General features: G+C 41.8%; 1 protein-coding gene across 1 annotated transcript; it reads left to right on the top strand.

Moving 5' to 3' along the window:
• The first annotated feature begins 32,302 nt into the window (after positions 1-32,302).
• Positions 32,303-101,416, top strand: LOC126418517 (arginase, hepatic). Its single transcript, XM_050085320.1, has 7 exons — positions 32,303-32,697; positions 44,456-44,528; positions 53,875-53,981; positions 66,287-66,561; positions 71,113-71,169; positions 73,178-73,359; positions 99,983-101,416. The coding sequence occupies exons 1-7, from the start codon at positions 32,557-32,559 to the stop codon at positions 100,210-100,212; spliced, it is 1,065 nt and encodes a 354-aa protein (XP_049941277.1). The 5' UTR covers positions 32,303-32,556; the 3' UTR covers positions 100,213-101,416.
• Positions 101,417-101,937: the final 521 nt, after the last annotated feature.

A 101,937-nucleotide genomic window follows, 5' to 3' on the forward strand; every position in this document is an offset into this window, starting at 1 on the left:
TGCGGAGACATCGCTTAGCCACAGCCTGGAGGATGTTTCCAGAATGAAATTTTCACTCTGCAGCGGAGTGTGCGCTGATATGAAAGCTGTGAGTACCGGGCGTGAGTCGTGCTTCGGTAGCTCAGTTGGTAGAGCACTTGCCCGCGAAAGGCAAAGGTCCCGAGTTCGAGTCTCGGTCGGGCACACAGTTTTAATCTGCCAGGAAGTTTCAAAGCAGTATAAATTCCCACCCTGCCACAACCTTCTGTACACTGTTTGCCTCGATACAACACGTCCAGTGACTGCTGTAAGATCAAATGCCACTTGCCGTGCAATACTAGGCGGTACTCTCGTGCCCTTACAGCCAAATAACGGTCCACTCTGTCTGCTGTCACACATGGTCGGCCGTGTCCTGGTCTCCGGGATGCAGTTTTGGTCTCTGTAAACTGTCGCCTTATCCGAGAAACAGCAGAACAGTTCACATTATGCCATCGGACCACGTCAGTTTGCGACTGTCCTACTTCTATTCTTTCTGCCGGCCGGAGTGGCCATGCGGTTATAGGCGCTACAGTCTGGAGCCAAGCGACCGCTACGGTCGCAGGTTCGAATCCTGCCTCGGGCATGGATGTGTGTGATGTCCTTAGGTTAGTTAGGTTTAATTAGTTCTAAGTTCTAGGCGACTGATGACCTCAGATGTTAAGTCGCATAGTTCTCTGAGCCAAGCTATTCTTTCTACGCCTCTCCACTGCATAGAGTCTGGCAGGCGTCTTCTCTGTGCCATACTGCACCGTCTGTGACTGTGTACTCAGCGATTGTGGATGCGGAACTACCCGACAAATACTACGTCGTTTGATAGGTGGTCGTCACTGGCGTGGTTGTCCGTTGACCGGATTGCCACCTTCCGTGGAGAACACGATCTTACGGACATCTGTTGATAGTTGGTATGATTATATCGTGATTTAAGCACAGGTCGGAGAAATAGCGGTTTATTGCTTTAATTTTGGACCCCAGCTTAGTTGACAGTGACTGAACAGTGCAGAGAAAAGAGTGATGGAGGCAGTGCAAATGGCACGGGAATAAAGAGGAGGAGAAAGTGGAAGTGGGTGAGAGCCAGTATCAATGAGAGAGAGAGAGAGGGAGAGTCTATGGCAATAACAACAAGGAGGAGAGAGATAGTGACAGTAAGATGAGACACAGCAATGGTAAGGAATGAATGAGACAGTAGCAGTAAGAGAGAGAAAGAGGGAGACAGTGGCACTGAATGGAGACAATAGTAGCAGGACGGAACGAAGGCTGAACGAAATGACAGAATGGACAAGTGGGAGTGGATGGGTATGATCCACTTACAGCAATGGATTAGCGGGTGTGACGGAGTTGCGGTTAGTGACACTTTTGGAAGTGAGAGAGAGATGAATTGCGTGTTAACCAGAACGTGAATATGTTCGCGAACCAACATTTTTGAGAATTTTTTTAAAGGCGCTGAGGAAGGTAGAATGAGGCAGCTGGTACCGCACTTTTCAGTAGGAGTCTTTTAACGGCAGCATATTTGCCTTTATTGTGCTCCAATACGAGCATTTTTCCGCTGGTAAGAATTACCTTCTAAAAACCTGAATATCAGAACAGTATTTTGTAAAAAATGATTTCTCATTGTTTAACGAGTTTTCAGAAATAGAAACTTGGGATTTTTAGGGCTGGAGGGAGTGAGGAGGGGTCAGGGGGTTATGTGATTGAAGAGGTACGTTCCATAAAATTTTATAAATTACGCACTGTGGAACAGGAGTATCCACAAGTAGGTAACAAGAGCCTAAGATTTTTGATAGGCCCTACTTTTCGCATCATCCGGCTTATGTGACGTAGGTTTTTCAGCACTGATTGTCATCAACACGAAATATAGACCGCCAATGAATGTGAAGAAGAGGTGCGAATTGCAGTTTCCAGCCTTCTGCCGAGGTTTGAGGAACTGGTGCCGAAGAAGTAAGATTATCCTTCCCACTGATTTCGTTGCAAGGCAGGATGTAATAACATTAAAAGTTGATTAAAACGTGTTATGCCAATAGTTAATATAAATAGAAACTCTTACTCATTTTTTCGGAACTTGAACATCCATATCTGCACACATATTCCGCAAGCCACCCTACGGTGCTTGGCGGAAGGTATCCGGAACGACTACTAGCCATTTCCTTTCCTGTTCCACTCGAAAATTGGGAGAGAGTAAAACGACCGTTCTGCAGTCGGCTTCAGTTCTCGGTTCTCAGACTTTCTCAGTTAGTGTCCTTCGAGAAGAAGGTTGCTTTTCCTCCAGGAATTCCCATTTGAGTCCTCGAAACATCTCCGTAATGCTTGCGTGTTGATCGAACTTACTGGTAAGAAATCTAGCAGCCCGCCTCTGAATTGCTTCGATGTCTTCCTTCTGTCCGACCTGGTACGGATCCCAAACACTCGATCACTACTCAAGAATGGTCCTATATAATATCTACTTTACAGATGACTTACACTTTCCTAGAATTCTCCCAATAAACCGAAGTCGACCATTCACCTTCCCTACCACAATCCTCACATGCTCGTTCTATATCATATCGCTTTTCAATGCCTAGATATTTTAACGAAGTGACTGTGTCAAGCAGGACACTACTAATGCTGTGTTCGAACATTATGGATTTGTTTTTCCTACTCGTTTCCATTATCTTACATTTTGCTACGTTTAGAGCATACCATTCACCACACCAACTAGAAATTCCGTCTAAGACATCTACATCTACATCTACATGGAGTTACACCAGAATATTATCCTGTACAACATTAGTGAACGAGAACATGCAAAATGTTAACTTACTGACGTATATAAAACCAAAGTTTGCAATTATTCTCATGGCAAAAGTATCCGAAACTAAACGTTTTAGGAGCTCTGTTACCGGTATATGGTTTTCCAGTTCACACTAAGATGACAAAAGGCGTGGGATACCTCTCACTATATATCGGACCCCCTTTTACCCGGCTTAGTGCAGCAGCTCGACGTGGCATGGAGTCGACAAATCGTCGAAAGTCCTCTGCAGAAATATTGAGCTTGCTACCTTATAGCCATCCATAATTGCGAAAGTGTAGCCGGTGCAGAATTATGTCCTACTACCGTTTGATGGGATTCATGTCGGACTGTATGAATGGCCAAATCATTCACGCGAATTGTCCAAAATGTTCTTCAAACCAGTCGTGGACAGTTGTGGTCCGGTGACATGGTGCATTGCCAGCCATAAAAATTTCATCGTTGTTTGGGAACATGAAGTCCATGAATGGCTGCAAATGGTCTCTAAGTAGCCGAACATAACCATTTCCAGTCACTCATTGGTTCATTTGGACCAGAGGACCCATTCCATTCCACGTCAAGGTAGCCCACACCATTATGGGGCCACCACCAGCTTGCACAGTGCCTTGTTGACATCTTGGCACCATGGCTTCGTGGGGTTTGTGCCACACTCGGACCCTACCATCAGCTCTTACCAACTGATCATCTGACCAGGCCACTGTTTCCTAGTCTGGGATCGAACCGATACGGCCACGAGCTCAGGACAGGCGCTGCAGGCGATGTGCTGTTAGAAAAGGTGCTGGTATCAGTCATTGCTGCCACAGTCCAGTAACGTCAAATTTCGCCTCACTGTCCTAACGGATACGTTCGTCGTACGTCCCACATTGGTTTCTGCGGTTATTTCACGCAGTATTGCTTGTCCGTTAGCACTGACAACTCTACAAAAACGCCGCTGCACTCGGTCGTTAAATGAAGTCTGTCAGCCACTATCTTGTCCGTGGTGAGAGGTAATGCCTGAAATGTGCTATTCTCCGCACTCTTTTGACGCTGTGCATCTTGGATTATTGCATTCCCTTACGATTTCCGAAATGAAATGTTTCAGTGTGTAAATTCCCGCGGGCCCCTGTGGCCGAGCGGTTCTAGGCGCTTCAGTCCGGAACCGCGCTGTTGCTACGGTCGCAGGTTCGAATCCTGCCTCGGGCATGGATGTGTGTGATGTCCTTAGGTTAGTTAGGTTTAAGTAGTTCTAAGTCTAGGGGACTGATGACCTCAGAAGTTAAGTCGCATCGTGCTTAGAGCCATTTGAACTATTTGTTGATTCCCGTCGTGCGGCTATAATCACGTGGAGACCTTTTAACATGAATCACTTCAGTACAAATAACAGCTCTGCAGATGTATTGCCCTTTTATATCTTGTGTAAGCAGTACTATCGCCGTCTGCGTATGTGCATATCGTTATGTCATGACTTTGTCACCTCAAATGGTTCAAATGGCTCTGAGCACTATGGGACTCAACTGCTGAGGTCATTAGTCCCCTAGAACTTAGAACTAGTTAAACCTAACTAACCTAAGGACATCACAAACACCCATGCCCGAGGCAGGATTCGAACCTGCGACCGTAGCGGTCTTGCGGTTCCAGACTGCAGCGCCTTTAACCGCACGGCCACTTCGGCCGGCTTTGTCACCTCAGTATAAGTTTTGATCAATATGCACAGCTAAGAACGTAGAACTACCTACCCTGATTTTTATTTCCTGTTGGTGTACTTGGCATACTAGGTTGACAGGAAGTGGGATATTTTTGACAGTACAAAACTGGTGAGGTGTGTTTTTTCGAAGTTTAAAGCTACCCCATTTGTGTAAAACCAGTCCGTAAATTTTCCAAAAATATCATTTAATATTTTTTTCTGTTGATGCCTCTTCGCTCACCTTCACAACAGCACTTGTACCATCTTCAAATAGGATTAATTCTGCCTCCTGATTACAATAAAATGGCAGAGCAGTAACGTAAAGCACGAACAGTAGTGGATCAATGATCGGACTTTATGGGACTCCCACTGTAATTTCTCGCCATGCAGATTATGTGGTGTCCCTCTTTTTATTACTGTAGTAGTCTGGGGTTGCTTTCTACATTCTCTTTTTTAAGCCTGACATGTCAAAAAAAAAAAAAAAAAAAAAAAAAAAAAGAGCACTTGTCTAATACAACTTAACTGCTAAGGTCATCAGTCCCTAAGCTTACACACTACGTAACCTAAATTATCCTAAGGACAAACATACACATCCATGCCCGAGGGAGGACTCGAACCTCCGCCGGGACCAGCCGCACAGTCCATGACGGCAGCGCCTTAGACCGCTCGGCTAATCCTGCGCGGCTATTACGATTGATACAGTCAAATTTCTTTGATAAGAGTCGCAGAAGATCCCAACTGCTGATATTTTATCCTGTTCAAAATTGTTTTGAGCACTATGGGACTTAACATCTGTGGTCATGAGTCCCCTAGAACTTAGAACTACTTAAACCTAACTAACCTAAGGACATCACACACATCCATGCCCGAGGCAGGATTCGAACCTGCGAGCGTAGCGGTGGCGTGGTTTTTGTTCTCAGTAAATGTTTAAACAGCTATCTCGGAAGAGTCCCTTTCGAAAAATCCGAACAGTGATTGACGAAGTATCCCATTACTACAGAGATGTGTGATAACCCTGGCGTTCATTACCATCACAAAAATTTTAGAGAATTATGTAAATAATTCAGTATTCATAAGTCCTTTTAGTAGTTTGTGTGTGTCACGAATACGTTGTGCAAGGAGTGAGCCCCCACATTCCAGCGTCCATGTACACAGCGCGTGTGCACTGTAGCAGCCAGCCCGACAGAGTAACTGTTAAATCGGTGTTGCAACAACCGAAAGCAGAAGGAAGCAAGCGGTCCCTGTGGCACTGACTCAGTTCACGAGGCACATCGGCAGACGTTATCAGCACGGTCGCGGTGCGACTGGCTACTTTTATTTTTTTAAATCTCATTTTGTTCGGTATTGTTCGTTGCATTTGTTCGGTGCGGACGTCCCATGACAACCGTTTACAAGTTCGTCGTTGGCCCAGTCACTGTGACCGAACACGTAGAGCTACCGCCCTGGCGTTTCCTTAGTCAGATGTCGGCGGAATGAGTCCCTCAACAGTACTGCAGTTTCAGACAAATCCGGCAGTGCACTTTTTTTATTAAAAAGATCAAGAAATCGTATAAACGAAATTTATGTTTCGCGAGAGACTTACGGACTTTTCTCCCTAACTTTACGGACACACGATAACGAAAAATGAGTCATTCTATTACTTACTTCTGAAATGCGTGGCTTTAACGCTTTTGCAGTACATTTACTTACTCACAGTCGCACACAGATATCATTTCCATTTGAAATTTAAAAACTTCCGCTTATCTTCATCTAAATTTTATACGAAATATGCATAATGTAAGACTTAACGAACGTGAATTAGCAGTCGATGACATTTTTCAGTTCAACATTAGTCAATAAAGTGCACGTGTTCGACTAACAGTGAGCTTTAACACTGAGAACGATAACTAAAGTTATTTACGGTGGTAAGGCATCAACCTTTAACGTGTAAAACATTATATTTTGCAACTGAATACTCATCTTAACGAAGCGACAAGTAAAACAAAAGTACGAGTTTGCTTTATTCATATAAACCGAAGAAATTGTGGAAAAGCTGACTACAGAAACACGAAAGTTACACGATGAAGCATGAGTCCAATGGCAGTTATCAAATTTTGTAAACATGTTCGTAACTTTTTTTTTATCCAAGAGTAGCGTTTGCACCCTAGGTTCTCAGGTTGTATTCCAATCTCTCTCTTCGTCTACGTCTTTACGCTCTACTGTTCCGTCTAGTAGCATAGAAGTTATTCCCTGATGTCGTAACAGGTGACCTATCATCCTATCCCTTCTTACTGTCAATGTTTTCCACATATTCCTTTCCTCGCTGATTCTGTAGAGAACCTCCTCATTCCTTACCTTTCCAACATTCTTCTTTAGCATCACATCTCAAATGCTTCTATTCTCTTGTTGTTGTTGTTGTTGTTGTTGTTGTGGTCTTCAGTCCTGAGACTGGTTTGATGCAGCTCTCCATGCTACTCTATCCTGCGCAAACTTCTTCATCTCCCAGTACCTACTGCAGCCTACATCCTTCTGAATTTGCTTAGTGTATTCATCTCTTGTTCTCCCTCTACGATTTTTACCCTCCATGCTGCCCTCCAGTACCAAACTGGTGATCCCTTCATGCCTCAGAACATGTCCTACAACCGATCCCTTCTTCTAATCAAATTGTGCCACAAACTCCTCTTCTCCCCAGTTCTATTCAACACCTCCTCATTAGTTATGTGATCTACCCATCTAATATTCAGCATTCTTCTGTAGCACCACATTTCGAAAGCTGCTATTCTCTTCTTGTCCAAACTGTTTATCGTCCATGTTTCACTTCCATACATGGCTACACTCCATACAAATACTTTCAGAAACGACTTCCTGACACTTAAATCAATACTCGATGTTGACAAATGTCTCTTCTTCAGAAACGCTTTCCTTGCCATTGCCAGTCTACGTTTTATATCCTCTCTACTTCGATCATCATCAGTTATTTTGCTCCCCAAATAGAAAAACTCCTTTACTACTTTAAGTGTCTCATTTCCTAATCTAATTCCCTCAGCATCACCCGACTTAATTCGACTACATTCCATTATCCTCGTTTTGCTTTTGTTGATGTTCATCTTATACCCTCCTTTCAAGACACTGTCCATTCCGTTCAACTGCTCTTCCAAGTCCTTTGCTGTCTCTGACAGAATTACAATGTCATCGGCAAACCTCAAAGTTTTTATTTCTTCTCCATGGATTTTAATACCTACTCCGAACTTTTCTTTTGTTTCCTTTACTGCTTGCTCAATATACAGATTGAATAGCATCAAGGAGAGGCTACAACCCTGTCTGACTCCCTTCCCAACAACTGCTTCCCTTTCATACTCCTCGACTCATAACTGCCATCTGGTTTCTGTACAAATTGTAAATAGCCTTTCGCTCCCTGTATTTTACCCCTGCCATCTTCAGAATTTGAAAGAGAGTATTCCAGTCAACATTGTCAAAAGCTTTCTCTAAGTCTACAAATGCTAGAAACGTAGGTTTCCCTTTCCTTAATCTTTCTTAAGATAAGTCGTAGGGTCAGTATTGCCTCACGTGTTCCAACATTTCTACGGAATCCAAACTGATCTTTCCCGAGGTCAGCTTCTACCAGGTTTTCCATTCGTCTGTAAAGAATCCGCGTTAGTATTATGCAGCTGCGACTTATTAAGCTGATAGTTCGGTAATTTTCACATCTGTCAACACCTGCTTTCTTTGTGATTGGAATTACTATATTCTTCTTGAAGTCTGAGGGAATTTCGCCTGTCTCATACATGTTGCTCACCAGATGGTAGAGTTTTGTTGGGCCTCGCTCTCCCAAGGCTGTCAATAGTTCTAATGGAATGTTGTCTACTCCTGGGGCCTTGTTTCTACTTAGGTTTTCAGTGCTCTGTCAAACTCTTCACGCAGTATCATATCTCCCTTTTCATCTTCACCTACCTCCTCTTCCGTTTCCATAATATTGTCGTCAAGATCATCGCCCCTGTATAGACCCTCTATATACTCCTTCCAACTTTCTGCTTTCCCTTCTTTGCTTAGAACTGGGTTTCCATCTGAGCTCATGATATTCATGCAAGTGGATCTCTTTTCTCCTAAGGTCTCTTTAATTTTCCTGTAGGCAGTATCTATCTTACCCCTAGTGAGATAAACCTCTACATTCTTACATTTGTCCTCTAGCCATCCCTGCTTAGCCATTTTGCAATTCCTGTCGATCTAATTTTTGAGACGTTTGTATTCCTTTTTGCCTGCTTCACTTACTGCATTTTTGTATTTTCTCCTTTCATCAATTAAATTCAGTATCTCTTCTGTTACCCAAGGATTTCTACTAGCCCTCGTCTTTTTACCTACTTGATCCTCTGCTGCCTTCACTATTTCATTCCTCAAAGCTACCCATTCTTCTGCTACTGTATTTCCTTCCCCCATTACTGTCAATTGTTCCTTATGCTCTCCCTGAAACTCTGTACAACCTCTGGTTTAGTCAGTTTATCCAGGTCCCATCTCCTTAAATTCCCACCTTTTTGCAGTTTCTTCAGTTTTAATTTACAGTTCACAACCAATAGATTGTGGTCAGAGTCCACATCTGCCCCTGGAAATGTCTTACAATTGAAAATCTGGTTCCTAAATCTCTGTCTTACCATTATATAATCTATCTGAAACCTTTTAGTATCTCCAGGGTTGTTCCATGTATACAACCTTCGTTCATGATTCTTGAACCAAGTGTCAGCTATGATTAAGTTATGCTCTGTGCAAAATTCTACCAGGCGGCTTCCTCTTTCATTTCTTAGCCCCAATCCGTATTCACCTACTACGTTTCCTTCTCTTCCTTTTCCTACTGTCGAATTCCAGTCACCCATGACTATTTAATGTTCGTCTCCCTTTACTACCTGAATAATTTTTTTTATCTCATCATACATTTCATCAATTTCTTCATCATCTGCAGAGCTAGTTGGCATATAAACTTGTACTACTGTAGTAGGCATGGGCTTTGTGTCTATCTTGGCCACAATAATGCGTTCGCTATGCTGTTTGTAGTAGCTTACCCTCACTTCTGTTTTTTTATTCATTATTAAACCTACTCCTGTAATACCCCTATTTGATTTTGTATTTATAACCCTGTATTCACCTGACCAAAAGTCTTGTTCCTCCTGCCACCGAACTTCACTAATTCCCACTATATCTAACTTTAACCTATCCGTTTCCCTTTTTAAATTTTCTAACCTATCTGCCCGATTAAGGGATCTGACATTCCACGCTCCGATCCTTAGAACGCCAGTTTTCTTTCTCTTGATAACGACGTCCTCTTGAGTAGTCCCCGCCCGGAGATCCGAATGGGGGACTATTTTACCTCCGGAATATTTTACCCAAGAGGACGCCATCATCATTTAATCATAGAGTAAAGCTGCATGCCCTCGGGAAAAATTACGGCTGTAGTTTCCCCTTGCTTTCAGCCGTTCGCAGTACCACAACAGCAAAGCCGTTTTGGTTAGTGTTACAAGGCCAGATCAGTCAATTATCCAGACTGTTGCCCTGCAACTACTGAAAAGGCTGCTGCCCCTCTTCAGGAACCACACGTTTGTCTGGCCTCTCAACAGATACACCTCCATTGTGGTTGCACCTACGGTACGGCTATCTGTATCATTGAGGCACGCAAGCCTCTCCACCAACGGCAAGGTCCATGGTTCATGGACCATGTTCATGGTTCATTCTCTTATGTTCCGCTTTTCACGCAGTCCATGTCCCACAACCATACAGTGCTGTGCTCCAAACATAAATATAGCGAGTATTAAATGACTAAAATTTCATTCCGTTTGGAACAGATATCCATCATGAACATCAATATGACCTTCTGACCCCTACGGGCACGGATATACATTTGCATGCATTGTGGCATGAAATAAAACAGCCCAGGAATGGTATATTGAAGAATTCCTTGCCTTGCCTAAAACACATGCTGTGCCAGGTCATGGAGGCTGCTGGCTGGCGACTGGTACGAAAGCATACGTCTTCAGTCTTCCCATTGCACCCCAGAGACGCTATTTGGGTGACAAAGAAGGGAGTCGGGCAGGCCAGTCAAATGCCTGTACGTTCTTCACGTCGTTTGTTGTGTGGGCTGCTGTGTTTCGTCTTGCAGTATCCTGATGGAATGCGCCACTGGGTATCCTGCTCATAAAGGGTCTGATAACAGGGTTCACCATTCTTGGCACAGAATGGGGACGTTCAGCCTCTCTCCAACAGCTACCAAATCAGCCCTGCTGTTCCATCCAGTAGCTTCCCACACCGTTATTCTTGGAGATGTGGGGTCTCGAGAATCGCTGCTTCCTGTGACCTTCCACTAGGTCGTTTATGGACACGCTGCCAACGATCCGACCACCACAAACAGAAGCGAGACTTATCAGTGAACAACACAGGATGCCACTCAGTGTCCAACTTCACGCTGGCGTACACCAGTGGCCGTCTATCTTCTCTGCTTTAGAGCCAACACACTGACGCTGTAATGCGACACATCGGGCCTCACAGAAAGAGGTTGGGGGGGGGGGGGGAGGTGAGGGGGAGGAGGTGGCGGGTTAAAGTGGCCACTCAAATTCAGTTTCCACCAAACCTTGATCAGTGTTAGAAGCTTACCAATTACATATTTTGAATCTGCATGTTATGAAGTATCACTCCAAATATTTTTAATAAAATGATACAGTGGAACTCCACGCATTTTTGTGAAGGCTTACATAGCGACCAGTTTTCCGTGTCTGAGCTGATACTGTGGCCAGTGCCATTGCAACAGGATCCCATGTTTCTTTTCTGATATCCGGACATCTCTACGCTCTTTTATCTGAAAGAGTACCAAGCGGCTGGGGCAGACTGGTTTCTATCAGACTTTTGTATTAGACCAAACAGAACAGAACACAGATGGTTTTAAATAACACTTAATTAATTCAAAATGTCACAAATGAACAGAATGGCGGGTGACAGATCTGAATATAAAAATGTACAGATGTCAGTTTTATCTGTTGCATTGTGCGTGTTTTTTGGAATTAACTAACTCGTACTGGGTGAACACCTTTTCCACTTTTCCCCACGAGTAGTGTGACAACTTTTCCCGACTTGACATCATATCGGATTAGTAATTCACAGAAGAGACTATCAGACTGAAACAATGAACAAGGAACTCCATTTCTAGATCAAAAGACGTTGTTTAAACATTGATATTTAGAAAAAATTGTACTCTCCACACAAATGAGGTAACAAACATAATATAAATCGCTTATTTTGCATTACACGACTCAAAAACAAAAAAGTTTTTGCTCTCTCTGACAACATTGGCGGTGTACATTATTTAGGTCTATGTATATTATAACTAGTCGATCTCTTCTCGGCAGTCAGTAGCGCTGTTGAGGGCATAAAATTCTCAATGACCACTTTTCCCGTCCTGGCCACTTTAGCACTGCTTCCCTACCGATCTTACTATCGATAGGTAACCAACTTAAATTTAAAAAATGGTTCAAATGGCTCTGAGCACTATGGGACGCAACTCCTGTGGTCATAAGTCCCCTAGAACTCAGAACTACTTAAACCTAACTAACCTAAGGACATCACACACATCCATGCCCGAGGCAGGATTCGAACCTGCGACCATAGCGGTCGTGCGGTTCCAGACTGTAGCGCCTTTAACCGCTCGGCCACTCCGGCCGGCCAACTTAAATTAGTGCGTTATATTAATTAATAACAGCAATTGCAATAAGAGACACGATCACAAATGTTTACTAAATGTTTTGAGTGTCATATTTATTTTACTCATTGCATTGCTTTACAACAGCCTTAATTCGAACGTGGAGCCCTGCCGTCTTCAGTGCCGTGGAGAGATGCGCTTGGTTTTTCGGCTAAGGATCGGTGGCGCGAACAGCCCGATCGAGGTGGTCCCATAGGTTATCGATTGGATTTAAATCCTGGGAGGTTGGTGGCCAGAGAGGTACAGTAAACTCATCCCAGTATTCTTCGAACCACGGACATGCACTCTGAGCTATGTGGCACGTTACATTGTCCTGCTGGTAGATGTCATCGTGTTGAGGAAAAACAATCTAACTGTGGAGGTGGAAAAGGTCCCCCAGTGTAGATGTATAATTGTGTTGACCCATTGTGCTTTCCAGAATACCGAGAACACCCAGGGAATGCCCTCCTGATACCCGATGCCAATGTCATTAACGTCGATATTATACGAGGGCCGTTCAGAAAGTAACCTCCGGTTGATTTAAAAAAATACACCAAGTTAAATAAAAATATTTTAATATATACATCTTACAACTACATCTTTGCACTATTTTTCTACATAGTCTTCATAGCGATTGAGGCACTTATCGTATCTCTTCACAAGCTTTGAAATTCCTTCTGCATAAAAATCACCCGCTTGTGCCTGGAGCCAGCTTGTGACCGCATCTTTGAGCTCTTCGTCGTCATCAAACCGCTGTGACCCGAGCCATTTCTTCAAATGCATGAAGAGGTGATAATCACTTGGCGCCAGGTCTGGGCTGTAAGGTGGATGGTTGATAACGTCCCACTTGAAGGACTCAAGAAGGGCCGTTGTTCTGCGAGCAGAGTGAGGACGGGCGTTATCGTGCAAAAAAACGATACCGAAGTCAGCATACCACAGCGTTTGTTCTGTATAGCCCGTCGTAACTTTTTTATTGTTTCACAGTACACGTCTTGATTAATGGTCGTACCACGTTCCATGAATTCAACCAACAACACCCCTTTGGCATCCCAAAACACCGTTGCCATCAGTTTTCTGGCAGAAAAATCTTGCGAGGCTTTTCTTGGTTTGGTAGGCGAATTTGAATGTGCCCACATCTTTGATTGTTCTTTTGTCTCAGGGTTCACGTACGTAATCCAGGTTTCGTCACCGGTCACGATTCTGTTTAACAATGGTTCTCCTTCGTCCTCATAACGTGACAGAAAGTCTAATGCAGAGGCCATTCTTTGAGTTTTGTGGTGGTCGGTAAGAATTTTGGGCACCCATCGTGCACAGAACTTACGGTAACCCAATCTTGCTGTCACTATCTCGTACAAGAGAGTCTTAGAAATCTGTGGATAACCAGTAGACAACTCCGACATTGAGAAACGTCGATTTTCACGAACTTTTGCATCAACTGTCTGAACGAGTTCGTCAGTCACCAATGATGGTCTACCACTCCTCTCTTCATCATGAACGTTTTCTCGTCCACTTTTAAATAAACGTACCCATTCACGGACAACTCCTTCACTCATAACTCTTGGTCCGTACACGGCACAAAGCTCACGATGAATAGCTGCTGCAGAATATCCTTTGGCTGTAAAAAACCTTATGACAGCACGCACTTCACATTTGGCGGGGTTTTCTATTGCAGCACACATTTCAAACTGCCACAAAAACTAAACTAGCGCAGGTACGACGTACACTCGACCACGGCTTGATGCCGACTGACCTGTTGAGTGCGTGAACGCACAGATGGCGTCGCTACTCCCCCCACAACCCGCACTGTGACCAATCGGAGGTTACTTTCTGAACCGCCCTCGTACAATGAACGCTTTCACGATCGGATGGTAGTGTTGTTGATAATTCTTCCGGGTTATATGACCGTGGTCCATGAAATACTTCTATTCCTAACGTTTCTTCGGCAGGACTCAACAGGACCAGCCATACCTCTGAGGATGTCCAACGTAGTATTGGACGAAACGTTAGGAATAGAAGTATTCCATGGACCACGGCCATATAACCCGGAAGAATTATCAACAACAACGTCAATATTGGTTCAAATGGCTCTGAGTATTATGGGACTTAACATCTGAGGTCATCAGTCCCCTAGAACTTAGAACTACTTAAACCTAACTAACCTAAGGACATCACACACATCCATGCCCGAGGCAGGATTCGAGCCTGCGACCGTAGCGGTCGCGCGGTTCCAGACTGAAGCGCCTAGAACCGCTCGGCCACAACAGCCGGCAACGTCGATATGCAGCACGATTTTGGAACATATATTGTGTTCAAACATTACGAATTACCTCGAAGAGAACGGTCTATTAACACACAGTCAACACGGATTTAGAAAACATCGTTATTGTGAAGCACAACTAGCTCTTTACACATACGAAATGTTGAGTGCTATTGACAAGATGTTTCAAATTGATTACGCATTTTTGGATTTCCAAAATGCTTTTGTCACTGTACAACACAAGCGGCTTGTAGTGAAATTGCGTGCTTATGGAATATCGTCTCAGTTGCGGGACTGGATTCATGATTTCCTGTTAAAGAGGTCACAGTTCCTAGTAAAACAGAAGTGAGTTCTTGCGTTCCCCGAGGTAGTGTTATAGGACCTCTGCTATCTATCTCTTATGTACATAAACGATTTAGGAGACAATCTGAGCAGCCGTTCAAAGAAAAAAAAAGTGTGTGAAATCTTATGGGACTTAACTGCTAAGGTCATCAGTCCCTAAGCTTACGCACTACTTAACCTAAGTTATCCTAAGAACAAACACACACACTCATGCCGGAGGGAGGACTCGAACCTCCGCCGGGACCAGTCGCACAATCCATGACTGCAGCGCCGGAGACCGCTCGGCTAACCCCGCGCGGCTGAGCAGCCGTCTTAGGTTGTTTGCAGATGACGCTGACGTTTATCGACTAATAAAGTCATCAGGAGATCGAAAGAAATTGCAAAACGATTTGGAAAAGATATCTGAATGGTGCAGAAATTGGCAATTGACCCTAAATAATGCAAAGTGTGAGGTCATCCAGGTGAGCGCTAAAAGGGTTCCGTTAAACTTCGGTTACACGACAAATCAGTCAAATATAAAGGCCATAAATTCAACTAAATGGCCAAGAATTACAGTTACGAACAACTTAAATTGGAAAGAACACACAGAAAATGTTGTGGGGAAGGCAAACCAAACACTGCATTTTATTGGCAAAACATTTGCAAAATGTGACAGATCTACTAAAGAGAATGCCTACACTGCGCTTGTCCGTCCTCTTCTAGAGTACTGCTGTGCGGTCTGGGCTCCTTTTCTGATAGAATTATGGAGTACATCGGGAAAGCTCAAAGAAGGGCAGCACGTTTTGTATTATCGCGAAATATGGGAGAGAGTGTCACGGACATGATACAGGATTTGGGATGGATATTATTAAAACAAAGGCGTTTTTCGTTGCGGCGGAATCTTGTCACGAAATTTCAGTCACCAAGTTTCTGCTCCGAATGCAAAAATATTTTGTTAACGCCGACCGTAATAAAAGAAGGAAAATCAGAGCTCGCGGGGAAAGATATAGGTGTTCGTTTTTTCCGGGCACTGTTCGACAGTGGAATAATAGAGATTTATTGTGAAGGTGGTTCGATGAACCCTCTGCCAGTATGACTTTCAGAGTATCCACGTAGATGAAAATGTTTGCAGGGTGTTTGCTTTCAGACGTTTCGCGCTGTACTCGCCAACGGCCATTTGCCCGATGGAGCATAACAAGTGACTCGTGTGAAAAGGCCACCAATCCCCACTCAGTTGATGTTCAGTTGCGGTATTGGCTTGCAAATTTCATCTTTATTCGCCGATGAGCAACAGTCAGCATGGGTGCAAGAACCAGACGCCTACTGCGGAGGCCCATATGCAGCAACGTCCGCTGAACGGCCGTTGAGGAGACACCGCTGGTAGCCCCTTGCTTCACCTGGGTGGTCAGTTGGTCAACAGCTGCACGTCTATTCACCCGTACCCATCTCCAGAGCCGTCGTTCACCCCTGTCACATATGGCACCACAGTTGGTTTGGCACTGGTTTTTGATTGCGCTATTTTGTAATGCACGGTATAGTTTAACCACTGCGGCCGTGAATAGTTTACAAACTTAATCTTTTCGGAAATACTTAAACCCTTGCCGTTTTGGACATCAGATAAATGGCTCCGTTCCCGCATTCCGACAACGACTGCACTGTTTCCTGCGTCATCTCAGCACGCTTTATTACCCTCCACTGCCAGTACTACCACCTGCCGTCTGTGAGTGGTTCGTGCACGCTGACTTCGAACATAGGTGGTGGTCACATCAATGTGAGTGGACCGTGATAACGACAGATTATTTTTTTCCCAGAATGTCAAATCCTTCGTCGATGCAAAGCGACTATCGTCTCTTTGTTCGCTTGTCCTCCATTTGACGAATGGCATAAAATACCTTGCATGAATATACCCTAGCAAAAGATGCTGTCCAGATCGGCGAATGCAAATACGACAAAATTCCAGAAACCGACTTCCTTTACCGCATTTACACCGAAGCTCCAAAGAACTGGTGTAGGCACGCCTTTTCAAATACAGAGATATGTAAACAGGCAGAATATAGCGCTCCGGTCGACCACGCCTATATAAGACAAGTGTCTGGCGCAATTGTTAGATTGGTTATTGCTACTGCAATGGCAGGTTATCAATATTTAAGTGAGTTTTAAGGTGGTGTTATAGCCGGCGCACAAGGGGTGGGGCACAGCATCTCCGAGGTAGCGATGAATTGGCAATTTTCCTGTACGATCATTTCACGAGTGTAATGTGAATATCAGTAATGTGGTGTAACATCAAATCTCCGACATCGCTGCGGCCAGAAAAAGATCCTGCAAGAACGGCACCAACGACGACTGAAGAGAATCGTTCAACGTGACAGAACTGCAACCCTTCCGCAAATTACTGCAGATTTCAATTCTGGGCCATCAACAAGTGTGAGCATGCGAACCATTCAACGAAACGTCATGGATATGCGCTTTCGGAGCCGAAGGTCCACTCGTGTACCCTTGCTGACTGCACGACACGAAGTTTTACGCCTCGCCTGGGCCCGTCAACACCGACATTGGACTGTTGATGACTGGAAACGTGTTGCCTGGTCGGACGGGCCTCGTTTCAAATTGTGTCCAGCGGATGGACCTGTGGATGTATATGGGTATGGAGACAACGCCGTGAATGCATGGACCCTGCATGTATGCAGGGGATTGTTCAAGCTGGTGGAGGCTCTGTAATGGTGTGGGGCGTATGCAGCTGGAGTGATATGGGACCCCTGATACGTCTAGAGACGACTCTGATATCTGACACTTACGTAAGCATCCTGTCGGGTCACCTGCATCCATTCATGTCCATTGTGCCATTGGGCAATTCCAGCAGGACAATACGACACCTCACACGTCCAGAATTGATAAAGAGTGGCTCCAGGAACACGCTTCTGCGTCTTAAACACTTCCGATGGCCACCAAACTCCCCAGACATGAACATTATTGAGCGTATCTGGGATGCCTTGCAACGTGCTGTTCAGAAGAGATCTCCATCCCCTCGTACTCTTACGGATTTATGGATAGCCCTGCAGGATTCATGGTGTCAGCGTTAGTCGAGTCCATGCCGCGTCGTTTGCGGCACTTCTGCTTGCTCACAGGGGCGTTACACGATATTATGGCTCTTCAGTGTAGATTCATTCTAGGACAAAGTTGAACTGCCTATTAAAACCGGCGAACTAGATTTAAGACAGACTCTGCCCTCCTGACACTGTACCCGCTTTCCCCTTCTGTACACGGTGCGATGTTAGAATGTGTTGTCGAAGTTAGTAACAATTGCCCAACTACAATTTAAGCATGGAACGTCCACCACGTTTACTGCCTTCGTCCGGGCCCTATCCCCAACTACGTCTGTGACATGATAAGCCTTTGCGTCATCATGAACTTACTAGTGGACGTTGTGGAACTGACTATTGCCCTCCTGATAAGTGTCAAGGGTCTGCTTGCAACTGATGATATTATTGTACGATGACTTTCATACGATTTTTTTTAATAGGAAGACTTATAGGAGTGCAGTTGATACACAGTAAGTAAGAATAATAACGTCTTCTGTCGCAAGTAACTATGGTGTTTTATTAAATCACACAATGTACTTCGCGCCCTGTGGATCCATCGTCCGCAGCAAATCGTTCAATACAAATACATTATTTAGCGTGCTCTAGAGCGAGGAGAGATGAATGCAAATCGCTTAGGAGTCGGTGAGTGAGGTCAACACCAATAGAGAAGTAATGAAACTTGCCATCACAGATGATGAAACGTGGCCTCGAAACTAAGACTCAGTCGTTCCAGTGAAAGCATTGTAGATCGCCAACAGCGTAACTAGTGCGACATCGCGTAATAGTTAAGCTCAATGCGTTCTTCGATTTTAACGGCATTTCGCATCGTGAGTTCTTGCAACAAGGTCGAACGATCAATAATGAGTACTACTTGCAAGTTCAACGCTGTTTGCGTGAAGTATTCCGGAAAAAGCCCCCGGATTTGAGGCGGAAGTGCCCTTGGCTTTTAAAACAATATAGCGCACTTGCCCACACTTCGTTGGTTATTCGTGAATTTTTGGTCAAAAATAATACTATAATGTTGGCTCAGCCTCTATATTCGCCAGATTGGCTTCATATCAGTTTTCTCTGTTCCTAAAAACAAAGAAAAGCTTCAGGTACTTTCAGTTTGCAAAACTAGTGTGCAAAACTTAAGGCCGAAAGTAGCTTTCGTATAATGTGTCGCAGCCACGCAACATAGCTCCAGCAAACGTGGATAGTACATACCCCAGCGAGTTGGTGCAGTGGTCAGCACACTGGACTCGCATTCGAGAGGACGACGGTTCAAACCCGCGTCCGGCCATCCTGGTTTAGGTTTCCCGTGATTTCCCTAAATCGTTTCAGGCAAATGGTTCCTTTGAAAGGGCACAGCCGACTTCCTTCCCTAATCCGATGGGACCGATGACCTCGTTGTTTGGTCCCCTCTCCCGAATCAACCAACCAACCATACATAGAAAGTACTACAGCAGTATACTACAGAAGGTAACTGAAAGATATACCGCAATTCATTATGGTTCTCTGAACATATTATTAAATAGAAGATGAATGTACGTACACCGGGTGATTCTTATTAACGTTTAAAAAAACCTCCGAAACGAAGGAGATGACGCTGAGGCAAGTAACTAAATACGAAACACATGGTGCCGCAAACGTCGGCAAATACCCGCAAAGTAGATGACAAATGTTGAACATTCGACGTTACCAGACAGCGTACATCGCCATACATGGCAGCAGTTGGGCTTGTCGGTCCTACCCCGGTCGCTAGGTGCCCTTTTTTCTTTGAACACCTTTCGTGAATGTGGTGTGTTGTAAACGAAGAAGTTACAAAATTATTGTCCTCGCTGTAACCAAGAAAAAGCTGTTCTTATTTTGTGTTTTTTTTTTCTTTTGTGCCTTCTTTTTTTAAGGATGTAAATAAAAGCACTCCGTCTTCAGGCCACGAGTGGCCTACCGGGACCATCTGACAGCCGTGTCATCCTCAGGGGAGGATGCGGATAGGAGGGGCGTGGGGTCAGCACACCGCACTCCCGGTCGTCTTGACCGAAGCCGCTACTATTCGGTCGAGTAGCTCCTCAATTGGCATCACGAGGCTGAGTGCACCCCGAAAAATGGCAACAGCGCATGGTGGCCTGCATGTTCACCCATCCAAGCGCCGACCACGCCCGACAGCGCTTCGGTGATCTCACTGGAACCGGTGTATCCACTGCGGCAAGGCCGTTGCAAGGATGTAAATAAGACGTAAATCATTTACTGGTGGCGACGCAATTCGAGAGCTTACACTCATTTACCTGTGACGCAATACGCTAGAGTTTTGTTGTATTGTGCTTTGCAATAAACCAGAGGAGATCGCGAGAGCTGGTAAATAAAATGGCAAATCTTACCTCAATGTAAAAACATAACCGTCTAACACAATACAAAAAAATATATACCGTGTGCCACAAGCAAGACTCGAACCCTGAGCCCCAAGAGCTAAAGTCGCACGCGAGGGCCAGGAGCCACACAGACGCAAAAACCTGTCTTAAGGGGACCACGCCCTGCCTATCCAACCCATGTTAATTTAGGCAAGTATTTGATAACTCGAGGCCTGCCCAGTGCCAGGGGCATGTTCTTCGGGGTTAGCTCGAAGAACAAGGCATATTAAGTAGGTTTATATTCTTACTGGCACACATGTGACGCTGCAGAAAATACATAAATTCAATTAGTTATAGGAATTAGATATAAACAGTAGATATAGATATTAAATGCCCATTGTTGTTAGTGTAACTGTAGCTCACTATTAAACTAAAAGCTAGCTGCACAATTCAATATAAATGTATAATTGTTAGGACCCACTAATGAGCTTAAGGAAGTGGGTCAACTTGTATAATTATAATGGTTATCAATAAAGAATTTTTTTCTTTTAAAAAAAAAAAAGTATTTGACCCATTTCTGAAAAAAACTATTTGATGAAGGACCTTAATATTTTTACTTACATGATGCTAATAGAGTCAACTGTACTAAAATCTACTTTATGCATTTTATACTTTTTAAGAAATACTTTTTTATATTTGTTAACAAAAAATATTAAGCTTTTTTCTGCAGAAAATATTTTTTTGTGAACTTCCTAATGGGGGAATATTACTGAATGTAGTATCAGAGGTGGCTTTTTATGTTATGCAGAGTCTCTGAAAATTTCATTCATTTATCTATGATACTTTCTGATATAATGGGGCATATTTAGTGAAAATTTTAGTTTGCGGGAAATTGACTTTAAAGAAAAAACTTTTGAAATTTGTTACTTACAGTTAATTAAAACTGTCCTGGAGCATATGATGGCCCTTCTTCGGCCTCTAGCAGGTCTTCCAGCTTCTTTTTCAACTTCCTGGATGTGTGTCTTGCTTTCTTGGCCATGTTGGATGCAGACCTGTCTGCGTTGGCTATCCTCATTTTATCGCAATGTTGCAGCCCAGTGATCATATTTTCACCAGGATTAATTCCCAGCTTTTTCAGTACACAACACTATCCAATGTTACCACAATTGAGTGTAATAACAGCATCATGAACTCCTGTTTCATTGTATGCATGCCTACAAATACAGTTTTAGGAAGGCAGTTCCAAATTATGCTGTTGAAACATTCATTTGTGCTCTGTGTCTGCCAATGCAGACATTTCCTTAGAAGGTCAGGATGAGCCAACTCTCTGAAAATAGGTTTAGTTGATGTAACAACACCAGCAGGAAGAGAATGCTGGTGAGAATAAGATTCTCCAGTTGTATTGCACCACGAATTTTCTCCTGATGGATACAATCCATGACATGGCTTATCATCAGTAGAAGACTTATGGAAGAATCTGGCCCAAACATCTCTCTTCATTGCCTCCAGATTTTCTTTATTTCTCCTAATTGCCTGTTCATAGTATACTTCCAAGTTTCCTATAACAACTACTCGCAATCACACTTGAACAAAACTAACAGCGTGTTTGAAAGGGTGTTGTTTGCAAACAGCAGAAACAAAAGAATACCGACCGTTGCATTCCAAGGATAGCCAACACACTCTGGAGTAAAAAACAAAATACCTAAACTGCAATGTAGAGGATATAAAGATCTAAAACATATGCAGAAAAGTGGGTGACAGAAAAGTGGGCGTGGCACATAAACACACGTGATAGGAAAATGCTCTTTAAATGCTCGAAAAAATTTTTTTTCATCAAAATCCTTTTCAGAGTACTTAAATAGAACCTTTATCGAAATATGATGAAAACCGAAAATCGATTTTTTTCGACCTGAACCTCGGTGTGGTCTCGTTTACTTGGGTTGGGATGATCAGGCGCGACCGACCGATAGGCTCCGCCTCTCCGCGTGCAGCGAGGCACGTCATCTGGTGACGTCACACTGTCAAGACTCGTCATCCTCTTTTCGGGTATTTCCCGTCGTTTGCTGCCTCATGCGTCTGATATTAAATTACTTGCCCCAACGTCATCAACGCTGCTCCGGGGGTTTTTAAACGCTAATAAGATTCCCCCTGTATATATAGTACGTAGGTACTACAATCTACTTGGCAATAAAACTCTCGTTAATTTGATTTTTTTTCCTCCGCCCCTCTAGATTATTTGAACTCCTATTATTTTGAACCGTCGCTAATTTGGATTTTTTCGCTGGTCCATTGAGTTTCAAATTATCGAGAGTCGACTGTACTTTAACATAAGATTACTGCTCTTAATGAGTAGATTATGACAGATTATTAGTTTTTTTTTTTAATTTGCCCAATAATTGCGTGAAATATTGATTTTTGTTGCACGTGGAAGTTGTTAGAAGGCCATCTGCAACTAGTACCGGGTTCCGGGATAGCGGTTTATTGACGTTGATATCGCTAGCAACGTAATCGAACAGTAACGGACCTATCCACCTGTTTATGAGCAATAACTTAACTGACAGTCGCAGCACCAACCGTTGCTCTACTGCCAGCAGTGGCGTTCAGCAAGTAATGCAACACATTTTTTTCTCGGCCAATTTCGGTTGATACAAAATGCGGACGTTATTGTGGGACATTGCGGAATATTCCCGCTTCACCCCCTCCCGTTCCACAAAGTTTCGTCGGGTAGCGACGCTATACGTAGCTTTCAAAATGGTGTCTGTAATGGAGATGCGTTTCAAGCAGAGAACTATCACTGAGAGTCTTTAGGCGAAAAACCAGAGCATGACAATTATTCGTAGGCGCTTGCAGAATGTATACGGAGACCTAGCAATGAATAAAAGCATTGGTGAGTCGTTGGGCGAGGCGTTTGTCATCATCTACGTCTACATCTACATCTACGTGATTACTTTGCTACTCACAGTAAAGTGCCTGGCAGAGGGTTCAATGAACCACCTTCAAGCTGTCTCTCTACCGATCCACTCTCGAACGGCACGCGGGAAAAACGAGCTCTAAATTTTTCCGTGCGAGCCCTGATTTCTCTTATTTTATCATGATGATTGTTTCTCCCTATGAAGGTGGATAACAACAGAATGTTTTCGCAATCGGAGGAGAAAACTGGTGATTGAAATTTCATGAGAAGTCCCGTCGCAACGAAAAACGCCTTTGTTTTAATGATTGCCACTCCAATTCACGTATCGTGTCTGTGACACTATCTCCCCTATTTCGCGATAATACAAAACGAGCTGCCCTTCTTTGTACTTTTTCGATGTCATCCGTCTGTCCCACCTGATGCGGATGACACACCGCACAGCAATACTCCAGAATAGGGCGGGCAAGCGTGGTGTAAGCAGTCTCTTTGGTAGACCTGTTGCACCTTCTAAGTGTTCTGCCAATGAATCGCAGTCTTCGGTTTGCTCTACCCACAATTTTATCTATGTGATCGTTCCAGTTTAGGTTATTTCTAATTGTAATCCCTAAGTATTTAGTTGAATTTACAGCCTTCAGATTTTAGCTGATTTCTTTTAGTACACATGTGAATAACTTCAAACTTTTCCTTATTCGTGGTCAATTGCCACTTTTCGCACCATACAGATATCTTATCTAAATCATTTTGCAAGCCGTTTTGATCATCTGATGACTTTACAAGTCGGTAAATGACAGCATCATCTGCAAACAATCTAAGACGGCTACTCGGATTGTCTTCTCTGTCGTTAATATAGATCAGGAACAATAGAGGGCCTATAACACTTCCTTGGGGAACGTCAGATATTACTTCTGTTTTACTCGATGACTTTCCGTCTATTACTACGAACTGCGACCTTTCTGACGGGAAATCACGAATCCAGTCGCACAACTGAGGCGATACTCCGTAGGCACGGAGTTTGGTTAGAAGACGTTTGTGAGGAACGGTGTCGAAAGCCTTCTGGAAATCTAAAAATATGGAATCAATTTGACATCCCCTGTCGATAGCACTTATTGATTCATGAGTATAAAGAGCTAGTTGTGTTTCAGAAGAACGATATTTTCTGAAACCTTGCTGACTATGTGTCAATAAACCGTTTTTTCTAGGTACTTCATAATGTTCGAATACAGTATATGTTCCAAAACCCTACTGCAAATCGAATTAGTGATTAGGCCTGTAATTCAGCGGATTACTCCTACTTCCCTTTTTGGATATTCGTGTGACTTGAGCAATTTTCCAGTCTTTAGGTGCGGATCTTTCTGTGAGCAAGTGGTTGTACATAATTGCTAAATATGGAGCTATTTTATCACCATAGTGTGAGAGGAACCTGACTGGTATACAATCTGGACCGGAGGTCTAGCCTTTATTAAGTGATTTAAGCTGCTTCGTTACTCCGGGGATATTTACTTCTATGTTTCTCACCTTGGCAGTTGTTCTTGATTGGAATTCAGGAATCTTTACTTCGTCTTCTTTGGTGAAGGAGGAAGTAGTTTCGGAAAACCGTGTTTAATAACTTTGCTTTAGTGGCACTGTCATCAGTGACTTCACCGTTGTTATCTACATCTACAGCTAAGCTCTGCAAACCACCATGAGGTGCATGGCAGATGGTACATCCCATTGCACCCTTAATTAGGTTCTTCCTGTTCCGTTCAGCGCGGGAATAATGATTGCTTGAATGCCTCTGTGCGTACAGTAGTTACTCTAATCTTACCGTCTAGATCCCTGTGTGAGCGACACGCAGGGCATTGAAATATATAGCTAAAGTAATCATTTAAAGCCGGTTCTTGAAACTTTGTTAGTAGACTTTCTCAGGATAGTTAACGTCTGTCTTCAAGAGCCTGCCATTTCAGTTCCTTCCGTTATCTCTATGACACTCTCCCCTGGTTTAAACAAACCTGCGAACATTCGTGCTGCCCTTCTCTGTATACGTTCAATATCCCATGTTAGTCCAATCTAGTACGGGTCCAACACATTTCAGCAGTATTCTAGGATGCGTCACACGAGTGAGTTGAAAGCAATCATCGCAACAATGTCGCGCAGATCTGTCCGATCTTGCGCATGCCGGCTGACAGCACACAGCCGTGACTCCTGCAATTCTTTCAGAAAATGCAAGAAACGACTCCGCAAATTGCTGCAGATTTCAATGCGCGGCCATCAACAAGTATCAGCGTGAAAACCATTCAACGAAACATCATCCATATGAGCTTTCGGAGCCGAAGGTCCACTCGTCTACCCTTGCTGACTGCACGACATAAAGCTTTACGCCTCGCCTGGGCCCGTCAACACCGACATTGGTCTATTGATGGATGGAAACATGTTGCCTGGCCGGATGAGTCTCGTTTCAAATTGTATCGAGCACATGGCGTGTACGGGTATGGAATCCATGAATCCGTGGACCCTGCATGTCAGCAGGGGACTGTTCAAGCTGGTGGAGGCTCTGTAATGGAGTGGGGCGTCTGCAGTTGGACTGATATGGTACACCTAATACGTCTAGATACGACTCTGATAGGTGACACGTACGTAAGCATCCTGCCTGATCACATACATCCATTCATGTCCATCAATTCTAGCAGGACAATGCGACACCCCACACGTCTACAGAATGGCTCCAGGAACACGCTTCTGAGTCTAAACACTTCCGATGGCCACCAAACTCTCCAGACATGAACATTATTTAGCATATCTGGGATGCCTTGCAACGTGCTGTTCAGAAGAGATCTCCATCCCCTCGTACTCTTACGGATTTATGGATAGCCCTGCAGGATTCATGGTGTCAGCGTTAGTCAAGTCCATGCCGCGTCGTGTTGCGACACTTCTGCGTGCTCGCGGACGCCCTACGCGATATTGGGCAGATGTATCAGTTTCTTTGGCTCTTCTGTGTAAATTTAACATGAGTGTGACCTTTAGTTTCATTCGACAGCCTGATGAAATCCTTCTTTAATACATCTATGAGTACTGTGGAACTGCATTGTCATGTCTGTTGGCCCACCCCTATTGTCAAACCAGATTGCAGTAGTTTTCATTGCACCACTTTTCATTAATTAATTTCACTTTGTTCCATAGATGGGGTGATCTGTTTACTAATTAGGTTACCAGTTACAGATCTTACTGGCATCATAGGGATGCTGAGCAGCCAACCACAGTCTCATACATTTCTTAAAAAAAAAAAAAAAAAAAAAAAGTAGAGCTTCTGGTAACTGCTCTGAAATCCCTTAGCACGAGGTGGATAAAGGAACGTAATAAATTAACAACTCGGTAGAAGTAAATGAAAGTGTGGGAGCATATAGCCAGAGGTGCCCTAGTCGTGCACCGAAAGCTGAACGTCACATGGCAAGAGGTCAGCGTGACCACAGCACCAAATGGGGCTGGTTCTGTAACACGAGACAGTTTAAGGGACGAGAAAAGACAGTGCGTGTCAGTCAGTGAGCAATTGGCAATTATGTTGAATTGCGGTGGCGTTCTTCGTTACAAAATAGCCCGGAGACAACATTTGGATCTTGGATGACTTCACATGGGGAACAATCATCGAGAAACTTGGGGAAGGACGAAGTGTGGCGAGTGAAGAAAAAGAGTTTGGTGTTGCTCACAGCATAGTCTCACCTTCATGGGGAGCTTTCAGAACGACAGGCACTGCTTCCCGACGGAGAGGCGGTGGTCGAGTACAGTGGCAGAAGCGACCCACGTCAGACAGGGGGTACAGTTGCAACCACATTCAACAGGACTGTAAGGCACGTAATCTCAAGCACTACAGTGGCACGGCAACTGCATGGAGATGGTCTCTTTTCCCGCCGACAAGTATGTTGTATTCCGCTGAGACCTGCACACAGGCTGCACCGTTAGCGGTGGTGTCTAGGGCATAGAGACTAGACCAACGAGCAGTGGAGTCACGCATTCTTCTCGGATGACATCAGATTAAGTCTGAGTAGTGATTCTTGACGTACCATAATATGGCAACAGGTGGGGACCCAGGAGCGTTGTCGAACATGATACTGCCCCAGTTGTTATGATGTGGAAGGCATAATGTTACGTGGCCGTTCTGACCTACAGATCTTTGAACACAGCACACTCACCAGTCAACGTTATTGTGACACTGTACTTCTTTCCCGTGTTGCCTCTTTTCAGGTGTGTATTTGGCTCTGACTTCACTTTCATGGATGACAACGCACGATCGCATTGGACAGGAAACAAAAATAGGCTTAACGCCCCTTCGACAATGAGGTCATTGGAGATGGAGCACGAGCTCGGATTGTGGCAAGGATGGGGGAGGAAATCGGTCGTGCCCTTTCAAAGGAACAATCCCGGCACTTGGCTGGAGCGATTTAACCCTTCTAGTACCACTGGGGTCAATATGACCCCATAAGCACTTTTGAAATATACAGGGTGTAAATTCTAAGCTGATAAACCCGAATAACTCGAAAACCAAGCTTCATACGAAAAAATGTGTAGAATCCAAAGTTGATTATTTTCGAGGGGGACATCTGCTGGTTCTAAAATTAGCCTACCAACCCGGACCCCTGGGGGTGGGGCGGGAGGCAACTTTAAAATTTCAAATGGGAACCCCAATTCTTTTATTGCAGAATCAGATTCTACAGAAAAAACTACGTACATTTTGTCATAAACATTTGTTTTGATTCTTGGTAGTTGGCGCTGTAATTCAAGAAAATCCATGTTCTCATTTTTGCGTGGAAAATGGTTACAGATAAATAAAAAATACTTATTTACTTCGTAAATTTTGATTCGCCAAAACTAAAACTCTCCCTCTCTCCCCATAGGGTGCGGTTTGAGACAGAGGAAGAGTTTTACAAAAGTTGACCCAAATATTAATTTTTTCCCGCAGATTTTCTTGAATTACAGCGCCAACTACCAAGAATCAAGCAAAAAGACAAAATGTACGTAGTTTTTTTATGTAGAATCTGATACTGCAATAAAAAATGAGCCGGCCGCGGTGGTCTAGCGGTTCCAGGCGCTCAGTCAGGAACCGCGCGACTGCTACGTTCGCAGGTTTGAATCCTGCCTCGGGCATGGATGTGTGTGATGTCCTTAGGTTAGTTAGCTTTAAGTAGTTCTAAGTTCTAGGGGACTTATGACCACAGATGTTGAGTCCCATAGTGCTCGGAGCCATTTGAACCATTTTTTGAATAAAAAGTGAGGGTTCCCACCTGAAATTTTAAAGTTGCCTCCCGCCCTACCCCCAGGAGGCTGGGGTAGGGGGCTAATTTTAGCACCAGCAGATGTCCTCCTCGAAAATAATCAACTTTGCATCCTACACATTTTTTCGTGTGAAGCTTATTTTTCGAGTTATTCCGGTTTGTCAACTTAAAAGTTACACCCTGTATATCTTCCTTGTTTTCAAAACGATTATTTTCCAAATTTATGACTTGTCTCTCTAAGTTGCTTGTGTGCAATGACATATTGTTCAGTTTTACCTTTACAACATTTTAAAATTTGTGCATGGGCTGTGCACTGAGTACCACTTCGGTCAGCATGACCCCAACCTAAATTTTTGTTTTGTTTCTTGAATGTAACATGAAAACAAAATGACGAATGTTACGTTGAACAGATATTGTACGAAACACCTGCAACAATGAAACTAACATTTCTCACTTATTCTTTATATCCACTGTTGCCATTTCTTGCCTCAGCTGTTGTATATTGCCTCAGTTGTTGCTGGTGTTTTGCCTCAGCGTGTGCAAGAACTACATTATGACTAGAAAACGTTTGAGTAGTGCTGAGACCGGGAGGTGTGGCCGAGCGGTTCTAGGCACTTCAGTCTGGAACCGCGCGACCGCTACGCTCGTAGGTTCGAATCCTGCCTCGGGAATGGATGTGTGTGATGTCCTTAGGTTAGTTAGGTTTAAGAAGTTCTAGGGGACTGATGACCTCAGATGTTAAGTCCCATAGTGCTCAGAGCCATTTTTTTTTTAGTCGTAGTAGTGCTGAAATACAAACAATTTTGAATAAAGAAGAGGAATTAGCAGATATACCGTCTGATGACGATGAAGGGATTGATACTTTTATTTCTGGAGGTAGTAAACCAACTTAAGACTCTGATGAAGAAGCCGGAGATTTGGAAATTCTACTTCCTGAAGTTGCTGACATCTCAAATCAGAATGTTTTCAAGTAAGTACACATAATCTACCATATGTCTGCAAAAACTTTAATGATAGTACTAATAATAATAATATGTAAGTACATATGTAAAATAGTAATCCCATTTTTTCAGTTCGAGAAATGGAAATGAAACTTGGGGAAAAAAATCCTGTTAGATTACATGGGAGACAACCAGCATGAAATATATTGAAGACGGCTCCAGGTACCATGAGGCATACTGCTAGGAACGTAAATACTGTGCAGTCAGCATTTGAATTTTTTATGAAGCCAAGCGTTTTCCAGATTATTTTGAAGTAGATCAACAAAGAAGGTAACATTAGTTTCGGTAACAAATGGACAGATCTTGATAGAGAAGAATTTGAATGCTTTCTTGGCCCGCTTATTTTTTGCAGGATTTTACAAAGGCCACAATGAGGGCACAGTGAATTTATGGAGCGAAGAGCCCTGATAAATTGGCTCCTATAGGGGATTTATATGAACAGTGGGTAACCACATTACATGATGCATACGAACCACACGAGAATATTACAACCGATGAACAACTGGTAACTTTTAGGTGTAGATGTCCATTTTGCTAGTTCATCCCCTCAAAACTAGGAGAGTACGGTATAAAGATATGGGCTGCATGTGACAACACTAATTACTATGTCACACACCTGCAAGTATACACAGGGAAGGGCGAAGGCCAGCTTAGAGAAATAAATCATGGGAAAAGAGTAGTTTTAAAATTGACAGAACATTTATCCAGGAGTGCTAGAAGTGTCACAACAAATAATTTCTTTACAAGTTTGGAGTTGGCAAAGGAACTAGAACGAAAACAAATGCCTCTACTAGGAACACTAAGAAAAAATCTGCTACCTGTAGAATTTATCGAAGCAAGGGGAAAAACTGCAGCGTCACGTCTCTTTGGATTCCAGGAATCAGCTACAATAGTCTTCTATTGCCCAAAAATAGGGTAATATAGTGACATTGCTGAGTACTACGCATTTCAGAAAGGAAATGGGCGACGGCGAAGCAGCAAAACCTATTATAATCGTAGACTATAATACAACTAAATCAGTTTAATACACAATGGACAAGTTAGTCAGGACCTACACCACAAAATGTATGATAAAATGATGGCCCGTGTTTATTTTTTATAATGTTGTGCCCTAAATGCTTTCATAATTTGTCTGGACTAAAATCGTGACTGGAATAAAAAAAAAAACTACAAAGGAAGAGAATTTCTTCTGGAACGAGGAACAAGTCCCAAAACAGAAGGCGGCGCAGTAAAGCTTTTCTTCCTCATCCTCCTCCTTCAGCAAAAGTACATACCGGGGCGGTGCTCCCTATGCGGAAGTTCAGTGGATAGAAAACGTGCATAAGATGCTTTTCTTTTATCTGTAAACAACATTCTTTGTTTTAAATGTAAAGAGTTGCTTTGTTTCAAATTTAACGATATCTAAGATCAAAGATTAAGACAAGATCTGTAAATGCTCACATACATAGTTTACCTGGTTTCAATTAGTAATGTATGCTTTTATATTAGTTCATTAAAATAAATAAAATACTGCCAGTATATGCCGTGCTAATTACTTGGGGTCATATTGACCCCAGCAGTACTCAGTGTAACAAAAAACCCTGTGAGTCGCAGGGTTAAGGAAGTCGCAGGAATCTAAATCTGGAAGGCCGGACGCGGGTTTGAACCGGTGTCCTCTCAAAGGCGAGTCCAATGTGCTAACCACTGCGCCACCTCGCACAGCGCGAGCGTATTGAACAGTGCAGGTGGAGGAATTCTTGAAACGAGAGGCTGTTCGGCGAAAGAACTGGCCAGCCCCCCCCCCCCCCCCCCACCGCCCCCGACTTAAAAAAAAGCACACAGGTGTATAAATCAACTCTTGCTTATGAAACAACTGAAGAGGCCCAGTTCGTTAATGCATTCGATATGTCTAATAACCGCTGGAACAATTTGGAATGTGCCTCTTCACAATGAAACCGAGGATGACAAACAATAAATCTGTTATAAAATAAGGAATAAAGTGAAACTGAAGGAATGAGTCATCGTAGATCACACTTTTAGATGCCAGCTTTCAAGGCCGGCATTTACTGTCCGCAGCTGAGAGAGTGCGTGCAGAAAGCATGAAAGCTGTCAATGATTTTAGCAAACAGAATTGTAAGGAAGATCATATTGTTATAATGACTACCCAAGCTGCTTTAAAATAAAGCGGATTATGGTTTAAAAAAGACTTTATTACAGTCGCAACAGACGGTATTAGCTATATAACGTGTTGACGACGAGGTTATTAAGAGACGGAACACAAACTTAGAATGAAGAAGGAAATCGCCCATTTCCGTTTAGGAAACGCATACCAGCAGTTGTTTTTTTTAAGTGTATGCTACATACAGTACCACATGAATCAAGACACGATGTTTATTATTGCTCTTTTACTTTGTAACGAATATGTTACTTGGCGTAATTTCAGAGTAAATACTGCTACGCACAGATGCTTCAAAACCAGTGTATTATACACACCTACTTTAACAGTTTTGTTAGTTTCCAAAGTAGCGTATATAGGAATTTTATTTTAAAATGTTGATATGCATTAAAACGTGCAGAACTTGTAGAATTGTGTTGTAAGCCTGTTTCTTGCAATGTTAAAATTTGTTGTAGTTCTCGGGTTGTATTGGCGAGTTTCTTCTTCCCCGATAGAAAATTCTGTTAAGAGTGTTTTTGTCAATTAATGGTCAGCACATGAAGATGGACTGGAAAAAATCGCGTACGGATGCCGGTATTACATTAACTACAAGTGCTTTGCAGGACAGAAAAACACGTAATTATCGAAAACCTTCATGTTTACGTGACACAGATCCTAGTACTTACGACCCATCAGCAAAAAAATGTGACGTAGACAAATATGGTACTTCCCATTCAGCGAGTAAAATTCTGATACTGAGTGGCCTGTTTAGATTGGGCAGCGAAAAAGCAGGAAAGACGGTTCTTCACGGCAAATGTGTACAAAACATTCGATATAGACAGTTTTCCTGGTCATTCACTCATTGTTGAAATATTTGGTGTCGTAATCGGACAAACAGCTGCGTGTGTGCCGTGTGTTGACGATTAGTTGGCCGCTGGTCATCGGAGTTCGACAGTAGAGCAACTGTTGTGTAAACAGGCGCACGGACATCTATAAGGACCAGTGCGATCGGCAACGGTGACTGTTTGGGGCGATCTGTCAGGTTCCGATAAGAAGGTCATCATAAGGCCAGCAGCGCCTTCTCAGTCCTGTGCCGTTCGTAGCTCCTGCTGGATGCTTTCGAAAGATGGCATCTTTTATGAGAATGACTTCGTCTGCGAAGACTGTTTTTAAATTCAGCACTCTGCTGGAAACCAAAAGAGGACTCGCCCAAAAAGTATTCACTCAGAAAGTATCAGTTATTGGCGTTCCCTTCAACAAAGGACAGGTAAGTTGTTTACGGCAGTCAGATATTTTGATTGTTGCCGTTTTGAAACAGTCTGCCATCTACTGGAGGCTTTAGAATATTATTTTTCTTTTTTTTTCTTTGCAATCGCACAATGATGGTCTGCTAATAAGTTGTGTGGGAAAGTGCGTGGCAGGGAGCTAATTTTGTAGTATTGCCAATCTGACGTCAAATAATTTATGTAATGTATACATAAAAATCGCGATGTAAGATATTTCTACTGATTGATGACTTATAAAAATGATAGGCTAAGCAATGGCTTCTGGCGTGCGGCCTATACCGTATCTAAAGACGAAAAAATGTCTTTTTCTTTAGTTTTTGGTATTCTGCATAGGTCACTTACGGTATCCCACATTGTGCTATCGTAGCTAATTTAAAATGTTTATTGCTTCAGCTCGGTTCCATTGGTATAAGGCCCACATTGCAGCACACAGACCAATAGACAGGATATTTGTTACTAATTTGAGTGTGAAGGCATGTTAATAAATGACCTCAAGAGTAGTTCGTGTCAAACATTTACCTGATCATTCAAGTCAAAATTTTCGACACTGAATCACTTCACCAGCAGCGTCCCGTTGATTAAGATGATAGAACTATATTGAAAAGGTGCAGCGATCAAGCTCATGACAGGTCATACGGTATTGATTTTTGTATTTGTGCTTCACGTTACACGCATTTAGTCATTCGTGTTTTTATTTCAAACAGAGAACACACACAAAAAATTTCATAGATTTAACTTCAAAATTGCTTACTTAATGAAATATTTCTATATAAATCTTTCATCCCATATTTCACCGCCATAGGGGCTGAAATTCCATAAAGAGTGAAACATGTATTTTTTAAAAGTTTTAAATGAGAAGCGAAATTCCAATTTTCATAGGTTTAGCTTTGAAAATGCTTTCGTAATGGGATACTTTCATTTTAAAAAATGCATCTCCCATTGAATGCCCTCAGCAGCTGAATTTCCAAAAATGCTGAATCATGTATTTTTTTATTTCTGACCGAAAAGCCAAATACCAATTTTGTAGTTCTAGCTTCAAAAATGCCTTATTAGCAATATATTTTCACAAAGCCTTTCATCCCCTATTTAACCCCCCTTAGGGATGGAATATCAAAAAATCCATTCATAAACAATGCTTGCAGTATAAGACAAACACTCTCGGGAAATTTCAAGTTTCTGTCCTTAGTGGTTTGGGCAGGGCAATGATGAGTCAGTGACTGAGTGATTTGGAACATTGTCTTTTTATATGAAGAGAGTAAGAAAGCAGCTACTTTGAAAAAAAAAAAAAAAAAAAAAAAAAAGGTCACTGCCCTTCCTTTTACAATGGGTGGCTGCCAGTCATATCTACTTCTTGACACCAAGCATTCATGTAACTTTATACTGATTTCAGAAACTAGTATGTCTGTCTGTTTTCTGGACAGGTTAACAACCATTTTAATATGAACATTAGGCCTACTGTTAACCAAAGTTTGGTTTAGGTGACTACTAGGATCAGTTCTGAAATATTCCTTCACTTATTTGCTTTGTGGCTCTTTTTCAAGTAAGTTGGTGCTCTGTCTCTAACGATCTTGAAATTAGTGTGTCCTGAAGCTCCAACCTTCCTTCCCAAATAACTTAAAATGGATGTCAGCATAATTCTTTAAAAGACCATGGCAGCAGTACTTTGACAGGTCTTCTCCACTTAAACTAATGCTTTATCTCTAATTGGCTCAGTATTAATATGACATTTAAATCTGCCTTATCATAACCTATAAGTGCACACATGTATTTTTATGGTGTTACTACATGTGTGGGGTGTTTTTTACCCCAGTTAGAAAAAAAATATTTCCATGGAACTGTTCAGGAAATTGGAATGTACATGTATACATAACAACATTAGAGTATTTTAAAGGTATATTTAATGGCTATGAAGATGTTAACATGCAGTTGTCATAATGACAAAAATAAATCTCTCTACGTAATCAAAATCATAACCGATAAATTCGTTGCAAACTGAAAATTAACATTCCTTGCATATTAACGTACAGCAAGTCTTGTGTGTAGTTTTGGTTTTTTGGTCCTTTTGTTGGGGATACACCTCACATCTCCCAGATGATGATCTAGCTCTCTTCTGTCTTGGCACTGCCACCCCAATGATGGACCTCACAGCAGATTTGATAAGTCAGGGAAAGCATTTCTTGGTGTTCCAGATGTTTTTCCCACAGAGCGCCATCCTTTCCTGTATAGATTAGATTCAGTGTTCGTTCCTTAGACCCACATAATGACGTGATTCTCATGGGTGTGAAACATGTTAGAAAGTATAACATAAAACATTTGAATATAATACTTACTACCCTGATCATTTGTTAGGGGATTGTCAAAATAGGTGAATACAATACAGTAAACTGGAACAGCTAATATTTACAGAATAGCATGCTGTGAGAATGAAACATTATTATGCACTATTAATAAATTTATCATACACAAAATACCTAATCTTGACTATTGTAACCAAGTGCTGTCAAAATTGAAATCTAACAGACATTTTTATTTAAGCTGGCCTAACAGTCTCTGTTAAGATATTCATCTGCCTATAGAGTAGAAGTAGTTGCCTATCAAAAAATCTTTCAAGCCCTGTTTAAATAATACTTTATCTGAAACAAAGTTTTTTATGGTTGCTGGCAATTTATTGAAAATGTATTATCCTGAATGTTGGACCCCTTTTTTGGACCAAGGAAAGTGATTGTAGGTCCTTATGTAGATTGTTCTTTTCCTAGTACTAATAATATGTATTGAGCTATTGGTTGGAAATATACATATATTACTTGCAACAAATTTCATTAAGGAATAAATATACTGAGAAGCAGTGGGTAGAATATATAAAGTTCCTTGAACATGTTTCTACATGACATGATGTTCTTGAATTTACACCACAAATGATTCTTATTGCACACTTTTGTGCACTAAAAACTTTTGTTTGATGTGTTACCCCAGAATATAATCCCATATGACACAATAGAATGAAAGTAAGCAAAGTATTCAAGTTCTTTTGTATTTATATCTCCTACATCAGACGTCATTCTCACTGTGAATACAGACTTGTTTAAGCGCTTAAGCAATTCTGTGGTATGCCTTTCCCAACTGATTTTATTATCAAATTGTAATCACAGAAATTTAACACTGTCAGTCTCTTCAATATCCGCATCCTCTGAATCATTACCATATTCATTCGCCCAGTGTTCTACATAGGAAATGCCATGTCTTTTATCGTGTTCAAATCTGAAATCAGTTCCCAAAGTGCAGTGGCTGGATTATCACACACACGGGGTATTTTTTACCCAGGCACTAGAATACACACCTCTACTCAAAAAGACAATGCATGAAACTGAGGAACTAACACATTGTTACAAGGAGAGATAGGTGGTTGAAAGGTATGTGGAAGGTCACAGTTGCAGTAGTAGTTAACTAACAATGCTACCAACATATCAAAACTACAGCAGGGTATGTGCTTACAGTCAATATCAGTGTCACTTCCAAATTGTCAGAAGACTCTTTCTGATAAGTGTATCTACATAAACATATTAGTAAAATGACGTTGTTTGTGAAGTTGAGAGGTTTTTTTTTTTTTTTTCACTGTAAAGATCACAATTTTATTTCTTTTTCGAATTAGCTTACATCCTTTGTGAGACAGTTGTTTGCTGCGTCTACAATTTGGTGTATAAAACTAGCAGTGCTATAACAAAAGTGACATATATTACAAAAATGATTCCACTTTGTATTTTGATCATAATCTGGATGTTCAGTTTTGGAGTTTTTAAACTATAGCATCTTGTTTATTAAATATGTTTTGTAAAATCGCGTATCTTTCCATCTCCCATTTCACTGATGTCAATACTGACAGCAAAATGGCCTGCAACTATAGTGTTCACTAAATGGAACTTTTATTTTTTATTCCCCCCTCTAGTCTCTGTCATTATGGTGGGTTTCTCTATTTTCGCTACCACATTATATTTGCATACAATGCCCATAATGTTCTTAGTGTTGGCTGTATCGTCATTTAAATAACATACTTTCTTGAGGAAATCAAAAAGTACATACTTAAATTAGTCAAAGATATTTTTCATATCATCAATTGGAGATTGACGTACACTTAGTTTGTAGCGAACATCTGCCGCATGTATTAGTTCTTTTGCTGTTAGTTCAGAGCTCAGTACAGCAGTTATTTTACAGTCTGTTAATACAGAAGTAGGATGAAAATACGGCTATATACAGAGTGTCCCATGTATCTTGACCACCCTAAATAACTGTTTGTCCAGATGCAAATTACAAAATGTTTCAAGCAAATGTTCTGTAGCAGTCAGGAGGACATCAGTCAGCATGATTGCCTTCATTCTATCTTTGTTTTTTACAAAGGTATGAATAGCGATATGACGTTTTTAAATGGCACCCTGTATTTTTTATTCGATAGTTCATTTCCTCTCCTAAAGACCTATTTAAAAATGTATCACAGTGTACCATTCACTGAAACACAATGTTATTAATTACATATCACAACATTGACATTGACACTCCCAGCGCTTAGTGTAGGTACTCGGGGTAATGGAACACATCTGCGTGCTGACATTGACAGAGCACAAATGTAAACATAAGTAGAATGCACACCTCTGATTCCGTCAACCATCGTCAGTTCAAGAGTTGTGTGAGTAGACTGTACACCAATGAAGAGAAGGTAGAAATGCTACTCATCTATGGGGAATGTAAGTTAGCACAACAGTAATTGCAATACTGTTTTCTTATATATGGGTACATTTAGTACAGTAGTTCAGTCCTTTTAAATACTGTTGTGTAGAGTAGGCATACAGTAAAGGCTGTCCTTCCTAAAAACTGCATCGACATAATATTTATTTTATTGTTGTTGTTGAAGGTATGCAAAATGCTACACAGGCAGCGGAACTCTACAGAGAGTGATATCCTGACAAGAACCCACCTTCCTGATGGATATTTTCTCGTCTTGTTGCGACGCTTCAGGAAATGGGAAGTTTCAACCCCCCAAGACAACGCAATCGTCGTAGCACTTGCACAGATGAAGCTGCTGAAGCTACTGTTCTCGCTTCCATTGCTATGAATCCACATGTGAGCACATGACGACTTAACACGAGATTGGCATTCCTAAAACCAGTGTACATCGTATTCTTACGCGTCATCGGTTCAATCCTTACCATGTACACCTACATCAAGAATTGCATGGGAATGATATCCAGAATCGTGTATAGTTCTGTTAGTGGGCACAGCAGCAAATCCTCGCCAATCCGAACTTCTTCTCAAATGTTCTACTTACCAATGAATGTTCCTTCTCAAACAAAGGACAGGTAAATACAAGAAACATGCATTATTTTTCCTGCGACAACCCACGATGGCTTAGACAGGTGGATCATCAGTGTCAATGGAGAGTTAACATCTGGTGTGGGATGCTTGGTACTACAATTATTGCCCCTTATTTCATCAATAGTAGTCTAAACGGCACAACTTGTGCCAACTTCCTCAGACAAATTCTTCCTCTTCTTCTGGATGAAGTGCCGCTAAGAACCAGAATGCTTGTGTGGCATCAACACGATGGATGTCCATCACATAATGCATTTGCATGCACGTCGTGTTCTGAACTGGAGGTATCCTGCCAGATGGATTGGTCGAGGAGGAAGAGTTAATTGGCTTGCTAGGTCTCCTGATTTAAATCCTCTGCACTTTTTTCTTTTGGGATGCATTAAAGACGTTGTCTATCGCGATATTCCAACAACTCCAGAGGACATGCAGGAACGTATTGTGCTTGCCTGTAATTCTCTTCAGCAGGCAACACTGGAAGCAGTAAATAATACTTTCATTCAACAAGTGTACCAGTGTATCGGTGTCCAGGGTCACAACTTTGAGCACCTTTGAATGTTCTACTCCTTGGCAATGGAACAAGAGAGTGAAAGTCAATTTTGTGTTAAGTTTTACTTGGTTTTCATTTGCTTTCTGACAATTCCAGTAAGTGGACGAGTTTGTGATCCCGGGCTCAAAGTCAGCATTGTGTTATATAATTAATAACGTTGTGACGTTGTGTTCCAGTGAATGGTACACTGTGATACGTTTTTGAATAGGTCTTTAGGAGAGGAAATGAATTACCAAATAAAAACTACAGGGTGTCATTTAAAAAAAATCATACTGCTGTTCATACCTTTGTAAAAAAACAAAGCTACAATGTAGGCAATCATGCTGATTGATGTCCCCCTGATGACTAAGGAACATCTGCTTGAAACATTTTGTAATATGCATCTGGACAAACAGTTATTTAGGGTGGTCAAGATAAATGGGACACCCTGTATATTCATTCCATTATTACAGCAAGACCCACCATACATCTACATCCATACTCTGCAGACCATCGCAAAGTGCATAACAGAGGGAACATCCTGTTCTCCCAGTTATTTGGGTTTCTGTGTGTTCCAGCCACATATGGAGCACAGGAAGAATGATTGAGTGTGTCTGTGTGTGCTGTAATTATTCTTATCCTATCCCCACGGTCCCTATGTGAGTAATATATTAGGGGGTCATAGTATATCCATAGAGTCACCATTTAAAACTTTTGCAGGATAGTTTACGGCTATCTTCAAGAGTCTGCCAGTTCAGTTTTTTCAGTACCTGTGTGACACTCTCCCATGGATTTAACAAACCTGTGACAATTTGTGCTGCCCTTCTCTGTATACTTTCAATATCCCCTATTTGGTACAGGTCCCACACACTTGAGCAGTATTCTTGAATGGGGTGCCCAAGTGATTGTAAGTGATCACCTTTGGAGACTGATTGCATTTCCCCAGGTTTCTACCAACAAATCAGTCTACCACTTGCTTTGCTGATAACAGAGCCTATGTGATCATTCCATTTCATATCCCTACAAAACGTTACACCCAGGTTATATGAGTTGCCCGATTCCAACAGTGTTTCATTGGTATTATAGTCATAGGATACTACGTCTTTTTCATTTTGTGAAGTGCACAATTTTACATTTAAAAACATTTAAAGCAAGTTGCGAATCTTTTCACCACTTTGTAATCTTATCGACATCTGACTGAATTTTATGCAGCTTCTTTCAGACAGTACTTCATTACATATAACTGCATGATCTGCAAGAATCTGAGGTTCCTATTAATATTATGTGCAGGGGTCATTAATATACAACCTGAACAGCAAGAGTCCCAATACATTTTTCTGGGGCAGCCCTGAAGTCACTTCTACATCTGACAAAGACTGTCCATGCAAGCTAACATGATGCCTCCTCCCTTCTGAAAAGTCCCCAGTCCAGTCCCAAATTTCACTTGATACCCCATATGATTGTACTATATGGAGAGCTTTGAAGTTACCTGCTGCAGTTAATAGGAAACCATCAATCATTTAGTAGTCATGCAAATTAAGCATGGCTCTAAGATGGTACCATGAAGCAGATCATGCATGTGTGTTAAGACAAGTAGTCCCGTTACAGGATTCTGAAGGTTACCTTGTGCTACTGCAGCTCAGCTGGATGCAAGCTCATTTCTTGTTATGTGTCTGTGCAAACAGCATGATAGATCACTCAGCAGTGCCTTGCTGGACGACAGCAACAGTGAATGATAACCGGTACCTCTTAGAAGCACCACCTCACTATAGAGTAGGGAAGCAGTCACCCCACTGTGTACCTCTTGCCACTGCACTGGAAGGAACACTGAGATTAGTGTGACTGTAGGAACACAACCTTTGGGACTTGAAATGTGGGAAAAGGTAACCTCGGCTGACAAGTCTTGGTACAAGCAGGGTACACAATGATGACAGGAAGCAAGTACATTCAAAACCACAAGATTCTGCACCATAAAAAGGTATGAAGATTAGGGATTAATGTCCCATCGATGGCGAGGTCATTATAAATGTAGCATGAGCTCAGATTGGGAAGGCAATTGGCCATACCCTTTCAAAGAGCCCAACGTGGCATGTGCCTTCAGCAATTTATGGAAATCACACAAAACCCAAATGTGAAGGTAAGAACTTTAGAACTTTTTGAGTTCCTTGGGTAAGGAGATCCAGTACGTGGCTCCTTTGATAGGTGGTCCGTTTTCCATCAGTCCGAGTCTTCTCCAGTCTTTATGAAAATCTTCCTTATTTCTTGTATTATAAGCATGAAATTCTGTATTTCTGCTAGTAATTTTTCAGCTCCCCTTTACTGCTGTAATTGTTTGCAATATAGACCTTCATAATATTAAAGTTTAAAACTAGATCTTTGGATGAGATTCTGTCTTTGATGGTAGCTACTATCATCAGAGGTTTCTTCTGTAACACAAATACTCTGTTCATGTGTATATATGTTGCTCCATACAATATAATACCATATGATAGAAAAGGGTACACAAGTCCAAAATATATTATTCTTGATATTTTTGACTTTCGATATGAGGTTAGCCTCCTCAAAGCATATAGACTAGATTTTAATTTATTACATACAATACATAATCAACTTGGTACTCCGAGGTCAGCTGCCCAAAAACTTGCAAACATTGTCGAGCAGATTTTCATTTCTCACCTTTTGTTCATTTGATACACAAGGCTGAAAGTACATTACTTTGGTTTTCTGAGGTTATCTCTTTTTGAACAGATATGTCACGGCATATACTGGTGATGAACGGTGTATTATCATGAGTACTTGGAAGGTAATTTACATACCTTATAAAATGAAATGGTTCCCATATTAAGCCCTGCAGCACATCAGGATGTCTTTTTCAATAGTTTCAGTGTCCTATGAGTCTGTGTCACTACACATCCCCCACAGAATGGTGTCTCCATGCCAGCCAGCATGGATTCCAAAAACACTGGTCATGTGAAACCTGATTTGCACTTTTCTCATATGACATACTGAAAGCTTTATATCAAGGCAGTCAGGTAGATGTAGCCTTGATTTCCGAAAAGCATTTGACTCAGTACCACACCTATGCTTATTGTCAAAAGTTTGATCATATGAGGCATCAAGTGAAATTTGTGACTGGATTAAGGACTTTTTGGTAGTGAGGACACAACATGTTATCTTGGATGGAGAGTAATCATCAGATGTAGAAGTAACTTCAGGTGTACCACAGGGATGTATGTTGGAACCCTTCATGTCCTTGTTGTATTTTAATGACATTGCAGACAATGTTAATAGTAAGCTCAGACTTTTTGCACATGATGCAGTTATCTATATTGAATTACTTTCCGAAATAAATTACATAAATATTCAGTCGCATCTTGATAAGATTTCAAATTGGTGAGGAGATTGGCAACTTAGTTTAAATGTTCTGAAGTGTAAAATCGTGTGCTTCACAAAACAAAAAACCTAGTATACTATGACTCACTGATATTATGATCAGTGAGTCACAGTTGGAATCGGCTAGCTCATACAACTACATGGGTGTAACACTTTGTAGGGACATGAAATGAAATGGAATGATCACATAGGCTCTGTTGTCGGTAAAGCAAATGGTAGTCTTTGATTTATTGCTAGAATACTGGGGAAGTGCAATCTGTCTGCAAAGGAGATTGCCTACAAATCATTTGTGTGATTCATTCTAGAATATTGTTCAAGTGTGTGTGGGACTAATACTAAATAGGACTAACAGGGGATATCGAACATACACAGAGACGGGCATCACAAATGTTCACAGGATTGTTTGACCTGTGGGGGAGTGTTACTGAGATGCTGAAGAAACTGAACTGAAGACTTATGAAGATAGACATAAACTATCCCAAGAACGTCTATTACCAAAGTTTCGAGAACTGGCTTTAAACGATGACTATACGAATATACTACAACCTCCTATGTATCACTTACATAGGGATCGTGAGGACAAGATTAGATTAATTACAGCATGCACAGAGGCACTGAAACAATCATTCTTCCCACGCTCCATACTTGAATGGAACGGGAAGAAACCCTAATAACCGGTACAATGGTATGTATCCTCTGACATGCATTTTGCAGAGGTTTTTTTTTTGCAGAGTATGACTTTAGGTGCAGATGTAGATCATGAGGGATAAGAGTGGTAACATATGCTTTTAAGTTAGTGTTCCTCATTCAGTTACTCATTGTTATTTCACCCTCAAAAGCAATCTTATCTGCTCGTATAGTAAATAAAACAGAATTGTTTTGTTTGTTGTGATGTTCTTGTTCTTCTAGAGAGATAAGTTTTGATGTGTTTTTTTCTGGATATAATTATTTTGCTGCCAGATTTGCCAAGTTATTCCACTATTTCTATTATATTTTCTTGTGAATCATGCCAGTATGATCATTCGTACCATTTGTCCATGAGTAACCTCTGTGCCTACAGTTAGTTTGACCGTATATGGATCTCACATACTGGAGCAACATTCATGTGTAGCCCATCTCAAGTAATCTCTTTTATATACAAGACGTTCTACTAATAAATGAAATCTTGTGCTGTGAATGTAGTAACTGAATGCTACTACTAATTCAGCCCAAACATCCATTCCTTGCTATAGTTCCATATAGATGGTCAGTTGCATGATTGATAACTAAACACTTGTATGACAGGGCAGCCCTGTAACAGAAATATGGCAGCATAATAAGAAATAATAAATGACACTTGATTTCCTAACATAAACCTAATACAATGAAATCTAAAGAAGTTTGCAGTCTCTTGGCAGTCTACATATTGTCACTATAACTGTTTGTAACTGAGCAGACACTGTGTTATTGTTTGAGTGCTAAGTTGGAAGGTGATCTTCAGTGTAGTGTACTGGGCAGGCTGGACACACTGACCTGAAATGTGTAATTCCTGGTGCAGAACTGTGCAAGTTGTTGAACATGCTTCACAACAGCTTCTTCACTATGCGGGTCATTCGCTTTCTCCCTTCCAGCACAAGTTTCTCTGAACTATGCAGACAGAATTTGCCTCACTGCATACGCTCCACTCTTGCAATCCCCTGGCCTAAACCTCTGCTAACATGTTCCCACTGCCTCACCTTACCTTTCTCTTCTCTCTTCTGTCCACACTACCCCTACTCCTTCCAGAATGTGCACTGCCTGCTCCTGCTACTCTTCCCCCCACCCCCATACGGGCAGTCTCTCCCTCCCTCCCTCCCTCCCTCCCTCCCTCTCCCTTTCTCCCCCCCTCTCCCTCCCCCTCACCCCTCCCCCTCCCCACCCCCTGCTCCCACTTTCCTCTCTCCACTTTTCAACCATCTCCATTCTCTTCCCCTCATTCTACCTCTTCATCTTCACCAATCTGTCCCTCCCCCCTCCCCCTCAGCTTCTCCCCCATCTCCCACTTCCTGCATCTCATTTTGCTGTACTCTCTGTACTATTTTTGTCTTATAGTCTGGTTGTGGAGTGATCGGTCCAAAGTTCTATGTCTTTCTTGCTACCCCCTCCTTGCATCCTACCATGCCCCCTCCCCATTTCCATTAATAATCAGGTATCAGTAATTAGTCTTGCCATGGAAATGGGTGTGCAGAGTGTGTGGGTGTCTGTGCGTACTTATGCTAGAAAAAGAGCTAGTGCTCGAAAGCTAGTGCAAATTCTGTTTTTTGTTACGTGTTTCTGCACTCCATGCGTTGATCAGCTATAGGTGAATGATTGTCTTTCCCCTATTTTATCTACAACTACAACAGGCATCATTTCTATGTCTTCGTTTATGAATTTGTCCATTTTTGTATATTTTTCTATTTTTTTAAATTATGTACTTACATTATGTACTGGATTTTCAGCCAAAACCTGGTGTATCCAAAGGACCTCAGAAGTTGCGTGATGCAGGTCTCATTGGCGCTCTGCAGTCTGTGAGTAAGTAGCTTATATGCTGGAGGGCTCTAGCGACCAAACATTCATCTTGTATGTGACCCCCTGCGGGTCCAGGGGTTAGAAAAGGCCCGAGGTATTCCTGCCTGTCGTAAGAGGTGACTAAAAGGAGTCACATGTTTCAGCCATTATGTGATGGTCTCCTGAAGGGTTTGACCACCATTTTTCAAAATTTTCCCGAAGAGCGAGCCAACTGGGGAAAGACCCCTTATATGGTGCATTGTGTCCATCGTGCATTGAGATCTTTAGCCCACTACCTCATCGTCGCATTTCAGTCCTGCTCATTCTCCATCTCTTGGCCGAGGACACCTTCCTGGGTGCATTTTCCACCATGCACTATGCAATGTCACTTTCTACGTCGACGATGACTGTGGACTTCTTTGCGCCTGATATCCAGCATGGTAGCCAGTCTGTTGAGGTGGGGCCGCCTTGTACCCTGTTGGTTGTAGACCCCTGACCACACAGGGATCGCTCTGCTGATGCCTGCGCCATTAACTCCCCACATATGCCAAGGGGTAAATGCCCCTAGGGCATCGGGACTCCCGGCAATGGCCATCCTGCCAGGCGGCCTTTGCTGTGGCTGGGTGGCGCCCTTGGGGAGGTCCCCTGGTAGGAGTGGGTGCATCCGGGTGGATGACACGCGATGAAGCGTAGTCCATCATCACTTGCTGGTGGTGAAACACAAGCAGTCTTAAGCATTCATGAGCTCAATTCAACGCACAGAAGTATGACCCAAATCGTTCCCCTCCCTGGCCACACCATGGGAGGAACGTCAGGCTAAGGGTGGCACCGGATCTAATTCGCACCGATACCTTGTATGTTCGAGAGCTAATGGGAAATCTTTCATGACAATAAAGTTTCAGTTTTTTGTTGAGCATTTAGAGGATGAGTTTGGGGAGGTGGAGGGGTTGTCAAAAATGAGATCTGGGTCAGTCTTGATCAAAACAGCATCCTCTGCCCAGTCACGGGCGTTACTCGCTTGTGACAAGCTGAGGGATGTTTCTGTAACTTTCATGCCCCATAAGAGCTTAAATATGGTCCAGGGTATCATATTTCACAGGGACCTTCTTTTGCAGTCTGACGATGAGCTGTGCGCCAATTTAGAGTGACGAGATGTACATTTTGTCCATGTCCACTGGGTTTCGAGGGATAATCAGGTTGCCACCGGTGCCTTCATCTTGGCCTTTGAGGGTGATACATTGCCTGAGAAGGTCAAGGCGATGGTCTACCGCTGTGAAGTAAAGCCCTGTATCTCTCCCACAATGCGGTGCTTTAAATACTGGAAGTTCAGCCATATGTCTTCCCGCTGTACTTCCAGCATCACATGTCGAGATTGCGGACGCCCATCACATCCCAATATTCCACGTGCCCTGCCTCTCGTGTGCGTCAGCTGCGAAAAGCGCCATTCACCTTGCTCGGCAGACTGCAAGATTCTCCAGAAAGAAAGGAAAATTATGGAGTACAAGACCCTGGACTGACTGACCTACACAGAGGCTAAGAGAAAATTTGAATGCCTGCCTCCTGTATGTATGACATCGTCTTATGCCACCACTACAACAGTTCTGGCACCATCAGCTCCGCCAACCCCACTCACCTCTCAGTGCCGGAAAACTAAACCTACCCCCCTTGATGGTGGGGGGCATTTCCCTCCATGTTGCTCCTCCTGCACCTCCTACTTCGGGAACCCCCCCCCCCTCTGCAACCATCGGGGACATCCATCCCCAATTCTAAGCTGGAGAAGTGTAAGTCTTTTTCCGCTTCTCTCGCTAGGAGGGGGTCCCTTTGGTCACTCCCTTCCGCGGTTTCTACTAGTGGGAAAGATGACACCCACCATTGGCTGAAGAGCCCAAAAGCAGCTGGTTGTAGGGCTTTACGCTCATCCTAATTCCCAGAGACAGAGCCACTGAAGTCCTCCCAGCCAGGGAAACCGAAGGAGCAGCAAGAGAAATCCAAAAAGAAGACCTCTGAGACCAAGGAAATTGCGGTGGCACCCACACCACTGCTACCTACAAGCTCAGCACCTGAGTATGGGTTGGAGATGCTGGCGTCCACTGAGTACCTAGATCTCGCCAGACCCTCAGACACAATGGTTATAGACTGCTCAGGCAATAAGTCGGTGGTAGCAGGTGACTCTGTGGCGTAAACTGCCTCATTGAATGTTCCATGCCTTCCCAGTCTCACGATGACATCATCCTCCAGTGGAATTGCGGTGGTTTTTTCCACCGCCTGGCTGAGCTTTGGCAACTGTTAAGCTTTACACCTGCTACCAGCATTGCCCTCCAGGAAACCTGGTTCCTGGTAATGCAGACCCCTGCCCTCCTCGGCTATAAGGGATATTACAGGAACCGTAGCGACGATAATCGAGTGTCAGGTGGAGTTTGCGTTTATGTCCTAAACTCAGTCTGTAGTGATGTGTGCCCCCTTCAAGCCCCTCTTGAAGCTGTGGCTGTCAGAATAAGGATGACACAGGAAATAACTGTCTGCAATGTATATCTTCCTCCAGTTGGTGCAGTACCCCTGACTGTATTAGCTGCACTGATTGATCAGCTCCCTAAACCTTTCCTACTTTTGGGAGATTTTAATGCCCATAATCCCTTGTGGGGTGGCACTGTGCTTACTGGCCAAGGCAGAAATGTTGAAACTTCACTGTCTCAGTTCGACCTCAGCCTCTTAAATACTGGGGCCGCCCCACATTTCAGTGTGGCTCATGGTAGTTACTCGGCCATTGATTTATCAGTTTGCAGCCCAAGACTTCTCCCATCTATCCACTGGAGAGTGCATGACGACCTGTGTGGTAGTGACCACTTCCCCATCTTCCTGTAACTGCCCCGGCATCAGGCCCACAGTCACCTGCCTAGATGGGCTTTAAACAAGGCAGACTGGGAAATTTTCACCTCTGCTGTCACCATTGACTCTCCCCCACATGGTAACATCAATATGATGGTTGAGCGAGTGACTACAACAATTGTTTCTGTGGCAGAAAACGCAACACGTTGCTTTTTAGGGTGCCCCGGTGTAAGGCAGTTCCTTGGTGGTTGCCGGAAGTAGCTGAAGCAATTAAGGAGCGTTGGCGAGCTCTACAGAAGCATAAGAGGCGCCCTTCCCTAGAGCACCTCGTAGCCTTTAAACGGCTCTATGCCTGCGTTTGCCAGCTTATCAAACGACGAAAGCAGGATTGTTGGGAGAGATGTGTCTCGACCATTGGGTGCCGGACCCCACCAAGTGTCCCTGGTGTTATCTACTGAAGCAAACGCGATTGCCGAGGACTTTGCTGAGCACTTTGCTTGAGCCTCTGCATCGGATAATTAGCCCCCAGACTTTCGCACTCTCAAACGGCGGCTGGAAGGGAAAGTCCTCTCATTCACTACATGCCACAGTGAATCCTGTAATGGGCGTTACAGAATGAGAGCTCCTCAGTGCCCTTGCACATTGCCCTGACACAGCTCCTGGGCCTGATCAGATCCAGAACCAGATGATTAAAAATCTCTAATCTAACTACAAGCAACATATCCTCATCATATTCAACCGGATCTGGTGCGATGGTGTCTTTCCATTGCAATGGCGGGAGAGCACCATCATTCTGGTGCTCAAACCTGGTAAAAACCCACTTGATGTGGATAGCTATCAGCCCATCAGCCTCGCCAATGTTTTTTGTAAGCTGCTGGAACATATGATGCGTCGGCGGTTGGGTTGGGTTGGGTCCTGGAGTCACGTGGCCAACTGGCTCGATGTCAGAGCGGCTTCCATCAGGGTCGCTCCACCACTGATAATCTTGTGTCCCTTGAGTGTGCCATCTGAACAGCCTTTTCCAGATGCCATCACCTGGTTGCGGTCTTTTTTGATTTACAAAAAGCATATGATATGAGCTGGTGGCATCATATCCTTGCCACATTGTATGAGTGGGGTCTCCGGGGCCCGTTCCCAATTTTTATCCTAAAATTCCTGTCGCTCTGCACTTTCCATGGTCGAGTTGGTGCCTCTCATAGTTCTATCCATATCCAGGAGAATAGAGTCCCGCAGGGCTCTGTATTGAGTGTCTCTCTATATTTAGTGGCCATTAACGGTCTAGCAACACCTGTCGGACCGTCCGTCTCTCCTTCTCTGTATGCAGATGACTTCTGCATTTCGTACTGCTGCTCCAGTACTGATGTTGCTGAGCATTGCCTACAGGGAGCCATCCACAAGGTACAGTCATGGGCTCTAGCAAAAGGCTTCCAGTTTTTCGCCATGAAGATGTGTGTCATGCATTTCTGTTGGCATCGTACTGTTCATCTGGAACCAGCACTGTACCTCAATGATGATCCACTCAATGTAGTGGAGACATATTGATTCTTAGGTCTGGTTTTCGATGCTCGTTTGACTTGGCTTCCTCATCATCGTCAGCTTAAATGGAAGTGTTGGCAGCACCTTGATGCCCTTCACTGCCTGAGCAACACCAACTGGGGTGCAGATCGCTCCACGCTGCTGCAGCTCTATGAAGCCCTTGTTCAATCCCACCTTGACTATGGGAGTGTGATTTATGGTTTGGCGGCGCCCTCAGCAATGCATTTACTTGACTCATTGCACCATTGCGGAGTTCGACTAGCAACAGGAGCTTTTAGGACGAATCTGGTGACAAGCGTACTGGTGGAGGCTGGAGTCTCCCCATTGAGGATAAGTCGTACACAACTGTTCGCGAGTTACGTTGCACACATTCATAGCTCTCCTGAACATCCTAATTACCGTCTTCTTTTACCAACCATTGCAGTTTCACCTCCCACATAGACAGAGCTAACGATTACGGTTCACGTATGTTCGCTTCCGTCTGAACTAGAGTCCTTCACCACCTGTCCTCGAGGTCCATTCATGTACACCTCTGTGGTGTAGCTGTAGGTCGAATCATTGCCTGGAACTTTTGTGTGGCCCTAAGGACTCTGTTAACCCTGCGGCTCTCCACTGTCACTTCCTCTCAATTCTTGAAGAGTTCCAGGGCTCTGAAGTGGTTTACACCGACTGTTCGATGGCTAATGGCAGTTGGCTTCGCCTTTGTCCACGGAGGCCGTATTGAACAGCATTCCTTGCCCGATGGCTGCAGTGTATTCACTGCAGAGCTGGTGGCCATATCTCGTGCACTTCAGTATACCTGTTAATGCCCAGCAGAATCGTTTCTTCTGTGTACTGAGTCCTTGAGCAGCCTACAAGCTATCGTCGACCAGTGCTACCCTCGCCATCCTTTGGTGGCATCCATCCAAGAGTCCATCTTTGCCCTGGACCGGTCCTGTCGTTCAGTGGTGTTTGTGTGGACCCCAGGACACGTGGGCATCCCAGGCAACTAACTTGCCGACAGGCTGGCCAAACAGGCTATGCGTAAACTGCTTCTGGAGATGGGCATCTCTGAACCTGACCTGCGTTCTGACTTCCACTACAGGGTTTTTTGGCTTTGGGAGACGGAATGGCATAACAGTACGCACAAAAAACTGTGTGTCATTAAGGAGACAATGAATGTGTGGAAGTCTTCCATGCGGGCCTCTTGCAGGGTCTCAGTTGTCCTCTGCCGGCTCTGCATTGGCCACGCTTGGGTGACCCAAGGTTACCTCTTGCGCCTTGAAGACCCACCTCAGTGTCGGTGTGTCACCTGGTTGCAGTGGCCCATATTCTGGTGCACTGTCCCACTTTAACTGCCCTGCGAAGAAATCTTCAGTTACCGGACTCGTTGCCACTAATTTTATCTGACAACACCTCATTGGCTGATTTAGTTTTACGTTTTATTCATGAGGGTGGGTTTTATCATTCGATCTAAGTTTTAGCGCATGTCCTTTGTCCCTCTGTGTCCTCCACCCTAGTGCTTTTAGGATGGAGGTTTTAATGTGTTGCAAAGTGGCTGGCTTTTCCTCTTTATTTTCGTGGTTGGCCAGCCACTGTAATCTGCTTTCTTGTTTTACTCTCTTTCTTGTTTTACTCTCTTTTGTTTCTAGCATCTCTCTGTTGTTTTCTTGTCCTCTTTTGTTCCTTTTAGTGTTCGTTGCCTTTCCTTCATTCTTGTGGTTTTTCCTTTATTTCTGTTTTGTGTTATATGTCTCATCTGTTTTATTCTCACACTTGTGGCATTGTTTTATTATGAACAAGGAACCAATGACCTCGTAGTTTGGTCCCTTCCTCCCTTTTTTAAACCACCCACTCATCTTGTATATGATCAGTCCTCCAATTGCCTTCCATTTTTCATTTTCCTGTTTCTTTTAACTATTATCTTGCCTCCACCTCACCAAATTGTGCTTTTTAAATGGCCTGTGAGTATTCTTTTCTATCATCCTCAGCTTAGGTGGAACACAGTTTATAGGTGCTATTGTGGAGTCTCTGAGAACAGACTGGTAGTCCCTGTGGTCAATGACAGCAGAGTTCACTAAATGAATGGCTAACCAGAATCAACATACAGAGCATAGCAAAAGTTGTAGTAAGTGTGCAAATGGTCCAGGGAGTGACCTGAATGGAAAATGTAAATGCAGGCAAACTCAATCACTCTACTATCAGTTTCATGCATTGATGTCTTCAGAGAATAGAGAGTATTGCTGGACAAGTGTGGGCCTGTGGTATTTATAGACTCTGACACGTCAGTGGATAGACCCACATGATACCCCTACTGCAGTAGTGGTGCCCTGCACAGGAGCACGCTGTGGCTGTGATATAAACCCAGATTATCCCTGACCTTGCCTCTATATGAATACTTGGGCTGGACCAGGAATCCAAATCACTGTCAGGTATTAAACCCCTCCCCCTTTGAATTGCCACGTAGGGCCAGAGATGGCCTAGATGCTGCCGACTTCATTTAGGAAGGGGGGGGGGGGGGAGAGGTGTCGAAATCCCTGCCCAGGCCTTCTGTGGTATTTCCTCATCACAGATGCCAGCACTGCCTGTGGAAGTACTGGCTAATCAACAGTTTCTGGGGCACTGCTTGGTACTGGCTACAAAGAATTGAGTGTCGGCCATGGTTCAGATTGGGGCAACAGTTCAGCCTCTGAGGGCACCTCAGTCCGAGAATGCTCAACCTTTGTCAAATGTTTGATAAGGGGGTTGTCTCTGATGTTCGTGGGAACCAGAAATGGCTTTGGAACTACAAGCAGTTCCACCTCTATCGATTTCAATTACTAATCATTGTCAACCAACGTTGGCACCTAAAATGTTGGCAGAGGTTGGAGATGTGGTAGGTAGGATCTTGGGAAGGCTTGTCACTGTTGTGGTTGCATGAGGCGTGGCCCATTGTCTGCCAAGGGGGAGTAGGAGGCTACATATCATTGCAGCCCAAACTTATTACGATGCCAGACTATGTGCTCTTCGATGGCTGCAACTTAAAACATTTGCTAGCTGCAAAGCCGTGGGTTATTGCCAAAAGTGTGGGTCTATACACAGGATCTCAAGTAAGGCTGTGTGTGTGTCCTTAGTGGGGCTTGCTGAGTTGGGCGCAGCTCCTGAAAGAGGGTGTGCAGTCTGTGCCTGTGTAAAATTTTGGCCAGACTATGTCTATGTGTGGGATGCATCGGTATTTTGCAAGGAAGCTGGTGACTGCTAACCTGGTGTTGGCTGGCATCATAATCTTGCACATTTTGCACTTTGGAGTTGATGACCGCCAGCTCGGCTTCCAAATTGGACGCTGAGGGAGTCAGGTCAGATGTGCAGTCTTTTGAGTGCCTTCCAGTGTTTCATTTTCCTGTTTCTTTTAACTATTATATTTCCTCCCTCTCACTGACTTGTACGTTTAGGTGGGCTGTGTGTATTCTTTCTTATCCTACTCGGCATAGGTAGAGCACAGTTAGTGATCACTGGCACAGGTGCTGACACAGAAACTGGGAACAAACAGACGGTCCCCGAGTTTGTACGCTGCTAAACTATGGGTCAACCTAAGGCAGTTTTTAAGCTGCAAGCGAGCTATACGGCACATTTTCAGTACCATTCCATTTATAAAACGGAGATATTTTGAATTAAGAGCCATTGTCAGAAACCATTGTGTGCCCCCTGTATTGCAAATATGGAGAAGGCATGGATGATAGTTGCAGTGGTGGTGAAAGCCTTTTATGAACCATGTTGCTTCTCAGAATGGCCTGGCAAAATCAGTATGCACTCTAAGCTGGGAGTGGTCAGGGCATGCCAAGGGTTGGAATGCTGTACAGGGGCTGATTCATTGGGCAAAGGCCTGGCAGTTCTGAAACATAACATTTGTGGTGGTGTCAACACCCGGCCAGTGCACATATCGCTGCTCTGTTGCCTTCAGTTTGCACATTCCCCTATCTGCAGTGTAGATGAGCTGTAGTATGTGGAGGTGGAGCAAGAATGGAATTACCACCCACCATTCATATTTATCTGTGGCTAACAATAAGACACGATCAGTTGTCTTAAGCCTGTGTCATAATGAAAAACATGTCAGGTGTTACAGCCAACTCTCCGGAAAGAGCATCCGTGTTCCCATGCTGTGTGGTCTAGTTACAGTCATTAATCAACAGTGTGCACCATTTCAGCCTCTGCACCATCTTGTCACAAAGTTTTGAGTAGGGACCGAATAGTAAAACGGGGGGGGGGGGGGGTTGTGATCAGTGATGAAGAGAAACCTAGTACCATGAAGACGTGTGAAACTTTATGACATCATATATGAAAGCCAACATCCCTTTCACGATTTGTAAATAATTTTGCTGTGCCACGAATACAATGGACTGTTTTGTGCCACCAGCATATTTATTGGAAAGGATTGCACCAGTGCCACAATCTGAACATCAGTGGCAAGTGTTTTCTGGGACTGAAAGCTGCTAAATATGAGGGCAATTTAAAGCACTTTTTAAATTGCAAGTGAGTTTTCTGGCATGCCTCTACTGTCAATGGCACTTGTCAGAGGTTTCAGAGAAGTTGGAAGTGCTAAAAAGGTGTGGGGCCATGATATTATTTCTCATATTTCCCAACTTCTTTTTCTCATTTGTCATTAGTTTTGGGAGTGGTCCATATTTCCTATAGCAGCTCCATACTTTTCCTTTTCATATGAGTGTCAGTCTTGTCAGTAGTGTCTTTTATTTAATTAATGCTCTAATACTTTTTTATAAATTACTTTTCTTTTTCACTATCACAAACAGTAACTCTTTTCCTCCATTCTCCTAATTAGTTGCTGAAACAGAATTTTTTTGTCCCAAAAGCAAGGGAACAACCTGTATGCAGTGCTAGTTTCTCTTCAATTGATGGCAATTTTCTCTGCTGAACAGTCTGATCATATCGATGAGTGTCTTTCTTTAATGTTGAACATTTCATTTGTTTTGCATGGATTTTGTATTCATGTGTAAATATATTTAAGAGAAGGTTTCCTTTAAAATTTTCACAGATTTGAACGTTCAGGATGTTGGTGACGTAGTTTATGAGCCCATACCCAATTTGCCACCTCTGGAGAACTACCACAACATTGCACATGTAGCTGCTTGCCAAAAGGAGGTAAGAATTCATTCTAAAAAATATTATTGTCTTGCTCTGGCATATTTTCCTCTGTCATGTACTTCACACTGCATTTTACTGCTTATACTATTGCTAAGGGGCACACTTTGTCAGTTTCATGGTCCCATATATTTCCTTGTCAGTCTGAAAAGTTGTAATGAAACGTTTTATTTCTGTTGAGTTTCTGCAAAAATTTCATTTTTAAGGATAGCTTGATGTTTCAACAGGTATATGTATTTAGGCAGCCAACGGCCTTGCCTCAGTGGTAATTACGGTTCCCAATAGATCAGCAAAGTCAAGTGCTGTCGGGCTTAGCTAGCACTTGGATGGGTCACCATCCAGGTCTGCTGAGTGCTATTGGCAAGCAGGGTGCATCAGCCCTTGGGAGACCAGCAGAGGAGCTGCTCGATTGAGAAGCAGTGACACTGGCTACAAAAACTGACAGTGGCCAAGAGAGCAGTGTGCTGACCACTTGCCCCCCCCCCCCCCCACCCCTCCCCGTATCTGCATCTGGTGACGCCTAAGGGCTGAGGACAACAAAGTGGCCGGTTGGTACCATTGGGCCTTCATGGCATGTTCAGGCAGTGTTGTTCATTTGTTTGTATGTATTTTGGCAATCTACATCAAGAATAAATTTACCAGCAAACATACCAAGTTTTAATCTTTGTGGACTTGGAGAAGGCCTGTAAAACAATATGTGGGCAAGTATGAAGACTAGTGGTGAGTCAACTACTTACATCAATGCAACTAAACAGTTCCATATAGACTGTGTGAGGGCTGTCAGACTACAAAATTCAGCATCACTGGAGTTTACTGTTACAAAAGGATTTGCCACATGTGTGCTATAGCACCGATGCTGTTTAAAAGCTACATGGGGCAGCCGACAAGTATCTAGATCTAGAGATCTAGGAAGCACTTAAAGTCTAGAGGAGCAGATGTGAAGGCATGGAAATCCCTGTGGGGGATTGAGGGATGAAATCATGTACACACTCCTCTTTGCTGATGACCAGGACATTGTAACAAGAGACAAGGATGATAATGAATACATTCTTTGGAACTTAAAAGAGGAACATAAAGACAGGACATCACAGTTATTAAACAGTTTAAGATTCAGGATGAAAAGTGATAATATTATTAGAAGGATAGACTGCTACTCACCACAGAGCAGATTTGGGTCACAGACAAGCTAAAGAGTACTAAACATGTAAGATTTGGCCTTCTTCCAAAAAGGCAATGTACGCACACAAATGGAGCTCTCACAGACGTAACTACTGTCTCTGGCTGCCGTGAACAGAACATCACAATCAGCATGACAAAAACCACTTACCTTAAGATTTGAGGATCTGGGGGCAGGAGCCAGCAAGAGAAAAGAATGTAAGACTTTTAAGTATCTGGGGGTTATGATATCATCAGACAGAAAAAGTGAAGATGACATAAATAATAAAATACAGTGCTGCCAGCTAGTCACTTTTGTTACCCGTAGTTTTTCTTGTTAGAAGTCTTTCTACTCACTTATTCTGCATACTGAGGTGAATTACACAGCTTGATAGCAGTGTGTATTGTGTTTTTTTTCTTTGTGTGTGTGTGTGTGTGTGTGTGTGTGTGTGTGTGTGTGTTTGTGTGTAAAAGAGTAAATTGTTTCCTGGAGAAAAATAAATTGCATTAAATTCCATACATTCTTACTGAACCCCTAGAACATTATTTTAAAAGCAGCTGCTGGATGACATGCATAATGCATATCATTCGCTATGTTTTGATGAAACAACAAAAATTGCTGGTGCAAAGGCATAAGAAACTGTGGTTGGCTATTAGTTAGCAGCTCAGAATAAAATTGTGAGCCATCATGTATAGACTTTTTCATTGGTAAATCAACATCTGAGTATATTGCTGGTAAACTTAAAAGCCCATTAGATTCTACAAACCTTTCTTTGCATAAACTATTAATGCTTGGGAGTGCTCTCTCTCACAGGAATGCTGAAGTTAAATGGAGTCTTTCTGTGCCAAGTAGATATCTTACAGAGGACTGGGCATCACTCTCAGAAAAAACTTGTAAATCAATTACAGTAAAAAACACAGTGAAACTGTGTGACAACAAACCAGCAAAAGTCCCTGCGACAAAAGAGGTGCTTTCTTTGGAGCAGTGTGCGAATGAGAAATCCCATAACCACATAGAAGAAGACAGAAGGAAGAAAAGCAAAAACAACTAATGAAGAGGAAAAAAGAGCGTGAGAAGAAGAACAAATGCAACAAAAATTTCCAGTGTGGAAAATGAAGGATTCATCGTGTGAAGAAATACTTAAATAAAAAGGACAACAGGAACCGGAAAACTTACGGCAGGTAATAAGCTGGTCTCTGAAGCTAATGAAGACTTATGGTTGCCTTACAGAAGAAAGACTTTCAAGAATCAACACTTGCCCAGGCCATTTTGAGAGGTGCTCTTCAGGTCCAGAAAGAAGTTCAGAATCAGAAACAAGATGCAGATGCTTTCCAGTCTAGAGCTGATAAAAGAAGAAGTGCTTCAGCAACATAATTTTTTTAAGAAAAATCAAAGAATTAAAGGTGCTAATTACTCCAGTGCAATTTTCTGCGCAATTATGTACTTAGGAGGTTTGTGAGAAAGGTTATGAGACTGATAACACCATGAGCAATCTGGCAACACTGTGTTGTTCTGATTGTGTAGACAGGTTTTTTCATCCCTTCCACATGCTTAGTCAGAGTTTCACTTCCATACAACCACCACGTGTTTTTTGTGTGAGCCAACAGCGAAGTTGTGTTTTTGTTGTGTGCTATGAAAATGGAAAGCAGACTTTAGAGCAACATTATGCCATCAAGTTTCATGTTAAACTTGGGGAATCCACGAGTCGGGCATTGGAAAAGTTGAAACAGGCCTATGGGGAACATTTCTTATCAAGAGCACAAGTTTTTCACTGGCACAAATCATTTTTGGGAGGCCCAGATCACACTGAAGATAAGCTTCGCTGTGGGAGACCTTCAACTTCAAAAATCAACAAAAATGTTGTATTTGTACATGTTCTTGTGAGATCAGACCAATGTTTAATAATAAGGGAGATGGGTGACCTGTTAAACACTTTCACCGTACGTCAAGTTTTGAGAAAATATTTGCACATGCAAAAGTTTTGTGCCGAAATGGTGCCGAAAAACCTCACAACTGAGTGGAAGGACATCTGACAAAATATGTGCATTGATCTTCCTGAGAGGATTGCTAATGACCACAAATGGTTCAGTTGATGAATCCTAGATTTTTGACTATGAGTGTGGACAATGTGGCAAAGTGAGGAGTGGCACACTGAGACATCTCCTCGACCAAAAAAAGCATGAATGAGCAAATGACACATCAGTACAGTGCTGATTTACTTTTTTGACAACAGAGGGATTGTGCACAAGGAAATTGTTTCTCAGGGACGAACTATCACCCAAATGTTTTACGAAGATGTCCTTGAAATGCTCAGGAAAAGAGTGAATTGAGTGAGACTGGATATTGCAGACAAGTGGACACTCCACAATGATAACACCCATGTCACAAGGTCATTTACATCATGGGATTTTTTATCTAGAAAGGCATTTCTACTATTTCACTACCACTCCATTGACCTGATCTGAGTACTTGTGGCTTTTTTCTTTTCCCAAAACTGAAAAATTTCTTAAAAGAACACCATTTGGGGCTCTGGAGAACATTCAAAAGAGCGTGACTGACATGTTAAAGGCCCTACCAGTTTAGGCCTTTCAGCGTTGCTACAAAGACTGGCAATAACAACTCCGTCAATATATAGCTGCCAAAGAGAACTACTTTGAAGGAGACAAATTCCATTTTTATTTATTTTTTTATCTTTGGTACATAAATTAGGCTCATACTTTTCTCACACACATTCTATTTTTTAACTTATTGTGAACATATTACTTCTCCTATAATTAAATTTTTTTATTAATAACAGTAGAAAGGCCATAAATTGTACAATACTTATGTAATTACAAGTAAATAGTGGCCAAACCACATCAGAAGTCGTGCATTTACTATCAGTATTAGAGTAGTACATTGGAATTTGATATTGCCCTTACAAAGTCATAGCTAGCAACATTGAGAAGAGACTGTCAGTAATAACATAGCAAATGTGGATGCTGGTCTGGAAGCCCTCCCCTGGAAAATTTTAAAAATTGGAAGCATGATTTAGGTATTCAAATTCTGTATTCCAGACACTTTCCGAAAATAAATAAAGAAGATTTTTCCAGGAATGAAAGCAATTTTAAATGAAAAAATCAAGTTAAGTGGGAAAGGCTAAAAATTAGTTTAGTAAACATCAACAATGCTTCAGAAACGTTGTCTGTAATTTTAAAATGCTGCAAAATCAATATACACTACTGAAGGAACAGAAAAACTCTAATTTTTGCATTTTTGACAAAACAAATAAAAGAATCCTTAGGAGTTCACACAATATACTCAATGTTTTTGAATTCTGAAATGACAAAACTACCAAACACAGATAATGTCACAAAATTCCCAAAAATTTCCATCAGTTTTTAATAATTTACTCTTGGCACAATTTGCAAAATGTTAAAGGAGACGGCCATTACTATAAAAATGTGCATCATCGTGGTATGCGATATTAAGTATGGGTAAATAGATGAACTGTGCACCGTGTTTCATCACCTGGTTAAAAAACTGCAAAAGCTTACAGATGAATGCAATGAAATTGTTACCTCACTCAGTTAAAATCAGTTTTATTCCTAGGAGGATTGCCCATAAAGTAATGCACCACATTTTTTTTCTTCGGCAATTCTTTGTTGAGCATAATGAGAATTACACACACAAAAGAATGGCATTTAATCTACACACCTTAATTTTCCTTGTAATCTCCAACCCCTTCTATGGCCTTCCTCCAGCATGAAACAAGGGTGTATGCAGGGCTGGTGCAAGCCTAAGTGCCGCCCCGTGCGAGCTGCTAAATTGCGGCCCCCCCCCCCCCCCCCCATTTTTTTACCAAACATTTGTGAAATTTTGTTTAAACAAATCTGTAGGAAATGTCAGCAATCAATCGCAATTTTTGTTTTTCCTTTTCAGATCTACCTAGGCTTTCACCACTGAGTGGCCAGTCTCAAAGCTTTTAATACTTGCTTACATCTAAACCGTCATGTAGACAGTTACGTTCAGCATGACGGTATAGATGTAAACATAACTCAAAGCATTGAGAATAGCCACACTGTCCCAAAATCTATGTAGATCTGGAAAATAAAAACAAAAATTGTGACTGATTGGTGACATTCTCTACAGATTTGTACAAAACAGTTGCTGGGCACCAGCTCAAAAATGGAGTCAAACCTAGCTAGTCAAATCTAGCTAATTTTAATAAGCCTTGTGCATTTACAAAAATGTTCAAATGTGTGTGAAATCTTATGGGACTTAACTGCTAAGGTCATCAGTCCCTAAGCTTACACATTCCTTAACCTAAATTATCCTACGGACAAACACGCACACCCATGCCCGAGGGAGGACTCGAACCTCTGACGGGATCAGCTGCACAGTCCATGACTGCAGCACCTTAGGCCGCTCGGCTAATCCCGCGCGGCATGATCTTACAGTTAACATAAACAAACATTTTTCTATGGTTGTGAACAGATAATGTATGCAACGGAAAACAAAATATGTTTACAATTTAACAATAATTTGGATTGAATAATAATATTTACAATAATTATTTAATGTTGAACAAAATAAGAAACAACACAGTAAATAACCAAGACACTGAACATAATATAAAAATTTAAAGAAATACTAGACAAATCAAACCTTCCTGGCTTTTGCTTGTGCAAACTCTTTCACATGATCTGTGTAATTTAAGTCCTCTGCAAGTTCATGCTCAATCGATATTGTTGCAAGATCATTCAAATGAGTTTGGCTCATCGTTGATCAAAGGTGTGTCTTTATCAATTTCAGTTTTTTTGAGAAACCCCCTCTCCACTCACAACTGTCACTGGGAGTGTTAGGAGAATTCTCAGAGCAATGTTAACATTAGGGCAAAAATTATGTCTTCCTATAAACTTCAGAGTCTCTTTTGGACCTATTCCAGGTTTCAACAATGTTGAAAGCACTTTTTGTTCTTCCTCAACTCCAGTGCAAAGTCGCTGCTAGCTTTCTACACTTTGTGTCCAGGCTGTCAGGAGGTGCATTCCTTAGCTCGCCGATGTCGTAGAGAAAATCGAAATAATCAAAATGAGATTTCAGATGATTGAAGCTCTCATCCAAAGATGTGGTTACTATATCTAAAAGATAATAGTAGAATTCAATCTTGTAACATTTCGTTGGGTCATCTATTGTCTCATCCCTTCCTTCATAGGTAAAGTGTATTGGCTTCTTACTTCTTCGCCGGGAAATGCTTATCCGTGGTAACGTCAGATCTTCTAGCTCTAATTCTGTAGCCAATTCTTTGGAATCCATCAAGAAAGACATAAACTTTTCTTCTGTTCTGCAGGTCTCAAAATATGCTTTCGTTTTTTCAAGCACTTCCATGGCCTCAGAAACATTTATGTCACTGGTCTGGAGGGTCTTACTGACTACACTGATGTGAAGCAGAACGTCATACCAGATTACTAGAGAAGTGAGAAAGGTGTAATTTTTTATTTGATTCGCAAGTGACGTTGCTTCGTGATCGGTCATGCCATCAAATTCTTCTGATATCTGAACCAGTGCATAATAAACGTCTCCAGTTTGAAACCTCAGGGGAGTAAGTGCATCGGTGCGACTTTCCCACCTAGTATTGCTCAATGGCTTCAGCGACAGGTTAGGCAGATACTTCTTCGAGACATCCCAACGTCGAATGGAGGATGAGAAGAAGTCATACAAGCTCTTCACTGTCGAAAACATGGAAACAGCATATTTAGAAGACATAGCGGCATTGTTCACAAAAAGATTCGGTGAGTGACTGCTACATGGTACATAAAATGCTCTCTTGTTCATATCTGAAATTCTTTTCTGGAGACTAGACTTCTTTCCTTTCATGTTTGCTCTATTGTCGTATCCTTGCCCTCTTATATTACACAATAGGATTTTTATCTTCCAAGAACTTGAGTACGACCTGCATCAAAGTGGAGCTTGAAGAATCGCACTGGAAGAAATCCCAGGAAATACTCCCGAATTCGGACATCGTATACCTCGTCGAGTCTTGTCTCCTGGATGAAATGTACCGCATCTGTCATCTGCTCAACTTTTGAAATATCTGGTGTGCAGTCCAGAATTATACTGTAATACTTTGCAGATTTAATCATTAATAGAATGTTGTCGGTTATAGATGATCCAATAACATGAATTATTTCATTCTGTGTTTCTTTTCCAAGATAATGATGACCCTTGTTCTCACCTTGCTTTGTTCTGTGCAGGTGCTCCATCATAGCAGTGTCAAAATTTCTGAATAATTCGAGTTTCAAGAAGTTTCCGTTGTCAGGCTGAAAGAGTGTACCTGTACTTCCTCTCAAAGGCAGACATTGCCGACCCAGGAAATGAATTATTGCTATTAATCGCTCAAGAACATTTTTCCCATGTTCGCTTTCAGTATTCAGAAGCCTTTGATGATGGGTGTCGACAGTTTGTGACTTTTTCGGTCCCTCAGAAAACGTGATCCACTCTTTATTTGAATTTAAATGATCGGTAGACTTCTCGTGACTTTCGAGATACGAAGCAACCTGCCGCCAGTCCCTTATACTGTTCTTTACAATTTTTACTGTAGATGGCAAAAAAAGTTTGCAACAAAAACAGAACACAGTATCCTTGCTCTTTGAGTACACCAACCAATGTCGATCTGCTTCTTGTAAATTCTTCAAAGAATAGCTGTAGTGCACAGGGCTGAAACGCCGGTTGTTCACATTTTTAGGACATTCTTCAGCTTCCTTAATGCACTCGGGAGGACCTCGCATGACAAAAGTCGTTTGAATGCAGTCACTAATAATTTCCGGCCATCTTCCGGGATCTGAGTCAATTGTGTCATCCAGTTTAGGCTTGCCTTCAATCCCTTCTCTGGTGATGAGTACCTTGGCTGATGTTCCTCCAGTATTTTCTGAATCAGGTTGCCTAATTTCAGTTCTGCCTGATGTTTCAATCTCGGAGCTTTCCTCACAAAGCAGGTCTTGAGTCCAGGCGAGGTCTGTTGAATATGTTGTGGATGGCCCACCATCAGCATTGCTACTGTATGCAATGGTTGCAGTACTGTGTTCGTCAACTTTCTGGTCATGTCCTGAAGATAGAGATGTAGCTGCAGTAGCTCCACTAGTTTCTGTACTTTCAGGATCTATTTTTCCACCCTCGCCGCTGCTAGATCGTTCTCTCTTTGGCTTCTTATCATCGTCTTCCTTCAGTGCCCGTCTTTTCCTATATTCACTGCCAGACAGTCTTTTTCTACCGTCGGACATGTTTCGATCCAGTCTGTAAAGAACGATTACGTGGAACTAACTGTTGATGTCAGTGTACTAACTTTATTTGCAACACACTTCGCAGACAATTTCCTGATATTCCACTGCACATAAATGAAAATTATATTAGTTTAGGATATACTGTTCAGGAGATGAAGTCATAAGAACTGAGCCATGTGAAATTGAATTTCAGGCCAAATTTCACTACAGACACTCGTGAAACGGTTGAAGAGTGGGGCGGAAGACTATGGAGAGAGGAAGAGTAAGGAGATGCAGTAACATAGTAATGCAATAAATGCACACCCGGGCATCGACGGGTACTAATGCTAGTCGAAATAGATTAACTCACAGCACTGCGGTTGTTCATTTCAAAGAACTGACACTCGTCATCTGTCGTAATTTCCATGTGTCACTTCTTTCGTGTCTGATTATGGTATAAGGGGTAACAAATTAGTCTTCGCTGTATCACTTCACTTTTCTTCATTTTATTTTCATTCTTGCTATTGGGACGACGTGTGCTTATTTGCCGACTTGCCAATTTTTGAAGTAACAGATCATAAGAAAAATAAATTTTCCTATTCTGCAGTCTTGAAATAGAAAAATTCTAACTTGTGAGTAATGTGCAATCGCAACACTAATTGTACATTATATGAAAAGCACTTACCTATTACATCCCAAGTTGCAGGAAATTTGAACCCAGCAATTCTTCTGTTCGTACGAAATGCAATGAAAGTGCTTCTGACCAATCTTGACCCCCTCGGCAACTACCGAAACGAATTCTGTAGTTTTCGTTGTAGAGAATGCAACAATAACAATTGCCTGGAAAGGTGAAGTGGTGACGTGGCCATGCCAGGAACTAGGTCACATGATGAGGTACAGCGAGGCTACAGTTAAACTAGTGCCCAAGAAGAAGAAGAACAAGAAGAAGCAAGAAGCTCACAATAAGTATGTGACAGATGATATGGTCAAATGTATTATCAGGCAGCAATTTCTATGGCATTACGAACAATAGAAAGAAATACGAACTTTGCAAAAACTTCACAACTTTTGTCAAACAGAAATGAGATTCAAAGCTAGCAAGGAAACCCTTAGAAGCAATGTTCTGTGTATGGATTTTCGTTTGAGAAGGTGTCAGACTTGACGTTTTGTTTTGTGGGCCAGCTGTTGTGGCCAGGGGGGGGGGGGGGGGGGGGGGCAGATTTGCCTTGCCTTGGAAAGTGCCACCCCGTGCGGCCACACTTTTCACACGTGCCTTGTGCCGGCCCTGGATGTATGCCCTGTCGGTACCAATCCTTGTACTGGTGGCGGAGCCAGTGCTTCACTGTGTGAATCACCTCCTCATCGTCCTCAAAATGTCTTCCAACTTCCGAGTCATAATGCATCTGTCCTCGTGAATGACAACATCAGCTCTCTGCAACATGTCAGATGTGACAGCTGTGGATGGTCTCCCCGACCACTGCAAATCGTATAGCTCTACCGAACCGCTTTCTGATGACCTCACCCCCCGTGCCCAACGACTAACAGTACTTCTGTCGACAGCAGGTCTTCCATAGACTTTACACAAGCGATTTTTGAATATTCCCCACGATTTATTTCTCTGCAGTGGAAATTCAATGATGGCACATTGCTTGTAACATGCATCACCTACAGATGCCAATTTGAAACTGTCCCGTAGCTACGCCATCTGTCAGAAGTTACAGAAACTTGGCTTGCTCGCTCAGGAGACTTCAGATAATACATACAAAACATTTTGCACTCATAGCATTGTTTTCAGCTGAGAAAAAGAAATATGTAGTGCATTACTTTCTGGGCAGCCCTCGCACTATTTGAGCTTACTCTCTTGGAACAAAAAATTTTCATTGGCACTCAAAATAACTTACTTTAATAAGCCATGTTGATGAAATCATTCATAGACAGATTTTCTACCTATTTGGAAAGGAAATCATTGCAATCTATAAAACATTTTACTACCATATGATTAGTGAAATATAAACAGTACCTTTACCAGTTTTATGAAACACCAAATTGAAAAAGGTGTATTTTTTAATTTTTAGTAACTTTCCATAATTCCATACTTAAGATGATAAATCCATAACAATTATGGACAACCCATAATAGTTGACAGCCATGCACAGTGAAAAAAAAAGGTAAAAAAAGTACAAAACATGTCACTTTTGACAGATATTAGCATAAAGATTTAAAAAAATTCTTCTTATTTGTAAACATTTAAATTTTGATTTTAATCAACCCTTTTCTGAGAGCTACTGAAACCGTTTCTGAAGAAGAGAAATTTGTTAACATCGAGTATAGGTTTAAGTGTCAGGAAGTCTTTTCCAAAAGTATTTGTTTGGAGTGTAGCCATGTATGGAAGTGAAACATGGACGATAAATAGTTTGGACAAGAAGAGAATAGAAGCTTTCAAAATGTGGTGCTACAGAAGAATGTTGAAGATTAGATGGGTAGATCACGTAACTAATGAATAGTATTGGGGAGAAGAGGAATTTGTGGCGCAACTTGACTAGAAGAAGGGATCAGTTGGTTGGACATGTTCTGAGGCATCAAGGGATAACCAATTTAGTATTGGAGGGAAGTGTGAAGGGTAAAAGTCATAGAGGAAGACCAAGGGATGAATACACTAAGCAGATTCAGAAGGATGTAGATTGCAGTAGTTTCTCAGAGATGAAGAAGCTTGCTCAGGATAGGGTAGCATGGAGAGCTGCATCAAACCAGTCTCTGGACTGAAGACCATAACAACAACTTCTTTTTCTTTTTAGATCCATAATATTATTTTTGAGATACATGTTGTTATGTTTTAAATGAAGTTGAGCAATTGAAACTCCAGGTAGGAATACCAACAATGTGTAAAGAAGGCACGTCAAGTTGCAGATAGGCACAATTAAGACACTTATGGAGGCACTTACACAAAGCTTTCGGCCATAGCTTTCATCAGCAAAAGAATAACATGCACCATTCATACACAGAAGCAAGCACATCTCATGCATACATGACCGCCAACTCTGGCAGCTCAGTCCAGAATGCAGCTATCACATGGGATGGAAGCAGCAGTCTGAAGACCTGTCAAAAGTTAGACAGATAGTAGTGTTGTGGTTGATAATGAGGAACAAATATTTCACTGACACTTTACCATTGATACAAAAATCCTTGTTCTGATCTACATTTTTCAAAAAGACCAGGAGTGCTGCTTCTTTGGAAATTCCCCTTTTCTCATCTTAGAGTTTTGCTTCAGCTTTACTTATATATACCATTAACCAGCAAATAATGCCCACCCTTTTTCTTGCAGTTAACAGTATACATTCTGGAAAATACTTCCAGTTTTCTGAAACCCATGTTCAAAATTGCATCACAATCTGTAGCAATGTCTCTAATACGTAACCGGTTGCATACATACTAGTTTTGAAGGTTTGTATTGTTAGCAGCTACAAAGAACATCAGGTAATTGCTTTAAAACATTTGTAAAATTAATTTCAAACTGTCAAGTCCTGGGAAGAAGAATCCATGTAGTGGAAAGAGTTATGGTAACCACTTCTGTATAATTGAGGCATGAGGCATTGAGTAATCATTGGGTACATAAAATAGGATTGAAAATGGTGCTGAGCTTTGGACAGGGCTAATTGATACAAAACCTTCATACATACATCACCTACATTTCCTGGCTGACTACATTGACCCACTTCTGTATTCCCTCCCCCACTCCACACTATCCCATAGTGTAAGAATTGTAAGAAAATGAAGTTAATTTTTCTTACTATTTCACAAATTTTTGTCTCGAAAGATGTGTTGTACCCATAGTAAATCTGTACTGAATTTTCTACTATACATGGTCACAGACAGACTGTCTCATGTTTCTACAAGTACTGTTTTGACAACAGGTATCAAACCATGTGCGGGAAATTGTCTCGAGCGGTCACATGTGCCTCACAATTGGTGGGGACCATTCAATTACAGCTGGCTCCATCACTGGCAGTGTTAATGGACTGGGAGATAAGCTACCAATTATACTATGGATTGATGCCCATGCAGACATTAACACAATGTCCACTAGCCCATCAGGAAATGCACATGGCATGCCTGTTGCTCTTTTACTCAAAGAGATTGCCGAGACATGGCTTCCAGACTTGCCTGCAATGGAGTGGTTGGTGCCCAAGTACGTATTTATAATTTTTAATGTGCATAAGTTTTAAGATTTTTGTGAGAAATGATTTGAACTTCTGCTGGTCTCTCACAAGTGAGCAAGGAAACTTTGTAGGTATATTATTTTGAAGGAAATATGCATTTGCAGTTCACAAAATAAAGTAAATAATTTGTAGATGTACTCAAAAAAATTATAATTCCAGCAAATAGTTTTATTACATTTAACTGTTACTATAAAGTTCCCAATACTTCCACCTCCTTAAGCATTAATGAATGTTTGACTTTCCTTGTTTAAATTAAAGGAAAGGTAAACTGTTTTCTGTGCAGACATAATACATTTTGTGAATTGTGTTTTATTTATCTCATGACATACATTTGCAATCCATTTGGTTTGCGTACAGGAGCCATGTCAAAAATTTATAAAACAGTTACAATGATTTTTCCATTAATAAATAATAGCACTATAACAAATAATAACACTATATTTCTTTGAACGTGTAGCACATTGTATCCAGCTCAAATTTCCAGTTTGTCCCGCATGATTCACCCACTGAGTAATAACACTGCAATGCCAGTACGTCATATAGCTTTCTTTTAAGTGAACCCAAATTCATCTGCTTCAACTTGTTCCCTCGGCATACAATCTGAGGCGGTGGGTGGGGAGCATAAAATTTTCGTTTCTAGTATCATGTGAATGGACAAAATGGTTTCCCTCAAATAATTCGTGTCTGGTGTACAAAAATACAGGGTTATTACAAATGATTGAAGCGATTTCACAGCTCTACAATAACTTTATTATTTGAGATATTTTCACAATGCTTTGCACACACATACAAAAACTCAAAAAGTTTTTTTAGGCATTCACAAATGTTTGATATGTGCCCCTTTACTGATTTGGCAGATATCAAGCCGATAATCAAGTTCCTCCCACACTCGGCGCAGCATGTCCCCATCAGTGAGTTCGAAAGCATCATTGATGCGAGCTCGCAGTTCTGGCACGTTTCTTGGTAGAGGAGGTTTAAACACTGAATCTTTCACATAACCCCAAAGAAAGAAATCGCATGGGGTTAAGTCGGGAGAGCGTGGAGGCCATGACATGAATTGCTGATCATGATCTCCACCACGACCGATCCATCGGTTTTCCAATCTCCTGTTTAAGAAATGCCGAACATCATGATCGAAGTGCAGTGGAGCACCATCCTGTTGAAAGATGAAGTCGGCGCTGTCGGTCTCCAGTTGTGGCATGAGCCAATTTTCCAGCATGTCCAGATACACGTGTCCTGTAACATTTTTTTTCCAGAAGAAAAAGTGGCCGTAAACTTTAAACCGTGAGATTGCACAAAGCACGTTAACTTTTGGTGAATTGCGAATTTGCTGCACGAATGCGTGAGGATTCTCTACTGCCCAGATTCGCACATTGTGTCTGTTCAATTCACCATTAAGAAAAAATGTTGCTTCATCACTGAAAACAAGTTTCGCACTGAACGCATCCTCTTCCATGAGCTGTAGCAACCGCGCCGAAAATTCAAAGCATTTGACTTTGTCATCGGGTGTCAGGGCTTGTAGCAATTGTAAACGGTAAGGCTTCTGCTTTAGCCTTTTCCGTAAGATTTTCCAAACCGTCGGCTGTGGTTCGTTTGGCTCCCTGCTTGCTTTATTCGTCGACTTCCGCGGGCTAGGCGTGAAACTTGCCCGCATGCGTTCAACCGTTTCTTCGCTCACTGCAGGCCGACCCGTTGATTTCCCCTTACAGAGGCATCCAGAAGCTTTAAACTGGGCATACCATCGCCGAATGGAGTTAGCAGTTGGTGGATCTTTGTTGAACTTTGTCCTGAAGTGTCGTTGCATTGTTATGACTCACTGATGTGAGTGCATTTCAAGCATGACATACGCTTTCTCGGCTCCTGTCGCCATTTTGTCTCACTGCGCTCTCGAGCGCTCTGGCGGCAGAAATCTGAAGTGCGGCTTCAGCCGAACAAAACTTTGAGTTTTTCTACGTATCTGTAGTGTGTCGTGACCATATGTCAATGAATGGAGCTAAAGTGAATTTATCAAATCGCTTGAATCATTTGTAATAGCCCTGTATAATAATCACATGTATATGTAAGGATGGCAGAGTTAATATTTTAAGTTTTCTAAATAATAATCGACATGGTTCTTTGTGATTTGCAGTGCACATACTTTTAAATGATGTTTTTTCTGTATTTTTAGTATCCGCACTATGTTTGTCGAGTTACCACAAACAACAATACCACGCCTAATAATGAGTTTGAAGTAGCTTGTATATGCTACTTTTCGTGTGTCCATGTCAGTTACAGTTGATAATATTTCCATTGCAAATGCAAAGCTGCTCAGTTTGTTTGCCATGTATTTAATGTGTGCCTGCTAGCATAAATTTTTAACTACATTTAAACCTAAGAATTTGACTGAGTCAACTTCTATACCTTTGTTGTTGTGTACAATCTTAATCTGCTCACATTTTGACTGTTTGGTTTTGAACTGCATCACATGAGTCTTAGATATATTTAGATTCAACCCATTTAGCTGTAACCAAGTTTCTAAGGTACTGAGAGTACTGATCACAGATTTGGGAAATTTTTTTTTTAATCCTGATCTTTAACTAAGACAGAAGTATGATCTGCGAACAGAACTGATGGGGAGCTGATATTTAATAGTAAGTCATTAACATAAAAGAGAAATAGGACTGGGCCTAATATGGAGCCTTGTGGAACACCTTGAGATTTTTTTTTTCCAGTCAGAAAAATAATATGCACCACTTGAAGAAATGCTAACTCTTTGCTTTCTGTTGGGTTAGTAGGATTTAAGCCATTGTAGGGCACTGCCGCTAATGCCATACTTTTCAAGTTTGTAAACAAGCAATGCACGATTTACAGAATCAAACGCCTTTGTGAGGGCGCAGAAAATTCCTGCCACCTTATTTCTCTTGTCTAATGATGTACTTATTTTCTCAATGAAACTGTTTACTACATCTATGGTGTTTTTCCCCTGATGAAAACCAAATTGATTGTTTAGAATAACAGAATATTTTGCAATGAAGTTTTGGATTTGTGCAACAGCAAGTTTTTCAAATATTTTAGATAGGACTGGGAGAATCGAGATAGGATGATTATCTCCCATGATCTCTCTTGATCCTTTCTTGAAGAGTGGTTTGACTTCAGCATATTTCAGTACCTCTGGGAATGGCCCTCTTCAAAACATTGATTTATTATTTGAGATAGTGGGTTTGCAATTCTGTTGTGTACCACCTTAATAACTTTGGTAGGTATTCTATCCAAACCTGCACATTTTTTGTTTCTTAATGTTAGAATAGCATTTTCTAGATCCTCCACAGAAACTTTTAAGAATTTTGTAAAGTTTTCAGAGTTTTCACCTAGGCCAAAGGGATTTACTTCGTTGTAATAATATGTTACATCTACAGCAGACTTTGCTACATTTATAAAGAATGCATTAAAGTACTCTGGTATTTGAGTTGGATTTACAATAGTATTTCCTTCAATGTCAATTTTTGAAATTTCTTGGTTACAGGCTTTAACACCTAACTCAGATTTAATGACTGACCACACAGCTTTTGTCTTATTTTTATTATTTAAAATTAGCCTGTTATTTGACAGTTGTTTTGCTGCCCTGACAACTCTTTTAAATATGGTTTTATACAGTCTAACATATTTAATGAAATCAGTATCTTTATTAGATTTTAGTTCTCTGTGAAGTTTCATTATTAATCTTTGCCGAGTGACAATAGTTGCTATTAATCTACATTTCTTTTTCGTTGTAATGTTCTCATTGTAATAATTTTCTTTACATGTATTGTGGCAGAAATGAAACTTGTTTATTTACAGACAATAGCCAGCATCCAGTCGTTGAACTCTTATTCATTAAATTTACTTTAGAGGTCAATACAAAAACTCCCATTACTGTTTTATTTTCTGTTTGCTTCCTGTCATAGGTCATCAATATTTGACAAAGGACATTTATCATCTGGACTGTTTGTTATTAAATGTATTTATTCATGGCAGTCACAGTTTTGGCCTATTAGATTGTTATCAAGTGATAACCACTAGGAATTGAATTGTTCTTTTTGAGAGGATACTGTCTTTGTGTCAACCATGTCTATACGTTGTATTACTATACGCATGGACTTTGTAAACTTGCTTGACTTGAGGATAATGTATGTGTATATATTATTAGAGAATTTATCTAAAAACAAAGATGATGTGACTTACCAAACGAAAGCACTGGCAGGTCGATAGACACACAAACAAACACAAACATGCATATGAAGAGGCAAAGGCAATTGTGGTCACATGATACTTCATAGAAAAGCTAAGAAATAAGTATATGGTTCAGAATAACATGCCCACTTATCAAATGCATAACTATGGTTTACTATTTTTAGCCTTTAGTACTGTTCTTTTAAAAAAAAGTTTTCCTTACTGCTTAGTAATGAAGGCCTTAGAGTATAAATAAATATCTGACTTTCTTTGAAATATTTCTTGTGTACAGGAATCAATAACAGTTTAAATCCTTTTGCTTTTCTTTATAGGCTCTCTGTGAAAGACATTGGCTACATTGGTCTACGTGATGTTGACTCAGGCGAAAGGTATGTACATTACATGCAAATGATTCAACATCATGTGGCAATTTTGAAGGAAAAATGAGAATAGATTAAGAAAACTTTTCTTGACAGTAGTATATTATGAAACCTTCATGTACATTTTTTGATTGGACCTAATTTTTTTACTATTGAATGAAAGAGCAGAAGTGGTCCACAAAAAATACATTCTGTATATCTGTTAATTATTTACTCGCTACTTTTTAGTCTTTGAAGAAGTCTGTGATCTAACTAAATTACAGAAATTATGGTGAGGAAAGTCCTAACAGAAAGTAAATAACTTTGGAGAAATGGAGCAACTCACCAGATACTAGAAGCATTAAGTTGTCGGCAGGTGCACATAAAAATTGTGGCAGCTGAATACACAGTGACTGAAGTTCGCCCGGTAGACAGGGCTGAGGGGTTGTGCTGGGTGGCATAGGTAGCAGGAATAAGAGGTGGGAGGGAGGATTGGGGAGGGGTAGCTGATGGCCCAGAGGGAGGCAGCAGATGTGCGGGATAGGCATGCAGTATGCAACACACACAAGCACCTGAGCTAATAAGTTTGTGTGGCATGTGATGATGATGACGACGACGACGACGACGACGACGACGACGACGACGACGACGTGGTGGAGAGGATTTGGAGGGTGTGTAAGACAGAGGAAGGGGAGACTCTAGGGTAGAAGGTGTGGGTGCATTGGGTTAGTGGAGACTGAGGCCAGGAGGATTATGAGAGGGAAGGATGAGCTCCAAGGAAAAGTCCCGATGCTGGGGGGAGGGTTCAGGTGGCCTGGTTTCAACTGGAGGCTCTGTATCGTATTCTGTTGTGAGCATCTTCCTTCATCTGTTTGTATTTTCATCCATTTCTAACGTTGTCCGTCATTCCAATTCCCTTCTTACCTCTCTGTCTCATTCCTCCCACTTTTCCCGCTATAATTATTTGTTGCTGACAATTCCTACACTGTAGAGGTCCCAGTCAAGACTTGTTTTCTTTCTCTGATTGCATCCAGTAATATTCTCTGTTCTCCTATTTTCTTCATTATTTCTTTGTTTTTAAGTCTGTCAGTCCACTTCACTTTTAAGCATTATTCTCCATAGCCACATTTCAAAACTTTCTAACTATCATTCTTCTTAACCATCCCTGATTCGTCACTTTATAACACAACACTTAGCAAATCTTTTTGTCAGCTCCATTGAAATTCTTCTGGCCATTGGTAACTGCTTCACTCTTTCTAATGCTCTTTTTCCCGCCTCCGTCGAGTAGACCGTTCGCCGGGTGCAAGTCTTTCGATTTGTCACTTCGGCAACTTGTACGCTGATGGGGATGAAATGATGATGATTAGGACAACACAACACCCAGTCCCTGCGCCGTGAAAATCTCCGACCCAGCTAGGAATCGAACCCGGGCCCTTAGGATTGACATTCTGTCGTGCTGCCACTCAGCTACCAGGGGCAGACATTTATAAATAATAATGTATAGAATAGTAATAAATAAATGCAATAGGAGTAAGAGAATAATAATAAGAGGTCTGCCATAAGCAACAGCTATTATAACTATTGTGATGGAGGGATGTCCACTATAGCATTTGTTCCCTCAGAGGCAGACAGTATTATGCAAGAGAAAAAAAAATGAGGATTTTTTTTAAGCACAAAAATCATTGATATGTGGAGTATTGTGTTATGATCATGATTTTCTTAAATAATGACTGCAGGAAAATCATTAGAAATGACACAAACAGAGGGAAAAGCACTGTCACTTAGCCAAATATCAGGGAGAGGGTAATTAAACAATAAACCTGAAGAATAGTCTAATACAGGAGTGGCACATTAAAATTTCATTGTAAATAAAAAGAGATAAAATATGGCATTTTGTAAAGGCAAATTGTTACTTCTTTCACTGCCTTGAGAGCAATAGCGCCAGTGTTCATATGTGGTATTAAGTCTTAGACAGAATAAATACCTTATGCATGGAGAGATCAGTAATTACATTAATCAGCTGATTATTTTCTTGTAGGAAATTCCTGTCTGATTGTGGTATATTAGCATATAGCACAGAGGAAGTAGAACGTTATGGTGTTTCAGATATAGTACAGGCTGTACTTGCAAAACTTGACCCAAGTGGGTCTCGTCCAATTCATATGAGTTTTGATATTGACAGCCTAGATGTGAATGAAGCGCCAGCTACTGGAACCCCTGGTAAGTTGTCTCCAGTTACTACTTGTTAAATGTGCACACATTAGTAAAAGTTAATTCTTGTGTCTTATAAACTAGTTATAGTTATATCATACATTTATTTGCAATGGAGTCTTTAATTTTAATAATATTATTTCATTGTTTTCCTGAAAAGAAATGCACTCAAACAGCCATTGTATCAATTGATCTTGCCCCATCACTTAACACATTGACTGCCACGTGAGTTAAATATAACTCACAGGAAGTGTTCCCTTCGGGCCACGTGAAGTAAATACAACTTCTCCGTGGTACAGTTGTAACTCACAGGAGCGTGCTGAGACTCGGTGTTATAGTAGGTTATGGCCCCAGTAACAAATCATGTTCGTGGCCTACGGTTTTCAAGAACTCTACAGTAGTTATTGACATTTGAATTCGTGAGTTATATATAACTTACATTGCTCAGTCGTATTGGACTTCTCCTCTTTTTATTATTTATTTATTATTTAGTTTGACATATTACTTACACAGTCGATTGCAAATCACATACAGTTTTATTTACATTCTTCAACTCTAATTGCAACAACAATAAAACTGAAAAATTTGGGTCATTCCACTTTGTTTCTCTAACACCTGTATGCATTGTGCTTTATGAAAAAACACTCTATGCAAATATATGAGTCACAATTCTTACATTTCCATGCAGTTTGTTTGCATTTCTTGCCAGCTTGCTCTCGTCCAAATTCATTCTTCATTTTTTTGTAGCACACTGTACACCTACGTCTGGCTGCACTATCTGCAGGTAATGTGGTGGCTTTGGTGAGAGATGTCTCAGGCTCATCGGCAGTCTCAAAGTCACTTCCTCTTTGAATTCTGTGGTTGAGATCTTCTTTTTGTTGATGTATTGGTAAATCACATGAGCATTTACCAGTGCTGACCCTGTCAACAATTCAATTGCAAACTTCCTGTACCATTTCACACACCACCTTAGACAATGCAAGTACGACTTCATTTGGTCAGAAAGATCTATAAAAGACTTTGATTGATTATAGTCAATTATCATTGCTGGTTTTTTCTTTGTGCCCTTCCTGGTTTGAACTTCTGCTTCTTCTTCACCACGAACAGTACTCAGCATCAGAACATTCCTCTTATCTTTCCATTTCAGTACTACTACACCTGTGGTACTTTGCTTTGTGTTCCCCCTTCTTCAGTTTTGCCTGTACAACATCATGAGGATTCAGTTTTCTGTTTGATCTTAGAGTACCAGCTAAATGTGTTGATTGTTCAAGAAACCGGTGTGCTAGATGAACATTTGTGTAAAAATTGTCTGTATGTAAGATTCTGCCCTCATTTAGTAATCCACTCATAAGGCTCATAACAACAGAAGTGGCAAGAGGAACACCAGGATTCACATTCTTCCCACAGTAAACTATCACATTCAAGGTGTAGCCACCCTTCAGACAAAGTTTGAACAATTTAATTCCGAATTTATGGAGCTTATTCTTTATATACTGAATGAAACTTAGTCTTCTGCGAAATGGCACAAGTGTTTTGTCAATGCAAACTTCTTTCTCTGGCACAACTGCACTTTGAAATCTCTGCAGTAATTTTTCTATAAGAGGTTGAATTTTGAATAAGCGGTTTCTCAGTGGGCACTAGTTATCGGAAAAATGCCACATACATAAAAGCAGTTCAAAACGATTGCGTGACATTGTTGTGATAGAGCATATTTCTTGACCAATAATTTGGAATCCTCAGTTTTACATTTAGTGACATCCATAAGAAAAATCCTAAAAATTGTTCAATTTCAGTTTTTCTGACATCAATCCACTTTTTCAGTCATAGATTAACAGTTACTGAATGACTTTCTAAGACTTGTTTTGCGTACAAATATGTTTGTTGAGTTACATATTCTAAAATTTCATCAGTTACAAAATATTTGAATAAATCGTATGGTGTCTTGCCTTTGAGAGTTAGTGCAACAGAAGCATTTATACCAGAACAGGAATGAATAAATGTAAAGCTTTTCATATTTTTACCCGTAAATGGCCCCAGACATTCTCATTAGAATTTGTTCTAAGTGTGCCATCTTCATCTTCAGAACTTTCTGATATTGCATTTACTTCAATTGAACTTGAATCAACTGCAGTAGTTATGGTGCTAACATGGTTAGAGGTGCTTTGTTGCCTGGTTTTTACAGCTGTGAAGTCTGGTTCTTTGACTTAATGTGGACATAAAACTCTTCTTCCTACATTCACTGATGTGATTCCATCATCAGAACTTCCGGTTTCACATCCGGTCTCCTCTGGTAAAAACTCGTCTGAACTATCACCAAATAAAGACACAGAATCTTCATCACTTATGTCCATAACTTCATCTAAAAGCCTCTTAAATACTGGGGCCGCCATTTCAAATGGATTACCAAATTCGTGTTTAACACATTGACTGCCACGGTATAGTTGGGTTACTGACTCCTTGGGGCCATTTACTTTTTTTCAATATCCTGCTTTAGTTTGCTCCAAGCAAACTTGTTAAGTGCAAATAAAGTGAACATATTGCATTTTAGTACCTTTTTTAAATTTTTTTGTGTGAGTTACATATGATTCACATGGCCCCAGAGTAAAGGTACCAGGTGTGTCATTTGCTATATCGCTAATAATTTTAGGTTTGTACTCCTGTCAGTTTTTCATTACACAGCATTTTTCTGAGTGAATACTTTCTGGGTGAGTCCTCTTTTGGTTTCCAGCAGAGTGCTGAATTTGAAATCTCCTTCATTCCTTCCCATGAATATTACTTGCACAGTGACATTAAATTCAGTTGAATATTTTCACAAGATAATTTTTCATTTATACTAATGCATAATGCTTCTTTATTGTAGTTTTTGCAACAAGCATTCTTTTCTATAGAATCTCAGAGTGTGGAATGACTGTTAATGAATTTTAGACAACATTATTATAGTCTCACCTGCAAATGGTGTTGTGCTGATACCACTGATAACACTCTTAAGGCGTTTCAATGTATTTTTCCTGAATGTGATTCAGTCATTGCAAGCGACAAGAGGCTGTATGTGTGATGACACTGCAATATACTTAGCTGTGATAAGTGAAAGAGATCATCGCAGATGACATTAAGCATCTTTGCAGCTGTCTGCATAGTGACTGTTGTTATTTACAGTGGTTGTTTATCCTCTTTTTCTTTGTTTATCCTGTGCTTGCATAGTACAGTTAAATATTGAATACTGAACAATGTTTATTGTGAATGTGAGCATAAGATGAGTTCCCATAGTGTTGACTCCAAAAAAAGAAAGAGGCGAAGGATAATGGTAAAATGTAGAGTCACCTAAAGAATGGATAAGTTGATGCAAGCACTAGAAATGGGAATTGGAACAGAAGAAGGCTTACTGCTCAACCGTATATCACCATCCACGACTTTTAATTCACTGCAAAAGATATGTCATACGAAAATACCCAAGAAAGATGTATGTCGGTGCGACACGGAAGTGTTGATGCAACCTTAGCTTTGGTCTAAGTGAACAGTTGAGGGAGAAGTGATCTTGCCAGCACCCACGCCAGTGATTGTTCTGGAGCTATGCACCCAGTTTGCCCAGCAACTCATTCTCAGAGCATTCAGCATAACACTCCTGGCAGCAAGGAAACCAGCAGGTGTTTTTGCACAAAGGCCTTGCAAGCACAAGCCATGTGTGGCACAGAGATTGCACCATGCACCTCCTCCGGTTTCGCCATATTCAGGGCCATACAGAGTAATTGCACGTGAGAGGCAAACTTTCAAAATTGAAAGAGACGGTAAACGGGAGACTGTCAGTCGAGCAACTCAAGCTTGCATAAATTGATGAGCATACATCCCCTTTGCATACCACAACATCACATTCCTATGAGGAGGCAGGGCTCTTGGCACCAGTAGACGACACTGAAATGTGTACCTTGGACCAGAAACAGTCTTCACCTGTACCAGCTGTTTTCTTGAGGACCATCTAGCATATACCAATAATTCATGTGCACTTATAGAAATCACATTAATGTTTTGGCTGTATCACCATCATCATGTGATTTGACACAGTAGTGTGCATGTGTAATGTAATCTCTTATCCTCACCACATGGTTAGTCATCTGCGTACATGCATATAAACATACTCTGCAAGCCACTATGAAGTGCCAGGCAGAGCATAATTACCATTGTACCAAATATTATGGTTTCTTTCCGTGTTGCTATTGTTGTGGTCTTCAGCTCAGAGACTGATTTGATGCAGCTCTCCATGCTACTCTAACCTGCGCAAGCTTCTTCACCTCCAAGTAACTACTGCAGCCTACATCCTTCTGAATCTGCTTAGTGTGTTCATCTGTTGGTCTCCCTCTACTATTCTTATCTTCCACGCTGCCCTCCAATACTAAGTTGGTGATCCCTTGATGCCTCAGAAACATGTCCTACCAACTGACCCCTTCTTCTAGGCAAGCTGTGCCATAAATTCCTTTTCTCCCCAATTCTGTTCAGTACCTCCTCGTTAGTTATGTGATCTACCCATCTAATCTTCAGCCTTTTAGCCTTTTTCTGTAGCACCACACTTCGAAAGCTTCTATTCTCTTCTTGTCTAAACTATTTATTGTCCATGTTTCACTTCCATACATGGCTACACTCCATACAAATACTTTCAGAAAAGACTTCCTGACACTTAAATCTATACTTAATGTTAATAATGTCAAAGGAAGAAAGTTGCTACTCACCATATAGCGGAGATGCTGAGTCGCTATAGGCACAATAAAAAGATTCACGCAATTAAAGCTTTCGGCCATTAAGGCCTTTGTCAGCAGTAGACACACACACACACACACACACACACACACACACACACACACACACACACACTTGCACACACATCTCCAGTCTCAGAGAACTGAGACCACACTGCGAACAGCAGCACCAATGCATGATCGGAGTGGCGACTGGGTGGGGGTAAGGAGGAGGCTGGGGTGGGGAGGGGGAGGGATAGTGTGGTGGGAGTGGCAGGCAGTCAAGTGTTGCAGTTTAGATGGATGGCAGGAGAGAAGGTGCGGAGGGGGAGGGGTAAGTAGTGGAAAGGAGAGAAATAAAAGAAATTAAAAGACTGGGTGGGGCCGTTAGTCACTGACCTCACCCATCCAGCCCCCTCCCTGTTCCCATTCCAGCATTACACAGCCGTCATTTTAATGCCGCACCATCTTTTTAATTTATTTTATTTCTCTCCTTTCCACTACTTACCCCCTCCCCCCTCCGCGCCTTCTCTCCTGCCCTCCATCTAAACTGCTACACTTGACTGCCCGCCACTCCCACCAAACTATCCCTCCCCCTCCCCGCCCCAGCCTCCTCCTTACCTCACCCAGTCGCCACTCCCATCATGCACTGGTGCTGCTGTTCACAGTGTGGTCTCAGCTCTCTGAGACTGCAGACGTGTGTGTGTGTGTATATATATATATATATATATATGTGTGTGTGTGTGTGTGTGTGTGTGTGTGTGTGTGTGTGTGTGTGTGTGTGTGCGGGGGGGGGGGGGGGGGGCGGTGTACTGCTGACAAAGGCCTTAATGGCCGAATGCTTTAATTGTGCAAATCTTTTTATTGTGCCTATCGTGACTCTCAGCATCTCCGCTATATGGTGAGTAGCAACTTTCCTTCTCTGATATTGTTACATTCCATCCTGGATTCTCAATGTTAACAAGTTTCTCTTCTTCAGAAACGTTTTCCTTGCCATTGCCAGTCTACATTTTATATCCCCTCTACTTCGACCATCATCAGTTATTTTGCTTCCCAAATAGCAAAACTCATTTACTACTTCGATTACATCCCATTATCCTTGTTTTTCTTTTGTTGATGTTCATCTTATATCCTCCTTTCACCGAGCGAGGTGGTGCAGTGGTTAGCACACTGAACTCGCATTCGGGAGGACGATGGTTCAATCTCGTCTCTGGCCATCCTGATTTAGGTTTTCCGTGATTTCCCTAAATCGTTTCAGGCAAATGCCGGGATGGATCCTTTGAAAGGGCACGGCCGATTTCCTTCCCAATCCTTCCCTAACCCGAGCTTGCGCTCCGTCTCTAATGACCTCGTTGTCGACGGGACGTTTAACACTAACCACCACCACCTCCTCCTTTCAAGACACTGTCCATTCCGTTCAACTGCTCTTCCAGATCCTTTGCTGTCTCTGCCAGAATTACAATGTCATTGGCAGACTTCAAAGTTTTTATTTCTTCTCCATGGATTTTAATTCCTACTCCAATTTTTTCTTTCATTTCCTTTACTGCTTGCTCAGTATACAGATTGAATAACATCGGGGATAGGCTACAACCCTGTCTCAGTCCCTTCCCAACCACTGCTTCCCTTTAATGCCCCTCGACTCTTATAACTGCCATCTGGTTTCTGTACAAAATGTAAATAGCCTTTCGCTCCCTGTATTTTACCACTCCCATCTTCAGAATTTGAAAGACAGTATTCCACTCAACATTGTCAAAAGCTTTCTCTAAGTCTACAAATGCTAGAAACGTAGGTTTGCCTTTCATTAATCTATCTTCTAAGATAATTCGTAGGGTGAGTATTGCCTCACGTGTTCCATCATTTCTACGGAATCCAAACTGATCTTCCCCAAGGTTGGCTTCTACCAGTTTTTCCATTCGTCTGTAAAGGATTCGTGTTAGTATTTTACAGCCGTGACTTACTAAACTGGTAGTTTGGTAATTTCACACCTGTCAACACCTGCTTTCTTTGGGATTGGAATTATATTCTTCTTGGAGTCCGAGGGTAGTTTGCCTGTCTCACACATCTTGCTCACCAATGGTAGAGTTTTGTCAGGGCTGACTCTCCCAAGGTTATCAGTAATTCTAATGGAATGTTGTCTGCTCCTGCTGGCCGGGGTGACTGAGCGGTTCTAGGCGCTACAGTCTGGAACTGCGTGACCGCTATGGTCACAGGTTCGAATCCTGCCTCGGGCATGGATGTGTGTGATGTCCTTCGTTTAGTTAGGTTTAAGTGGTTCTAAGTTCTAGGGGACTGATGACCTCAGATGTTAAGTCCTGTAGTGCTCAGAGCCTTTTGAACCCTTTTTTGTCTACTCCCATGGCCTTGTTTAGACTTAGGTCTTTCAGTGCTCTGTCAAATTCTTCACGCAGTATCATATCTCTCATTTCATCTACGTCCCCTTCCATTTCCATAATATTGCTCTGAAGTACATCGCTCTTGTATAGACCCTTTATATACTCCTTCCACCTTTCTGCTTTCCCTTCTTTGCTTGGAACTGGATTTTCCTCTGAGCTCTTGATATTCATACAAGTGGTTCTCTTTCGTCCAAAGGTCTATTTAATTTTCCTGTAGGCAGTATCTATCTTACCCCTAGTGATATATGCCTCTACACCCTTACATTTGTCCTCTAGCCATCCCTGCTTAGCCATTTTGCACTTACTATCGATCTCATTTTTGGGACGTTTGTATTCCTTTTTTGCCTGCTTCATTTACTGCATTTTTATATTTTCTCCTCTCATCAATTAAATTCAGTATCTCTTCTGTTACCCATAACGTTTGCAAATGTAGTGTGGAAAAAATGGTTCCCTAAATGCCATTGAGCTTGAGTTTAGTCTTGCCTTTGCCATGACAGTGGAAACAATGCTTAGGAGGCTGTCATATGTTCTTTGGTTCCTCACTTGATACTAGTTTTTGAAACTTTGTAAGTAGCCTTTCATGGTGGAATCTATCACTTGACATCTACCAGTTCACACTTTTCAGCATTTTTGTCACACATTCCTTTGGGTCAGACTAAGTTTGACCATTCATGCTGCTTGTATTTGCATATGTTCATTAGTCTGTGTTAGTCCTATTTGGTGAAAGTCTGACACACAAGTAGCGTTACTCTAGCACCTATAGTGCTGTTATTGCTGTTTCTTTAGAAGTTTCTTTACAGTGATTGTGTATCATTGAAGGTACCCCACATCATGAATTGTTCAACTACATACATATTGATCCAGTGTTTGGTCAACTAGTCTTTTAAACATGATCTAAAGTTCATATACGTATTGATCGTCTCATGGTGTTCTACAAAGAGGTCAGGTCTATTTGTTGTGATTAGGCAATATTATGAAAAGAATGGATTACTACTCACCATACAGTAGAGATGCTGAATCGCACATGGGCATGACAAAAAACTGTCAAACAAGTAAGCTTTCAGCGAAAAAGGCCTTCTTTGGAATCAGACAAAACACACATACACACGACCACAGTCTCTGGCTGCAGAGGCCAGCCTTGGCAGCCAGTGACTTTGTGTGTGTGTGTGTGTGTGTGTGTGTGTGTGTGTGTGTGTGTGTGTGTGTGTGTGTGTGTGTGTGCGCACGCATATGTGCGTACAGTCTATCCTTTTCATAATAGTGTCATTATTCCATCCTGTATTTTCTGTTGTTCGTTGTGATTAGGCCTAATATATGTCCATCATGAGTGGGCTGCTGAACTATTTGTTCTAACTGGTTTTCAGATACAGCGTGTAGTATTTTTTGCAGAATTTCTTGCCATGTCTCCCTCTTAAAAGACAGTAGTTATCCCAATTGGTTGTTGAATGATGACAGCATGATTGGGGAACATCAGTATTAGTTAACTGAAGTTTTCTGTAAAGTTTTCAGTATCATCTTTTGGATGAGAGTAACAGTTGATAGAAGGCCCAGTTGTATGTTTATGTTCACCCTTGAAACTAACTCTTGCTCATACAATTTTGCATGTAGTTCTAGTTTGTATCTTGACTGATTTGAGTTTCTTACAAGCAACTTGAGCACCATAAAGTCAGCAGACATGAAGTTTTATTTTATTTATTTATAGCCCCCCACCCCTCCCAAAAGCTGGCCAGGGTGGCCGAGCGGTTCTAGGCGCTACAGTCTGGAACCGCGCGACCACTACGGTCGCAGGTTCGAATCCTGTCTCGGGCCTGGATGTGTGTGATGTCCTTAGGTTCGTTAGGTTTAAGTAGTTCTAAGTTCTAGGGGACTGATGACCACAGCAGTTAAGTCCCATAGTGCTCAGAGCCATTTTGAACCCTCCCAAAAAATAAAAAAAAATTAAATTGCAGCCAGGATGAAGAAAATGATGTACTTATAATAGTGAGCTGTTTGCGCCACATGAGAACATGAGGTATTCCCTGCCCTCCTCCCCCTTTCCGTCCCACCCCCTCCTCCAGATCAAAACTCCATCAGTAACAACCTATACAGATCACAAGCCAATCATGCCAGCCTTTCAAGATGTCAGTGATAAGTGTTCCCCTCAACAGTTCTAGCACATTGAATTTGTTGGTCAATTTACCATGAACTTGCATCTTATTAAAGGCACACAAAACAAAGTCACTGACTACTTTTCTCCATTTGCAATATGGTAAATATTTTGAACTGCACACAATCTCACTACGGCCCAAGCAACAGATCAACTGCAACTTTTCCTGTGTGGTCATTCCATGGGACTGAGACTGAAGCAGGTCAAGGTACAAGATGCAAATTCTGAAATACGACGTGATGTCTCACAGCGGAGACCGTGGCCCTACATTTCATCATACTTTCACAAAGTGGAATTTGACAGTGTCCGCAACCTGTCACGTTCAGAGCCAAGTGCCACAACTAGATTATTAACCAATTGTTTTGTGTGGCTGTTAATAAAAAAGGCCATTCAGGTATGAACTCGTGTGTCTTTGATACCATTGATGCATGGTGAGATGCCACATACATGCAGATGTTGGACATTTCTCCATGTCTCCAGTGAGGTTTGATCACATACAAATCAACCTCATTGCCACCCTGCCCCCTTCAGTAGGTTACAAGCATCTATTCATGGCAGTTGACAGATGCACAAGATGCAGACACTTTAACAGTTGCAGACATATCCTCCAGAACAGTTACAAAATTGTTTGCCATAAATTGGTTAATGTACTTTGACTGTCCCCTCCACATCACAACAGAACAGGGCTGGAAACTTGAGTCCAATCTTTTCAACAAACTATCTAAACCGTGTGGTTTCCAATGCCATCACACTACAAATTATCATCCTGCCAGCAATGTGAAATTAGCATAATTTGTTGTCAAAATGTCTTAGATTATGGCTTCCAACATTGCATTCACTGGCAGCTCTATTTTTTTGCAAAAATTGTATTCCTTTATTTAAATGATGAAACTTCTCCAAAACAACCTTTTATCATAGCATAATAATAGACAAACTTTGATGTTGACATGTACTAACAGTTATGTTCGGAGGAGAATGGCCTGACAGTTATTTGGGATACCCATCCTTGTGGCCTATGCATCGTAGATGTGGAAGGTTGACTAGACTTAACTTTTCAAACTAGAAAGGATAGACTGCTACTCACTACTTACAGGAGGCATTGAGCCACAGGCAAACACAATGAAAAAGAATACTAGAAATATTTCAGCTTTCAGTCAAAGTCCTCCTTTAGAAGTAGAAAACTCACCCACATTTACACAAAAACAATGTGTGCACACATGTGGCCTCTGTCTCCATTCACTAAGGCCTGACTGGCCTTGGTACCTGGGGACAGTGGCCTTGTGTGTGAGAGCTGTTCTTGTATGAATGTGTGTGTGTTTTCTACTACTAAAGGAGGACTTTATTCAAAAGCTGAAATATTTCTAGTATTTTTTTTAATTGTACCTGTAAATGACTCAATGCTTATTTCATTTGATGAGTAGCAATCTGTCCTTTTCATATTGTTCTTATTGCATCCTGGTCTTTCAGTCATTTAACTTTCTAAATCGTTTGGTTCAGTATTTTAATCCAAGGATTCAGTGGTTTTATGCCTGGCCATTGACTATTTGGCTTATTACCCATAAAATCTGTGTAGGAATTATACTGATGCAATGTCCCTCAGTGTTCACTTCAGAATGAATTTGTAAGGAACATATTTCCAGGCACACCATACCTCCTGTTACCCAATTTCGGGATTGGCTTTATTGTGAGCACTTCACTTGGGCTTAAAAGAATTTTCAATTTCTTGTGTTGAGGAATATTTCCAGAATGAATCTTCCACTCTGCAGCAGAATGTGTGATGGTTTGAGAGTTACTGGCAGATTAAAACTGTGTGCCGAACTGTAACTCAAACCCTGTCTTTCACGGGCAGCAGTCTTACCAGCTCAAACTGTCCACCGCAGCTGAGTTCTGTCATTACCCCTTTCCTACTTTCCAAACTTCCCAAAAACAATGTAGAGTATTTTGTGGCTTAGGGTGCTCAAGCAGGAGGCAGCAGAAATGCCTGTAGTGTTAATTACGTATAAACTGGTATCACTGAAATTGAACAGTGGATTATGATAAGCCTAATAAAGCTTTTAACAGATAAGTGACTGTGTCATCATGTTTTATAGTCCAATGTTTTGGCCACTGTTGCAAGTGACCTTTAAGAAGTTGATGTATTTGATCAAGATTAGAGAAGGAAATGCTATAGAAAGATTTACAAACAAGTGTAATAGTTTTCTGCAACTTTTATAATTGTTGCACATGTAACCAACTATTTAATGTAATATCAGTGCACAGTGTTAATTGTTGTTATAATAATGGAATGGGATGTGGACATCCAGTGGAAGAAGACACTGGATGCATTAAGTGACATGTGAATCTTGTCTGTTTCATATCTATCTTAACAGTAGGTTTGAGGATATGTGATTAGCAGAGTGGCTTAACTCAGGCTTATTGTGGATAAACATGGGGAATGATATGTCTGGTTGGTTTATAAACATGAGTAGGTGAGTAGTTATTAATGAAGATTAAGATAAGATCGATTAGATTATGTTAGAGTAAGAGAAATAGAAATGAAGAACTGATTAGTTGATGTGAACAAATAATTGATACTGGAAGGAAAAACAGACATTTCTTCTTCATGTAACTGCTGGAAAAGCTGCAACTGGATTGGTGAATATTAAAATTTTACGCAGTAGGGACTCTAAACAAAGGATGCATCATAGGAGTGAAGATTGCGACGTAGGAGACTTACGATGGAGAGAAACATTTTTTTAAACAGGCCTTACTAATTGTGGATTGGTGGAGCTTCAGAAGACAAATAATAATGCAGTTTTTATTTGTTATTTAGGTTGTTGTATGGTCTTCTACTGAGTAGACTTGGTGTCCATGCTGATTACTCTTTCTTCTATTAGCACAAGCTCAAAAATTAATTCCCTTATACATTTGGTGTGATTTCTGGGCTTGTTTATCAGATTTATTTACTAGTGATGGTGTTGATTTAAACAATTACCTACTGTGCAAGTTGGTGTCACATTACTTCAACCATGTGATGTTAAAAATACTTTCTCACTTTTTTCACTTGTTCCTAACATAATCTGATCACCCCCCCCCCCCTCCCCCATAATTATTACTATGGGCTTGCATATCTCATTTAATAATAATGTAGGAAAAGATAGATTGCTGCTTACAATAGAGATGACACATTAAGTTGCAGGCAGGTGCAATTAAGACACCTACATGTAACCTTTTGACTACAGCCTTAGCCAGGAAAAGAAAGAGAAACCAGAATGCATTCTGGTCTGAGCTGCCAGAGTTGGCGGTCATATTATATACTTTGTGTGTTTAAATGTTTTTCCTTGCCTGCTGCTTCTCTGTATCCTTGTTGTGTGTTCATTCCAAGCAGATCGGGTATATCCAGTCTAATTTTAGTTTAAAACTTTGTCAGATTTGTGTAAAATGTATTGAGTATGTGGCTTCCCAAAGGTATGCAACATGTATCTCAACAAATGATGCTACACACTTCCCCATTTCAACTGTTATAAATTCTGTAATTTGATGTAAATCCTTATGCACATGATACAAGTTTAGTTCTAAGTCAGTCTTTAAACAGGTGGGCACATCAACAACAGCCTTACAGTACATTTACTCCCCTATGAAATTTGTTGTCATCAACAGAAAAATACACAAACTAAGGGAGGAAAATGACAATACAGGGTGTGGACAACTAGCTGAGAAGTGTAACTGATCAGGCCAGGGAAAAATGGATGAGGGAAATCTGCTTGGGAATTCAGACACTGGAGATGAAAGACAAGTACAAAGTGATGTATTGAGTAGTGGAGATAGTGTTTCAGGAAGAGATTAACAAACCTAATGCGGAGATAGAAAGGAAAGCTAGAACTGTATTAAGCAACCCACGCGAAGTTCAGGATAGGTGGAAAGAGTATATTGAAAGTCTTTATGAAGCTGATAAGATGCTGATCAAAGACCTGCTGATCTGCAAATTGAGAAGCGAGAAGCAGTAAAAGAGGAAAGCAGGGATTCCCCTTCTACAGATATGATAGAGCTAACTCCTGGTTTCTTACACAAACACCATTAGATGATTTCCTGACAGTCCCGTGTATCCCGTCCTCTTTGTAAATTAGGTGGGATTGCTGGCTGGAATGTGTCTCACTTCCCTCTATCGGGATCTTGTGTCCACTCATTGGAATGTACCCCACGTATTTCCTACCACACCCACCCCCCCAGCCCCCTACCTCTTCCCCTTGAATGGTGCGTAGACCATGAATTAGAACCGACCTGTTCCAGGGTCCTAAGGTCTGTGTCACCCCTATGATACTCCGGTGTCTTTTACGTTCCAGCCTTGCAGAGTTCCAGGGTGCTACAATCTTATACACTGATGGTTCTAGAACAATAGATAAGACAGGATACACGTCTCCTACTGGCATGGAACACCATTTACTGACAGAATCATGTAGTGTGCCCATAGCAGAGCTGCTAGCCATTAACAGGGTTCTCCTTTTTGTTATGCAGGCCTCCCTGTACAGTATTTTAATATGTACTGACTCAATGAGTGGCGTGCAGGCCATGGACCAGTGCTACTCTTGTCACCCTTTGGTCTCTGCTCTTCATGTCCTCCTCTCTGCCCTTGGCAGTGCTTCCTGCTCAGCTGTCTCAGTGCCAAGTCACGTGGGCATCCCATAGAATGAACTGGCTCACTTTTTGGCTAGAGAGGCAGATACTTTCCCCCATTCCCTTTCATGATATGCAGATGCGCATCAGATCACTCTTTGCCCAAAAGTGGAATGAGATCTGGTGCACTATTGCTGTCAGTTATAAATTCCACACAACCAAAGAGACTCCTGTCTTCTGGCATCTACGCATTAGTCATAATAGACTCACCTATTGTTTTCTCTTGTGTAATTAGCCACCCCCACAGTGTGGCTCTGGAGCCTGGCTAACAGTACCCCATATTTTTGTGGAATGTCCTTTCTTTTGGCCCTTTGTACTAAGAACAGTATCTCAGATTCTTTGTCTTTAATATTACCTGACAATTCATGGATGGTTGAACTGGTCCTCGCTTTCCTATGTGGAAGCGGTTTTTATTTTCAGTTACAATGTTTCGCTTTACTCCTGGAGCAGGGGCACGATGGTTGTGGTTGGCACCTTTCTTCATGTTTTCTGCGTCTGGCACCCATGACCATTCCCCTTGCAAAGACTGCTCTTTTATCCCTCTGTTTTTCCAGTTTTCAGATTTGGCGTACCCTTTTATGCCTTTTACTGTGTGTGTTTTTAGCTTCCTCACTTTGTAGTTCGACCTCTCTGACTGGATCTGCCCACTATTAGCAGAGACACAAGTTACTTTTGAATCACAGGACAGATGACCTCACCGTTTAGTCCCCCAATCATTCAATCAGCCATGACTTTGGGAAATAGAACTGTAATGGGCATGTGACCATCGGCACTGGACGTTGGCACATGGCAGAGCATTGCATGGTCTGATGAATGTTGATACCTTCTTTTTCATGTCGATAGGAAGGCGTGAATCTATCATCTTCCAGGGGACCAGCTCCTTGATACCTGTATTGTGGGATGGAGACAAAGCGGCTGCATTATGCTCTGGGGAGCTTTCACATTGGCATCCGCGGGTCCAATGGAGCTCATGCAAGGCACCATGACTGCTAAGGAATATTGTACACTATTTGTGTGCCAAGTCTGAACACGATCAAACACATCTGGGATGTGATTGGCTGTGGCATCAGAGATCGTTGACCCCCTCCCAGGATTTATGGGAATTAAGTGACGTGTGTGTGTGTGTGTGTGTGTGTGTGTGTGTGTGTGTGTGTGTGTGTGTGTACGTGTGTGTGTAGATATGGTGCCAACTCCCTCAAGTGCTCTAGCAAGGCTTCATTAGTTCCATGCCATGACATGTCACTGCTGTTATCTGTGCGAATAGTGGACATACCGGCTATTAGGTGGTAATAATGTTATGGCTGATCAGGGTAAATGGTCACCATGTTACTTTCCACACCATAGTGAGATATCACTATAATGATCCATGGAACATGGATGTAACAAAACTAAACCTTCCAAAGCTGTGACATTTTATACGCATTTAATCATTGCCCAGCAAGCCTTAATTATAATGGCCACATCACAGCAAACAAATAATGTAATGTTCTCATATTAATTAAGTGCAGTTTTCTTTTGGCTTATGAGCAATGTTAGAAAAAGGATAGATTGCTACTCACAAAAAGGATAGATTGCTGCTCACCGTAAGGGTGATCTATTGAGTTGCACACAGGCACAACGAGAAAACTATAACATGTAATAGCTTTCAGCCAAAGCCTTCTTCAGCAAAGAAAACACACACATACTCACACAAGCAAGCATGCCTCATGCACAGATGAGCACTACCCCTAACAGCTCTGACTTGAATGTGACTGTCATGTGGCAGTGACTTAAACACTGACGGGAAAATAGAATTGCAACACCAGGAAGGAATTGTGTAATATAAATGAAAGTTGGTGGGTGTGTTTCTAAATGAGAAAGATGATGTCATTAAAATTTTGTGCCAGTGGCATAAGAATGCCAATAGGAGCACCACTATAAGGATGCAAATCAGGCTTGCTTTAAATACATGCTGCAACAGTCATGAGTGTGAGTTACCTTTGAGATAAGATGTGGTGATTTGATGTTGGTCAAGAATACCTTTAAGGTGACAAAGAACCCATTATCAACACCTCACTGAATTTGAATGAGGTCTTGTAATAGGGCTGTGAGAAGCTTTATGTTCCTTCCTCAGTATTGCAGAAAGACATGGGAACGTATAGTTGCAAGAAGACTGGGCTCCGTATGGTCACGTGGCACTACCAGGAGGGAAGACCATTCTGTTCAATGTACAGCTCAGGCTCATCGTACTGGAACTGTAGCAGAAATTTTGGCAGCAATTGGCACTATAGTGACATAATGAGCTGTTACAACTTCAAGAACAGCTCTGACACAGATGCCCTGTTGCACGCATTCCACTGACAACGAACAACCACCACTTGTGACTTCAGCAAAGTGCCGTTGAAGGGCAGGATGGAGGTCTGTTGTGTTTTCTAATGAAAGCTGTTTCTGTCTTGATGCCAGTGATGGCCATGTGTTGCTTAGGAGGAGGCCAGTGGAGGACCTGGTGCCAACCTGTCTGCATGCTGGACATACTGGACCTACAACTTGAGTTATGATTTAGGGTGCAATTTTATATGACAGCAGGAGCACTCTTATGGTTATCCATTGGAAATTTGCATGTTATTCTGGTGATCTGACCTGTTGTGTTGCCATTCATGAACAGTATTCCAGGGAGTGTTTTCCAGCAGGATAACACCCACCCAAATATCGCTGTTGTAGCACAACATGCTTTACAGAATGCTGAAATGGTGCCTTGGCCTGCTCAATAACCAGATTGAACCACCCTGTGGGTCCGGGGTTTAGAATAGGCCCGAGGTATCCCTGCCTGTTGTAAGAGGTGATTAAAAGGAGTCTCTCACTTCTTGGCCCTATAAGTTCAGGTCCCATTTTATGGTCTGAGCCGCCACTTTTGAAATTCTACAGAAGTGCGGGCCATATGGGGAAGGATGCCTTAAGTGGTGCACGAGTTATCCATTGTGCCCTTAGATTCGATCTCCTGAACCTCTTGTCATGGCTTTGCATCTCCATCTGCAATTCAACTGTTTGGGCGAGGTCACCTTTCGGGGTACATCATCTTCTTCCATTGTCTCCTGTCCTCTTTCACCCGCATGACAACATTGGATTTCTCTGCGCCCAATATTCAGCACAGTAGCCAGTCCCTTGTGGTGGGCCTGTCATGTACACATTTGGTGGTAGCCCCCTGACAACACAGGGGTCGCACTGCACTACTGATGCCTGAGCTGTAAACTCCCCATGTATGCCAAGGAGTAGATGCCTGCCTTCCTGGGGCATCAGGACTCCTGGCAACGGCCATCATGCCAGGTGGCCTTTGCTGTGGCTGGGTGGCACCCATGGGGAGAGCCCCAGATCGGAGAGGTGGCATCAGGGCAGATGACCTGCAGTGAAGCGAAGTAAGTCATCTATTGCTGGCCACCGTAAGGCACCAGCAGTCTCTAAGAAGGGCAAGATCAAGTACAATGCTGACAGATATGACCCTAAATTGCTTCCCTCCCACACTACACCATAGGAGGGACATAGGGCTATAGATAGAAGAGAGCCATATTTGCCTCAGTATTTAGTCTGTAGCAAATGGACGGGACTCCTTACTACCTACAAAGCCTCAATTTTTTATTGAACATCTTGAGGATAAGTTTGGGGAAATGACAGTGCTGTCCAAGATGAGAAGCGGTGCAGTCTTGATTCACATAGCATTTCCAGCCCAATCCCGGGCGTTATTAGCTTTTGACCAGCTGGGTGATATTCCTGTTTCCATCACTCCCCATAAAAGCCTCAATATGGTCCAGGGGATTATTTTCCATTGCAGTTTGATGATGAGCTCCGTGTCAATCTAGAACAGCGGGGTGTTAATTTCAACCAGCGCATTTGCAGGGGAACCAAAGCAACAGTGTTGCTACTGGTGCCTTCATCTTGGCCTTTGAGGGTGATTCATTGCCTGAAAAGGTCAAGGTGATGGTTTACCATTGTAACGTTAAACCATACATCCCTCCCCTTATGTGGCGCTTTAAGTGCTGGAGACTCAGACACGTCTTCCTGCTGCACTTCCAGCGCCACATGTCGAGACTGCAGACGTCCACTGCATCCAGATACTCCATGTGCGCCTCCTCCCACTTGTATCAACTGTGGAGAGCAGCACTCTCCCTGCTAGCCAGACTACACAGTACTCCAAAATGAGTGGAAAATCATGGAGTAAAAGACCGTGGACCTGTTGACTTACCAAGAGGCTAAACGTAAATTTGAACAGTTACACCACGTTCGGTTGACGTCCACATATGCTGCAACTACATAACCATCGCCGTCACAAGTACCAGGCGTACCACACTCTGTGCCACAAACAATGCGCCCTCCGCTCTTGTACAGAAGGGGTCCTTTGGGACCCTTTCTCCCAAAGTCTCCACTAATTTCACAGTGGACACTCACCAGTGGTGAAAGGAGCCAAAAGCTGCTGGATGAAGAGCTTCATGGTCTTCCTCTGTGCCTGAATACTCCCAGCAAGCTACTAAAGGGAAGCGAGAGGGCAAGCAAACAAAGAAGTCTGCTAAGAAAAAGGACCCTCCGGTGTCCCCAATACCACCACTCTCTACCAATTCTGCACCTGAGGATGAGGTGGAGATCTTAGTGTCCCCTGAGGATCTGGATCTCACTGATGCCTCATCCACAATAGGAAAGAATACAAGTACTCAATCAGTGGCAGCAGGTGACCCTGAGGCGTAACCTGCCTCGTGTGCTTCATGCCTTCCCAGGCTCACAATACAGTCATCCTCCAGTGGAATTGCTGCGGTTTTTTCCACCATCCTGCTGAGCTACGGCAACTTTTAAGCTTTACACCAGCTTTCTGCATTCCCCTCCAGGAAACCTGGTTCCCTGCAATGCAGACAACTGCCCTTCGCAGCTATAGTGGATATTACAAGAACCGTAGAGACTATAATAGCGTACCAGGTGGAGTTTGTGTCTATGTTCTGAACTCAGTATGCAGTGAACCTGCGCCCCTTCAAACCCCTCTTGAAGCTGTGGCTCTCAGGATAAGAACGACGCAGGAAATAACTGTCTGCAAAGAATATCTTCCTCCAGATGATGCAGTAGCCCTGAATGCATTGGCTGCGCTGATTCAACAACTCCCTAAACCTTTCCTACTTTCGGGAGATTTTAACGTCCATAACCCCTTGTGGGGTGGTAATGTGCTTACTGGCTGAGGTAGAGATGTAGAAACTTTCCTGTCTCAACTTGACCTCTGCCTCTTAAACACTGGGGCCTCCACACATTTCAGTGTGGTTCATGGCACTTACTCGGCCATTGATTTAGCCCTCTGCAGCCCAGGACTTCTCCCGTCTGTCCACTGGAGAGCCCACAATTACTTGTGTGGTAGTGACCACTTTCCCATCTTCCTGTCACTCCCCCAGCGCCATTCCCCCAGACATCTACCAAGACGGGCTTTAAACAAGGCAGACTGGGAAGCTTTCACCTCTGCTGTCACCGTTTAATCTCCTCCACATGGTACCATCAATGTGGTAGTTGAGCGGGTCACTAGAACAATCGTTTGTGTGGCAGAATACACAATCCCTTGTTCTTTACGGTACCCCCGTCGAAAGTCAGTACCTTGGTGGTCGCTGGAAATCACTGAGGCCTTTAAAGTGCGTCGGTGAGCTCTACAGTGACATAAGCGGCACCCTTCCCTAGAGCAGCTAATAGCTTTTAAATGGCTCCATGCCTGCATTTGCCAGCTTGTAAAAAGATGGAAACAGGAATGTTGGGAGAGGTAAGTCGTGACCATTGGGTGCCATACGTCACCTTCCCAACTCTGGACGAAGATCAGACGTGTTTGTGCTTGCCAGACCCCGACAGGTGTCACTGGCCTTCATATCAATGGCATGTTATCTGCTGATGCAAACACAATTGCCAAGCTCTTTGCTTAGTACTATGCTCGAGCCTCCGCGTCGGAGAATTATCGCTCAGCATTTCACACCCTCAAATGGTGGATGAAAATGAGAGCCCTCTCGTTCACTGAACATCACAGTCAACCCTATAATGCTCCATTTACACAGTGGGAGCTCCTCAGCGTCCTTGTAGATTGCCCCGTCACAGCTCATGGGCCAGATCGTATCCAGAGTCAGATGATCAAACATCTCTCATCTGACTACAAGCGACATCTCCTCGTCATTTTCAACCAGATCTGGTGCGATGGTGTCTTTCCATCACAATGGCAAGAGAGCACCATCATTCCGGTGCTCAAACCTGACAAACACCCACTTGATGTGGGTAGCTATCGCCCCATCAGCCTCACCGACATTTTTTGTAAGCTATTAGAATGTATGGTAAGTCGGCTGTTGTGTTGGGTCCTGGAGTAACTTGGCCTACTGGCTCCATGCCAGGGCAGTTTCCACCAGGGTCGCTCTACCATTGTGTCTTGTGTCCCTCAAATCTGCCATCCGAACAGCTTTCTCCAGACGCTAACACCTGGTTGCCATCTTTTTTATTTACAAAACGCTTACGACACATCCTGGCGACATCATATCCTTGCCACATTATATGAGTGGGGTCTCCAGGGCCTGCTCCCAATTTTTAACCAAAATTTCCTGTCGCTCCATACTATCTGTGTCCAAGTTGGTGCCTCCCATAGTTTCCCCCCATATCCAGGAGAATGGGGTCCCGCATGGCTCTTTATTGAATGTATCTCTATTTTTAGTGGTCATTAATGGTCTAGCAGCAGTTGTCAGGCCGTCCATCGCACCTTCTCTGTATGCAGACGACTTCTGCATTTCATACTGCTCCTCCAGTACTGGTGTCGCTGAGCGGCGCTACAGGGAGCCATGCACAAGACGCAGTCACGGACTCTAGCCCACGGTTTCCAGTTTTCAGCCGCGAAGTCGTGTGTTGTGCACTTTTGTGAGCGTCTTACCATTCTTTCAGAACCAGACTGATGTGGCTTCCTCATCTTCGTCAGCTGAAGCAAAAGTGCCCTCCGCTGTCTTAGCAACACCAACTGGGGTGCAGATCGGTCCATGCTGCTGCAGTTCTACAAAGCCCTTGTTCAATTCCATCTTGACTATGGTAGTCCAGTTTATGGTTCAGCAGCACCCTCAGCGCTTTGTTTACTCGACCCAGTGCACCAATGTGGTGTTAGACTGGCAACGGGAGCTTTTAGGATGAGTCCGGTGACCAGCGTCCTGGTGGAGGGCAGAGTCCCTCCATTGAAGGTTAGGCATGCACAACTGATCGCCAGTTATGTTGCACACATTCGTAGTTCTCCTGATCATCCGAATTACTGTCTCCTTATCCGTCCCACTGTGGTTCATCTCCCATGTTGGAGGTCCAGGTCAGGGCTTACATTTACGATTGTGGTTTGCATCCAATCTCTTCTGTCTGAAGTGGAGTCCTTGCCTTTACCACCTATACTCGAGGTTCAGTCACGTACACCTCCATGATGTACACCTAGGCCAAAGCTTCGCCTGGACCTTTCACATTGTCCTAAGAACTCAGTTAACCGTGCGGCTCTCTGCTGTTACTTCCTCTCGATTCTTGGCATATACCGGCACCATGAAGTGGTTTACACCGACGGTTCGATGGCTGATGGTCACATTGGCTTCGCATATGTTCATGAAGGACATATTGAACAGTACTCCTTGCCAGATGGCTGCAGTGTTTTCACTGCAGAGCTGGCAATCATTTCTCGTGCTCTTGAGCACATTCACTCATGCCCTGGCAAGTCGTTTCTTCTCTATACTAACTCCTTGAGCAGCCTACTAGCTATCAACCAGTGCTACCCCCACCATCTCCTGGTAGTGACCATCCAGGAGTCCATCTATGCCCTGGAATAGTCCAGTCATTCTGTGGTGTTTGTGTGGACCCCAGGCCACGTCAGAATCCCAGGAAATGAACTTGACAACAGGCTGGCCAAACAGGCTACGTGGAAACTGCTTCTGGAGATCGGCATTCCCATAACTGACCTGCGATCATTATTACGCTGCAAGGTTTTTCAGCTTTGGGAGGCAGAATGGCATAATCTCAGAATGCACAACAAACTGCATGCTCTTAAGGAGACTACGTTTGTGTGGAAGTCCTCCATGCAGGCCTCTCGCAGGGCTCTATGGTTCTCTGCCAGCTCCACATTGGCTATATGTTGCTTACACATGGCTACCTCTTCTGTCGTGATGACCCACCTCGGTGTCACTGTGGCTCACATACGACTATCGTCCACATCTTGATGGACTGCCCACTTTTAGCCCCTCTGCGGCAGACTTTTAACCTTCCCAGCACCCTACCTTCGGTGTTGGACAACAATGCCTCAACAGCAGATTTAGTTTTACGTTTTATTCGTGACGGGGGTTTTGATTGTACCATCTAAGGATGGGCATTTAGCCTTCTCTCCAAGGCTGCCACCCTCCCTCCATTTTAACTCTGTCGCACTTTCTTTGCACTTGTTTGTCTTGGTGGTCATCTTTTCTACATGTTTTCATCTCACCTTGTCTTCTTAGGTGGACATTTTAATGTGTTGCAGAGTAGCTGGCTAATCCTCTTTTATTATTGTGATCAGCCGCAGACCATCTGCTCTGTGGTTTTAATACCTTCTTCTACTTTTCCTTGTGGTGTATGTTTCCCCCATTTTCTGTTTGTTTCATTAGTTTTCTTTTTAGGTGTGGTTCCCAATTCCTTTTCCCCCTTTTACTTTCCCATACATACTTTGGGTGTTTTTATACCTTGAGCCTTGCTTGCATCAGGAAAAAGGGACTGATGGCTCTGTAGTTTGGTCCTTTTGTAACCCAAACGAACCAACCAACCAACCAACCAACCAACCAAATCGAATTGTGGAGTTGTGGTTTATTCATTTCATGACGTGCATTTGCAATCCATTTGGTTTGCATACAGGAGACATGCCAAGTATTTATAATACAGTTACAATGATTTTTACATGAATAAGTAATAGCACTAAAACAAACAATAACACTATAATGATATTTCTTGGAATATATCATACATTGTATCCAGCTCAAATTTCCAGTTCGTCCTGTATGAATTCATCCACTGAGTTATAACATTTCTGTGTCAGTGCCTTATATAGCTTTATTTTAAGCTTACCTAAATTCATCTGCATTAACTAGTTCCCTTTTAATTTATTATAAATTTTCATCCCCATGTATTGCAGTTCTGGGTATACAGTTTGAGGCAATGGGTGGGGAGCATGAAATTTTCTTTGTTTCTAGTAACATGTGAATGAACAAAATGGTTTCCCTCAAATAATTCATGTCTAGTGTATAAAAAGATAGAGGGCAGAGTTAATATTTTAAATTTTCTAAATAACTGAAGGCATCGTTCTGAATGATTTTTTTTTCTGTGTTTTTAGTATCCTCACTGTTCATCGAGTTTCCCAAAAAACAATACTGTACTTAGTAATGGATTCAAAGTAGCTTGTATATGCTACTTTTTGTGAGTCCATGTCAATTGCAATTGACAACATTTGCAGTGCAAATTCAAAACTACTCTGTTTGTTTGCTAGGTACTCAATGTGTGCCTGCCAGCTCAAATTTTTGTCTATATTATACCAAAGAATTTGACTGAGTCAGCTTCTTCTGTAACTAGGTTGTTGTGAACAATCTTAATCTGCTCACATCGTGACTGTTTGAGTTTGAATTGCATCATGTGAGTCTTAGATATGTATAGATTCAACCCATTTAGCTGAAAACAAGATATTAAGATGCTGATGGTACTGATCACAGATTTGAGAATTTTTTTCTGAATCCTGATTTTCAACTAAGACAGAAGTATCATCTGCGAACAGAACTGATGGGGAACTTATATTTAGTGGTAAGTCATTAACATAGAAGAGAAATAGGACTGGGCCTAATATGGAGCCTTGTGGAACATGCTGAGATATTTTATCCCCGTCAGAAAATTACGCCATTTAAAGAGATGCTAATTCTTTGCTTTCTGTTTGATAAGTAGGATTTAAGCCATTGTAGGGCTCTGCCACTGATGCCATACCTGTCGAGTTTGTAAATAAGCAATGCATGGTTTACAGAATCAGACGCCTTAGTGAGGTCACAGAAAATTCCTGCCACTTTATTTCTCTTGTCTAAAGATGTACTTATTTTCTCAGTGAAACTGCTCACTACATCTGTGGTGTTTTCCCACTGTTGAAATCCAAATTGTTTAGAATAATAGAATATTTTGCAGTGAAGCTTTGGATTTGGGCAACAGTAAGTTTTCAAATACTTTAGACTTACTTATTTCAAATATTTTAGATAGAACTGAGATAGGATGATAACTTTTCATGATCTCTCTTGACTTCTTCTTGATGAGTGGTTTGACTACAGCATATTTCAGTACCTCTGGGAAACAGCCATCTTCAAAACAATGATTTATTATTTGAGCTAGTAGATTTGCATTTTATTGTGTACTGTTAATAACTACAGTGAGTATTCCATCCCAACCTGCAGATTTTTTAGTTTTTTAATGTTAGGATTGTATTTTCTACATCCTTCACAAACACTTTTTAAAGAGTTTGTAAAGTTTTCAGAGTTTTCATTTAGGCCAAAAGGATTTACATCTACAACAGACTTTACCACATTTATAAAGGATTCATTAAGTATCTGAGTTGGACTTACTGTAGTATTTCCTTCAGTGTCAATTTTTGAAACTTCTTAGTTACAGGCTTTAACACCTAACTCAGATTTAATGACTGACCACGTACCCGTTGTCCTATTTTTATGGTTTAAAATTAGCCTGTTATTTGCAAATTGCTTTTGCTGCCTTGACGACTTTTTTGTTATGGTTTTATAGAGTCTTAACATACTCAATGAAATCAGTATCTTTATTATATTTTAATTCTCTGTGCAGTTGCCTTTTCCTTACACTGGAAACTTTAATTTCTCATTTTATTGCCGTAGAGTCTAGGTGAAATATTTCATTAAAAACACGTAGGAAACTATTTAGGAATTTCTCGAAGGTTTCATCACTTGAATTACAATGATCAAAAGGCCATTTTTTCTCTTTTAGCTTATTACTAAATATTAGCAAGTTTTCTTTGCTAAAATTCCTTCTCATATGGATCCTCATACCATACTTGAAATGTTCTTGTCTGTCTGTGGCAGCTCAATGAATAATGCACAATGATCTGAAATACCTAGAAATAGATAACATTTATATACATCTTCATATAAATAATTAATTAGACCGAGCGAGGTGGCGCTGTGGTTAGACACTGGACTCGCATTTGGGAGGATGACGGTTCAATCCCGTGTCCGGCCATCCTGATTTAGGTTTTCCATGATTTCCCTGAATCGCTCCAGGCAAATGCCGGGATGGTTCCTTTCAAAGGGCACGGCCAACTTCCTTCCCCGTTCTTCCCTAATCCGATGAGACCGATGACCTTGCTGTCTGGTCTCCTTCCCCAAAACAACCCAACCCAATTAATTAGAACATTATCAGTACAGGTTGCTGATTGGCCACTGTCTCTTTTTGATTCAATATTAAAATTAGCAGCTATTACAATTTTTTCTTTTTTTTCTCTACAAATGTCTTCCAGCATAATTTGAAGCTTAGATAAGAATAGTTCTGTTGCTGGTCTCCCTGGGAGTCTTAATATACAGATTATTATAACATTTATTAGTGAGTCTGCTATTTCTACACAATAGCTCTCACACACACATTCTCCATTTAAATAACTAAAGCAATTTCTAATCTCATAATTTATATCACTATGTGGAAGTATACTTGAGCCTCTATGTGACTTGTTTCTTCTGCAAAACCTACTTGCCAATCTGAAGGTCTCTATTTTGTTTAAAATTTTTGATTGTGTTCTCAGTAAACCAGTGCTTATTTAAACAAACAGTTGTGTTATTTGCACAGTCTGTCAGAATGATTTCCAATTCATCTGTTTTGGAGCTTTTCTTGTTTAAAGTCTCAGTGTTTAAGCTACTTATATTCCAGTGCATGACATCTACTTTGACCATTACTTATAGGCTTTAGCACATATATGGGACATCGTTGGACGACAACTCCGATGTCACCCACAACTAGTGTTAACTGTTCCTGTATGACTAACCAACTGCAACAGGCATGGAACTCCACCTCACAAGCTGACATCCAGCACCTATACAACACATTTGCATTCTTCCATTCAACATTCTGGCAGCTACACCAAATATTAATGTATCAGCATTTCACATTTGCAATGGCTTATCTCATGCGCACATTAACATGTGATCTTGCAATGATGTTAATCACTGAAATATGTTACCTAGGAAGCGTATTTCTGAAATTTCATTACTCTGCATTTATTATTTTTTGGTGTTGTTTTTTTTTCTGTCAGCTCATTTTTCATTGCAAGGCAGATGGTTCAATTTCTCTCCAGCTTCTTATTTTGCAGAGAAATGATTGGTGAATTTAATAAAATCACCAGTGACGTCAATGCTTTTTGTGTATGAAAGTGGCAGACTTCTGCCAGTATGAGTAATTAATATATTCTACAATGCTACAGAAATTATTAAATACTAGCACCTTTTTCAACTTATCCTTAAATAGAACTAATGCTTTTATGTCCTTTATTTTTGCAAGATGTGCATTAACAGTATGTAAGGTTGATGTTGCAGCCTTCTCTGACATAAAGCCTTGCTATATACTTCTCTATGAAATTCATTCCTATTTCTAATTTCATTATTACCATTAAGTGCAACCTCATGTTTACTATGCTTATTTACATTAAATTGCATCTTGCATAGTACGAGGTGGACTGACACTACGAGAGGGACTGCAGATTGTGGAGGAAGTTCATCGCACCGGACGTATGGCAGCTTTTGATATTGTAGAACTTAACCCAGAACTCTCAGATGAAAGGGGTGTTCAGCTCACTGTCGAGGCAGCAATTGAAGTATGCCGCTCCGCTGTTGGCTTTGAGCGAAGAGGATGGCCAGCTGCAGGCATTACCATTGACAAAAGGTCATATAATTAATGCCAAGTGATCTTAACACAACACTGAATTGTTAAAAAAAAACCATTGCATTGTTACTGTGGTGTAGTACTGCCCACTGTAAGTTTGAGTCATCTTAGCTGGATGGTGCCATCGATAATAGGAAATGTTCGTCTGTATTTAGAAGATTATGAGCCACTTATTTGTAAAATTGTGTTAAATAATGTAAAAATGTATGAAATGACCATTTACTGTATAGGGAAAGATGGATCAGGGATATGCCTTGACATTGGAAGTTGGTAGGACCCTTGCCATGCAACAGCATATGTTCGGAGCCTGACTTGTAAGTTTCAGAGAAGATGTCACTCTTTGTAGTTTCAGAAGCCCGTTGGTTATGCAGTTTAGCCTGTCAAGTTGTAGTTTTTGTTGAAATGTAGAGTCTATTATAGCAGGATTAAGAAACCAGTTTAATAAATAATGTGTGCAAAAAAATTAAACTTCTGAATTGGAATGAAACCAGCCATTTTGTATATGAGCAGAGTTACATCGTATTAACAGTTTATTCGCCTAGTTTAAAGCAGAACAGTATGGATTAAATGTGAAGTACTTCAGGATGTGCACCTATTTGGTGCCCATCAGTTTCCCAATAAGGTTCTATCTTAATACTAACTTGGCAGTAGAACTGCAAATTTAGTGGCAGTGAAATTCCACTCACTTTGTCTTCTTGAACATTTTACTGTTCAATAAATTAGACCTGTGACATACATAAAGTTCTCTTAGAAGTATATGTTCAGAAAGTACCTTTTGAATTGTGTATTTCATCTGTTTTACTCACCTTATTCCATCTGCTCTTGGAGGACTAATTAAGAGAGCTGCCATCTTGTGTAAATGTAGCTATGTAAATACTGAAAATATATCACTTTTGTCTTTTATCGACCTGTTAATAAACGTCATATAATGGTAGTGTACAGCGAACATGTTCCATGGTACAACAGATGACTAATTTCCTAAATAATTTGTTACATTAATTATCATTCATAATCTACTGTTTATGTCTGTATGTCCCAGTATGCTGTTTCACATGTTTGTGACTTACCACCTCCCCTTTTATGAACTTTGTGTTTTACTGCCTAAGTATTTAATTTATAAATCAACTAACATCAATGAAAAGGCTGAAAATTTCTTAGTATTACATTAACTGAATGTTTATGTATAATTTTACTGAAATAAATACCATTGAAATTTCTTCTGCTGTTTGACTGTCTGCATGATTTTCTTCCTTCGTGAAAACTCATGGTGTAAAAAAATGGGGAGGGGGCTCACTCACATTCTAATATTACAAAGAAACATCTGTAGTCTTTTTTAACATTCTTAACAGTTCTTTACTTGGAAAATGATTCTGGCTACAAAATTACAACACAAATTTCAGGTTATTAACAGTCACTATACTTTTCAGTGTGAGAGCAAAGTAAACAGTAAATGTTATATAGTGCTTTATATATTGTGCTTTAAATTGTTCATGTGTTTGCATGTAAAGTGATTGTGCACAGTATCAAACTAATTACGGCACAAGGTGACAGTTTGCTGTTCGCAGTTATTGCACCACCTGCAGACTAGAACATGTAATGCCATCAACAAAGACATTCTACGGAATATCTGGCTGTCGTGCCTACCACCTGATGCGCAGAAGATGCAGTATGCGCTGGTGATCCTGATGCATTTGCACAGATTACATACTGTATCGCAGAAATGTACCCATACCAGCAA

This window comes from Schistocerca serialis, chromosome 1, assembly GCF_023864345.2.
Source record: "Schistocerca serialis cubense isolate TAMUIC-IGC-003099 chromosome 1, iqSchSeri2.2, whole genome shotgun sequence".
NCBI classification, from domain to species: domain Eukaryota; kingdom Metazoa; phylum Arthropoda; class Insecta; order Orthoptera; family Acrididae; genus Schistocerca; species Schistocerca serialis.

Coding starts and splice junctions, on each gene's coding strand:
- LOC126418517 (XM_050085320.1), top strand. CDS start 32,557: ATGGCATCTTTTATGAGAATGACTTCGTCTGCGAAGACTGTTTTTAAA. Junction 32,698..44,455: donor TTCCCTTCAACAAAGGACAG/GTAAGTTGTTTA, acceptor CTGGATTTTCAG/CCAAAACCTGGTGTATCCAA. Junction 53,982..66,286: donor TAGCTGCTTGCCAAAAGGAG/GTAAGAATTCAT, acceptor TTTTGACAACAG/GTATCAAACCATGTGCGGGA.